This window comes from Elephas maximus, chromosome 2 (genome assembly GCF_024166365.1).
Source record: "Elephas maximus indicus isolate mEleMax1 chromosome 2, mEleMax1 primary haplotype, whole genome shotgun sequence".
NCBI lineage: Eukaryota > Metazoa > Chordata > Mammalia > Proboscidea > Elephantidae > Elephas > Elephas maximus.
In genome coordinates, this window is record NC_064820.1 from 11,378,341 (window position 1) to 11,522,519 (window position 144,179).

Here is a 144,179-nt window from a genome sequence, read left to right on the forward strand (position 1 = left end):
TCTGAAGTGTCCCCTCCATACCTCCACTGATTATCTGATAGGGTTATTATTTGGATGACCATAAGGATGTTGTCTTGATTGGAGCCAGGGCACACTTACCTGGGGTCTAAGGACAAGATTAATAGTCAGCTGAACCACTTTGAACCAGCCATCAGTGTCCCCACCTGTATATGGGATTGGCACTCACCCTGTCCGCTTCCCTTTTGTGAGGCTCAGATGGCACAGCATGGGTGAGTGTGGAGCATGCATGTGTGTGCAAGTGCTAATTCAGTACACCCTACAGTTGTAAAAGGAGTTCCTGAGTGGTGCAAAAGGATAAACACTGAATTACTTGCCAAAAGGATGGCAGTTCGAACCTACCCAGAGCTCTGGTGACCAAAAGGTCACACCCTAGAAAATTCTATGGAGTGGTTCTACTCTGCACACATGGAGTTACCTTAGTCAGAACCAACTCAAACAGCAAATAACAACAACACGATTGTAAAGCATGGTTCTGTTCACCGCCTTGTTGCTTTCTCCCATAACTCCTTCCTGACCATGCTTCCCTAAACCAGTTAAGGATGGCAGAGTGGGCACAAGTGTTATGGGTCTGGGAAGGCCTGAAGTGGACAGTCCTGGAAACTGGAAGCTCTTCTAAGTACCCAGTGGCTTTCTAAATGATCACAGCTTTGGAAAACACAACAAAAATCCTCACAACTGAACCAATAAGCAACATCAGGATAAACGGAGGGACTACTGAAGTTGTCAAGGATTTCATTTTACTTGGATCCACAATCAATGCCCATGCGAGCAGCAGTCAAGAAATCAAATGACATACTGCATTCGGCAAATCTGCTGCAAATGACCTCTTTAAAGTTTTGAAAAGCAAAGATGTGACCTTGAAGACTAAGGTGCGCCTGACCCAAGCCATGGTATTTTTAGTTGCCTCCTATGCATGCGAAAGTTGGACAACAAATAAGGCAGACCGAGGAAAAATTATTTGCTTTGAATGATCATGCTGGCGAAGAACATTGCATACACCATGGGCTGCCAGAAGAACGCACACAGCTATCTTAGAAGAAGTACAACCAGAATGCTCCCCAGAAGTGAGGATGCTAAGACTTTGTCTAACTTACTCTGGACGTGTTATCAGGAGGGACCAGTCCCTGGAGAAGGATATCATGCTTGGTAAAATAGAGAGACGATCAGTGAAAAAGAAGAAGGCCCTTAGGACCGGGCAGTGTTTCATTCTGTTGTGCATGTGCTATGAGATGGGGCCCACTCTGTGGCATGTAACAACCCACATACCAATCTAATTGGCTGAACAGAGAAGTAACTGTCCTGCCCAGGGGGAGTCTATGCTGCTTCCTTCACTTCATGAGACCAGGCTTCACAGCCCTCACTCCAGTGTGCCCCCAACACCTGATACCTGCTGGATTTGGTGGAAAAATGGCAGCAGTAACAGTAATCACACCTTCTTCTGTGGAAAAAGTGATTAGCAATGAGTGGAAAGGGCTTCAAACATTCTTACAGCCACTTCACAAGTCATATGAGGAAAATCATGAGGCATTTAGAGATCCTTGACTTGTCACATGGTGGCTTTCAGGAGTTCATAATTACATGAATGCATTTCAATTAATACTACCTTAAACACTTCCCATTTATTTACAGTGAAGTCATTAACCCATTTGGTGTGCCTGAGCAGGCTCCAGTATCAAAGATAATGCAGACAATTAATATAATATGTACCAAGTGTTCCTTCAGGCTTCTACTTATCATAGCTCTACAGCAATAAAAGTTTTCTGTCATTATTTAAATGATTAAAACCTATGTTCAAAACACATAAAGCAGTTCTTAAATGTTAGCAAATTATTTTCTTGTCTAAGACCTTTAAGCTCTGCAGAAAGGATGCTGTTTAAATTTCCTCCAATAGATACTCAAAAGCTTTATTTAGGTTCTAGACATCATAGTAGAAAACAGGTTCAAAAAGTCATACGATCATTAATTCACACTGTGATTTATTAAAACTCTGACTTTTCCTACCACCTTCCCTCTGGTCCTTGGCTATATATGTCAAGTGTATACAAGTTATTTGCTTTTGCAACAATCTTGCCACTAGGGTTCTTCAAAAGTATTTCCATCGGAGTTCTAGGAAGCTGGTACCAGGCATTCTTGGGAACAACTTCATAGCCATAGAAATCACTTCTCACTGTTTTCTAAGAGACTGAATATTCTACTCTGGAAGACTGAGAAGACTCAATTCAAGGACCAGCCAAGTACCTGGACCACATAACACCAATTAATTCAGTTCATGGCCATTTGCAGAAGGATGTAATGGTGACCAGGCAGGATGACATAGTTCCTATAGCCAGGAACACTCTGAGACAGGCCAACAGGCTGGGAAAAGAAGCCTTCAGGTCCTGGAAAGAGAGATCTTTCTATGTAAATACATTAATTGTTTAAATAGATGTACAAATATGACTGTTAAAAGCATGAAGCCACTAAAAATCAAGATACACAGGTAATCAAAACTGAAGAATATGGTCAAACATAAAAAATCAAGATACACAGGTAAACAAAATTGAGGAATGTGTTTTTCTCTGGATTGAATTATTTTCCTAAAACAATCTCGAGCTAGTGTTTATGTCAGATAAAGTGCAAATTAAGGTAAAAATATAAAATGAAAAAAGGTGGATATTTTATAATGATAAAAGGTATAATTCTTTTAAAATATATGAGTTAAGAATTTTTATTCCTTCAAGAACAGAACTTTGAAATATACAGCAAAAACTATTATAAATTCAAGGAAAAAATGGCAAATCCACAATAACTAGCGGAGCCTTTAAGACAACTTTAGAAATTGACAGGTAATACAACACATACACACACACATACACAAACCCCCACAGGAGGATCTGAATACAAAACTGACAAGATTAACCTAATAAAGTTGTGCCTGGGGTCTTAAAAGCTTGCAAGCGAGATACATCTATTGATCCTATCCTGTCTGGAGCAAAGAAGAATGAAGAAAACAAAAGACGCAAGGAAAATATTACTCCAAAGGACTAACAGACCACATGAACCACAGCCTCCACTATCCTGAGCCCAGAAGAACCAGATGGTGCCCGGCTGCCACCAACAACCACCCTGACAGGGATCACAATAGAAGGTCTCCAAGAGGGTGAAAGAAAAATGTAGAACAAAACCCAAATTCACACACACAAAAAAAAAGACCAGAATTGCTGGTCTGACAGAGAATGAAGGAACCCCAAGTAAACGGCCCTTGGACACTCTGCTCAGCCAGAAGTGAAGCCACTCCTGAAGTCCACCTTTCAGCCAAAGATTAAACACAATTATAACACAAGTAGTGGACCAGTGTAAAAGAGGAAAACCCTCAATGAGATGAATTAACACAGCAGCGGCAACAATGCACACAAGCATAGAAAGCATTATGAGGATGGTTCAGGACCAGTGTTTCGTTCTGTCGTGCATAGGGCCACCAAGAGTTGGAATCAACTTGACAGCACTTAACAACAACTTAACACAAACAATAACACACATGAGGAATGTGCTTCTTCAATCAAATACACGAGACCAAATGAGCAACACCTGCCCAAAAGCAAAGACAAGAAGATAGGAAAGGACAGGAAAGCTGGATGAATGGACAGGGGAAACCCAGGGAGGAAAGGGACACAATGTGGGGATTGCAACCAATGTCACAAAACAACTTATATACAAATTTTTTTTTAATGAGAAGCTAATTTGCACTGTAAATTTTCACCTAAAGCAAAATAAAATTAAAAAAAGATTAGCCTGATAGACATCTAGGAAATAAAGTTCCTAACAGAACTGAGAGATTATTTTCATCCACCCATGTAATATTTACAAAATAGACTACTTATCAGCCCACGAAGATAACCTCAATGAATTTCCATATCCTACTACCATGGCACTAAATTGAAGATAAAATATATTTATATGCACAGTCTCATTAATGTGCAATCACATACGTTTACATCAGAAGACCAGAGCAAACATCCTATGGAGTGGTGAAACATGAGAAACATTCCATTTAAAGTTAGAATCGGTACAAAGATAGCTGCCGTCATTACTGCATGACTGTGGTCGTAGCCAATGCAATAAGACAAGAATAAAACAAGAGGCATTGAATGTGTGTTGAGGAGAGGCATCTATTATACAAAGACGTGTTAATAACCTAGGGAGAAACTATGCAGGTGAGTCAGAACTTATGGAGGAGAGAGACAAACAATGGAGGAAAAAAAAGGCAGAACTGTAGAATGTTGTGCGTTTCTTAATCCCAGGAGTTAAGATTGTCAAAAATATAATGGGACTCTAGTAGAGTTAAATTTCTTTGTCAAAACTGTACTGCAGATATTTTACTTCCTTTTGGACTATTAAAAGTCCCCCAGCCCTTTACAGTAATAGCATTATATGGGTTAAAAACACATTTCAATTAAAGGAAAAATAATTAGTGGTAAGGATGCATGTAGTCTGGTTAACTCTACCTTGGGCAATCTGGCGATAAGTTAGGAAGGAGTTTGTGCAATGACATTAAGGGAAATAATATAACTTGCATGCCCAGGGAAGTTCCTGGTATGCCCACACTTTGCTCCAGAAGACTGGCCCAGCCAAAAGAAAAAAAAAAAATTAGTACGAGAGGGAATCAAAAGAGAAAATATGTATTATTAAAATAGAGTCAAAGCTCTCACTGTATGAAGATACTTAACTCTTCACTTAGAAAATTCAAGACACACAACTGAAAAGTAGTAAGAGTTCATCATGGGAATGTGGCTGATTAAAAGCCCCTGCAGCCAGGACTTTTCACTCTCCTTGGCCCCTCTGATTGTGGCTGCGGTTGGCACTTTTGTGCCCACTGCCAGAATTCCACTTCAAGCATGAGTTGTGGTCTCTTTCCACCTTTCTGCCTCAGGAGAAGCTGAGATATGCCACTCAGTTCCAAATCTTTTGTCCATTTTTTAAACTGAGTTGTTTATTTTCTGATCATTTACCTTTGAAAGTTCATCATATATTCTGAATATAAGTCCTATATCAGATCTGTGATTTGAAAACTTTTTTCCTTCTGGTTTGTGGTCTCTCCATTCTCTTCACAGTGCCTTTCAAAAGGTAAAATTTATTAGTTCTGATGAAGTGAAATTTACCTTTTTTTTTCTTTTATAGATTATGCTTTTCATGTATCTAAGAAATATCTAAGTTAAAGTCCTAAAGATTTTCTCCTATGTTTCCTTCTAGAAGCTTTATGGTTTTCTATTTTATATTTATATTTATGATCCATTGTCAGTTAATTTTTGTATTTGGTGCAAAGGATGGATCAAATTTTTGTTGTTGCATTTGGATCACCCATTGTCCCAGCACAATTTGTTGAGAAGAGTATTTTTTCTCTATCTTATTTCTTTTCTACTTTAACAAAAAATCAGCTGAAATATGCACAGGCCTATTTCTGGATTCTCTGTTCTATTGCTTTGTCTACCTTTATGCTAATACTACACTGTCTTGATTACTGTAACTTTATAGTAAGTTTGGAAACCCTGGTGGCGTAGTGGTTAAATGCTATGGCTGCTAACCAAAGGGTTGGCAGTTCAAATCTGCTAGGCGCTCCTTGGAAACTCTATGGGGCAGTTCTACTCTGTCCTATAGGGTCGTTATGAGTCGGAATCAACTCGACGGCACTGGGTTTGGTTTTGGTTTTATAGTAAGTCCAGAAATCAAGTAATGAAAGCTGTACAAATTTGTTCTTCTATTTCAAAGTTTTTTTAGCTATCCTGAGTATCTTCCATTTGTGTGTGAATTTTAGGATTAGCTTATCAGTTTCTACCAAAAAAAAAAAACCTGCTGAGATTTTGACTGGCATTTCACAGGTTCTATATATCAGTCTGGGAAGAACTGACATCTTAACAACAATGAGTATTCCAATCTATTTCCATGATAAATGTCTCCACCTACTTAGGTATATTTTAATGACTCTCAAAGTTTTGCAATTTTCACTGCATGGGTCTTTCACATATTTTGTCAGATTTATCCCTAAGTATTTCATATTTTTGATGCTACTATAAATGGTAATTATTTTCATTTTACTTTCCAAATTTTTCATTACTAGTATACAAAAACATGATTGATTTTTGTATATTGATCTTGTATCCTGTAACCTTGCTAAACTCACCTATTAGTTCTCCACTGTTTTGTAGAGTCTATGAATTTTCCACATAGATAACATGTCTGCAGATAAAAACAGGTTTCCTCCCTTTCCAATCTTGATGTCTTGTATTAGTTTTCTTGCATAACCTATTGCCCAGACTAGAATCTCCAGTACAATGTTAAATAGAAGTGCTGAGAGTAGACATCTTTGCCTAGCACTAATTTTACAGGAGAAACATTCAGACTTGTATCATTAAGTATGCTGTTAGCTGTAGGTTTGTCTTCTCTAAATGTTTGGTAGCATTGATTAGGAGAGCATATGGGGTCTGGAGTTTTCTTCGTGGAATTTTAACTATATATTCAATGTATTTAGTACATGTAAGTTATGTAGGGTATCTATTTCTTCTTGAATGAGTTTTGATAGTTTCTGTTTTCAAGAAGTATGCCCATTTTACATAAGTTTTAAACTTATTGTAATAAAATGTGTTTATAATACTTCCTGGAGAAAGACATGATGCTTGGTAGACGGTCAGCGAAAGAGAGGAAGATCCTCAACAAGACGGATTGACACAGTGGCTGCAACCATGGGCTGAAGCATAGCAATGATTGTGAGGATGGTGCAGGACCAGGCAGGGTTTGGTTCTGTTCTCCATAGGGTCACTATGAGTCAGAACTGACTCAGTGACACCTAACAACAACATCACCATTTTAATATCCAAAGAACATGCAGTGATGTCTTTTCTCTCATTTGTGATACTGGCAAATTGTGTCGTCTCTCTTTCTTTCCTGATTAGTCTGACTTAAGGTTTATTAATTTTGTTGATCTTCTCATAGAAACAACTTTGGGTTTCATTGCTTTTTTTCTCTCTCTTTCTTTCCTGATTAGTCTGACTTAAGGTTTATTAATTTTATTGATCTCATAGAAACAACTTTGGGTTTCATTGCTTTTCTCTAGTATTCTTCTGCTTTTCCAATTTATGATTTCTGTTCTGATGTTTATTATTGCCCTTATTCTCATAATTTAATTTTCATTTGTTCCTGTTTTTTAACTTAAGGTGGAAGCTGGCATAATTTATTTGAGACTTTTCTTGGGTTTTAATATAATCATTCAGTGGTATCAATTTTACCATAAGTACTGCTTTAGATGTATCTCACAAATTGTGATATATTGTATTTTCACTTTCATTCAGCTCTAAATATTTTTTAATTTCCCTTTTGATTACTTCATTAACTCACAGTTTATTTAGAATTGTCATTTATTTTTCAAATATTTAGAAATATTTCAGATACTTTTTTTGTTAATGATTTCCAGATATATTTCATTATGATACATAATTTATTATTTAAATTATTTTAAATTGACACTGGTTTTATGGTTTGTAATATGATCTATCTTGGGAAACATTCCATGTGCACTTAAAAGGAATGTTGTTGGGTAGATTGGTTTATGGCAGTGAATTCGGTAGGTCAAGTTGGTTAGCAGCTTTGTTCAGTTAGTCTTCTATATTATTACTGAAGTTCTGTTTATTTATTCTGTTGATCACTGAGATAAAAAGGGTATTGAAATCTCTAGGGGTAATTACAATTTTGGATGTCTCTATTTAGGCTAGTGGAAAGGCATTTTTGCTCCAGGTATTTGAAGTTCTGTTTTTAGGTTCACGAACATTTAGGATTGTTATGTCCTCTAAAATAATTGAAGTGTTTATCATTATGAAACGTTTTTCTTCATCCCTGGTAATATTCTTTGCTCCAAAGTCTACTTTTTCTGATATTAACATAGCCACTATAGATTTCTATTGACGAGTGTTACCATAGTATATTTTTTTTCCATCCTTAATTTTAACTTATTTGTTCCTTTGTATTTGAAGTGGGTTTCTTGTAGTTAGCAAATAGTTGGGTCTCACTTTTTTATCCAGTCTGACAATCTCTCTTTTTCAATCAGTATATCTTTACTATTTACTTTTAATGTGATCATTGTTATGATTGGTTTTAAATTTACCATCCTGCATTTGCTTTAATTTACCCCATCTCTGTTTCTTTCCCTTTGTCCTCTTTCACTGCCTTCTTTTGGACTGAGTGCTGTCTATGCTTCCATTTTATGTCCTTTATTGTCTGATGACTTATTATTCTGTGTTGTATTATTTTAGTGCTTGCTTTACAGTTTGCAGTATGCATATTTAGCCTATTGTAGCCTACCTTCGCATGATATTATATCGGTTTACTTATAGTATAAGAACCTTTTAATTGTATACTCCCATTTATGCCTTCCCGGCATTGTGTTACTGCTTTTATTTCCACATTTTACTTCCACATATCTTACAGCCTCAAATTGTGCTATTTTTAGTTTTGCTTTAAATAGTCAATTATCTTTCAAATAAATTTAAATAATAAGAAAAAAATCACTTTATATTTACTCTCTCAGTTGCCATTTGTGGTGTTTCTCTTTTCTTTGTGTATATCCAGATTTCCCCCTGGATATCATTTTTCTTCTGCCTGGAGGACTCTAACATTTTTTGCTCAGGTCTGTTCATGATAAACTGTTCCAGCTTTTGTATTTCTGTAAAAAAAAAAAAAAAATGTCTTTATTTGCCTTCAGTTTTGAAAGATAGTTTCACTGGGTAAAGAATTCTAGGTTGATGGGTTTTTCTTTTAGTATTTTTTGAAGACGTTGCCTCACTGGGTTCTTGCTTGCATTCTTTTTGACAAGAATATGGCTTTCAGATTTATTTGTATTTCTCTATATATCATGTGTATTTTTTCTCTGGCTACTTTTTTTTTTAATAATTTTTATTGTGCTTTAAGTGAAAGTTTACAAATCAAGTCAGTCTGTCACATATAAGCTTATATACACCTTACTCCATACTCCCATTTACTCTCCCCCTAATGAGTCAGCCCACTCCCTCCTTCCAGTCTCTCCTTTCATGACCGTTTTGCCAGTTTCTAACCCTCTCTACCCTCCCATCTCCCCTCCAGACAGGAGATGCCAACACAGTCTCAAATGTCCACCTGATACAAGTAGCTCACTCTTTATCAGCATCTCTCTCCAACCCATTGTCCAGTCCCTTCCATGTCTGATGAGTTGTCTTCGGGAATGGTTCCTGTCCTGGGCCAACAGAAAGTTTGGGGACCATGACCGCCGGGACTCTTCTAGTCTCAGTCAGACCATTAAGTCTGGTCTTTCTATGAGAATTTGGGGTCTGTATTCCACTGTTTTCCTGCTCCCTCAGGGGTTCTCTGTTGTGCTCCCTGTCAGGGCAGTCATTGGTTGTGGCCAGACACCATCTAGTTCTTCTGGTCTCAGGATGATGTAAGTCTCTAGTTCATGTGGCCCTTTCTGACTCTTGGGCTCATAGTTATCGTGTGACCTTGGTGTTCTTCATTCTCCATTGATCCAGGTGGGTTGAGACCAATTGACGCATCTTAGATGTCCACTTGTTAGCATTTAAGACCCCAGACGCCACACTTTAAAGTGGGATGCAGAATGTTTTCATAATAGAATTATTTTGCAATTGATTTAGAAGTCTCCTTAAGCCATAGTCCCCAAATCCCCGCCCTTGCTCCACTGACCTTCGAAGCATTCAGTTTATCCTGGAAACTTCTTTGCTTTTGGTCCAGTCCAGTTGAGCTGATCTTCCCTGTATTGAGTATTGCCCTTTCCTTCACCTAACGTAGTTCTTATCTACTAACTAATCAGTAAATAACCCTCTCCCACCCTCCCTCCCTCCCCCCTCTCTTAACCACAAAAGTAGGTGTTCTTCTCAGTTTATACTATTTCTCAAGATCTTATAATAGTGGTCTTATACAATATTTGTCTTTTTGCATCAGACTAATTTCACTCAGCATAATGCCTTCCAGATTCCTCCATGTTATGAAATGTTTCACAGATTCCTCACTGTTCTTTATCGATGCGTACTATTCCATTGTGTGAATACACCACAATTTCTTTAACCATTCATCCGTTGATGGACACCTTGGTTGCTTCCAGCTTTTTGCTATTGTAAACAGTGCTGCAATAAACATGGGTGTGCATATATCTGTTCGTGTGAAGGCTCTTATTTCTCTAGGGTATATTCCAAGGAGTGGGATTTCTGGGTTGTATGGTAGTTCTATTTCTAACTTTTTCAGAAAACGCCAGATAGATTTCCAAAGTGGTTGTACCATTTTACATTCCCACCAGCAGTGTGTAAGAGTTCCAATCTCTCCGCAGCCTCTCCAACATTTACTATTTTGTGTTTTTTGGATTAATGCCAGCCTTGTTGGAGTGAGATGGAATCTCATTGTAGTTTTAATTTGCATTTCTCTACTGGCTAATGATCGAGAGCATTTTCTCATGTATCTGTTAGCTGCCTAAATATCTTCTTTAGTGAAGTGCGTGTTCATATCCTTTGCCCACTTTCTCATTGGGTTGTTTGTCTTTTTGTGGTTGAGTTTTAACAGAATCATATAGATTTTAGAGATCAGGCGCTGGTTGGAGATGTCATAGCTGAAAATTCTTTCCCAGTCTGTAGGTGGTCTTTTTACTCTTTTGGTGAAGTCTTTAGATGAGCATAGGTGTTTGATTTTTAGGAGCTCCCAGTTATCTGGTTTCTCTTCGTCATTTTTGGTAATGTTTTGTATTCTATTTATGCCTTGTATTAGGGCTGCTAAGGTTGTCCCTATTTTTCTTCCATGATCTTTATTGTTTTAGTCTTTATGTTTAGGTCTTTGATCCACTTGGAGTTAGTTTTTATGCATGGTGTGAAGTATGGGTCCTGTTTCATTTTTTTGCAAATGGATATCCGGTTATGCCAGCACCATTTGTTAAAAAGACTATCTTTTCCCCAATTAACTGACACTGGACCTTTGTCAAATATCAGCTGCTCATATGTGGATGGATTTGTCTGTGGGTTCTCAATTCTGTTCCACTGGTCTATGTGCCTGTTGTTGTACCAGTACCAGGCTGTTTTGACTACTGTGGCTGTATAATAGGTTCTAAAATCAGGTAGAGTGAGGCCTCCCACTTTCTTCTTCTTTTTCAGTAATGCTTTACTTTATCCACGGCTTCTTTCCCTTCCATACGAAGATGGTGATTTGTTTCTCCATCACATTAACAAATGTCATTGGAATTTGGTTCGGAAGTGCATTGTATGCATAGATGGCTTTTGGTAGAATAGACATTTTTACTATGTTAAGTCTTCCTATCCATGAGCAAGGTATGTCTTTCCACTTATGTAAGTCCCTTTTAGTTTCTTGCACTAGTACTTTGTAGTTTTCTTTGTATAGGTCTTTTAAATCTTTGGTAAGATTTATTCCTAACTATTTTATCTTCTTGGGGGCTACTGTAAATGGTATTGATTTGGTGATTTCCTCTTCGGTGTTCTTCTTGTTGATGTAGAGGAATCCAAGTGATTTTTGTATGTTTATCTTATAACCTGAGACTCTGCCAAACTCTTCTATTAGTTTCAGAAGTTTTCTGGAGGATTCCTTAGGGTTTTCTGTGTATAAGATCATGTCATCTGCAAATAGAGATATTTTCACTTCTTCCTTGCCAATCTGGATGCCCTTTATTTCTTTGTCTAGCCTAATTGCTCTGGCAAGGACCTCTAGCATGATGTTGAATAAGAGCAGTGATAAAGGGCATCCTTGTCTGGTTCCCTTTCTCAAGGGAAATGCTTTCAGGCTCTCTCCATTTAGAATGATGTTAGCTGTTGGCTTTGTATAGATGCCCTTTATTATGCTAAGGAATTTTCCTTCAATTCCTATTTTGCTGAGAGTTTTTATCATGACTGGATGTTGGACTTTGTCAAATGCCTTTTCTGCATCAATTGATAAGATCATGTGGTTTTTGTCTTTTGTTTTATTTATATGGTGGATTACATGAATGGTTTTTCTAATATTAAACCAACCTTGCATACCTGGTATAAATCCCACTTGGTCGTGGTGGATTATTTTTGATATGTTGTTGAATTCTATTGGCTAAATTTTGTTGAGGATTTTTGCATCTATGTTCATGAGGGATATAGGTCTATAATTTTCTTTTTTTGTGGTGTCTTTACCTGGTTTTGGTATCAGGGAGATGGTGGTTTCATAGAATGACTTAGGTAGTATTCCATCATTTTCTATGCTTTGAAATACCTTTAGTAGTAGTGGTGTTAACTCTTCTCTGAAAGTTTGGTAGAACTCTGCAGTGAAGCCGTCTGGGCCAGGGCTTTTTTTTTTGTTGGGAGTTTTTTGATTACCGTTTCAATCTCTTTTTTTGTTATGGGTCTATTTACTTGTTCTACTTCTGATTGTGTTAGTTTAGGTAGGTAGTGTTTTTCTAGGAATTCATCCATTTCTTCTAGGTTTGCAAATTTGTTAGAGTACAATTTTTCGTAATAATCTGATATGATTCTTTTAATTTCAGTTGGGTCTGTGGTGATATGGCCCATCTCGTTTCTTATTTGGATTATTTGTTTCCTTTCCTGTATTTCTTTAGTCAGTCTGACCGATGGTTTATCAATTTTGTTAATTTTTTCAAAGAACCAGCTTTTGGCTTTGTTAATTCTTTCAATTGTTTTTCTGTTCTCTAATTCATTTAGTTCAGCTCTAATTTTTATTATTTGTTTTCTTCTGGTGCCTGATGGATTCTTTTGTTGCTCGCTTTCTATTTGTTCAAGTTGTAGGGACAGTTCTCTGATTTCGGCTCTTTCTTCTTTATGTATGTGTGCATTTATTGATATAAATTGACCTCTGAGCACTGCTTTTGCTGTGTCCCAGAGGTTTTGATAGGAAGTGTTTTCCTTCTCGTTGCATTCTATGAATTTCTTTATTGCCTCCTTAATGTCTTCTATAACCCAGTCTTTTATCAGCAAGGTATTGTTCAGTTTCCAAGTATTCAATTTTTTTTCCCTGATTTTTCTGCTATTGATTTCCACTTTTATGGCTTTGTGGTCTGAGAAGATGCTTTGTAATATTTCAATGTTTTGGATTCTGCAAAGGTTTGTTTTATGACCTAACATGTGATCTATTCTAGAGACTGTTCCATGTGCACTAGAAATAAAAGTGTACTTTGCAGGTGTTGGGTGGAGTGTTCTGTATAAGTCTATGAGGTCAAGTTGGTGGATTGTAGCAATTAGATCTTCCGTGTCTCTATTGAGCTTCTTACTGGAAGTCCTATCCTTCTCTGAAAGTGGTATGTTGAAGTTTCCTACTATAATTTTGGAGGTATCTATCTCACTTTTCAGTTCTGTTAAAGTTTGTTTTATGTATCTTGCAGCCCTGTCATTGGGTGCATAAATATTTAATATGGTTATATCTTCCTGGTCAATTGTCTCTTGAATCATTATGTAGTGTCCTTCTTTATCCTTGGTGGTGGATTTAACTTTAAAGTCTATTTTGTCAGAAATTAATATTGCTACCCCTACTCTTTTTTGATTGTTGTTTGCTTGATATATTTTTTTTCCATCCTTTGAGTTTTTGTTTGTGTCTCTAAGTCTAAGGTGTGTCTCTTGTAGGCAGCATATAGGCGGATCGTGTTTCTTTATCCAGTCTGAGACTCTCTGTCACTTTATTGGTGCATTTAGTCCATTTACATTCAGTGTAATTATAGATAAGTGTGCTGTCATTTTGATGCCTTTTTGTGTGTGTTGTTGACAATTTCATTTTTCCACTTACTTTTTTGTGCGGAGATGTTTTTCTTTGTAAGTTGTGTGTTTCTCATTTTCGTAGTAGTCGAATTTATGTTTGCTGAGTTATTATGTTTTTCTTGGTTTTTATTTTGAGTTATGGAGTTGTTAGACCTCTTTGTGGTTACCTTAATATTTACCCCTATTTTTCTAGGTAAAAACCTAACTTGTATCGTCCTATATCTCCTTGTTTTCCTCTCCGTATGGCAGTTCTATGCCTCCTGTATTTAGTCCCTCTTTTTGATTATTGTGATCTTTTACTTAATGACTTCAACGATTCCCTGTTTTGAGCATTTTTTTCTTTTTAAAATTAATCTTAATTTGTTTTTGTAATTTCCCTATTTGAGTTGATACCAGGATGTTCTGTTCTGTGACCTTGTGTTGTGTTGGTATCTGATGTTATTGATTTTCTGACCAAAAATTTCCTTTAGTATTTCTCGTAGCTTTGGTTTGGTTTTTGCAAATTCTCTAAGCTTGTGTTTATCTGTAAATGTTTGAATTTCATCTTCATTTTTGAGAGACAGTTTTGCTGGATATATGATCCTTGGCTGGCAGTTTTTCTCCTTCAGTGCTCTATATATGTCATCCCATTGCCTTCTTGACTGCATGGTTTCTGCTGAGCAGTCTGAACTTATTGATTCTCCTTTGTAGGAAACCTTTCTTTTTTCCCTGGCTGCTTTTAAAGTTTTCTCTTTATCTTTGGTTTTGGCAAGTTTGATGATAATATGTCTTGGTGATTTTCTTTTTAGATCAATCTTATATGGGGTTTGATGAGCATCTTGGATAGATATCCTTTCTTCTTTCATGATGTCAGGGAAGTTTTCTGCCAACAGATCTTCAACTATTCTCTCTGTATTTTCTGTTATCCCTCCCTGTTCTGGAAATCTGAATCACATGCAAGTTATTCTTCTTGATAGAGTCCCACATGATTCTTAGGGTTTCTTCATTTTTTTTAATTCTTTTATCTGATTTTTCTTCAACTATATTGGTGTCAATTGTCTTATCCTCCACCTCCCCCACTCTGTCTTCCAATTGCTCGATTCTGCTCCTCTGACTTCCTATTGAGTTGTCGAATTCTGTAATTTCATTGTTAATCTTTTGGATTTCTGAATGCTGTCTCTCTGTGGATTTTTGCAGCTTATTATTTTTTCCATTATGTTCTTGAATAACGTTTTTGATTTCTTCAACTGCTTTATCAGTGTGTTCCTTGGCTTTTTCTGTAGATTGCCTTATTTCATTTCTCAGGTCATCCCTGATGTCTTGAAGCATCCTGTAAATTAGTTTTTTATATTCTGCATCTGGCACTTCCAGGATTGTATCTTCATTTGGGAAAGATTTTGATTCTTTAATTTGGGGAGTTGTAGAAGCAATCATGGTCTGCTTCTTTATGTGGTTTGATATCGACTGCTGTCTCCCAGCCATCTATAAGATATTGTAATGATTTATTTTATATTTGCTCACTGAGTCTTATCTTGTTTTGTTTTCTTTCAATATACGTAGATGGGCTACTAGACTGTGCTGTCTTGATTGTTGTAGCCTTTGAATCACTTATGTCCTATTACCAGCTGGTTTGGGCTGTTACCAGATATATAAGCCTAAGAGCCCATTCACTATTCTTGAGTAGAATCTGATTTTCGATCTCCAAGTGTGTGGTGTAGACTGCCACCTATTCACTTAGAGGAGTAGTGGTGATAGTTGTGTGCACCAGATTCTAGTAGCAGCTGGGGTTCACACTCTGGGGGGGCAGGATGCTGACAGGCTTCCGCCAAGTGCCGGTGAGGTAGGTGTGTCTCTATTCCTAAAGCACTTTGGTGGGTGGGCTCTGCAGCTGTACCTTAGGCACCCAATGCATGTACCTCTGCAGATTGGTAGATGTCACTATCCTCAGACCCCTATGGCAGGAGACTAGGTGGTTTGGGTGGAACTTCAGCCCTCAATTCCCCTTTGTGGGTCAGTGAGGGCTCTGTATAATAGGTAGAGATATCAGACCTGGGAAACTTGTCTTTCCAGTAATCCACTAAAACAATTACAGTCAGATCACTATCAGAATTGCCTTTGCATTATAATAGCCACCTTGTTCCCTGTAGGGATGAAAGCCCAAGACTGTGGATCTCATATGCTTGGCTGGAGCTGGTTCTGTATTTTTAGTCCAATTTCAGGAAGTCAGGGAAGGATTTTTGGTCCCTGAGTTTTTTGTACCTGTTTCTCTCAGGCCAGGAGAATGGGTTAGAAAAAGACAAAAAAAAAAAAAAAAGAACCGCAGAGCACTTCACTCTCTGGCCCAGGAAATTCCACTGTTAATGAAGCCACCTGGGAAGGGGAGGGAAGGGATCAGAGAGATAGGAGAGAGTAGCACCCAGGAATATAGACAAAGTTACTTATCTTGCTTGGTGATGACTGTTTTATCTGAGATTCCTGAGGAGTGTGTAGCCTGTGTGTGTTGGCTGGCTCGAGATTGCCCCCAAGGGTCAGGCCTGTGTCCTGTGCTTGTGCTGTCTCAGAAGCCGTGGTCAGTTCCTCTGCTCCGTGTCCAAAGCCCAGCACCAAGGTTCCCCGGCTGGGACGCTGCACTCCAGGCTCCAAAACCAGTCACTGCATCTCAGCGACTTCTCCTCCTGTCAGCCATGTCGCCGCGCTGCCTGCGTGCACTGGCTGGGCTTCCCCCGAGGTCACTTCTGGGGGCTAGGGCTGCGTCCTGTGTTTGCACCGTCTCAGGATGCCATGCTCAGCTCCGCTGCGCCCAGTCCAAAGCCTGGCGCCAAGGTTTTCTGACTGGGACACTGGCTCCAGGCTCCAAAAACAGTCTCTGCTTCCCCGTGGTTGCTCGTTCTCTCATTAGCCGTGTCAGTGCACAGCCTGCTTGCGCTGGCTGAGTCTCTACAGAGGTTCCTACAGGGGGCTAGGGGTTAGGGCTGTGTCCCGTGCCTGCCACGCCTCGGCAAGCCGCAATCAGCCCCGCCACTCGGCACCAGGGAACCGCAAGGGCTCAAGGCTGTGGAGTGGGTTGCGGGATCTAGAAGCGGTCGCTGGTTCAGGGTGCAGCTTTTCGCTCACCTGTCTCTCAGGTCAACTCTTTAGATCTGTGTTTGATGGTCAGGGTTTGTAGATTGTCATGTATGTGACCGATTCACTTGTTTTTCTGAGTCTTTGTTGCAAGAGGAATCCAAGGTAGCTTCTACCTAGTCAGCGATCTTGGCCCCACCTCTTCTCTGGCTACTTTTAAGGTTTTCTTTTTATAATTGGTTTTATACATTTTGATTAGCATATACCTTGGAGTAATTTTTGGGCTTGTTAAATTCCTTCAATCTGTGAGTCTATAATTTTATCAAGTTTGGAAACTTTTCAGCTATTATTTTTTCAAAGATTTTTGCCCCCCTCCCATTTTCTGCTTCTCTCCATGCCTGTTTATTGTTGATGGGGTGCCAGACATTGTAAATTTCCCCTTTTTTTTTTCCTATAACTTTTTACTGGGGTGTAGCCACAGCACCTATGTGTGCATGACTGTTGTGTGTGCCATGGCACCTGTGTGTACTCCAGCACCTGTGTGTGACACTGCGCCTGTTTGTACCACGACACCTGAGTGCATCCCAGACTTGTATGCACCACAGCAGGAGGAGAATAAAGGCCAGGGACAGCGACAAAGTCAGTTTCTGCTACAACATCAAATAAGAGGTCCTTGGCCACCATAGGACAGAAGGTCCTCAAAAGCACGGGGGGTGTAGAAATGTGTCTAAGCGATCATCTCCCGACTTAAGGACCATTTAGACAAGTGGGATCCTCCAGAAGTGATCCCCAGGCTGGGGCCTGGTTGAATAGTGATTAAGGGCAGTGCATCTAACCAGAAAGATACGGCAGGAAGGGTGGAGGTACTGTGGAGAATGTGAGATCACTGTGGAGCCCTGAGACTGTATGCTTAGCAGGCAGAGGTAGTGCAAAAATCACAGCATAAACCAGCTCTGCAGGCACCATTTGGCCTGTTCGGGGTCTGTTCGTTTGTTTGATTACTTGAATTCCAATGCCTCCGTGCTCTGTGTCTAAGCCTTGTCTTTGCTCTTGCTTACAGCTAGCCACTGGTTCCTAAAGCAGTTTGCATTACTGCCCTTGTTTTAAAGAAATACATACGCTGTGTGCAGGCAACTGCCCCACCATTGCAGGCAACTCCTGTTTATTTGAAAGCACCGTTCGTAATAGACAATGCCGTGTTATAATAGTTTTAATTAGTGTGTGTTTGTGTGTAGCTGTTATTTTAGTGAAACACTCAGATTGAACACCAACTCTACTTATATAAATTGGTCAGTTCATTCTGTAAAAATATCATTTTAAGAAAGGGCACTTCTCTAATGGAAGTTATAGGGAAGGCAATGTCACACAGAAGGATTGAATGGAGAGGGGGATTCCGCTTCTGAACTGCAGGAAGGGACCAACCATCCAGCAGGGTGGGAGCAGATGAGACCAGAAGCTGTCTATTCTGGAAAAGACACTGGAGAGTCACCTCCATGAGGACAAGAGGAAGAAGACGAACAACGTGTGGCTCTGCCAGGCTGCTGTGATGCAGTTAAGACAGCTCACAACACACCTAGTAAGCAGCCCCAGAGGAAAACTCAGAACTGTCATGGAATGGACTGATAAAGTCCAACCACAGTGATTGCTCTGCTACCTGGAAGGCAGTAGTTAAATCATTACACCTCTGATTTCTGCTCCCCAGGAGTTTAAGCTGAGGGCCCATCTGGTAGCCTGACCAGAGGCACCATATCGTTAGTAATAAAAACTCATGCCTGTTTCACATCAGAGCACTAAGTATCCAAGACACAAGCCACAGCAAGTCAATTGCTAGTTCACACTCAGGAGATTAAAAAAAGAAAAAGGATTCTGTGGTACCAGCCTAGGTGAAGTTAGTAAATACACAAATGACAGCTCACTTTTTGACTATGGCTAGATGTTGGTTATAGCCACAACAATGGCCTCAAACACAGCAAAGATTAAGAAGATGGTGCAGGACCAGGCAACAGTTTATTCTGTTATACCAAAGGTTGTCATAAGTCAGAGCCAACTCAGCGGCAACTAAGAAAAACAAATGTTTAGTCCCATCAAGGTGATTCAAAACAGAGGGGTGGTTTGTTCTAATAATTACCACGTTTATAATAAGGAAAATGGTTTGATAAATTCAAATCATGTATGACAATTAACCAGATGAGAGGTAATTAAAGGGCCTAGTAGTCTTACACTGGGGCCCTGGTGGCAAAGTGGTTAAGCATTTGGCTGCTGACCAAAAGTCGATAGTTCAAACCCACCAGCTGTTCCTTGGAAACCCCGTGGGGCAGCGCTACTCTGTCGTATAAGGTCACTAGGAGTCAGAACCCACTGGACAACGACAGGTTTGGTTTTTGGTTAGTAGCCTTACAATGGATTCTGTACTTGGGTATAGTATAACTATCAAAAGAAGGGGAGGCTACCTTTGGAATCCTGATTTTCATGTTTCTCTAGTGTATCAAGGATCTTGTCATCAGCATTAGCTCTTTCTGTTTTATTTCTCTCTTATTTTTATAAAATAATGACAAAAATGTAATTACACATTAAATAACTTAACCAACTCTGCCATACAAAGAATTCCTTATTGCCAAAACCTTGACTAGACTGTAGTTACACTCAGTGACTGTTGGATTTTGCTGGCCAGTCACTGTAGTAAAATCCAAATTTTGCTTGTAAAACATGTGTTAGGGTTTTAACCTATAAAAATTCCAGTTGTCTGTATGTTGAATGTATGGGAATTGAGTTTCCCATGACTTTTTGTTTTTCCTCAAAAAATATGATCTAAGAAGGTTTATGAATATAGTTAACTACCCGCAACAATTTGTTGCTGTCAAATTGATTCAGACTCATTGTAACCCTATAGGACAGAGTAGAACTGCCTCCCATGGTTTCCCAAGCTGTGATATTTATGGAAGCAAACTGCCATGGCTTTGTCCCAAAGAGCAACTGGTGGGTTCGAACCACCGACCTTTCAGTTAGCAGCTGAGCGCTTAACCACTGTACAACAAGGACTGCTTTAACTACCTACATCATCGAATTACTACTATCATAGTGAAAAACCACAAATGAGAGAACAAGAAGGAGTTCTGCCTTTAAGAAACTTTCCACTTTCATAAGAAAAGAGACAGTGAGGCTTTCTTTGCTCTGGGTTTGCTATCGTTGATACCCAAAGGAAAGCAGCGGTCCCCAAACTTACTGGACCCCATAATCCTTGTCGAAGACTGTTTATTGGTGCTGTCTCAATAGGCGCTCATGCCTGAATTACATGAGGCCCCCAAGTGTCTAGGAGACAAATCTACTGCAGAAAAAACAGGTTTTCAATGGCTGATTTTTTTTAAGTAGATAGTCACCAGACCTTTCTTCCAAGGCGCCTCATTATGGATTCAAATCAGCAGACTTTCTGGTAGCAGTCGAGCACATAACCATTTGCACCACCCAGGGGCTCCTGATTAAAGTCAGGTTACTGAATAATAATAAAAACAACCATACATGTAAATTTATTATTTTCCCACAATTTTCTAAAAGTTATAGAATAAGAGTATCATTAATCATGATTTTTTTTTTCATAGAATTCCTTTTAACATGCCATAGGGCAATGAAGAGTATGCAGAACACCGTATGGGGAATGCTGGGTGGCAAGGTGATAGATAAGGTCCTGCTTTACAACCTTGGCTTTTAATGGCTCAACTTGGAGGAGGACATTTATTTCAGGAATGGTTAAGAGCAGGAAGCATACTGTCCTACTTGCTCAAAGGCTCAAGACCAAGAGACATGGGAGCCAATCCGGAAGTTTTCCAACCGGAATGAAATTGGAAGTTTTTACCTTAAGACTTGAGACTTGGAAAATTACAAAGCGTGTGGGAGAAAAAAAGCTACTTATTGAACAAGCAGTTTTAATTTCTCAAAATTATCTGTAGAGTCCTAGAGTAAAACTAGATGAAGGAGAAAAGCCTTATTGAAGCTTAATATGAATCAAAGGTTATTTTTCAATAAATAAAACCTCTTTCATCTTATCAAATATGAAAGGAGTCCTGCAGTGCTTGATGAGTATGTCTTTTGGATTCCATTGCGTAACTCAGGAGGGGTCTGAGGCCAATTCCCTCTGTCATCACTGTGCCTGTATCAGACAGTAGCAGTTCTTCACACCCTGTGGGAATTCTTTAGAACCTCTCTGCCAAAGGATACACATTAGTCTACTGTCCTTTCCATCAATCCAATTAAAGATTCTGCTAAGAGCTGAAGAGAAAGCACTTTCTTAGCTATGACTCTCCGGGACACAGAAACTTTAAAACGAAGTCTGAGGAAGGGATGCTGGTGATGGGTGCGCAACGTGATTAATGTAATCGGTGTCACTAAATTGTACATGTGAAAAATCTTGAATTGGCAAATGTGAAACAGATAGGTAGATAGATAGACCGATAGACGGATAGACAGACAGACAGGCAGATAGATTGATAGATACATAAATAGATAGATATGGAGAAATATCTTTACAACAATAAAAAAAAACACGAAAATGGGAATAATGCAGGAAATGAAACTTATTAGAAAATGTTCTATGTAGCAACGTTTATAATCTGTGATTCTGACTTATTTTCCACTTTTTCCCTCGACATATTTTCTCATCTGAGTGCTTTCTGTATCCATGTCACCTTATTAAAAACATTAACTACATGTTAAAAACTACATTGTTTACTACAATAATTCTGCAATACTATTTCCTACAATATTTTAAAATGCTGGTAAAAGCTGAAGTTCAACACCTTACAGTATCTTAAATTTTAAGTTGAAATAACACTCGTTAATTTTTAATCATTGTTAGGATACAGGGCATATATTTTCTTTAAGCTACCAATCAAAATCATATTAAGAAATACACCGTATTACATATGCATTGTTATGTTTAATAAACTAAAAAAGGGTCTGAAATCTCAAAAGGACATAGCAATTTAAAGGTAACAGGTTTTAGCTTTTTCCTAAATTATTTTTTTATTTGTCGTTTTTAATAGCAGCACAGGTGTGTTCTCTGCTCTGCTCTTTTCATTTGTAGGAAGCGTATACTAGAATCTTAAGAGCTACCCCAATGTCAGCACTGACGTTTGGGCCCTTGGGCATCCAGAAGACATCCTTGGGGCTTGGTGGTCCTATACTACCTTGAGCCCCTCTGGATCATCAGCCCGGTCCCCTCTTCAGCAAGTACCGTTGTCACAGTTAGTTTACCATCTCTTTTGCAACAATTAAAGTCAAGGTCAGTGCCAAGAAATAAAGTGTTCGGATAAGTGTGATTAGAGAAGAGATGAGAGGACTGAGTCACTATTGGCCGTGCCAGGTATACAGGGATATTCAATTGTGTCTGCTTTTGCAGGGATTGACTTACAGTGGTTTACTTACAGTTCAGGAACATTCAGTATGCAATGAGGGACTCCTCTTTCCCTAATTTCGGCGATGATTGGATTACGTAACTACCTAAAGCAGATTTCAATAATGCCACAAAACTAACTTCCATTCAATTGAATAAGGCAGCTTCCCAGTAAAGTTATCAGGTAACACCTTATTAAAACAAGGATTGACAGAATTTTGGCTAAGGATAAGGTCTGAAAAAAAAACCTTGCATATAATTCCATTTTCTCTAATATACTTATGTGGAACAAATGTTCTCTGCCTTAGTGTAGAAATTCAAATGTGGAAATACTTTAATAAAAGACCTGATTCTCTGTGCGTGCTGTTTCCTTTATTAAACCAAAAGCTGGTGTTCATGCCGCTTTCCTTTGCTCTCTCACAACATCTAATGTGGTCAGTCGTAAATGAGTACTAATTAGAAAAACAATCAATGAATAAAGAAATTGGCTTCCTAAAAGCATCGCGTCATACCACATTAATGTTGGTAAGCTTAGAAATTTTTGTGATAAATAAAAATAAATGATAAGTCCCTTTCCTCATTAGTCAATCGAATGAAAGATACTGACGTCCACTGGAACCGTTCATCACAAGAAAATCAAAGGCCCCTCCTGCATTTGTCAGCAGTTTGGAACGTGCACCCCCAACGATTAGGGTACAATTAGTGGTTTTCCCTCAGTATGGTTTGCTATTTTATCTCATACTTAAGTTTTTGATTTTTTTTCTTGTGGCACAAGTAAACATTTAGTAATTATTTGTTGAATAAGAAGAAACATCAATTAATTTTCTATCAAAATTTAAAAAATTGAAGTAAAATTTTAAAATCATGTAAAATACACAGATAACTATTTTTAATTTTGCCTTTGCCTTTTCAGTCTTTGTACATATTTTAATCTTTTACAGAGTTACTATCATAGAATATATGGGATTTTGCACTCCGCTTCTTTTATGGAATATATGCAATTTTATGCTCTGCTTTGTTTATTTCTTTAATGAACATAATTATCACATTTTGTTACAGTATTCATAATGCTTTTTAAAATAGCTGCATAAAACTCATTGAGCACATAGTCTATAATGCACAATTCTTAGCCATATGTTATGGATTGAATTGTGTTCCCACAACAACAAAAAAAAAACCAAACCCCATGCTGTCGAGTCGATTCCGACTCATAGCGACCCTAAAGGACAGAGAAGAACTGCCCCATAGAGTTTCCGAGGAACGCCGGGCGGATTCAAACTGCCGACCCTTTGGTTAGCAGCTGTAGCACTTAACCACTACGCAGCCAGGGTTTTCGTGGCCCCACAAATATGTGTTAAAATCCTAACCCCTGTAACTGTAGCTGGAAGCCTTGCTGGCTAATGATTAAGAGCTACAGCTGCTAACCAACAGGTTGGCAGTTCAAATCTACCATGTGCTCCATGGAAACTGTATGGGGCAGTTCTACTCTGCCCTAAAGGGTCACTATGAGTTGGAATTGACTGGACAGCAACAGGTTTTTTATATCTGTAGATGGAGCCCTGGTGGCAAAATGTTCAAGCACTTAGCTGCTAACCAAGAGGTCAGCAGTTCAAATCCACCAGGTGCTCCCTGGAAACTCTGAGGGCCCATTCTACTCTGTCCTATAGAGTCGCTATGAGTCGGAATTGACTTGATGCCAATGGGTTTGGTTTTGGGTTTTGGGTTTTCAGATGCAATCCTGTTTTGAAATAGGGTTTTGTTTGTTATGTTAATGAGGCCATGGGTGGCAAAAACAGTTAAGCACTCAACTATAGACTGAAAGGTTGTAGGTTTGAACCCACCCAGAGGCTTCTGGGAGGAAAGGCCTGGTGATCTGCTTCTGAAAAGTCACAGCCTTGAAAACCCTATGGAGTATAGTTCTACCCTGTACACATGGGTTGCCATGAGTCAGAATCAACTAGACAGCCACCGTTTTTTTTTTGTTTTGATATATTAATGAGGTCATAGCAGTGTAGCTTGTGTCCTAAATCTAATCACTTCTGAGTTATAAAAAGAGCACATTACACATAGGGGCATTTTCTATTAATTCCTTTTTTCCCCCTCTGTATCAGCCATACTGTCTCGTTTCTTTATATGCCTTAAAATTTTGTTGATGCTGTTGAAAACTGTACATTTAGACTATTATCACGTGGCAACTTTGTAAATCATATTCCAATTCCTTTCCGGAATTTGTTGTTTCTGTTAGTTGTGGTTGTTGGTTGTTTATTTTTAGTGACTTTTCTGAACTAATTTTGTAAAATCTGTATTCCTTGTTGTGTGTGGTAGGCACTGAAGTCTCTTGTCCATAGCTTAGTGGTCAAAAAGTAATTTGACAGAGGTTTCTTTAAACACCTGGAACCAAAAAATAAAATTTTCCCCTTCTTTGAAGATAAGGTCTGTGTGGGTGTTGTTGTTGAGCTACTGGGGCATGCCTTCAACTCTCAGCCTGGTTATTTACCACTCTGCCTCCACCTTCACTTCCTACTTGTGCACAGCCTCCAGATAACCAAAGAGAGAGCTTAGGGCTTTCTTGGGTCTTTTCTGAGCATTTGCTCAGCCCTTGATACGTACATAGTCTTTTAGATCCCCGACAATACGTAGGCTCATCTCAAAGTCCTTATTCCTCAAAAAATCTTATTCCCCCCTCTTCCCTTCCAAGCTTTTTGGTTAGCCTGTCCTTTGCCCCAATTATTATCCCTTGCTCTAGGCAATTGTGACTACTATATTTGCCTTTAAATGTTTTCAATGAATACCCTCAGCCACCTCAGCCCTGGGAGAGTTCCAAGTTACGTGAAAGAGAGACAAGCCTTTTAAGCCAGTCCTTCAGGGGGCACCAGGCAGGGCAAAACAAATATCCATATTTTTTTAAGGATAAAGTCTGTTCTGCTCCTTCCAGTACTAGGTACATATTCAGGGAATGTTGGCTGTTTTCTTCAAGGCCACCACGGATCTGGGAATCTGGAGAACTGGGTATGGGTCCAGAGAAAATGACAGTGCCACAACGCCCTCATAACTCTGCTGACAAAGCTGTGCTTGAACACCCTGGCGTCTGCCTCAGGGCTGGATCTCCAGCTTCTGCGGGGAGGGTGAGATCAGTCCAGTCAGAAGCAACACATCACCTGGTAGATTCTGGAACAGAAAGTGATGTCCCCCGTGGATGCTTTGTTCTGAAGACCTTGGGAGCTCAGGCTGCCTCTGCTGGAATATTCTCCATGAAATGACCTCAGCAGGGTCTCTGATCCTTGCATGCTGCTGGCTCCTGCTCAGCATGGCAAAGCATGCTCCAGTGTTACAGACAGGCTTTCCATAACCAAGGGGTCCCTTGTCACTTTAGCACATTCTATCTTCCATGTAAACTTTTTCCAGAGACCCTTAGAGAGTTTATGGTCTTGCCTTTTTAAAGTTTCTGGATTGTTCTAACCTCATAGAGCTGGGTTACATTGTAGGTGAGAGAAGGAATGTTGAGGTGGAAAAAAATAAAGTGACTTTCTTCTTCTGTTTAAAAATCTCCGTATCTCTAAGACTCCTAAGAGCAGATCAGGGCCGCATTTGGACATCTGCTCAAAGAGAAAGTCCTGAGAGTAAGATGGAATTAACATCCTTCATTTCCTCTCTCACCCTGCCTTTCTTTTAATGAAAGCACAACTGTCCCACTATAAGAAGCCTGAAAAATATTTTCAAATCCAACTTCCACAGACAGTGTTGGAGAAAATGTTACCTTGACCTTAGGTCTCTTACAAACAGTTGTCTAAATGATTAAAAAGCAGAATTGTTTTTCAAAATTGTCAACACAGAGTTGGGGGTTATACTGTGCTAAAGGAGCCCTGGTGGAGCAGTTCTTAAGTGCTTGGCTGCTAACTGAAAGGTCAGCAGCTCAAACCCACCAACCACTCCACAGAAGAAAGGCATGGCACTCTGCTTCTGTAAAGATTACAGCCTGGGAAACTTTATAGGGTAGTTCTACTCTGTCCTATGGGGTCACTATGGGTCAGAATCAACTCCACGCCAAAGGGATTGTTTTTTTGTTTTAAGCTGTGCTAGATTTAGATAAACTATACCAGTGTCTGAACAATTACCACATGTTCCCCAGAAATGACCCCTGAAATAAGTATCCACAACAGGACCATTTATTCTGCCTCACCATATTGATGAACCTTTTTAAGAACCTCACTGATGAATGAGTCCCTAAAAAGAAACAGGTTATTTCATCAGCCAAGAAACATTCGTTATTACTTTAGAATGACTGTTTTAGAAAGCAGTGTAGATTCCTGTCTTACTTGTCCTTATCCTTAAACGGTGAAAAATAATTCACTCATTTACACATTTGTCCAGCAAAATTTGGTCAAGCTTCAAGTACTGTTTTAGGTACTTAGAATTAAAAGGAGAGTAAAAAGGAACTCAGTACAGTTGAGGGTGAGAATGAAGCCCAGTCAGGGAGAATCAGAAATCAGTGAGGAAAGAACAGCAGCAATGGCGCCTTGGGATATTATTAGATTCCACAGGAAGAGTACATAACCTATCATGCATTCATTTAAAAAATATTGCTCTGGCCATCTAAGATACTCTACTTGTCTCACCCCTTCAGGAGCAAGGGAGAAAGAAGAAAACTAAAGATACAAGGGAAAGATTAGTCCAAAGGACTAACGGACCACAACTACCACAGCTTCTACCAGACTGAGTCTAGTACAACTAGATGGTGCCCAGCTACCATCACTGATTGCTCTGACAGGGATCACAATAAAGGGTCCTACACAGAGTTGGAGAAAAATGTAGACCAACATTCTAACTCACAAAAACAGACCTGACTTAATAGACTGACAAAGACTGAAGAATCCCAGAGAGTATGGCCCCCAGACACCCTTTAAGCTCAGTATTGAAGTTACTCCTGAGGTTCAGCCTTTATCCAAAGATTAGACAGGCCCATAAAACAAAATCAGAAAAACTGGGCACACCAGCCCAGGGGCAAGGACTAGAAAGCGGGAGGGGGCAGGAAAGCTGGTAATAGGGAACCAAAGGTAGAGAAGGGAGAGTGTTGACATGCCGTGGGGTTGTTAAACAATGTCATAAAACAGTATGTGTACTGCTTAGTGAGCAGCTAGTTTGTTCTGTAAACCTTCATCTAAGGTTCAATATATATGTATATATATAGATCTGTTTTTGGAAGTTGTTGTTATTCCATGCCTTGTGTTGGTTCTGACTCATAGCAACCCTATCTACAGCGGAATGAAACATTACCTGTTCCTATGCCTTCCTCACAATTGTTGCTATGTTGCAGTCCATTGTTGCAGCCACTCTGCCAGTCCATCTTTTTGAAGGGCCTCCTCTTTTTCCCTGACCCTCTACTTTACCAAGAATGATGTCCTTTTTCAGGGAACAGTCTGTTTTGACAACAAGTCCAAAGTACATGAGACAAATTCTCACCATCCTTGCTTCTAAGGAGCATTCTGGCTGTACTTCCTCCAAGACAGATTTGTTCATTCTTCTGGCAGTCCAAGATATTTTCAATATTCTTCACCAACACCAAAATTTAAAGGTATCAATTCTTCACTGGCCTTCCTATTTCATTGTTCAGCTTTCAAATGAACATGAGGTGACTGAAAATGCCATGGCTTGGGTCAAGCTCACTTTAGTTCTCAAACTGACATATTTGCTTTTGAACAATTTAAAGAGGTCTTTTACAACAGATTTGCCCAGTGCAATAAGTCTTTTGATTTCTTGAGTGCTTCTTCCATGGCCATTGATAGTGGACCCAAGTAAAACGAAATTCTTGAAAACATCAATATTTTCTCCATTTATCGTGATATTGCTTATTAGTGTAGTTGTGGGGATCTTTGTTTTCTTTATGTTGAGGTGTAATCCACACTGAAGGTCGTGGTCTTTGATCTTCGATCTTCATGAGTAAGTGTTTCAAGTCCTCTTCATTTTCATCATGGAAGGTAGTGTCATCTGCATATCTCAGAATATTAGTGAGTCTTCCTCCAATCCTGACGCCACCTTCTTCTTCATATAGTCCTGATTCTCAGATCATTTGCTCAGCATACAGACTAAGTATGGTGAAAGGATACAACCGTGATGCACATCTTTCCTGACTTTAAACCGTGCAGTATCCCCTTGCTCTTAGTCTATGTACAGGTTCCACATGAGTACAATTAATGTTCTGGAATTCCTACTCTTCACAATGTTATCCATAATTTGTTGTGATCCATACAGTTGAATGCCTGTGCATAGTCAATAAAGCACAGGTACACACAGATAACATCTTTCATCCAAGATCTACGTTATGTCAGCAATGATACCCTTCGTTCCACATCCATTTCTGAATCTGACTTGAATTTCTGACAGTTCCCTATAGATGTAATTATCTTCAGCAAAATTTTACTCATCTGTGATATTAATGATATTGTTTGATAACTTCTGAATTCTGTTGGATCACCTTTCTTTGGAATGGATACAAATATGAATCTCTTCCAGTCAGTTTGCTGTCTTCCAAATTTCTTGGCATAGACAAGTGAGCACCTCCAGCGTTGGATTCACTTGTTTAAAGATTTCTGCTGGTATTCTGTCGATTCTGGGAGCCTTGTTTTTCACTAATGACTTCAGTGCAGCTTGGACTTTTTCCTTCAATACTATAGATTCTAGATCATATGCTACCTCCTGAAATGGCTGAACACTGACTAATTCTTTTCGGTACAGTGACTGTGTGTATTCCTTCCATCTTCTTTTGATGCTTCCTGCATCATTAGTTCTTTGCCAATAGAATCCTTCAATATTGCAACTTGAGGATTGAACTTTTTCTTCAGTTCTTTCAGCTTGAGAAATACCAAGCAAGTTCTTCCCTTTTGGCTTTCTAATTTCAGGTCTTTGCACATTTCATCACAATACTTTACTTTGTCTTCTCCAGCCACCCTTTGCAATCTTCTTTTCAGCTCTTTTCTTCATCATTTCTTCTGTTCTCTCTAGCTACTGTCTTCAAGGGCAAGTTTCAGAGTCTCTTCCAACATCCATTTTGGTCTTTTATTTCTTTCCTGTCTTTTTAATGACATTTTGCTTTCTTTCTTTATGATGTCTTTGATGTCATCCCACAACTTGACTGGTCTTTGGTCATTAGTGTTGAATTCATAAACCCATTATTGAGATGGTCTCTAAATTCAGATGGGATATACTCAAGTTCATAGTTTGGATCTAGTGGACTTGTTTTGATTTTCTTCAGTTTCAACTTGAATTTGCATATGAGCAATTGATGGTCTGTCCCACAGTCTGCCCCTGGCATTGTTCTGACTGATAATATTGAGTTTTTCCACTGTCTCTTTCCACAGATGCAGTCAATTTGATTCCTGTGTATTCCATTCAGCAAATTCCACATGTATAGTCACCTTTATGTTGTTGAAAAAAGGTATTTACAGTGAATAAGTTGTTGGTCGTCCAAAATTCTATCATGTGATCTCCAACGTCGTTTCTACTATCAAGGATAGATTTTCCATCTACCAATCCTTCTTTGTTTCCAACTTTCATATTTCAATCACCAGTAATTATCAATGCATCTTGAAAGCATATTTGATCAATTTCAGACTGCAGAAGTTGGTAAAAATCCTCAATTTCTTCATCTTTGGCTTTAGTGACTGGTGTACAAATTTGAACAACAGTAGTATTAACTGCTCTTCCTTGTAGGTATCTGGATATATCCTGTCACTGACAGCGTTGTACTTCAGGACGGATCTTGTAATGTTCTTTTTGATGATGAACGCGATGCCATTTCTCTTCATCATTCCCAGCATAGTAGGCCATACGATTGTCTGATTTAAAATGGCCAATACCAGTCCATTTCAGCTCACTAAAGCCTAGGATATCCATCTTTATGCATTCCATTTCATTTTTGATGACTTTCAACTTTCTTAGATTCATACTTCATACATTCCCCATTCCGATTATTAACGGATATCTGCAGCTGTTTCTTCTCATTTTGAGCAAATGGAGGCCCCAAAAGCTTGACTCCATCCACATCATTTAGGTTGACTCTGCTTTGAGGAGGCAGCTCTTCCCCAGTCGTATTTTGAGTGCCTTCCAATCTGAGGGGCTCATCTCCTGGCACCACAACAAACAATGTTCCACTGCTATTCATAAGGTTTTCTCTGGATAAATCTTTTCAGAAGTACGTTGCCAGGTCCTTCTTCCTAGTCTGTCTTAGTCTGGAAGCTGTTCTGAAACATGTCCTGCTGGTGTTTGAAATACTGGTGGCATAGCTTCTAGCGTCGCAGCAACACGTAAGCCACCACAATACGACAAACTGACAGACGAGTGGTGCTGACCACATTTCTCTGCTGGGATAATTATATAATGAAGGACAAGGCATTGTTCCCAACTTTAAGCAAATGGAAATACAATAAACTCCGGGTTATGAATGTCAGATTTATGAACAACTCATACTTGCCCTTAACTGTTATGTAAATTTGCCCTCACTGCCAACAAATTATTCATCACAACACCTTCACTTGCTGCAAGTTCAGCTTTTAAATCTTTGAAGAGACTTCAAGACTTTTTCTTGCTCTAAAGTAAGGCTAAATAAGAACTGTATGCACCTGTTCTGACTTTCCTACAATTTTGACTTAAAGACATACTTAGGAACAGATCTCATCTGTTACCCCAGGACTGCCTGTACAGACAAGTAAACAGGCAGTGATGGAATGTGATGAAACAAAGACAGCATAGGAAGGAGCACCACTCCTACGCTAGCTTTTCTGAGGTGAGGAAAAGTGTCTTCGAGGAAGAAATGCTCACTGAGAGAGAAATTTCAACGGTGCAGGGAATTTGTTGTTGTTCGTTGCTGTTGAGTCCGCTCTGACTCATGGTGATCCCATGAACAACAGAGTGAAATGTTACCCTGTCCTGCACTCTCTTCACAATCTTTGGTATGCTTGAGTCCATTGTTGCAGCCACTGTATATTTTAAGTGCCTTTCAAACTTCTGTTGTACATAGGGTCGCTGGGAGTCAGAAACAACTTGACGACACCTAACAACAACAACAACAACCACCTAGGGGGCTCATCTTCCAACACTATATAGGACACTATTCTATTGTCATCCATAGACATATCACTGAGTAATTTTTGGAAGTAGATAGCCAGACCTTTCTTCCTAGTCTGTCTTAGTCTAGAACCTCCACTGAAACCTGTTCACCATGAGTGACCCTGCTGGTGTTTGAAATACTGGTGGCTTAGCTTCCAGCATCACAGCAACACACAAGCCACCACAGTACGAAAAACTGGTGGGTGGGGCATTTAGGGAACTAAAAGCATATTAATTAGTATGACACTGGCAAACCAATGGCCAGAGTATCTCCAAAAAAATTTTCCACTCAGAACCATAAAAATGTGAGCAGAAGAATCCATTTAAGAAAAAAAATTATGAGACATAATAACCACCAAGCAGTATGAGACAGGGTCTCACAAACCTGCAGACCAGGCTGGTGATATAGGAGGCACCATCTCCACTTTGTAAATGAGGAACAGAAATTCAGAAAATAAGGGGAACTTGCCCAAGAGAATCATCCCAGCTCCTAGCTACATCTTCTAATGCCCAACTCTACCTCTACTTGCATGTCTCTCCCCTTTTCTGAGATCTTGTTTAAAATATCGTCATTACACGGACAAGAACTGAGCTATGTAGGATCTACACAAAAGTCACATAACCTCTTTGTTGTACTATCTCCTGGCAAGAAGTATAAAGACAAGATAGAACAACATTGCTCTCCCTTCACACAAAAGCTCAACCCCACATCACCAGCCTACTGAACTGTCACAAATACTTCTGAGATTTATCACAGGGGAGTAGTTGATCTCCCAGCTGTGAGTGAGGAAGCCTGGCGTTCAGGGTGGGTACTATAAACAAGAGTTAGGTTTCTTCTAGTTTTTATTGCTTTGCATTTCAACTGTGTAATTTATTTTAATATCGGCTTTAATTTATTTCAGGCCCTGGGCCTGAGGTAATCTGTATTTCTAAAGTTAGAAGGTATTTATTCGTGGATTGACAAATTGATATTCATTTTATTTATTTTTTTTCTTCTGAGTTGTTAAACATTCATAACTAGAGGCAAAAGTTAATTTGAAGAGCATATTCCCAGAGCACCCCCTGCTGTCAATGAAACAGAATCAACAGATATCCAAGGGCCAGGTGCTAGGTCTTGAGGCACAGAGTAAAAACGAGACCTGCAGAAAATTAACTTAAGTTCAAACACTTAGAAGAGGTTCTCATAACAAGCATGTGGTTTATATGCAGTCTTAGCCTTATATCCTGATCCCCTGTTGTTTCACTGTGTGATTGAAATGCTAATGTTCTGATAAACTTAATCAGTGTATTCACTTTGTCTTTGCCAATAAAGTAGTTTTAATTGCATTTTAAATAAGCCATTTTCTTCACAGGTTTGCATGTCCTTTGTATTGGTAAGAGTATGCTAAGTACCCTGACAAACAGACAAAAAACTTAAGTAATTTAATGTCATTAAACTTCACTTCTCTCCCACATCACAGAGCAAATGTTGTGGGGCTGAGGGTCTGCTCCATGCCATCATTCAGGGACCCAGGTTCTTGTGGCATTGCCATCTGTAACACATGACCTCCAAGTTTGCCATGAAATAGGGAGGGAAGGAGCATAAAAGACAGATTCTTTTAGGGGCCAAGCTGGAAGCAGTGTCCATCTATCCCATATACCATTGGTCAGAACCTGGACTGCACAAGGGGTCTGTGAGCTGTAATTCAACTGTGTGTCCAGGAAAAAGAGAAACACATCATTAGTGAAATTAGGAACCTCGGTCACAATGTTATATTCTAAAACTTGAAGAAGGTAAACTCCATGTCTTCTTTTGGCTAGTCCAACTGTCAAAAGATATGAAAAAAACTTGGAAACCACCTGGCCCAATCAGCCCAATCATTCGTTTCCTTCCTCTAAGGAGAAACTGGAGGCTCAGGAGGAAGAGATGATTGATCAGAAGGTAGACACACAGAGAGCTTTCTTTTGTGGTCCTTTCTATGAGGAACATTCTGCTCAAAAGTTCTACCACACCTTCCCTCTCCTGGTTATTCCCAGCCTTGAGTATGCGCTGTATGGTATTCTCCCAGGAGACTTGATAGTAACTAGCTCCACAAAGCAAATTGCCCAGCAAGAGTTCTACACATGTGTACGTGAAGCTCTATTTTCCTGGTTCTCGTTGAGAAAGGTGCTTCTAGAAAATAGTGACCGGGGCAATCCAACTTCAGCATTTGCAAAGGTTTTTAGATGTTTCAGGTCCCAAGTCTAAAATGATTATTAGATTCTGTTCCCTGTTCCTCTTCATAAATAGCCACTCGACTGTAAGCTCTTGGAAAGCAGGAACCGTACGGCACGCAGGCTCATCTGCCAAGCACTGCAGAAAAACATCCTACGAGCACAGTTAATATTTAATGGGTGAAGACGGTGCATACTCCCAAGGCAGTCCTAGGAAGTGCATTAAGCCTCTTTGCCTCTCTGCTTTTACTTGGACATGTCAAGTCTCATTCATCCCTCGGTATGTCTAACATCCCTCGGTATGTCTCAGGGGCCATGAAATCATTCAGCAGTCAGAAGTCTCTCAACGTTCTTTCTCACACAATTTGCCCCATTACACCCAATGATGCAAATAGTCAATCCGTGATAAGGTTAAATTCCTAACGAAGTCTAGGGCATTTGACTTGAAACTGTTTCCCTTTTAATATTCTTATGGCTATTTTATTGAACTATAGTGTCACAATTCTAAGAAACAAAAATATAAGTAAGGAGCTAAAATGTTTTCATGACCTTCAAAGAGTTCTCACAAAATATTTTAGATTAAATTTTCCTAAAAATCTGCACGGACTTAAACATTCATGAACAGAGTGTTTCGGCAAAGATGGCGTCAGGAGGCTTTCCAAACCCCGAATTTGGAGACGTAAGAGTTAAGACTGTGCAAAGAACCTCATTCACAGCTGGAACTACCCACTCCCAGCCAACATTGTGAGAACACAAAAGAAGAATTCTAGTTTTCTTTTAGGGAGACTTTTTTTTTTTTTCACGTCCTCAAGATACTTCATTAGGTGCCTTGTGGTATCTGGTAGGACAGAACAATGCTTTTTCTTGCTCTCTTTCCAGAATTCCCTGGAGACATTGTGAAGTTAATGACAAACCTAATTTTGAAAATTGCATGATCCAGGCAATTCACACTCCCCTTAGCTGAACGCTGGCGTGCATGGCCCAGCATTCTTTGGCTGAAGTAGACAGGTGTTCAAGTCACAACTGAATTGCGCCTTCCTCCTCCACCTCTTCTTTACCTCCTCTTCTTGTAGAGTTACACTGCTTCTGCCAAGCTATTTTTGAAATATACCTGTATGCTCAGCGTGTTCTAAATGAGACACACTTAATGAATTGCTTTGCAGGGAGACTTGGGTGAGTCACCCAGCACCTGGGGCACAAAGTATGCTACATCAGATAGCTGCTCATTGTTGATTTCAGATGCCAGAAAGAAACCAAAAGAAAGCAGTTGTCTGCAGCGTTCAGAAGAAAGCATGGTGTGGCAAATGGAAACCCAGGAGCTAACAGACAGTTGTTGCCTACTCACAGTTGGCAGAGCCTAAACTTTGAGAACCAGATGTGCAATCAGATAACACATATCTGTGTGGGTGTCATTTTCCTGTGCCAAAGAGACAAGACCAAAATGGTCCAGAAAGATATTGATTATGTCTCTACGTATAAAACCAGTTAATGGCTGCTTTCAAACAATGAACACCTGGCCTTATTTAAAAAGAGCAGCAGGGCCTGGTTGAATTGATTCACTAGTTAACTCATTTATGAGCCAGCTTATTGTGAAAACATGGCACTAGAAAAAGGATAGATCTACTTAACACAAAAGCACAGGCCCATCAACCTGCTTGAAGAAACAAGGCTTGAGTAAAATAATTCAAGTCAGCTCTTTAGCATAAGGTAAATAGTATAAATTTATTCTTAATATTTTGTTATTTCAATGAGGGCAAAAGGGGATGCTTTTGATTTGGTTGTCTTGAGGCTACTGACCCTCAGTGCCACCTACATAAAACTTCTGGCCTATAATAAAAATAAATAAAACAAAGACAAAAAAAAGAAAACAAGGAAGGAAGGAGAGGAAAGGAGGGAGTGAAGGAAGGAAGGAGAGGAAAGGAGGAAAGGAAGGAAGGAAGGAAGGAAGGAAGGAAGGAAGGAAGGAAGGAAGGAAGGAAGGAAGGAAGGAAGGAAGGAAGGAAGGAAGGAAGGAAGGAAGGAAGGGAGGGAGGGAGGGAGGGAGGGAGGGAGGGAGGGAGGGAGGGAGGGAGGGAGGGAGGAGGAAAGGAAGGAAGGAAGGAAGGAAGGAAGGAAGGAAGGAAGGAAGGAAGGAAGGAAGGAAGGAAGGAAGGAAGGAAGGAAGGAAGGAAGGAAGGAAGGAAGGAAGGAAGGAAGGAAGGAAGGAAGGAAGGAAGGAAGGAAGGGAGGGAGGGAGGGAGGGAGGGAGGAAGCGTAACAACAAAAAGCTTTATTTGCCACCCAAGATGCTGTTACATCATCTCTGACAATAAGAGGTATTCCCCCTGTCTTTGATCAGAAAGCCTAAAGAAAAACTTTAAGCCTAACCTCTTGTTGAGCACATATGGTCTGCATATTTCAGTGCCCCCACTCCCTCCCTGACAATTCCCCAGGCATCACTACACTTTTCTTTGTCCCCTCGGTGTCAGTGCCATGCTTGCCCAAGGGGAGAACCCAACAACTGACCCCCATGGTGTTGTACTATAAGGTTATGGGTGGTTTCACAAGCATGGGACCTATGCAATTACACAATACCCCATGCATAGAAAGCCTTTGTGCTTGGTCTCATGTTCTGCTGTAGCTGACTTGAAATTCTTAAGCATTTTTTAACAAGGAGCTACATGTTTTTATTTTGCACTGGAGCCCTGGTGGCAGAGTGGTTAAGTACTTGGCTGCTAACTGAAAGGTTGGCATTCCAACCCACTAGACACTCCATGGGAGCAAGATGTGTCAGTCTGCTTCTGTAAAGACTCACAGCCTTGGAAATCTTATGGAGCAGTTCTACCCTGTTTATAGGGTCACTATGAGTTGGAATCAACTCGATAGCAATGGGTTCTTTTGCACTGGGCCCCCCAAATTCTGTAGTCTGTTTTGTATAAGACCAACTGCATCTTCGGCAGATCCAGAAAGATCTGCATGCTTATTCATTTGCAGCAACATCTCTCCAAGGGCCTGCCCTGAGTTCTTACAGCCACCATGCCTCAATGAGCATTATGATCAAGAAGGCATCCAGCCCATGTGCACAGTCTAGTGAATCAGGCAAAAAACTCAAGGCACGATGACCCTCACGACATGAAGGATCTTGAATGACCTAGACGATCACCTGAATTCGCACCTTGAGTTTAGTCATAAGCCACATACAGTATTTTGGGGTAAATTTAGGGACTTCATGAGCAATAAAAATAGCTCTTCCAAAATTCTGTTTTGCTGAGTTGTTTAACTTATAAACAGCACAATCTAACAAAGTGGTTTCAGATTCACTTTGGCATCCAAATCACATGGTTTCCCTAAATATTACATCAAATGGACAACTGTCAAATTGTCTTTATTTTGTCCTTTTGGGAAAAAATAATCTCAGTTGTCTTCATAAAGATTCAAGCAACCAAGATAATTTAATTCTTGTGTAAAATGGTAGCATCAGACCTTACCTAACTTCAGGAGGAGGAGAGAGAATAAAGACCATCAGCCCAAAGCTGATTCCTAGGAGGTGGAAGTCAGACATCTCCACCCTCCAACTCTTTTTACCAGTTCTGACACAGCTGTCCCACCCATGGCACTCTCTCCTTCTCTACTGGGTTCAATAATTCATTGCAATGGTCATACAGAACTCATAGACCATACTCATGATTGTAGTGTTTAGTAGGGAAGTAACAGGCAACAACTCAGAATCAAGATCAACTTGGAAGTAACAGGAACAACTCAGGCACAGTTCTTCAGTCAGGACAGCTTCTTCTCAGCTGTGCTCATGGGCAGGACTTGGCTAGCAGGACCTGCTCAGGCCTAGCCTGTGCCTGTTCAGGCAAGTGTTACAGCTCTTTAGTTCACCAATAAATGCCTCAAGTTACCCCACCCTGACAGAATGCCTGCTGCCCAAGGCACTCTCACTCCTCAGGTCAGCAAGTCCCTTTTGTTCTGCCAACAAGTACCTGGAGGCACCCCACTCTGTCAGCAGGCTTCCTGCCCGCAGGTGCTCAGCTCTCTCACTCCATGGGTGAGCAAGCCTACTGTAGCTACCTTGCTCCAAGGACCAGGAAGCCCAACATGCCACCTCGCACTGGTCACCTGGTTCTGCTGCCACCATTTTTCTGCCATGTTTGCCACCTCTTCTCACCATCTTGTGCCATCTCTAGTGTTACAGCTCTGTGTCCTGGGTCTAGGAGGTCCTCAGCACAGGTAGCCTGGGTTCAAAGGATGAACTCCACTATTGGCTCTTCTTATTGGTGGTAGTGAGGGGTCCTCAACCTGTGAGATTTGCTCTTTTTAAGCCTAGCCAGATGGCAAAACTGGCCAATAGCCTACAAGGGTTCCAGGTACCTTATTTGCATTAGTAGACTGTCCAGTCTCTGCATTGGTTCCATGCAACTTATTTTCATAGTACCAGCTAGTCATTTAATGGGAGTTACAAGACTGTGGCAAGAAGGGCCATATAAAAGCAATTCACTGCACTGTACCTTAAAACAGAAAACAAGCTATAAAACAAAATTTACCTTCAATTTGTTGTCTTTAGGTGTTGACAAGTTGGCTGGCTCCAACTCATGGTGACCTTATGTATAATACAGTGAAACAGTGCTGGTCCTTTAATATCTTCAGGGTCTTTACTATGTATGAATCCATTACTTCGAATATGTGTCAATCCATCTCTTTGAGGGTGTGCTCCAATTGATTATTTTTGAGTGTGGCCTTTCTAGCCATGATCTTGTATTTCCCACCCAGGTGATTGGGCAGAACTAAGTGATAGGGTAATTGTGGCCCACCAAGGGGATTGGTCAATTTTGCCTTAAAAGACAGCCAATTCCATAGCAGAGAGGAGGATCCTACCACCACCAAGGAAGAACAGCCAGGAGAGGAGAGAGCATCCTTTGGACCCAAGATCCCTGCACTGAGAAGCTCCTGGAAGTAGGAGACTGATAGAGAGAAAGCAAGTTGTAACCCTCAAGATGGTGAGAAGCGGTGGCAGGCGAGACCTGGCAGCAAGAAACAACGCAGTAGGCTTCCCAGTCCACAGATCGAGAAAGCTGAGTGCCTTTGGGGAGAGGCCTGGAGCCAGGGAGAGGCTTGCCTGCGAGCATGGCTGGGAAGAGACTGTCCTGATGGAAGAACTGTATCCTGAGTGTTCCTGAGACTGAATTGTAACTGTTGCTTCCCTAATAAACCCCATAATTGTAAGTATGGTCTGTGAGTTCTGTGTGGCCATTGCAATGAATTATCGAACCCAGCAGACAAGTTGAGAGTGCCATGGGAAGGACAGTTGGTGTCAGAGTTGGTAAAATTGGTGGAGAAAGGAAGCATGCCTGATCTCTGACTCATAGGGATCAGCCTTGGGCTATTTATCTTGATTCTCCTTTGGCTTTGTGAAGTTAGAGGAGGTCAGACACCACCCCAAAGCCATTTTTACAGAGGGTTTATCTCGTTTTCACTGACTTTCTACCAAATATGATGTTCTTTTCCAGCAACTGGTCTTTCCTGATGATCTGTCCAAAGAAAACAAGCAGAGTCTCACCATTCTCACTTCTAAGGAGTATTCTGGTTGTATTTCTTCCAAGACTGATTTGTTTGTTCTTCTGGCAGTGTACAATATTTTCAATATTTTTCACCAACACCACAGTTTGAATGCATCAATTCTTCTTCTGTCTTCCTTTTCCATTGTCCCACTTTCACATGTATATGAAGCTATTGAAAAGACCATGACTTGGGTCAGGTACACCTTAGTTATCAAAAAGACATCTTTGCTTCAATTTACCAAGAAGATTTTTACACTGAGTATGGTAACTAGCTTTTCTTGCTGTTTTTTTTTTTTTTTTTTTTTGGAAAGCGGGAGGAAATGGTTTAAACTGCAAATATGAAGATGAATTTCCTGCCAATGGAGCTCACTGAACATTACAATGACTTACCCACAGGAGACTGTGGACTTTCCTCCTCCAAAGGTCTCCCACAATCCCAGACAGAGTAGATGGTTCTCCAATTGGTATCTTCCAGATGTACTTCCTGGTGGGTTTAAAACTTGCCTTGGCTTACACACCATTGTCACAAAGGCCAAATGAAAAGATGACTCGAGTGAGATGAACTGGAAGTATTGTTCCAGAACCTTCATTTTCACTTAGAGACCCATATGCTTTCATGAGCCAAGGCCATTTGGGTTTTGTTTGGATTGGTCTATAGGACGGCTTTGGCCTATAGGACGGCTGACTCTGGCGCATTCACTGTTGAGCGAGTTGTCATTGGGACCCTCTAGGCCTGAGCTGTCCAAAAGAAATCAAGTATGAGTCACATATGTATGATTAAATTTTCCGTAGTCAAATTACCAAAAGTAAAAATAAACAAGTGAAAGTAATCTTAATAATATATTGTAACTCAAGATATTCGAAGTAATATCATTTCAACATGCAACCAATACTAAACATTATTCATGATATGCTTTACATCTTTTTGTACTATCTCTGATATCTGATATGTAGTTACATGTACAGCACATCTGATTCACAGCAGCAACATTTCAAGTGTTCAACAGCCACATGTGGCCACTGGCTGCCATCTTGGATGGCATATCAATTGTCACTGAGATGATTCCAACTCATAGTGACCCCACGTGTGTCAGAGTAGAACTGTGCTCTGTAGAGTTTTCAGTGGCTGATTTTTCCAGAAATAGATCACCAAGCTTTTATTCTGAGATGTCTCTGAGTGGACTTGAGCCTCCAAACTTTTGGCTGGCAGCTAAGCACATTAATCATCTACACCACCCAGGGATTCCTTTGGACAGCACTGCTCTAGACAAAGTTGAATTGCCCTTGCAAGCTCTTACTTTAAGTATAAAATTAATATTTACATTATCTGAAAAAGAAATCTCAATTAATGAATTTGTTTTGTTCTTTTTTCCCCCTTTAATATCACTGAATTTTTAAAGGAGAAAGGGGGAAACAAACAGTAGAATCCAAGGCTGGATATTATGTCTATAATTTTTAAAAAATGAATGTCAGATTATAGACGCATCAGACAATTCCTAAAATCCACTTTGCCATGAACTTCTTTGAATTGTTACTGGATACTTGTGTGTAGAAGCCACCCATGACTTAAAAGGTAAAAGGTGAGCTGTGATGGAGGTACAGGGGAATCAGCAACTCTTGATATAATTTGAGCATTATCTCAGGCAATGAGAGAAACACCACCTTGGTTCCTAGAAACAGAACCTGAGATGAGAATTCTTGTGGACTGAGGTACTGAGAGGGTGCTTTCGGGGAAGGAGAAGGGAAAGGAGGGAAGCAGGAGAGGCAGGGGACAAAGCTAAGCAAGGAGGTGGTCTCAGCTGCAGACTAGCTTCATCCTGATCCACAGGGAGCTCTAAAGCAGTAGTTATACAGCTTGAGCCTGCATGGGAATCCCCTGCAGAGCTCATTAAACACAGAGTGCAAGGCCTCACCCCAGACTTCCTGGTTCCATAGGTGTGGGGTGGGCCAGAGAAATGCATAGCTCAGTATTATCAGCCAGAACAAGGCCAGGGGCTGACTGTGGATAAGACCATCAATCACTTATGCACAAGTTCAAGCTGAAACTGAAGAAAATTAGAACAAGTCCAAGAGACCCAAAGTATGACCTTGAGTAGATCCCACCTGAATTTAGAGACCACCTCAAGAATGGATTTCACACCTTGAACACTAATGACCAGCCAGCCAAGTTGTGGAATGGCATTAAGGACATCATACATGAAGAAAGCAACAGGTCATTAAAAAGACAGGAGAGAAAGAAAAAGCCTAAATGGATGTCAGAAGAGACTCTGGAAGTTGCTCTTGAATGTCGAGTAGCTAAAGCAAAAGGAAAAAATGATGAAGCAAAAGAGCTGAACAGAAGATTTCAAAGGGTGGCTTGAGAAGACAAAGTTAAGTATTATTATGACATGTGCAAAGACCCAGAGATGGAAAACCAAAAGAGGAGAACACCCTCAGCTTTTCTCAAGCTGAAAGAACTGAAGAAAAAATTCAAGCCTGAAGTTGCAATGCTGAAGGATTCTACAGGGAAAACATTAAATGATGCAGGAAGCATCAGAAGAAAATGGAAGGAATACACAGAATCACTATACCAAAAAGAATTGGTTGACATTCAACCATTTCAGGAGGTAACATATGATCAGGAACCGATGGCACTGAAGGAAGAAGTCCAAGCTGCATTAAGGCATTGGCGAAAAAAAAAGTCTCCCGGAATTGATGGAATATCAATTGAGATGTTTCAACAAACGGATGCAGCTCTGGAAGTGCTCACACATTTGTGCCAAGAAATTTGGAAGACAACCAACTGGCCAACCAACTGTAAGAGATCCATATTTTTGTTTATTCCCAAGAAAGGTGATCCAACGGAATGAGGAAATTATCTAACAATATCGTTAATATCAGATGCAAGCCAAATTTTGCTGAAGATCATTCAAAAGGGGCTACTGCAATATATTGACAGGGAACTGCCAGAAATTCAAGCAGGATTTAGAAGAGGACGTGAAACCAGGAATATCATAGCTGATGTCAGATGGATCCTGGCTGAAAGCAAAGAATACCAGAAAAAATGTTTACCTGTGTTTTATTGACTGCACTAAAGCATTTAACTGTGTGTATCATGACAAATTATGGATAACATTGCAGAGAATGGGAATTCCAGAACCCTTAATTGTGCTCAAGAGTAATCTGTACATGGATCAAGAGGCAGTCATTCAAACAGAACAAGGGGATATTGCGTGTTTTAAAGTCAGAACAGGAGTGCATAAAGGTCCTATCATTTCACCATACCTATTCAAACTGAGGAAAAAATCTGAGAAGCTGGACTGTATAAAGAAGAACGGGGCATCAGGATTGGAGGAAGACTCGTTAACAACCTGTGTTACGCAGATGACACAACCTTGCTTGCTGAAAGTGAGGAGGACTTGAAGCAGTTACTGATGCAGATCAAAAATCACAGCCTTCAGTGTGGATTACACCTCTACATAAAGAGAACGAAAATCCTCACAACTGGACTGATAAGCAGCATCATGATAAACGGAGAAAAGATCGAGGTTGTCAAGGGCTTCATTTTACTTGGATCCACAATTAAAAGAAATCAAAAGACACATTACATTGCGCAAAATGGCTGCAAAGGGCCTCTTTAAAGTGCTGAAAAGCAAAGATGTCATCTTGAAGATTAAGGTGCCCCTGAGCCAAGCCATGGTATTTTCAATCCCCTCAGATGCATGTGAAGGCTGGACAATGAATAAGGAAGACTGAAGAAAAATTGATGCCTTTTCATTGTGGCGTTAGCAAAGAATATTGAATATACCATGGACTGCCAAAAGAATGAATGAATCTGTCTTGGAAGAAGTACAGCCAGAATGTTTCTTAGAGGCAAGGATGGCAAGACTACATCTCACATGCATTGGACATCTTATCAGGAGGGATCAGTCCCTGGAGAAGGACATCATGCTTGGTAAAGTAGAGGGTCAGCAGAAAAGAGGAAGACCCTCGGCAAGGTGTACTGACACAGTGGCTGCAACAATGGGCTCAAGCACAGCAACAACTGTGTGCATGGTACGGGACCAGGCAGTGTTTTGTTCTGTTGTGCTTAGGGTCACTATGAGTCGGGATCGACTCGAGGGCACTTAACAGCAACAACAATTACATAATAAACCCATACAGAGTAACCTAAATCCCTACCACATATTCATATTCATTTTTTTGTTTATTCAACCCTGTAAAAATATAAAAACCATTCCTAGCTTGTAGGCAGCACAGCAGCTGAGTGTGGCCAGATTTGGCCTGTGAGCCGTGAGTTTCTGACCCCATTTCTACAGCTGTGCTGTCCACTTTGGTAGTTACTACCTTCATGTGGCCGCTGAGCACTCAAAATATAGCTAGTCCAAATTAAGATGGCTATTAAGTGCAAAATACACACTGGATTTCAGTGAATTGGTATTGAGAGAAAAGTAAGCAGCTGGTTATTTTTTTTCTATTAAGTATGTGTTGAAATGATAATTTGAATACATTGGGTTAAATAAAATGTATTATTAAAATCAATTCCCTCTGGTTTTGTTTTGTTTTTTTTTTTTTTTAATGTGACTGTCTTTGTTATCTAGAGCTGCTATAACAGAAATGCCACAAATGGGTGGCTTTAAAAAACAAAAATTTATTTTCTCACAGATTAGGAGGCTGAAAGTCTGAATTCAGGGTGCTGGCTCTAGGGGAAGACATTCTCTCTCTCATGGCTCTGGGAGAAGGTCCTTGTTTCTTTTCTGTTTCTTTTCCTTGCCTCCTGGGAGATCTTCATGAGCATGGTATCTACCTTCCCCATCTCTGCTTCTATGCTTGTTTAATCTCTTTTATATCTCAAAAGAGATTCACTAAAAACACCCTACACTAATACTGTCACATTAACATAACATAGAAAACCCATTCCAAAATGGGATTATAACCAGAGGTATAGGGCTTAGAATTAACAACACATATTTTGGGAGGACACATTCAATCCGCAACAGTGACTATTAGAATATTTAAAATTATTTATGTGACTCACATTATGTTGGTATCTGAATACCAGTGGCATAGCTTTCAGCATCACAGCAACACGCAAGCCCCCAGAGTACGACAAACTGACAGACATGTGGGGGTATTCAGATACCAGCAGGATCACCCATGGAGGACAGGTTTCAGCTGAGCTTCCAGACTAAGACAGACTAGGAAGAAGGACTTGGCAGTCTACTTGTGAAAAACATTAGCCAGTGAAAACCTTATGAATAGCAGCAGAACATTGTCTGATATAGTGCTGGAAGATGAACCCCCCAGGTTGGAAGGCACTCAAAAGATGACGGGGGAAGAGCTGCCTCCTCAAAGCAGAGTCAACCTTAATGATATGGATGGAGTAAAGCTTTCAGGACCATCATTTGCTGATGTGGCACAACTCAAAATGAGAAGAAACAGCTGCAAACATCCACTAATAATCGGAACCTGGGATGTACGAAGTATGAATCTAGGAAAATTGGAAATCGTCAAAAATGAAATGGAATGCATAAACATCGATATCCTAGGCATCAGTGAGCTGAAATGGACTGGTATTGGCCATTTTGAGTTGGACAATCATATAGTCTACTACGCTGGGAATGACAACTTGAAGAGCAAAGGTGTTGCATTCATCGTCAAAAAGAATGTTTCAGGATCTATCCTGAAGTACAAAGCAGTCAGTAATAAGATAATATCCATATGCCTACTAGGAAGACCAGTTAATATGACTATTATTCAAATTTACATACCAATCACTAGGGCCAAACAGGAAGAAATAGAAGATTTTTATCAGCTGCTGCAGTCTGAAATTGATCAAACATGCAATCAAGGTCCATTAATAATTACTGGCGCTTGGAATGTGAAAGCTGGAAACAAAGAAGAAGGATCAGTAGCTGGTAATTATGGCTTTGGTGATAGAAACAATGCTGGAGATCGAATGATAGACTTTTGCAAGACCAACGTCCTCTTCACTGCAAATACCTTCTTTCACCAACATAAACGGTGACTATACACATGGACCCCACCAGATGGCACACACAGAAATCAAATTGACTACATCTGTGGAAAGAGATGATGGAAAAGCTCAATATCATCAGCCAGGACAAGGCCAAGGGCTGACTGTGGAACAGATCATCAGTTGCTCATATGCAAGTTCAAGCTGAAACTGAAGAAAATCAGAGCAAGTCCACGAGAGCCAAAATGCGACCTTGAGTATATCCCACCTGAATTTAGAGACTATCTCAAGAATAGATTTGATGCATTGAACACTAGTGACCAAAGACCACATGAGTTGTGGAATGACATCCAGGACATCATCCATAAAGAAAGCAACAGGTCAGTGAAAAGACAGGAAAGACAGAAAAGACCAAGATGGATGTCAGAGGTGACTCTGAAACTTGCTCTCCAACGTCAAGCAGCTAAAGCAAAAGGAAGAATTGATGAAGTAAAAGAACTGAACAGAAGATTTCAAAGGGTGGCTCGAGAAGACAAGATAAAGCATTATAATGACGTGTGCAAAGAGCTGGAGATGGGAAACCAAAAGGGAAGAACACACTCGGCGTTTCTCAAGCTGAAAGAACTGAAGAAAAAATTCAAGCCTCAAGTTGCAATAGTGAAGAATTCTACAGGGAAAATATTAAACGACGCAGGAAGCATCAAAAAAGATGGAAGGAATACACAGAGTCGTTATACCAAAAAGAATTAGTTGATGTTTAACCATTTCAAGAAGTGGCATATGATCAGGAACTGATGGTACTGAAGGAAGAAGTCCAAGGTGCTCTGAAGGCATTGGTGGAAAACAAGGCTCCAGGAATTCATGGAATATCAGTTGAAACGTTTCAACAAGCAGATGCAACGCTGGAGGTGCTCACTCATCTATCCCAACAAATATGGAAGACAGCTTCCTGGCCAACTGACTGGAAGAGATCCATATTCATGCCTATTCCCAAGAAAGGTGATCCAACTGAATGTGGAAATTATAGAACAATATCATTAAGATCACACGCAAGCAAAATTTTGCCAAAGATCATTCAAGGACGGCTGCAGCAGTATATCAACAGGGAACTACCAGAAATTCAGTCTGGTTTCAGAAGAGGATGTGGAACCAGGGATATCATTGCTGATGTCAGATGGATCCTGGCTGAAAGCAGAGAATACCAGAAGGATGTTTAAAAAAAACAAAAACCCAGTGCCGCCAAGTCTATTCTGGCTCATAGCGACCCTACAGGACAGAGTAGAACTGCCCCATAGTTTCCAAGGAGCACCTGGCGGATTTGAACTGCCAACCCTTTGGTTAGCAGCCGTAGCACTTAACCATTACACAAGAGGGTTTACCTGTGTTTTATTGACTATGCAAAGGCATTTGGCTGCGTGGATTATAACAAATTATGGATAACATTGCAAAGAATGGGAATTCCAGAACACTTAATTGTGTTCATGAGGATCCTTTACATAGATCAAGAGGCAGTTGTTCGGACAGAACGAGGGGATACTGATTTGTTTAAAGTCAGGAAAGGTGTGCATCAGGGTTGTATTCTTTCACCATGCCTATTCAACCTGTATGCTGAGCAAATAATCCTAGAAACTGGACTCTATGAAGAAGAACGGTGAATTAGGATTGGAGGAAGACCCATTAACAACCTGCATCATGCAGATGACACAACCTTGCTTGCTGAAAGTGAAGAGGACTTGGAGCACTTACTAATGAAGATCAAAGACCACAGCCTTCATTATGGATTACACCTCAACATAAAGAAAACAAAAGTCCTTACAACTGGACCAGTGAGCAACATCATGATAAATGGAGAAAAGATTGAAGTTTTCAAGGATTTCATTTTACTTGGATCCACAATCAACAGCCAAGGAAGCAGCAGTCAAGAAATCAAAAGACGCATTGCATTGGGCAAATCTGCTGCAAAGGACCTCTTCGAAGTGTTGAAGAGCAAAGATATCACCCTGAAGACTAAGTAGGTGCGCCTGACCCAAGCCATGGTATTTTCAATCGCATCATATGCTTGTGAAAGCTGGACAATGAATAAGGAAGACTGAAGAAGAGTTGACGCTTTTGAATTTTGGTCTTGGTGAAGAATGTTGAATATACCATAGACTGCCAAAAGAACGAACAAATCTGTCTTGGAAGAAGTGCCGCCAGAATGCTCCTTAGAGGCAGGGATGGCCAGACTGCATCTTACATACTTTGGACATGTTGTCAGGAGGGATCAGTCCCTGGAGAAGGACATCATCCTTGGCAGAGTACAGGGTCAGTGGAAAAGAGGAAGACCCCCAACGAGGTGGGTTGACACAGTGGCTGCAACAATGAGCTCAAGCATAACAACGATTGCAAGGATGGCTCAGGACCAGGCAGTGTTTTGTTCTGTTGTGCACAGGGTGGCTATGAGTTAGAACTGACTCAGCGGCACCTAACAACAACAACACATTATGTTTCCATGGAACAAGGCTGATCTAGACTGCTGTCACACTGGACCAGATGTCCTGGACATGCCTGAGACAATTCTATACTGTAAAGAACTCAAATCTAGAAACATAAGTATAAAATACACTGCTTAGAAAGACACTGGAAAAAATAACCTCTTCCTAGCCCTATAACCAAATACATTGATTTGTTTGCTGAGAACCAAAGTATTCCCCAATTTTATCTGGAAATTTTTATAAAAAATTAAATATGTTTCATTTAAAAAGAAAAGAAACAAGGAGAAAAGGAAAGAAAATGAAACATATTTCCCAGTATCAATGGCCACTGTTGGGAATACGTTTCTGTGGCTGGTGAGCTCCCTGCTCTGGGGCTGCATTGACTAGGGAGGATATGGAGTTGTTGATGGTCAGGAGAGAAGTGGTTGTAATTCCACTGCATGCTGGAGAAAATTGCCAAAATGTAATATTGATTTTGGTGTGTTACCAGTTAGTAGCCTGGCAGAATGAAGGATCTAACCTCCTAAAACACCATTAACAACAACTATATCTCTTAGCCAGGCAGGTGCATTTTAGTAAATTGGTTGTAAAATAAACTTCTTCGACTTATATTTTCCAGCTACGTAGATTAGCTGAAGTGGATGGAAGAAACGATGAAGTAAAAGAGCTGAGCAGGACATTTTTAAAGGGTGGCACCAGAAGACAAAGTATTATAATGAAATGTGCAAAGACCTGGAATTAGAAAATCAAAAGGGAAGAACATACTCAGCATTTCTCAAGTTGAAAGAAATGAAAAAATTCAAGCCTCGAGTTGCTACATTGAAGGATTGTACCTGGAAAACACTGAGCAACACAGGAATCATCAAAAGAAGATGGAAGGATTACACTGTATCAAAAAGAATCCATCAGCTTTCAACCATTTCAGGAGGTAGCATAAGATCAAGAACCCATGGCATTGAAGGAAGAAGTCCAAGCTGCACTGAAGGCATTGGTAAAAAAAAAAACAATGTTCTAGAAATTGACAGAATGCCAATTAAGATGTTACAAGAAACAAACACAGCACTGGGATGCTCACTTCTCTAAGCCAAGAAATTTGGAAGACAACTACCTGGTCAACTGACTGGAAGAGATCCATACTTGTGCCCATTCCAAAGAAGGTAATCCAATAGAATGCAGAAGTTATCAAACAATATGACACACAAGCAAAATCTTTTCTGAAGACAATTCAAAAATGATTGCAGTACTACATCAACAGGGAACTGCCAGAAATTCAAGCCAGATTCAGAAGGGGACATGGAACGAGGGAGGTCATTGCTGATGTAAGATGAAGCTTTGTTGAAAGATGTTTATCTGTGTTCACCTGTATTTTATTGACTACGCAAAGGCATTTGACTGTGTGGATCATAACAAATTATGGATAACACTGCAAAGAATGGGAATTCCAGAGCATTTATTCGTGTTCATGGAGAAACTGTGCATAGACCAAGAGGCAGTTGTTCAGACAGAACAAGTGGATTCTGCGTGATTTTAAATTAGGAAAGGTGTGCATCAGGGTTGTATCCTTTCAACATACTTATTCAATCTGTATGCTGAGCAAATAATCTGCGAAATTGGACTGTATGAAGAAGAATGCGGCATCAGGATTGGAAGAAGACTCATTAACAACCTGCTTGCTGAAAGTGAAGAGGACTTGAAGCACTTACTAATAAAGATCAAAGATCACAGCCTTCAGTATGAATTACACCTCAACATAAAGAAAACAAAAATCCTCACAACTGGACCAATAAACAACATGATGATTAACAGAGAAAAGATTGAAATTGTCAAGGATTTCATTTTACTTGGATCCACATTCAGTGCCCCTGGAAGCAGTAGTCAAGAAATCAAATGAGGTATTGCATTGTGCAAATCTGCTGCAAAATACCTCTTTAAAGTTTTCACAAGCAAATACATCACGTTGAGGACTAAGGTGTGCCTGAACCAAGCCATGGTATTTTCAATCACTTCATATGCATAAAAAAGCTGGACAATAAATAAAGAAGATTGAATAATTGATGTCTTTGGATTATGATGTCAAAGGATATTGAATATACCTGTGGACTGCCATAAGAATGAATAAGTCTGTCTCGGAAGAAGTACAGTCAGAGTGCTCCTTGGTAGTGAGAATGGTGAGACTGTGTCTCACGTACTTTGAACATGTTATCAGAAGAGGCCAGTCTCTGGAGAAGGACATCGTGTTTGGTAAGGTAGAGGCTCAGCAAAAAAGAGGAAGACCCTTGACAAGATGGATTGACATAGTGGCTGCAACAATGGACTCAAACATTGCAACCGTTATGAGGATGGCACAGGACCAAGCAGTGTTTCATTCTGTTGTACATAGGGTCCCTATGAGTCGGAACAAACGTGATGGCACCTAACAACAAGAACTTATGCCATAGAACTGATGAAGCTGAAATAGCCCCTTTCCCAATACAGCTTATATTTAGTGAAGGATAAAGACAACAAGTAAACAAATGCTTAAGCAAATAACATAGTTTTACCAGTAAAGCCAGTTGCTGTTGGGTTCATTCTGACTCAATGGCGACCCCATGTGTACCAGGGTAGAACTGTGTTCTGTAGAGTTTTCAATGTCTTTATTTTTGGAAGCAGATAACCAGGCCTTTCTTCCAAAGTGGAGCCCTGGTGGTACAGTGGTTAAGAGATACGGCTGCTAACCAAAAGGTCAGCAGTTTGAATCTACCAGCTGCTCCTTGGAAACCCTGTGGGGCAGTTCTACTCTGTCCTACAGATTAGCTATGAGTCAAAATCAACTTGACAGCAATGAATCTGGTTTGGTTTGGTCTTCCAAAGTGCCCCTGGGTAGACTCAAACCTCCAAGCTTTTGGATTAGCAGCAGAGCGTGTTAAGTGTTTCCAATGAGGTTTTAGATAGTGATAGATGCAATAAGGAAAATAAATCTTAGTAAGAAAATACAGAAAGGTGAGCAGGAGAGTCTTATAGAGAGAGTGGTTAGTGAAACATTCTGCAAAGGTGGAACATTTGAGCTGGTTTCAGTGACAGGATGGAGCATGAAGTTGAAGGGAACAGCTGTTCTAGGCAGACGGCCAGACTGTGAAAAGGCCACCTAGGGGGCAGGACTGGATGGGGAGGAAGGCATGAAGTCTGTAACCACTCGGTCTGGGTATAAATCCCAGCTCTGCCTCTACCTATCCACAGGACCTTGGACACATATGGTGCCTACCCATGCCTCCTCACTCCATGCTTATCTATAAAACAGTCAACAGTGCCTCCTCCCTTCTAGGTGTGCTGTCAGCATTGAATGACCTGATACATCCACTCTTAGAACTGTCCTGGCACAGGTAAATGCAGCCCTGTGACTGAGCCCAGCTAATAGAACAAGTACAGGTGTGGTATTTGCCCTTTGCAGGCCAAGCACATAAAACTCACCCATGGAAGTTTTCTCTCTCATCCTTCATTCCAGAGCTGAAGCCAGTGGAGGGTCCAAGGGATGGATAGCCACTGGATGGATGGAAGGTGAATCCCAGAACCACAGTGGGTAAGTATCCAAATATCCAAGCAGGCGTCGCACGAAGGAGAAATAAGTGACCATTTTGTTAAACCTCTGAGATTGTGCGATTTGTTTGTTACAGCAGCTGGTATTACTCACCTTAGCAAATATTTTGTTATTTTATAACATTGGAGAAGAAAACAAGTTTGGTATGTTTATGGCAGAGCAAGAAGACTATTGTGTTAGAAGGAGAAGAATAACAGGAAATGTGAGAGGAGAAGAATCCAGGGCCCAGATCACAGAAGACCATGGCCCAGGACATGGAAGACCAGGGCCCAGGGCATGGAAGACCAAGGTATGGAAGACCAGAGGCCAGGGTATGGAAGACCCAGCCCAGAGCATGAAAGACTGGGGCCCAAGGCATGAAAGACTGGGGCCCAAGGCATGAAAGACTGGGGCCCAAGGCATGAAAGACCAGGGCATGGAAGATCAGGCCCAGGGCATCAAAGACCAAGGCTCAGAGCATGGAAGACCAGGACCCAGGGCATGGAAGACCAGGAAGACCAAAATAAGACCTCAGTGCTTTATTTCAGTGTGATGGGAATTCATTGAGTGTTTTGATCTGGGAAAAATTGTGGTCTGATTTATTTTTTAAATGGATCACTTTAGTTGCTGTGCTAAGAGAAGACTCTAAGTAGGAGGAGAGTTAGAAGTCTTCTGCAGTTGTCTAAGCAGGGATGGTGGTGTCTTGGGCTAGCATGATTGTGATGGGGACAGTGAGCACTGGGAGACTGGAGTCCATTCTGTGGACTAATGGGTAGAATACCTGAACAGATATTGTAATAAAGAAATGTGGGCATGAGGACCCGAAAAAGACCAAGGATGGAACCTGGGTTCTTGCCTGAGCGGATGGATGGGTGAAACCTTGGTAGAGAACCTCCTTCATGCTTCTGGAACTATTGTCTATTTCCCCCAAACTCTCCCTTGGTACACTTGGAGGATTTAAAGCTCCCCTAGAGAAGATCCACAGTACTATGCAAAACCAGCAGAAGCCACCTTCAGGAAAAATAGCCTCTTTTGTCAAATGTAGTTTGGGAATTTTATCTATTTGCCTAGATAAGACTATCTATGTTGTTGTTTTTAGTTGCCTTCTAGTCTGCGCTGACTCCTGGTGACCTTATGTCTGGTCCTATGCCATCTTCTAGCACTATATCCAGTGATATTCTGTTGTCTAATTTTTGGAAGTAGACCACTAGGCCTTTCTTCCTAGTCTGGAAGCTTTGCTGAAACCTGTCTACCATGACTGACCCTGCTGGTATTTGAAATACCAGTGGTGTACTCCAATATCACAGCAACATGCAAGCCTCCATAGTACAGAAAACTGAGAGATGGATGGTGGAAGACTATGTACTATATCTCGGTAACATCTGTATTTCCTGACATCTAAAAATAACATCTAAAGCATGTGCTATTTCACAATATAACTTTTCTTAAACCTGACTGTGCCTTAAAAAGGATATTATAAGGAAGTAGCCAGGACCAGGATGCATGGATTGGGTGGGTCGTTACTGCCTCCCCATCCATGCATGAAGTAGGTAAGCCTCCCAGCGAAAGAGTGGATTTCACAGGGGACCAAATGGGGGATGGTTGTTAGGACCTTATCATGCACCTTAAAAGGTCATCCCTTGGGAATGGAATCTCCATTGTCTAAACCTTTCTGAGACATCCAAGGGAAGCTGTTTAACCTTCCTGTGATCATTTGTACAATTAAGGAAAATTAAGCCACAAAGCTAACCAAATAGGGAACGCAACAGAAAACCAGTGTCCTCCAATATGCCCAGGTTATATGCTGTTGCCCCTAAGTTGTTAAAGAGGCCTTGGCCACTAACCAGGTTATGGAATCCACATGTTACCATGTCTCTATGCACAATCCTGAGATCCAGGAAGAGTTTCTAGACCATGAGTGTGAAGGATCTGTTGATTCCTCCTCACTGGGAATCATTAATCTATGTGCTGTTAGCTCCAAACTCTCATTGCAGTGCAATGGATCGCATTCATGTGGCCTTTCTCTCCATGGTTTTATAATTCCCAACCAAGTGATTGTGGTCCACCAAGGGGATTGGTCAGTTTTGCCATCCTGCTAGGCTTAAAATGAGACATCCCTACGATGAAAAGAAAGGATCTCGCCACTACCAAGGAAGAGTAGCCAGGAGCAGAGCACATCCTTTGGACCCAGGATTCCTGCACTGAGAAGCTCCTTGAATCAGGAGACTGAGAGAGAGCTCTAACACTGAAAAAGTCGAGAAGCAGAGGCAGAGAAATGATGACAGCAGAGCCAGGAGACTGGTCCACAGAGTGAGAAAGCTGAGTGCCTTCAGGCAAGAGGCTTGCTTGTGGAGTACAGCGCCTCTGGGTACTTGGTGGAGCTAGGTTTGCTAACCTCTGGAGCTTGAGCTGAGTACTTTTGGACTGAGGCTTACTGATGGGGAGAGGTGTCTCCAGGCACTTATCAGCAAAGCTAAAAGAGCTTTGTAACACTTGCCTGAGCAGGGCAGAGGCTGAGGGGCCAGAGAGAGGTGTGTCTGCGAGCACAGTTGAGAAAAGGTTGTCTGATGGAAGAACTGTCTCCTGAGTGTTCCTGAATCTGAATTGTAACCTATTACTTCCCTAATAAACCCCATGACTGTGAATATGGTCCTTGAGTTCTGTGTGGCCATTGCAATGAATTATCAAACTCTGCAAAGAAGTAAAGAGTGCATGGGAGGGACGGTTGGTGTCAGAATTAGTAAAGATGGCGGAGAGAGGAGGCATATCTGACATCCACCTCATAGAAATCAGTCTTGTGCTGTTAATGTTGATTCTCCTTCCCCCTTGTGAGGTTAGAGGAGGTCAGATGCCACCCCTATGCCATTTTTACACTCATCTCCTGCCAGGACTTTTCTCCTGACCAAGTTGTCTAACAACCGTCTGCACATACACAACTCAACATCCCAGGGCTTAAAACTTAGCCTGACCAATTGCTCTTCATTGGTTAAAATAATCACTGTGAAGCTGACTCCAACCCATGGTAATTCCACGTGTGTTAGAGTAGAACTGTGCTCCACAGGGTTTTCAGTAGCTGGCTTTTTGAATCACCAGGCCTTTCTTCCAAGGCACCTGGGGTGGACTCCAACCTTCAATGTTTCAATTAGCAGCCAAGCATGTTAACTCTATGCACCACCCAGGGAATTTCCCTATTCATTACCCACTTCCAAATGCCCTCACTCCTGTTTCCCCAAACATTGCCCACAGCAACACCATCTTCCCAGCCCTCAGCGCTCACATGTGGCCACCATGTTCTGTCTTTCTACCCAAGAAACATCTCTTGAGTCTCTTCCCATCTTTCCCATCTCTTGGACCCTGCTGTAATTCAGGTTGGATCATCTTTGATCTGGGTTATCACAATAGAATGCTAACTGCTGGGCATCCCGCCACTGAGAGGGCTTTTCCATTTCAGTCAATCCTCTCTACCACCAACAGTTATCGCTCTAAAACTATGTAAACCAGATCACCATGGTACTGGCTATCTACCAGAAAGAATCTAAACGGCATAGCATAGAAGGCCCCTGGCCATCTTGCTCCATCTGTCTCAACCCACCCACCACTCCAGCCACAGTGAACTTCTCTGAACATGCCCTGTGCCTCTGTAGCTCATAACTTTAGACACACATGCGGCTCCTTCTGCCTGTAGTCTCCATTCAATCCCTTCACCTGGTGCCAACTCCCACAGTGTTCTGCCAAATCTCAAAACCAAAAAACTTGTTGCCTCAAGTCAATTCCGACTCATAGCAACTCTACCGGATAGAGCAGAACTTCCCCATAGGGTTTCCAAGGCTGTAATCTTTGCAGGAGCCCTGGTGGCCCTCGGCTACTAACCGAAAGGTTGGCAGTTCAAACCCACCAGCCACTCCATGGGAGAAAGATGTGGCAGTCTGCTTTCACAAAGGTTACAGCCTTGGAAACCCTACTGGGAAGTTCTACTCTGCCCTGTAGGGTCACTATGAGTCAGAATCAACTTGATGACAATGGGTTATCTTTACAGGGGCAGATTGCCAGGTCTTTTCTCCCATGGAGTGGCTAGTGGGTTCAAACTGTCTACCTTTCAGTTAGCAGCCAAGCCCTTAACCACTGCACCACCTGGGCTCCCTTTCTAAATCCCACCCCCCTCCAATTCCTGCAGATGACCAGGATCTATAGCAACGGGTCCCTGCCGGCTTTCCTATACTTCTGTATAACGCCTTCATCATACTGTGCCATAGTTTAGCATTACCTGCCCATCTCCCTCCTGAGGATGTAGCTGCAGGCTCAGCTGGGTCTTGTTCATCTCTGTCTTTCCCAGCACCTAGCTCTGTGCCTGGCTGGGGAGCATTTGTAAAGTTATTGTTGAATAAATTAGCTCCATAATGCCAAGACTCTGCTTTTGAATCTAGGTTCTTATTAGATTTCTTTCTCAAAAAAGAGTGAGTTTCTCCTGACCCTGTAAGGTAGCACAGTTTGAACATGCCAGAAGGAGTGTGAATGTGTGCATGTGTGTGTGTTACACACAACAGTAGCTTGCTTGCTTACACCTACCATGCAGTGTAACAGATACACTTGGAGAGGATTTGCAGTCAAGTGCACTTGGCAGGGGAACCTTTCCAGCTGGACGTCAAGACAGGCACTTGAGAGGCACTTCCCAGCACATGCCCAGTGTCCTGGACATTCAACTGCCCTTTCTTTTGTGAAACAAAGACCAGATCAAGGACATTTAAGGGCAAATCCCATATCTTTAAGAAAATAGTAGTTTCAAGTAATTTGCAAATGCCAGAGCGCAGCCTGAGAAAAGGGCAGGAGACCTTGGCAAAACCTGGGGCCTAGGAAGATTTTGATAGAACATGGATGACATAGTCTTCAGAAGGGGCTCAAGAAGGGTAGTGGCTGCCCACAGCCCCCCTCCAGACCAAGTAACCTCTCAGGCCTCTCAGAAGAAGGGGATTCAGAGACAGCATACCGTTCTCGCAGCTTTGCTTCTTAGGTTTATCAATTCTGTAGCTACCAGCTCTGCAGTCTCAGACACCTTAGCAAAATCTGGGACCTACATACTATTTCCAATACGTTAAAAGGCCAGAGAGAGAGGTCCATATTTATGAAGAATGTGATCTAAATAACTAGATCATCAAATATCTGTTTTTAGCTAAAACTCTGTGGGTCCAATAAGGCAACTGTGGATTGTCACAAGGAGAAACATCTTTTATAATTAGGTCTTTCTCTTGCTATAAAAAAAAATTAAGAATAATTTGATTGTTACTTAGTAAAGACCAGTTGGGGTAGAAAAAAAGTCCTAGTATAGGATGCACAAGAGAAAACGCCTTCATAACAATTTCACTGTTACCCGTTGCGATTGATACGGTAGATATTTAGTATTTGGGTCACGTTGCTCTAAGAAAACAGACCCCCCCCCCGACCCCTGCATTCATCGTTTATGATCAGTCCTTTTTTAAGATAAAGTATTGCAGCGTGCAAAGCCCAGCCACGCACCAGGCATTTTCCTACCTCGTTGCCAGGTGCTCCTGGCCTAGGGGTTCCCTATAAAGGAAGTGAGCCATGCTAGCTAATATTTTTTGCTTGTTTTTGTAAACGAGGTTGCCAAGGAGAGTTCAAACTAGACTATAACTGGAAAATGTACTCCTTCTGGTAAAGATAGTGGACTGCAGTTGGTGACCTCATAGCAGATCAAGTTCATGGGATCATTCACCCATTGAAAGCAGCTCCTCTACTTTTCACCTTGGTGGCCAGGTGGAGAGTGGAGTGGGAGCATTGAACCAGCCAAAGGTGGCTAACACCTGTGCTCAGCCCCTAAGAGCAGCCCACCACTTCCTGCCTCTACCTGAACTGACCAACTCAGTGGAAAATGTGACTCAGGTTTGTTCACAGCCCCTGAAAGCAGCCCAGTGACCCTAATCCCTCCATCTGCCTTTGGGAGTCATTTACCCAGGCTTTTGAGCACTAGTAAAGGAATTGATGCCTTTGAATTTGGTGTTGATGAAGAATATTGAATATACCATGGACTGCCAAAAGAATGAACAAATCTGTCTTGGAAAGAAGTACAGCCAGAATGTTCCTTAGAAGCGAGGATGGTGAGACTTTGTCTTACATACTTTGGACATGTTACCAGGAGGGTCCAGTCCCTGGAGAAGGACATCATGCTTGGTGAAGTAGAGGGTCAACAAAAAAGAGGAAGACCCTCAATGAGATGGACTGACGCAGTGGCTGCAACTCTGGGTTCAAGCATAACAACTATCATGAGGACGGCACAGGACGAGGCGGAGTTCTGTTCTGTTGTACACAGGGTTGCTATTAGCAGGAACTGACTGGAAGGCATCTAACAACAACAGAGCAGATCACACCCCCTTGGAGATTTGCCCTGCTAAATACGTGAAGTTTCCAAACTCACCTGTGTCCGCGGAATTCTCAAGTCCCTTCTAGGCCCTGAGGTAGCTTTGTCTTCCAGAACATCTATGTCAACCCCTCATCTTGTCCCTTCAAATACCTAGTCCTACTCCATTCCTCTCTCTCTGAATTTTGAGAACCAAAAATGTGCCTCATTCTGCTTTCTTGCTGGACAGTACCATGGTGGTGACCAACAAGAGAGAGTAGGGGTGGTCTTTGGAGCACAGTCTTGAAGGAAGGGCCTGGGAGCCAGGAGACACATTCCATGTCTGTGGAAAACCCAATATGTAAAATATCAACTCTCCTCAAGTCTTTCTATAGAGTCAATGTAGTCTCGATAGACAGCAGGATTTTGGGGAGAAATTGACAATTTGATTCTAAAATTCATATGTAAGTGCAAAAGGCAAAAAAAACATACCCAAGATGACCTTGAGAAAAGAGAAGAAAGACTACCAGATATCAGGACATTATAAAGCTATAGTATCATAAACCATTAGTGCAGGGATTGACAAAGAGACCAGTGAATCAAAATGGAATTAGAAAAACGTGAACCTTTACCACTATTTCACACCAAAGAAAAAAATCAATTCCAAGTGGAATGTTGATTTAAACTTAAAAAGTTTAAAATATATATATAAATAAATAGAACTCTCAGAAGATAGCCTGGGGGGAAAAATCATGATTTAGGGCGTATTAAGATTACATCAGTAGGATACAAAAGATGCTAACCATTAAAGAAAAGATTGAAAATTGAGAATTTCTTTTCATCAAAGGACTCCCTTAAGAAAGTAAAAAGAATACATTTGCTATGTATAGACAACCAACAAGTACAAAACGTAAAACAATTTAGATTGTTCTTTGAAACTCTCCTATGAACTAACAAGAAAAAAACAGATACCCAATAGAAAAATGAACAAACGCTGTTTAACATTCCCCTGTAACAGCCTGGCAGAACCTCGGGTGGCAGAGGGATAGGGTGCCGGGGCCCAGCTGCGGCAGGGGCTAGACAAGCAATTTCTTTCCCATGGCTGAGTGGATTGGGGGAGGCAGCACCAACCTTAATCATGGTGACGAAGGCCCCTGCTGCCATCTGCATAGCCTCGGCTTCTCAGACCCACGGTGGCCTCCTCTGCCACTGCCGCCACCCACCAGCCTTGCTGCTCCTGTCCACACCAAGCACAGCGTCTGCCTTGGCGCGTGTAGTCCAGTTCTGTCTGGTCTGGTTCCTCGGAGCTCTCGGTTGGGCTCTGCTGTTCCTGGTGGACTGGGCTGTTCTCGGCCCGTCTCCACCGGGTACCTCCCTTCTCCTCGCCCCTGAGGTCTCCTCAGGCCCAGCGGTGGCTGCATACACACACACACCTTCGATGTGCAACATATTTGGACAGTAGATTTTTTACTATTGTTGTGAATCCAAAATATCAGATCATGAGATAGTCTATAAGTGAGGAGAAGATGTATTTCTAATTTATAGTGCAATGTTTCTTAACAAATATGGCAGTCTTTATAACAGATGATTTTTCAGAATGGGTTACAGCCATATTTTCATAAATTAAATATTTTCCCCTATGAGTTCAATTGCCATTTTCCCCAGCGTTTCCTAATACAGTGCACTGGATTTTTTTTTTCCTAAATTCCCTGTCTTACTGAAAATGAGGAAGGAGAATTCCTCTTGAAGTGATGCTATTATTTCTCATCTCCCCAGAAAAAAGAGAATTGAGGGAGACTACCTCTTCCCCTCATCTTCAAATACAGATTCCACTCCACTGCGTGTGACTCTGGCTGTGTTTGAGGCACCGAGCTGATGGACTGGGACCAAGTGTACAGAGAGAGAGAGGAGGTCCGAACTACCACTGCCAGAGCCAGAGCCATGATCTTAAAACAATAAAAGGGCAAAAAGTTAGTACCCATCCAAAAGAAAACCCGTTGCCGTTGAGTGGATTCCAACTCATAGTGACCCTGTAGGACAGAGTAGAACTGCCCCCTAGGGTTTCCAAGGAGTGGTTGGTGGATTCAAACTGCCAACCTTTTGGTGAGCAGCCAAATGCTTAACCACTGTGCCACCAGGGCACCAAAAGTTAGTCCAGTTACTATAAAATTCTATTCACATAAAAAAAGAAGCCTTTGATTTATGGGTGTCTTTGCACACAGGGTTCACACTGAACATACCACAACTTCAGGAAGGATTAGATCTTTCCAGAGGGGGCTGGTTCGGAAGCTCCATCCAGGCACTGGCCAGGCTCTGCAGGGCGGCTCTCAGCCTGTGTGCACTTCCTGCCCCAGCTCTGCTAGAGGACAGACAACATGGCAGCTAAGACACCTCGTGGCCAGCTGTAGAAAATTTTGTATGCATTTTGGGCTGAACAATGCATATAAAATTTGACTAATTGTAGTTTCAAATCCGCTTTTTGTTTCAAAACACAACTTGAAGGAGATGATGAGAGGACATCTGATGGAAAGGTTTTTTTTTTTTTTTTTTTTTTCCCTGGGATTCAGTGGTATTGCTGAGACTGTCAGGTAGTCACTCACAGTAAACATTGGTATGCAAGGCTCAGTTTTTCTTATACGTATTCCTAAGGTCTGCATGCGCTGCTTGTGCTGAAAGTCACAAAGCAATCATCCAGGATGCCATTGTTCCACTTTGATAAACTATTCACTCTGCGGATCCTGGCCTGCCAGATCCCGTCAGGAGATGTTAAGGCAGGCAGGAGTGAGAAGCTCGCTGCAATTAAACTGATTCCTGATGTTTTTGAAAGACCTCAGTCTATACAAAGGTAGGTAGGTAGGTAGGTAGGTAAGTAGATAGGCAGATGATAGAGAGAGAGAGAGAGAGATAGACAGACAGACAGACAGACAGACAGACAGACAGACAGACAGATAGATAGATAGATAGATAGATGATAGATAGATAGATAGATGGGTGATAGGTAATTGATAGATAGATGATAGATAGACAGATAGATGATAGACAGATGACAGATAGATAGATGATAGATAGATAGATAGATAGATAGATAGATAGATAGATAGATAGATAGATAGATAGATAGATAGATAGATAGATAGATAGATAGATAGATAGATAGATAGATAGATGATAAAAAAAAATGCAACCTGTTGCCATCAACTCAATTCCCATAGATAGATCATAATATATAATAATATAATAGTAATAATAACAACAACAACAGAATTGGGGTATTTTCCAAGTTATTTTTTAAAATTCCCAACAAAGAACCTCTCCTGTGCAACCTGGCCAAGACTGAGGGTGTGATGTGGCCTCTCCAGTTGCTTTCCTTCCAAAAAACAGACCAGGGTGGTGACCACGGCTCTCCCCCACCCAGCCCTACCAGTTCTTACCCCCAGAGGAAGCCAATCATGAGGAAATTATGAAAGCACGGTTAATTTTTGTCCTCTTCAGTTTAAGGAAAGGCATAAGAGCTATGCAGCATAGTTAAAGGAAGAAAGGGAGCACAGCCCAGCATAAAACAGGGAGAGAGCAGGCCTGCTGGGTCTGGAATCCCCTGTTCAATCAGGCATGCACTCATTCAGGGCGCACACCCAGCACACCCATGCCAGCAGGGTGATGCCCACCGGGGCTTTGGAGGCCGAGCCACAGTCCTTCCCCTGAGAGACTCACAGACCAGGGGAGAGAACAGACATTGGCTGTGAATGTAGAAACCAAGAAGTTATCTTTGTATTTTTCAAGGGTGATTTAACCTCTTAAGTTTAACCATGTTTATTGTTAGATGTCTTAGCTATCTAGTGCTGCTATAACTGAAATACCACAAGTGTATGGCTTTAACGAACAGAAATTTATTTTCTCACAGTTTAGGAGGCTAGAAGTCCAAATTCAGGGCATGGGCTCTAGGAAAGCTTTCTGTCTTTGTCTGCTCTGGGGAAAGGTCCTTGTCTCTGTCCAAATTCTGTTCCTTGGGGACCTCCACGTGGTGTGGCATCTATCTTTCCACCATTTGTGCTTGCTTGCTTCCTTAATTTACTTTTATATCTCAAAGGAGATTGACTTAAGACACACGTCCTACACTAATACTGTCTCATTAACATAATAAAGACAACTCTTTCCCGAATGGGATTATAACCACAGGTATGTTTTTCGGTGCCGTTGAGTCTGTTCCGACCCATAGAGGCCCTATGTACCACAGAGCGAAACACTGCCTGGTCCTGCGCCATCCTTACAATCGTTGTTATGCTTCAGCTCATTGTTGCAGCCACTGTGTCAATCCACCTCGTTGAGGGTCTTCCTCTTTTTGGCTGACCCTGTTCTTTGCCAAGCATGATGTCCCTCTCCAGGGACTGATCCCTCCTGACAATAGGTCCGAAGTATGTAAGACACAGTCTCTCCATCCTTGCCTCTGAGGAGCATTCTAGCTGCACTTCCTCCAAGACAGGTTTGTTCATTCTTTTGGCAGTCCATTCAGTATTCTTCACCAACACCGCAATTCAAAGGCGTCAGTTTTTCTTCGGTCTTCCTTATTCATTGTCCAGCTTTCACATGCATATGATGCAATTGAAAACACTATGGCTTGGGTCAGGTGCACCTTAGTCTTCAAGGTGACATCTTTGTTTTTCAACATTTTAAAGAGGTCCCTTGCAGCAGATTTACCCAATGCAATACGTCTTTTGATTTCTTGACTGCTGCTTCCACGGCTGTTGATTGTGGATCCAAGTAAAATGAAATCTTTGACAACTTCATTCTTTTCTCCATTTACCCACAGGTATAGGGGTTAGGATTTACGTATCTTTAGGGGTCACAATTCAATTCATAACAGAGGACAATAAAGCCTTTTGAAAATGGAAGGAAGTTGTGCTGTTGCTGGGAGCCAGATCCCAGTCAAGTGGCTCTAGGAGTTTCCAAGAAGGGGTGGTGCCCAGGGTGGTGGCTCTAATGAGGGAAAGCGTGTGGGACAGCGGGTAGGACCTATCAAACTGATCTCAGACCATTTACCAGAAACTATCTGGGGAGGAAGTAGCCACTCATTCATTCCACAGGTGTTCTTTGAGAGTTGCTTGTGTGCCAAAACCTGAGTTAAATGCTAGAGATTTTTTTTTTTAGAGATGTTCCTTGGATTTATCTCACCTCAGTTGTGAATCTCTATTTTACATTGCACCCTGTCTTACAGCAAATGTGCTCTGAGTTGTTCAAGGGACTTGTACATGATTTCATTTTTTTTTTAGACCAATTAGAATGGTAACTTTTTTTTTTCTATTAAATACTCATCCATGACTAATCTGATTCTTGCAGGGTGTTTCAATAAAGTTTCTTATAGAAACATAAAGGTTTTGTATTAAGGTCATTTGACCAGTAATTAATTCACTCTGTGGAGTCAAAAGCTGTGGATAAGAAATTAATAAATACCTTGAGAAAATAAGAGCTACCACTTCCATTGCATGACAATGTCCAGACACTGTTCTAGCACCTACACATAAGGATATTCTGAACTGCTTTTCATATTAAATTAAAATATAAAATGACCTGTGGTAGTATAATTAAATCTAGTAACACATGTTTTCTCCTGGAGCTAGTTAGATTGAAAGAAAAGAGACCTGAGACTTATTGAGGAAAACGCAGGTAACATTCTGAGGTGTCAGCTAGCATTCTAGAAGACTCATTCCCATTAGTAAATTGGGAAGCCCAGGTGTTATCGACTGAATTATGTCCTCCAAAAATATGTTGTAAATCCTAATCTCCAAACCTGTGGTTGTAATCCCATTTGGGAATGGGTTGTCTGTGTTACATCAATGATGCTGGATTAGTGTAGGGTATATCTTGAGCCAATCTCTTGTTGTTGTTGTTGTTAGGTGCTGTCGAGTCGGTTCTGACTCATAGCGACCCTATGACAACAGAACAAAACACTGCCCGGTCCTGAGCCATCCTTACAATGGTTATGTCAAATATGCTGGATTAGTGTAGGGTATGTCTTGAGCCAATCTCTTACCAAATATGAAAGAGTCAGGTTAGGCAAGCACATGCGGGGAAGATAGATTCCAAGCTACATGGAGATCTCCAGAGAACCAGAAAACAGAAGCTGAAGAGACAAAGACATTCTCCCAGAGCTGACAGAGAGAGAAAGCCTTCTCCTAGAGCCAGCACACTGAATTCAGACTTCTAGCCTCCTAAACTGTGAGAAAATAAATTTCTGTTTGTTAAAGTCATCTACTTGTGCTATTTCTGATATAGCGGTGGCAGATGACTAAGACACGAGGAGAACAGGTCCACGACAAATTTAGCTTCTTGGCATAGAGACCATTTAGTGGGAATTACACCCAAACTTAACCAAGTAAAAAAATGTTTGTAAAAATTAGAGTTTCCCATTCAAGCATGCTTTAAATTATTGGAGTGACAAAAGACTTTCCTCAAAGGCAATGTTAAAGTATGTGAGACCACAGGAGAAAAGCTTAGGATCCTGCCTGGAGAGAGTTTCGAGATCTATAAGATAAAATCAAAAAGCTATAAAGTTGTAAGAGATAGCTCACAATCAGCAACCTTCTTTACATATTTTCTCACTGCTGAGAAATCTCAGAAATTGCGTTAAATATGGGCCCTGATCATTCGGCATGCACGGTAGGGTTTTGGTTTTGATGACGAGTTCCAAGTGCAAGGACAGATAGTATTTTGGCTTGGTGGTCAGTTCTGAACAAGGCTCTGAACTGGTTTGTTCCAGTTCGAACTCCTGCTGAGAGTTTGCATTTCCACCCAGGTTTACTGAGTCAGAATCTACATATTTAACAAGATCCTTATGTACAATAGATTTTGAGAATCGCACTCTACAAGTGGCTCTCAGAACTGGTCCCTAACCAACAGCATTAGTATCACCTGGGAACTTCTTAGAAATGCAAATTCTCAGCAGGGGTTTGAACCTGAAGGACTAGATTTGATGTCTTGCTTTTGACTGCTTCTTATAATGCTGTCTTAGGACCCTCACCATGGTCTCCCTGGCTTGCCTACTGTCTTTGTCAAGCCTAGATGCAGGCAAAAGAGGTTTTATAGCCCTTACAGTTTTATAAACTAGAGATAGGTAGATAAATAGACACATAAACACACAGATGACAGATGAGAGATAGATACATAGATATATACATAGGTACTTTTTTTTTACATAGATAAATACACAAATAGCTAGCTGCCCCCCAGTTGGCTCCAATTCAGGGTGACCTTACATACAACAGAAGGAAACACTACCCCATCCTGCATCATTCTCATAATTGGTGGAGAGTTTGAGTCCATTGTTGAGGCTATTGTGCCAATCCATCTCACCAAGGGTCTCTCTCAAACCCTTCCTGGCCCTCTACTTCAACAAACTTGGTGTCGTTCTCCTGTAATTAAAAATCCTTCCTGATATCCAAAGCAAGTGAGTTAGACAAAGTTCTGTTGTACTCCATTGACTAATTTTCAGAAGGAGATCACCTGGCCTTTCTTCCCAGACTGTCTTAGTCCAGAAGCTTCACTGGAGCCTGTTTACCACGCATGACCCTGCTGGTATTTGAAATACCGGTGACATATCTTCCAGCATCACAGCAACATGCAAGCCACCACAGTACGATAAACTGACAAACAGGTGGTAGATACAAACTAGTCACCTCCTTTATCAGCCATTACTTCTCTAAAGTTTAAAAAACCTTAGACTTTTATTCATCTTCTTGTCATTTTAGTTTCTTTATCTGGACTCTTCTTAAGTTTTTATCTTGCCTTGGTTTTTTGGGGGCATTCGTCACTGTTGGGAGTGAAGACACCCTAGTTGCCTTCCCACTAGGAGAGACTGAGAGCCAGCACCGAGGGTTTCCCAGCTCTCCACACAATGGCTCTTCCATAGCTCTCTCAGAGCGCACATCACGGGTTGGCCCTTGTTTTCCCAATGGAATAGGAGGTGTTGAGGCCTCTGCTCCCCAGGGGCATGGCCTCTTGCTCTCTGTACAAACTATAACTCATTCTCCTCCAGTCTCTGAGAGGTAAGACCCCATAGCCAATGCCCTAACAGAGGGGGAAGGTAGAGATAGAAGAAGAGAGCAACTCATCAGCTTCTCAGTTCCAGCTTGGGGGTCTGTCTTAGTCATCTAGTGCTTCTGTAACAGAAATACCACAAGTGGATGGCTTCAACAAACAGAAGTTTATTCTCTCACAGTCTAGTGGGCTACTAGTCCAAATTCAGGGCATCTGCTCCAGGACAAGCCTTTCTCTCTCTGTCAGCTCTTGGGGAACATCCTTATCATCAATTTTCCCTGGTCAAAGAGCTTCTCAGAGCAGGAATCTCGGTTCCAAACGGAGCACTATTCTCCTGGAGCTGACACCCTGAATTTGGACTTCTAGCCTACTACATTGTGAGAGAATAAACTTCTGTTTTTTAAAATCACCCACTTGTGGTATTTCTGTTATGTTGTTGTTAGGTGCCGTCGAGTCGGTTCTGACTCATAGCAATCCTATGCACAACAGAACAAAACACTGCCCGGTCCTGAGCCATCCTTACAATCGTTGTTATGCTTGAGCTCATTGTTGCAGCCACTGTGTCAACCCACCTCATCGGGGGTCTTCCTCTTTTCAGCTGACCCTGTACTCCTCCAAGAATGATGTCCTTCTCCAGGGACCGATCCCTCCTGACAACATGTCCAGAGCATGTAAGACGCAGTCTTGCCATCCTTGCCTCTAAGGAGCATTCTGGCAGCACTTCTTCCAAGACAGATTTGTTCGTTCTTTTGGCAGTCCATGGTATATTCAATGTTCTCCACCAACACCACAATTCAAAGGCGTCAACTCTTCTTTGGTCTTCCTTATTCATTGTCCAGCTCTCACATGCATATGATGTGATTGAAAATACCATGGCTTGGGTCAGGTGCACCTTAGTCTTCAGGGTGACATCTTCGCTCTTCAACACTTTGAAGAGGTCCTTTGCAGCAGATTTACCCAATGCAATGCGTCTTTTGGTTTCTTGACTGCTGCTTCCATGGCTGTTGATTATGGACCCAAGTAAAATGAAACCCTTGACAACTTCAGTCCTTTCTCCGTTTATCATGATGTTGCAGTCCATACTGAAGGCTATGGTCTTTGATCTTCATTAGTAAGTGCTTCAGGTCCTCTTTACTTTCAGCACTAAATGACTATCACAGCAAAAACCGCTTTAAAACAAGGACATTTCAAAACCTCAAACTTTAATCCAAAAACTTTTAACCCCGTAAACTTTCAGTCCAAGAAAATGAACACTATATCACAAAGAAATTTGATCTATGAGCTCAGACGCTCCTGACAATTGTGATTGCTGCTGTGTAAGGAAATAGACACCGAGATTGTTGCTGTGAAAGAGGTGGAATGAAGAACATCTTCTGAATGCGTGCAAAGAAGAGAAGTCACACTAAATGGTTGTTAGCTGAGGATATACGATCCCTTTAAGGAAAAAGAGATTTCTGTAGCCTTTGTTCTATGTTCTTGATAAATGCCTATTGTTTAAAAATGAACCACTTCCAATTCCAAAGTGATCAGTCGTGAATTGTCTGTGGGGGTGGGGACCATTGGCTTATCATGGGGCTTGGAGGCGTAGGGCTGATTAAGAAATGCCTGATTTCTTTTTTTTTTTCTTCTCTTGATTGGACAATAATGTGTCCCAAGGAGCCACATGGAATCTTCTAGAACATCTCACACCTGGTCCAGTGATGAGAGGGGAGGAGTAAGTAGAGGGGAGGGAGAAAGGCAGATGGGGGAGATGAGGGTGAATCTGTAACCAATAAGGGTGCAGGACTCACAATGGGAAACACAGAGCAACTGAAACTAATGCTGACAGATGTCAGCAGGGAGAGTCCAGACCTGTGATTATTGGTGCTGTGGGTGCCCTCAGGCATCACCCAGGTGCAGGTGAAGGCAGGGCATGCAAAGACAACCTCCAGAGAGAGTCTCTGGAAAGCCCCCAAAAGCACATGGAGCTGGAATGGCGGGGTCTGTTTTGCTGAGCTTAAACAAAACACCTAAGGCCTGTCAGCCTTCGCATTAGAAACCCTGCAAGCCTCCTTTCAGAGGCTCCGACTTCTCCACATTCTTCTGGGCAGGGACGGGAGCCCTCCTCCAACCTGAAAAAGAACAGTGCTTCTTAGAACCTGTAGGGGGATGTGCAATGATAAGATATACTGTATAACAACATACAAATCTTCAGTGAGATTTGGGTTTCTGATGGGCACAAAAGTGCACGGTGCCTATCTAGATGGTGAGCTGGCTAAAGAATCCATGAGCAAGTAGTTTAGGTTCTTAAGGAGTTTTCACACCTTCAATATTAAACTATTGATAATATTAAAAAATATATGTATTAGGACTTTGTTATTCCACAGACATGATTCATATCATTAAAAAAAGCATTGTTGGGTAAGTATTCTAGAGTTCAGTCATCTACCTTTGGTCCACTTTTATTTTTGATAATTAACTTGTTATATGCCAATACCATTTCAGGGCCTCTGTAACTGATGTGTTGGCAACCCTGATGGCGTAGTAGTTAAGAGCTACAGCTGCTAACCAAAGGTCAGAAGTTCATATTCACCAGATGCTCCTTGGAAACCCTATGGGGCAGTTCTACTCTGTCCTTTAGGGTTGCTATGAGTCGGAATCAACTCGACGGCAATGGGTTTGTTTTTTGTTTTTGGTAACTGATGTAAGGAACCCTGGTGGTGCAATGGTTAAGCATTCAGCTGCTAGCCAAAAGGTTGGTGGTTGGAACCCTCCAGCTGCTCTGCAGGAGAAAGATGTGGCAGTCTGTTTCTATAAAGATTACAGACTTGGAAACCCTGTGGCGCAGCTCTACTCTATCATATTGGGTCCCTCTGAGTCGAAATCAACTTAACGGCAATTAGTTTGGTTTGTTCTGTAACTAATGTTTTACTGATACCTTTTTCTTTTCATTGGAGTCCCTGGGTGGTACAAATTGTTAACAGGTTCAGCTGCTAACCAAAAGGTTGGAAGTTGGAGTTCACCCAGAAGTGCCTCAGAAGAAAGGCCTGGTGATCTACTTCAGAAAAATAAGTCACTGAAAATCCTAAGGAGCACAGTTCTGACACACCTGGGGTCTCCGTGAGTCACAGTAGACCAGGCGGCAGCTGGTGTTTATTCTTTTCACTGAGACATTTTACACAGAGTGTACTCAGTTGCTCTTGGCTGATTTGTGGTTTGACTAATGAGAAAATTAGGAAATACTCACCTAAGATGATTTGGAAAACTTGGTGGCATAGTGATTTAGAGCTATGGTTGCTAACCAAAAGGTCAGCAGTTCGAATCCACCAGCTGCTGCTTGGAAACCCCATGAGGCAGTTCTACTCTGTCTTATAGGGTCACTGTGAGTCGGAATTAACTCGACGATAGTAGTAAGATGATTTTGGAAACTGAGCTTGTGGATGTGCCTGGGAAGATGCTCTGGGCCTTGGACACTACAATTCAGGTTACCAACTGCCTCTTCTCAAACTAACAAAAAATACAAAAGAAGCCGCACCAATGCTGATATGAGCATCCAAGAGTCTGGCCCTTTGCAGCCTGCCACTTTCACCATATCTACCATGTCCTTTGATACGTGGTCTCTTTTCTCATCTCAAATACACCAACACTGAATTGCTCAATGTTCCTGCATACACCCATACCTGACACCACACCTTTGCACATACTGTCCCTCAGCCCAAAATGTTCTCACCTTTCTTCTGTCCACCTGGCAAAGACCATGACCACGCATTAAGCCATCAAAAAAAAAACAGATCAAACTTCATCTCCTCTGTCTTTTCTTGCTCTTCCAAGCAAATTTAAAATGAAATAAAGTCTTGGCAGGTAAGTTGGAACTTCTGTTTGGAAACAACAGATAATACCCGAAGGAAGTATTGCTACGGTTGGGTTCCACCCTCTACTTCCCTTTCAATGAACAGCCACACAGTTTATAGGCTCCACTGACCTGTGTCTCGAGAATGGATGTGAACCCAAGACCGCATCTGAGGCAGGGCACATCTGTTGTGCACAGGGAGCTGTAACACTAAACAAAGAGCTAGAATGGCACGTGCAGCCCAGGGAACCAGGGAGACACTGGAAGCTCAGTCTGAAAATCATGGTTCCCCCCGGCTGAAGACACACTGCACCACCAGCGACCTGCATCCCCTGTTGCCTCTGTCACTGTCACATTTTTCTCACCCTGCTAGATCCTCCCCAAGGGCAAGCACAACCCTTCTCATTGTCTCTGTCTGGGTTCATTTGCTTCTTGTCTACATCAATCAGGGTTCAACCAGAAAACAGAACCAGTAGGAGATACATATTTAGAGATTTATTCCAAGGAATTGGTTTGTGTGATTGTGCGTTGGCTAAGCAAGCCTGAAATCTGTAGGCAGGCAAGCAGGAGGGGCAGGGTAGAATTCTCAGCATGGGCTGAAGTTTCCGTCCATACACAGAATTTCCTCTTCCTCAAGGAAGGCTTGGTCCTGCTCTGAAGGCCTTTAGCTGGTTGGATCTGACCCAACCAGATGATCGAGGGCAATCTTCCTACTTAAAGTGCATCTGTTATCAACAAAATGCCTTCCCAGGACCCCCTAGGTTAGTGTTGGATTGAATAACTGGGGACAGTAGCCCTGCCACATTGACAGATAGAGCTGATCCTCACACCATTCCACAGAATAGTACCCTCTGCTGTCTGAATCTGTGGGTGAGCAACAGGAAACTTGGGATGAGGAATGCCACGTCTTAATCAGAATAACAACAAAATCAGTGCACACTTTTGACTTTTCATAGGTCTCTACTTGAGCCCATTTTTCTAGAGATGAGACAAAAATTGGTGACAAGACATCCCATAGCTAGGCTGGTTGAGTCTGAGAGCTTTAGGCACAGACGCTGGCAGCTAAGCTACACTCAAGTCCTGAAGGGTCTGAGAGCAAACTGTGGGTGGAATTTAAGAGACCAAGAGTCCAGCTCTGGGCCACTGAGTGTATGGTCATGGCAAGGAACTTCAATCCTCTGCCTCAGTTTCCCTGTCTATACAATGAGAATGAAAATACTTCTTCCTCTGAGCCATTCAGGGATACTTGAAAGATTAAGATTCATATAAACTTCATATTTTTTTTACACCAAGATAAAGAACAGAAGAGAATAAACACATGAGAAAGAGCTGGTTTCAAGGAAAAAGAGGGCACAATCCCTCCCACAGCCCAGAACTTGGCACTGCCTGAGCTACCTGTAAAAAAATCTAGTTACCATCTAGTCGACTCCAACTCATGGTGACCCATGTGTCAGAGTAGAACTGTGCTCCGTAGGAGTTTCAGTGCTTGTTCTTTAGAAGTAGATCAACGGGCCTTTTTTCCGAGGCACCTCTGGGTGGACTTGAACCTCCAACCTTTCAGTTAGCAGATGAACACATTAACCATTTGCACTACCAGGGACTCCAAGCTACCTATATGGTCTTGGAAAACCCCTTCTCACCACCGCCCGCCCCCTACCCTCAGGTTAAAACCTACCTTCTCCCAAACAGGCCTTCATGTCCCAGATGGGCACTAGTGTTTATCTTTTGCCCTCAAGCCCATCACCTGTGCTCCAATTAGGGCACCTCTTACTGTGTCAAATTAGTTGGTCTACCAGGCTTTCTCCCACTATTCCATTAACTCCTTTAAGGGAATGAAACCAAACCATACCCACTGCCATTGAGTCAATCCCAACTCATAGCCACCCTACAGGACAGAGTAGAACTGCCCCATAGTTTCCAAGGAGCCCCTGGTGGATTCAAACAGCCAACGTTTTGGTTAGCAGGTGTAGCACTTAACCACTACGCCACAGGGTTTCCTCTTTAAGGGGAGAGTTCAATAATTGATCTTTTTACCTACTGCATCCATCATGCTACTTAGAACTAGTAGTCAATTCACAAATATGCTGAATAAATGAATGAATGATGAACTGAAGTAAACTCCCCTCTTTAAGGTTGTGTGTGAATATGCATGCATGTGTGTGTATATGTGCTTGTGTGCACATATGCACACACACAAGTGTACTCAGACACTGTAATTTGGTTTGCTGCTTCTCAGTCAAAGCTCACAAGGAGTGCTAACTGGAGTCCCTCTTGGCGAGTAAGGCTTTCCCTCTCTGCTCCCAGGGGCCTCCCAAATGTGCGCATGACTCGCGTGGTAGTTATGCACCATAAACACCTGTGCACACTTGGCAGTCCAAACCCAAGCTCACTCACTGCAGTGTGTGTAATATGGAAACACAGTGCAAATGAATTGGGAAAAAGGAAGGAAAGAAAGTTATTAGTCAGATATGCCGGGATAAACAACTGAATAAAGTTGATAAGAAGCTAAAAACCCTAAAGGAAACAAATAAAAGGAAGTCTTCTCTGAGCCTCTGAACTGTGTGGTGACATCAGTCCAGATAAACGCAGATGAAAATGAATTACTAGGTCTCAGCGTCACCAGCCGGCGCTCAACTTCCAAGGGGCTGGGATTCACTTGCACAGCTTTGCCTGTTATCTTGCTCACGTCTCCTGGAGGAGTTGTTCAGTTGAATGGAAACTAGGAAAATGCAAAGTTCTGTGCTTTGAGAACATGTGAGGAGGAAGGTCAGATATACTGCTAATCCTCGGTTTTGATTATTTGACGTCCACATGGTGCCAAAATTTAGGCTTGAACGCTGATGAAAATGTTGGGCCACAAATTATGATTCCACACACCTCGGAAGCATTTCCCAAGGAGGATTTTTCCACTTGCCTTTCCTGGAAATCTTGCACAGAAACCCAATCCCTGCCTTTAAACTCTGTCCTCCAGGGAGGGCAGAAGGTACTTCCTTTTAACCCTAGGACTGGGAAAAGGTCATGTGTTCAGGAGAAGGGCTGCTTCCTACCCATGTCCACCTGGGACACCAGGGCTGTTTGGGAAGGGGTGGGCTTTAACCTGAGGTGGAGGATGAGAAAGGGTTTTCCAAGACCATAGAGGTAGCCCTGAGTCCCTGGGTGGTACAAATGGTCAATGTTTTCGGCAGCTAACTGAAAGGTTGGAGGTTCAAGTCCACTCGGAGTTGCTTCAGAAGAAAGACCAGACAATCTTCTTCTAAAGAACCTGTTTAGTTCCATGTCAGAATCATGGTTGACCTGGTCTTGGTCTGCCAGTACATTGTGGAGCTAAACCCAGGTCACAAATCATGCACTAAACCATCTGTCTTAACTTTATAATGTTACAACTGTGGCTCTGTGGTTTAAATGCCAGAAGTCATAGTGAAGACAGATGACCACTGAAGGAGTAATTGGGAAGTGAGGGGCTTCCCTGCAGAGTACCATCCTCAGCCCACTTGGTATAGATATATCCTTCAGGTGAAGGGTGACCAGACTCGATGCTATGGTGCAGGTTTTTTATTTAAAACAAAATACAGGTGCCGAGCTTTTATTCCAAGTGAAAAGTTGACCTGTTTTTCCCATGCATACGACTGTCAATTTTCTTTCACTGATGATAAGCGTGTCACACCAGAAAAAAGCCAGAGGGGTGGACGCTATTGTTCCTCAATAATGGGAACAGCAAGCCTGGTGGGAGCTGTCTCCAGCCTCCCAGGACCTGCAGGTGAACCAGCAATCAGTTCATTTCAAAGACCATAAGAGTCCTCACTTTAATCTTCTCTTCCGTGTAGTTTTTATTATCTCTCACTTTCTTCGACCCTAGTTGTCTAAGGAGGCTGGGCCTGGCTACAGCAAAACCTAACCATCACATCATGCCTCATCTCTGTCCAACCATGACAACAGCCCGAATTCTGTCATCAAAGCCGGATACGGGGGGCTCCCCGTGATGGCACTGAGCCAAAAAGGGTAAGAGTGCACCTCTGTCTCCTTTCAATTATGTTTAAGGAGTACTTTTAACCTACAGTGTACCACAATGGCTAAGGGTTATACAATCTTAGGCAAGGTAGTTATTGCTCTAAGGCATTTTTCTTACTAAAAAATAGGAATAATAACACCCCACATGTAGTGTAATCGCAATGAGTGAAGGACATAATATTTATAAATGTTCAGCACAGTGTGTGCACATGACAAACGCTCAGCGGGATTTAACAAGTCAAGAGTAAGGATATGCTTCCATATTTTAAAATTCTGATCATCATATATTAATAAGTGCCATTGGGATGACCCAGCCATTTTAAAAAATACACATTGTAGCATTCAATTATTACATATAAAAATAACGATTTTCCTGAGGGTCACATGTGGCTGAAAGTCTGTACACATGATGCTAAGTTGTGCACAGAATTTCTAGTCTCCTGATGCTGCTGGAATAGAAACACCACAAGTGGGTGGCTTTAAAAAACAGAAATTTATTTTCTTACAACTTTGGAGGTGTAAAGTCCAGATCAGGGTGTTGGCCATGTTGATTATTTCCTTGTCAGTAGTCCAGGCATGCCTTAGTTCCTTGGCTTGCAGACAATCCTCACTTGGCATCTGTCTTCCTCCATTTGCATTCTTGCTTGTCGCTGTGTCTATGCTGCTCTCTATATGTAACTCAGAAGTGATTAGATCTAGGACCCAGCCTACACTGGTATAACCTCATTAGATTGCATTAGGGAAGACGATCACATTACTTTAGTTTATATTACGTCCACAAGTTTACAGTTTAGGATTCCAACACATATTCTGGGGGGACAAAATTTAATCTGTAGTAGTCTGTCTTCTCAATGTTAACTTGAAGTTTTGTGAAGCTTCCCATGGTTGTAGAGATTTCTTCACCTTGGCACATTCTGCCTCAAATGGGCACAGAGCCTGTCCATGGCCCTCCTCCACCATCTGCCCATCTGCCCCTCATCCTTCTTGTGATCTCCATTCTCTGAACCACCGTGTTCATTCCCCATGCCTGTGCTTGGGTGCATTATCTTCCATAGACTTAGCCCACCTCTAATTAAAATAGGAAGTTTCTGAAATTTTAGTATATATTCTATCCCCTTCTAGACAGTAATCACATGAGGTCAGAAGCTTTGCCTTTTCTTTTAAGGCATATGTCTTGAGTTTCATGAAAAGCACATAGCAGCTATAGCTGCTAACCAATAGGTCAGCAGTTCGAATCCATCAGGCGCTCCTTAGAAACCCTTTGGTGCAGTTCTACTCTGTCCTATAGGGTCGCTATGAGTCATAATAAACTCAAAGGCAGTGGGTTTGGTTTTTTTCATTTTGGATGAGAAAACATCCAGTTAACATGCAGACTGAGCCGACCTCGAAAGACCCCGAAACACAGAAATCCTGGATGAAAAATCACCCCCCTCATCCCCCGACATCTAGGTCAATTGACTTAACATAGTTCATAAAGAAAATGTTCTACATCCCACCCTGGTAAGTAGTGCCTAGGGTCTTAAAAGCTTGAGAGTGGCCACCTAAGATGCATCTATTGGTCCCATCACATTCAGAGCAAAGGAGGGTAAGTAAAACCGGGGACACAAGGAAAATATTAGCCCAAAGGACTAAAGGACCACATGGGCCAGAGCCTCCACCAGTCTGAGCCCAGGAGAATTAGATGGTGCCTGGCTACAACCACCAACTGCTCTGACAGGGATCACAACAGACAGCTCCAGACAGAGGCGGAGAAAAATTTAGAACAAAATTCAAATTAATGAAAAAGACCACACTTACTGGTCTGACAGAGACCGGAGGAACCCCCAAGATTATGGCCCCTGGATATCTGCTAACTCAGAACGGAAACCACTCCTGAGGCCCACTTTTCAGACAAAGATTAGACAGACCTATAAAACAAACAGTAGCACATGTGAAGAACATGCTTCTTAGTTCAATTAAATATACGAGACCAAATGGGCAACCTCTGTTCAAAAGCAAAATGAGAAGGCAGTAAGGGACAGGAACTGGATGTGTGGATACAGGGAACCCAGAGTAGAAAGGGGGAGTGTGCTGTCACATTGTGAAGCTGCAAACAATGTCACAAAACAATATGTGTATAAATTTTTGAATGAGAAATTAACTTGAGTTGTAAAGTTTCACCTAAAGCCAAATGCAACTACAATTCCAAGCAGGAGAAGAAGGAATATTCCCAGGAGCCTGAAACAAAGATAGGACTTAAAGCCAAGGCAATGAGTGGAAACCATAGCCACTGAAGTCTACAGATGTAAGTGACATGGACACAGGTGGACACGGGCTCAGAGATGGCTGGGGCACAATGGGCAAACCCTCGGTCCCTCTGAGCCAAAAGTGGACCACGGTTCTTTGCAACAGCCATGGGGGCTAAAGAGCTGCCTTACCAGTGGAGATCACAAAAGTTCCCCACACCCACCCCTTCACTCCTGGAATTATCAAGGGACCCTTCCCTTACTTGGGGCTCTCAGTGGGAAAAGCATCCCCCCTGGAAGAGAGTAAACCTCAATCTGTCCACATGTAGGTGTGGGGTCTGTTGGGTCTGAACTGACACCACCCACCTCTTATAAGAATCTCAAATGAGAAATGAAGATAAAAAATGATCTTGAACCAGTAAAACTACAAAGAGCCTGGAAGACTCAAATGCAAAATTGTAGTGGAAGAAGGCTCCACTGCCCAGAGCACTCAGAACCCTACATAAAGCAACCCTCTTTGAAGGCAAGACCACAGGCAGATGTAACCACGAGAGAGGACGAGAAGAGAAAATGCATGCCTTCAAAACTGACAAAGAGTATGAAAGAAGCACCATGTTAACTTTATTAAGTAACCCCACCTAAACTCCTGAACCAACTCAACAAATCAAGAGATACTCTCCATCCCATTCTAAAAGCATGGTGGTTGACATCGGGGGCATGTCAGATGCCCACTCGTTTTGACGGTCCTCTTTAAATGCCTGTATCATTTGCTTCCCACCTGTTGTATGTTTGTGAGTCAAGTCAGTTGATTAACTTCTAAACTAGTTAAATATTAGTATACTTATTATTTGATGGCATGATTTAATTAACCATCATGCAGAAAGTAAAATAGGAATATAAAAAGAAAGGCAGAGATGTTTCTATAAAAACTAAGATGACTTAAAAAAAATGAAAGGGAATGGCTATAGGAAAAAAAAAATAAAACCTGTTGTTGTTTTGTAAAAGATAACAGTGAGAAAAGAAAGATCACCTACAAAACAAGTTAGCCTGACTGCAAACTTATCACCAGCACTGTGGATATTAAAAAAACATGGAATAATATCTTTATAGTATATTACAGTACTAAGGGAAAATGAAATGTCAATTTAGAATTCAAGGAGAAACCAAACTATCATCCCAGATTGAAATAAAAATTAAGAAACATTCAAAGACTGAAAGAAGATATGACTCATAGACCCTCAATGAAAGATCTCCTAAAGGATATACTTCAGTAAGAAAAAAATGACCCTCTAAGCAAGAAGTAAGAGGCAAACAGCAATGGAGAGCAAAGAAATTGTTAAACAGTAAATCTTATTATGGGTTTCAAAATAACGAGAGCCTGAAATGCTAGACGGTGCTAGCATATTAAACGGTGCTAGCATATTAAACGGTTGACTGTGGATGGGAGATCGGGGAGGGGAGATTGGAACCGAGACTTTCTGGGGTCCTTGTATTGATCAGAAGATTAATAAAGATGTTGATTACCTTTACCCAACGTATAGTTAGACCAGTAGAGGGAAAAAAGGAAGTAAATTCTATCAATTTAGTAGAAGGCAGAAAGATGGAGGTGTGAATCAACCACAGGCATGGCAAATAGAAAACAAAATAATAGTTTGTGACTCAGAGCTAAGCAATGGTTTCTTAAGTCATATAAAGAAATAATAATAAAATAAAATAATTTATAAATTTAACATTAAAATTTAAAATCCTGCTTATCAAGACCCACTGTAAAAAAAATTAATAGACAAGTCACGGACTGAAAGAAATTATTTGAAAAGTATATACCTGACAAAAGACAAAAAAAAAGTTGCCGTCAAGTTAATTCTGACTCACAGCAGCTCTATAGGACAGGGTTGAACTGCCCCATAGGGTTCCACGGAACAGCTAGTACATTCAAACGGCAGCTGTAGCTCTTAGCCGCTCCACTACCAGGACTCTAACAAAAGAAAATAACAAAACACAGGTACAAATGATACGTAAAGGAATCCTACAATTCTTTAATAAAAAGATAATTAACTCAATTAAAACAGAAAAGAAAATTGAATATTCACTTTACGAAAGAAGATAAGCTAATACTCAATGCTGTTGTTGTTAGGTGCCGTCGAGTCGGTTCCGACTCATAGCGACCCTATGCACAACAGAACGAAACACTGCCCAGACCTGCGTCATCCTTACGATCATTGTTATGCTTGAGCCCGTTGTAGCCTCTGTGTCAATCCACCTCATTGAGTCTTCCTCTGACCCTGTACTTTACCAAGCATGATGTCCTTCCCCGGGGACTGATCTCTCCTGACAACATGCCCAAAGTATGTAAGACACAGTCTCACCATCCTTGCTTCTAAGGAGCATCCTGGCTGTACTTCCTCCAAAACAGATTTGTTCATTCTTTTGGCAGTCCATGGCATACTCAATATTCTTTGCCAACACCACAATTCAAAGGTGTCAATTCTTCTTCGGTCTTCCTTATTCATTGTTCAGCATTCACATATATATGATGTGATTGAAAATACCACGGCTTGGGTCAGGTGCACCTTAGTCTTCAAGGTGATACCTTTGCTTTTCAACACTTTAAAGAGGTCTTTTGCAGCTGATTCTCCCAAAGCAATGTGCCTTTTGATTTCTTGACTGCTGTTTCCATGGCTGTTGATCATGGATCCAAGTAAAATGAAATCCTTGACAACTTCAATCTTTTCTCGGTTTATCAAGATGCTGCTTATTGGTCCAGTTGTGAGGATTTTTGTTTTCTTTATGTTGAGGTGTAATCCATACTGAAGGCTGTGGTCTTTGATCTTCATTAGTAAGTGCTCTACGTCCTCTTCACTTTCAGCAAGCAAGGTTGTGTCATCTGCATAACGCAGGTTGTTAGTGAGTCTCCCTCCAATCCTGATGCCCATTCTTCTTCATACAGTACAACTTCTAAGATTATTTGTTCAGCATAGAGATAGAACACGTATGGTGAAAGGACACACATCTTTCGTGACTTTAAACCATTCAGTATCCCCTTGTTCTGTCCGAACAACTGCCTCTTGATCTATGTAAAGGCTCCTCATGAGCACAATTAAGTGTTCCAGAATTCCCATTCTTTGCAATGTTATCTGCAATTTGTTATGATCCACACAGTTGAATGTCTCTGCATAGCCAATAAAACACAAATAAATATCCTTCTGGTAGTCTCTGCTTTCAGCCAGGATCCATCTGACATCAGCAACGATATCCCTGGTTCCACGTCCTCTTCTGAATCCGGTCTGAATTTCTGGCAGTTCCCTGTCAATATACTGCTGCAGCCACTTTTGAATGACCTTCCGCAAAATTTTGCTTGTGTGTGATAGTAATGATGTTGTTCAATAATTTCCACATTCAGTTGGATCACCTTTCTTGGGAACAGGCATAAATATGGATCTCTTCCAGTCAGTTGGCCATGAAGCTGTCTTCCATATTTATTGGCATAGAAAAGTTAGCACTTCCAGCACTGCATCCATTTGTTGAAACATCTCAGTTGATACTCTGTCAATTCCTGGATCCTTGTTTTTTGCCAGTGTCTTCAGTGCTTCTTGGACTTCTTCCTCCAGTACCATCAGTTTCTCATCATATGCTACCTCTTAAAATGGTTGCATGTCAACTAATTCTTTTTAGTGTAATGACTCTGTGTATTCCTTCCATCTTCTTTTGATGCATCCTTCATCGTTTAATATTTTCCCCGTAGAATCCTTCACTATTGCTACTCGAGGCTTGAATTTTTTCTTCAGTTCTTTCAGCTTGAGAAATGCTGAGCGTGTTCTTCCCTTTTGGTTTTCTATCTCCAGGTCTTTGCATGTATCATTGTAACAGTTTACTTTGTCTTCTCGTGCCGCCCTTTGAAACCTTCTGTTCAGTTCTTTTACTTCATCATTTCTTCCTTTTGCTTTAGCTGCTCAGCATTTGAGAGCAAGTTTCAGAGTCTTCTCTGACATCCATCTTGGTCTTTTCTTTCTTTCCCATGACCCCTTGCTTTCTTCGTGTATGATGTCCTTGATGTCATTCCACAACTCACGTGGTCTTTGGTCACTAGTGTTCAACACATCAAATCTATTCTTGAGATAGTCTCTAAATTCAGGTGGGATATACTCAAGGGCATATTTTGGCTCTCATGGACTTGCTCTGATTTCTTCAGTTTTAGCTTGAACTTGCATGGGAGCATTTGATGGTCTGTTCCACAGTCAGCCCCTGGCCTTGTCCTGACTGATGATATTGAGCTTTTCCATCGTCTCTTTCCACAGAGGTAGTCTATTTGTTTCCCGTGTGTGCCATCTGGCACGGTCCATGTGTATAGTCACCATTTATGTTGGTGAAAGAAGGTATTTGCAATGAAGAAGTCGTTGGTCTTGCAAAATTCTATCATTCGGTCTCCATCATTGTTTCTAACACCAAGGCCATATTTTCCAACTACTAACCCTTCTTTGTTTTTTCCAGTTTTCACATTCCAATCACCAGTAATTATCAATGCATCCTGATTGGATGTTCAATCAACTTCAGGCTGCAGAAGCAGATAAAAATCTTCAATTTCTTCATCTTTGGCCTTAGTGGTTGGTGAGTAAATTTGGTGAGTTAAATAGTTGTATTAACTGGTCTTCCTTGTAGACACATGGATATTATCCTATCACTGACAGAGTTGTACATTAGGACAGATATTGAAATGTTCTTCAAGGAAGAAGGACCCAGCAGTCTACTTCTGAAAAGAATTAGCGAATGAAAACCTTATGAATACTCAATAAACACAAGAAAGCGTGTTCAACAACATTAGCCATCAGAGAAATGAAAATTCAATGGACAATGTCACTACACACCTATTAAAATAAATAAGACTAAAAAGATGGACAACACCAAATATAGGGGAGAATTTGAAGCACTTAGAATTCTTAAACATTCTTGGTGGAAATGTAAAATAGTACAACTACTTTGTGGTAAAAAATGGTAGTATTTTTAAATGTGAAATACACACTTACCCTATAACCCAGCAATTCCACTCCTAGGTATTTATTCAAAAGAAATGAAAATATATGTCCACGAAGGCCTTGTATGCAAACCTTCATAGCAGATTTATTCACCATAGCCAAAACCTGGAAATAGCCCATGTCGATTGATAGAAGAATGGGTAAACAAACAGTGGTGCATTCATATAAGGGAATATTGCTTAGCAATGGAAAAGGAATGAGCTCCTGCAATGACATCAACCAATCTCAAAACCACTGAGCTAAGTGTAAGAAGTCATACACAAATGAATACATACCATATGATTCCATTTTACATGAAGTCCTAAATTAGGTAAAATGGATTATGATGGAAAAATAAAACACATGGTAAAAAAACAGTGGTTGCCTCTGGGAAATGAAGACAAGGATTGACGGAGAAGGTACACAACAGAAATTTATGGACTGATGGCAATGGTCTGTCTTTTTAGAGGTTGGGGTTTCACGGTTGTATTCCCTTGTCAAAACACAAAGAAAGTTCACTAAAATTTGGATATTTTATTATATATAACATTTACCTCTGTCTTGGTTATCTAGTACTGCTATAACAGAAATACCACAAGTGGATGGCTTTAACAAAGAGAAGTTCATTCTCTCACAGACCAGTAGGCTAGAAGCCCAAATTCAGAGCATCAGTTCCAGGAGAAGCCTTTCTCTCTCTGTTGACTCTGAAAGAAGGTCTTTGCCATCAATCTGCCCCTGGACTAGAAGCTTCTCCTCAAAGGAACCCCAGGTCCAAAGGAAGAGCTCTGCTTCCAGGGCTACTTTCTTGGTGGCACGAAGTCCCCAGCTTTCTGCTCACTTCCCTTTCCTTTTTATCTCTTGTAAGATAAAAGGTAATGCAGGCCATACCCCAGGGAAACTCCCTTCACATTGGATCAGGAACCTGGGTAAACAGTGTTACATCCCACCCTAATCCTCTTTAACAAATCTAATCTTGTCTCATTAACCACAGGCAGAGATTAGGATTTACAACACATAGGAAAATTACATCAAGCACAAAATGGACAATCACACAATACCGGGAATCATTACCTAGCCAAATTGATACAGATATTTTTGTGAGACACATTTAATCCATAACAACCTCTGAAGAAAAAAATTAGAAAGAAAAATTGAACTGTAGATAGTGATATGCATGCTAAAATTTTGGTGTCCTTGCCAATCAATGGAGACAATTTTTATTTGAACCAGGTGATGAGTTGACCAATCACAATCCAATATACACACTATTGGCTTAAATTAAAACCTGAGACACCAATAAAAAATATTACTAAAAAACATCTACTCCTCCCTCCTCTGCTATTGCAGCTACTTTGATATGTATCAAAAACAAGATGAATCGATAGAAATATAGAGCCATAGTCATAAAGAGCAGTGAACAGTTAATGAAAGTCAAGGTAGTAATAAGTATACAAAGGTTTGTTATAAAAGTCTTTCATCTTTGCTGTGTATCTGAAATGTGTCATTAAAAAATGTTGAAAAAGTAATGGAATTAAGACTAAATACAGTAGGCCATCAAAATAAAAGGAGACTGATTAAATCCCTGTATTGAATGTCACAGACGCAGGCACATCCCATTGCTTTTACTGTATTCTGTTCCTTAGAAGTGAGCTACTAGGTATAGCCAATGCTCGAGGGAAGAGGAATGGCATGAACATCATCACTGGTGACCATCCTTCAAAGCTGTCCAGCATGTTCTCCATCTATTTTGGTTCATACCCTCCCAAAATGCCACCTAGTTTTTGTTTTAATAATCTACATGACCCATGGTTGTGTGTTCATGTTAAACTCCTCAAGCCCTCATCAGCCTCCCTCTGTACCTCCTGCCCTCCCGGAGGTAACTATCAAAAGAGTTTAGGTGGACGACTCCAGGTCTCTTTGTATCTACAATGTTTTGAGCATTTATGAATCTTTTTTCCTGATGAACTGGATAACTCATTGCGTTTGAGTCAATTCTGACTCATAGCGACCCTATAGGACAGAGTAGAACTTCCCCATAGGATTTCCAAGGAGAGCCTGGTGGATTCGAACTGCTGACCTTTTGGTTAGCATCCAAATGCTTAACCACTGCACCACCAGGGCTCTAATGAGTTGGCTGCCACTCTGATATTTCATGAGGCATTTAGTAGGGAGGAGCTTGAGTTCTAATAAACCTTAAATACTTTTAAGAGAAGGGTGAAACGTAAAAAGGAAAATCTCTGAGCCGTCCATCTAGACTTTAAAATATGTCATGTGATTTCACTTGCATCAAAATTATCCTATAGGGGATGAAAAAATTCTCTGGTGCCAAAGAGAAAAATTTAGCCAGACCAGGAGTACAGGATCAAAGCCCTGAAGAGGCATTCGTTAGAGAGCCCACAGAGGGCTGTTTTAGTTTTTTCTTATAAAGAAAATTGAAGGAAGAATTGATATTATAGGGAATCTGTAACCAAGGTACTTCCTGTTCAGAGGCTGCATGTGAATTAAACTAAAAAATATTCTATTAAAAAAAAAAAAGTAGACAAAAAATATGGAAATGCCAGTCGATGGAGGTAAGTTTTATTTATTTGAACACGGTGCAGTGGTTAAGCTCAACTCTCGGCTGCTAACCAAAAGCTTGTCAGTTTGAACCCACTCAGTGGCCTTGAGGGAGAAAGAGCTGGTGATCTGCTCCCATAAAGATTACAGCCTAGAAACCCCTATGGGGCACTTGTACTCTGTCACATGAAGTCACTATGAGTCGAAATCAACTCAGCAGCACCTATGAACAATTAATTATATTTTGCATGTGGGATTTTGTGGCCAGAGAAGAAACTAAGGCAGATTTAAGATGATATAAATGTTTGCACTCTCCTCCTTTGAACAGCAGGATCTGTGTCTCCTCCCCTTGAATCTGGACTGCCCTGGTAGCCTGCTTTGACAGAGAGAATGTGGCAGAAAAGGTGCTATACCAGTTTCCAGAACCAGGCCTTAAGAGAATGGAGCTGCCACTCCCTCCCTTCTGGAATACACACTCTTGGAGCCCTGTGTAAGCAGTCTAACTGCCCTATGTGCAGAGTCGCTGGGGCCACATGGAGAGGGAAAGGAGCACAGCTGAGTGCAGTCTTTCAGTTGCCATATCAAGGAACCAGACATGTGAGCGAACAGGCCATCTTGGAAGTAGTTCGCCAGTCAGCACAATGAACATCGGAGACAAACAATCCAGCCACGCCCTTCCTGAGCTCTGGACCACAAAACTTGGAGCTAAATAAGATGGTGGTGTTATGCCACTGACGAGTCACTGGGTGCAGCAAATGGCATTGGGCTACTAACGGAAAAGTAGTTGATTTGAATCCACCCAGCAGCACATTGGAAGAAAGCCCTAGTGATCTACTTCCGGAAGATTGCAGCCATTGAAAACCCTGCGGAGCACAGTTCCACTCTGAAGCACGTGGGTTTGCCATGAGTTGGAACTCACTCGGTGACAAATGGTTTGGTTTTTGTTTTTTAAGCCACTGAGTTTCGGGTTGGTTTGTGAAGCGGCAATGGATCATAGCCTGTTTTATAGCCTGTTGGCTTTATTTCTCTAGGGAACTTTAAAGTGAATCAACCTTGCTCACATTCCACCTCCATGTCAAATACGTTCATTCATCTTCTTTCCCAAGATCCCAGAAAATTCAATCCGAATCACAGAATCAAAGTCTAGGATCTCTTCAGAAAATTAGGCCTAGGTACATGGATAAGAATGCTTGGGCACAGTTTCTTTTGACTTTAAGATCACTGAGCTAAGGAGACAAATGAACTGTTCCTCACACATCCTTCGACCTCAACCTTCAGAGATCAAAGATCATTACAATTTGCTGGTGAGAAAATGGGACAATCAAGACTTGAGTGACTTGTCTGAATCAGGCAGCAACATAGTAGACAACCTTGTACCAGATGGAATCCTTTGGTTTTTTGCTCACTCTCTCCTCTAAATTTCTGAATTTCCATGAATTTGGCATTTGGCAGACTCTTTTAAATTATTAGGGAGCCCTGTTGGCACAGTGGTTAAGTGCCTGGCTGTTAACCAGCTGTTAACCATAAGGTCAGCAGTTCAAACCCACCAGCCACTCCACGGGAAAAATATGTGGTAGTCTGCTTCTGTAAAGATTTACAACTTTGGAAATCCTATGGAGTGGTTCTGCTCTGTCCTGTAGGGTCGCTATGAGTTGGAATTGTCTTAGAAGCAATGGATTCTTTTGTACTTATATTATTATTTGTCTTGTATGTGAATGTCATTTTTCCTAAGTAGACAAAACACCTACGGTAGGAGATGGAGAGGAAACCAGTTTGTACACTCAGGGTTGAGTAAACAAACAAACAAAAAAACAAACCTGTTGCCATCGAATGGATTCCAACTCATAGCAACCCAATGGGACAGAGTAGAACTGCCCCATAGAGTTTCCAAGGAGTGCCTGATGGGTTCAAACTGCCGGTCTTTTGGTTAGCAGCCATAGCTCTTAACCACTACACCGCCAGCGTTTCCCAGGGTTGAGTACTTTCCTTTAAAAAAAAAAAAATCATTTCTGAGCTATCTAAAGTTAGAACTTCTATTTCTAATCTTGGTTATACTGTAAATAATAAAATAGTTACATACGAATTTTAGATCCTTATTTCCTTAAACCAGATATTTAACATTTATTAAACCATTAATTATTTGTATCCATCTGTTTTCTATAATTTGAGTGTCTAGTAATTAACCAAAAATTAAAAACAAGGCCAGGTTTCTTATCATTTTCTTTTTATTGTGCTTTAAGTGAAAATTTATAAATCAAGTCAGTCTCTCACATAAAAACTTGTATACACCTTGCTACATACTCCCAGTTACTCTCCCCCTGATGAGACAGCCCACTCTCTCCTTCCACTATCTCTTTTCATGTCCATTTCACCAGCTTCTAACCCCCTATACCCTCTCATCTCCCCTCCAGGCAGGAGATGCCAACATAGTCTCAAGTGTCCATCTGATCCAAGAAGCTCACTCCTCACCAGCATCCCTCTCCAACCCATTGTCCAGTCCAATCCATGTCTGAAGAGTTGGCTTCAGGAATGGTTCCTGTCCTGGGCCAACAGAAGGTCTGGGGACCATGACCACCGGGGTCTTTCCAGTCTCAGTCAGACCATTAAGTCTGGTCTTTTTATGAGAATTTGGGGTCTGCATCCCACTGCTCTCCCGCTCCCTCAGGGGTTTTCTGTTGTGTTCTCTATCAGGGCAGTCACTGGTTGTAGCTGGGCACCATCTAGTTCTTCTGGTCTCAGGATGATGCAGTTTCTGGTTCATGTGGCCCTTTCTGTCTCTTAGGCTCGTAACTACCTTGTGTCCTTGGTGTTATTCCTTCTCCTTTGATCCGGGTGGGTTGAGACCAATTGATGCATCTTAGATGGCTGCTTGCTAGCATTTAAGACCCCAGACACCACTCTTCAAAGTGGGATACAGAATGTTTTCCTAATAGATTTTATTATGCCGATTGACTTAAATGTCCCCTGAAATCATGATCCCCAAACCCCTGCCCTTGCTACACTGGGCTTCAAAGCATTCAGTTTATTCAGGAAACTTCTTTGCTTTTGGTTTAGTTGTGCTGACCTCCCCTGTATTGTGCGTTGTCTTTCCCCTCACCTAAAGTGGTTCTTATCTACCAACTAATTAATGAATACTCCTCTTCCACTCTCCCTCCCTCCACTCGAAACAACAAAAGAATGTTTTCAGTTTAAACTATTTCTCTGGTTCTTATAACAGTGGTCTTATACAATATTTGTCCTTTTGCAACTGACTAATTTCACTCAGCATAATGCCTTCCAGGTTCCTCCATGTTATGAAATGTTTCACAGATTCCTCACTGTTCTTTATCGATGCATAGTATTCCATTGTGTGAATATACCATAATTTATTTATCCATTCATCCGTTGATGGGCACCTTGGTTGCTTCCATCTTTTTGCTATTGTAAACAGTGCTGCAATAAACATGGGTGTGCATATATCTGTTCGTGTAAAGGCTCTTATTTCTCTAGGATATATTCCGAGGAGTGGTATTGCTGGATCGTATGGTAGTTCTATTTCTAGCTTTTGAAGGAAGAGCCAAATCGATTTCCAAAGCAGTTGTAGCATTTGATACTCCCACCAGCAGTGTATAAGCATTCCAATCTCTCCACAGCCCCTCCAACAATTATTATTTTGTGTTTTTTGAATTAATGCCAGCTTTGTTTTTTTTCTTGTTGGAGTGAGATGAAATTTCATTGTAGTTTTGATCTGCATTTCTCCAATGGCTAATGATCATGAACATTTCCTCATGTACCTGTTAGCTACCTGAATGTCTTCTTTAGTGAAGTGCCTATTCATCTTTTGCCCATTTTTAAATAGTGTTATTTGTCTTTTTGTAGTTGAGTTTTTGCAGTATCATGTAGATTTTAGAGATCAGATGCTGATAGGAAATGTCATAGCTAAAAACTTTTTCCCAGTCTGTAGGTAGTCTTTTTACTCTTTTGGTGAAGTCTTTGAATGAGCATAGGTGTTTGATTTTTAGGAGCTCTCAGTTATCTAGTTTTTCTTCTACATTCTTAATAATGTTTTGTATGCTGTTTATGTCATGTATTAGGGCTCCTAACGTTGTCCCTATTTTTTCTTCCATGGTCTTTATTGTTTTAGGTTTTATATATAGGTCTTTGATCCATTTTGAGCTCGTTTTTGTGCATGGAGTGAGGTATGGGTCTTGTTTCATTTTTTTGCAGGTGGATATCCAGTTATGCCAGCACCATTTGTTAAAAAGACTGTCTTTCCCCCATTTAACTGTTTTGGGGCCTTTGTCAAATATCAGCTGCTCATATGTAGATGGATTTATGTCTGGATTCTCAATTCTGTTCCATTGGTCCATGTATCTGTTGTTGTGCCAGTACCAGGCTGTTTTGACTACTGTGACAGTATAATAGGTTCTAAAATCAGGTAAAATAAGGCCTCCCACTTTGTTCTTCTTTTTCAGTAATGCCTTATTTATCCGGGGCCTGTTTCCCTTCCATATGAAGTTGGTGATTTGTTTCTCCATCTCATTAAAGAACGTCGTTGGGATTTGGATCAGAATTGCATTAAATGTATAGATCGCTTTTGGTAGAATAGACATTTTTATAATGTTAAGTCTTCCTATCCATGAGCAAGGTACGTTTTTCCACTTATGTTAAGTCTCTTTTGGAGACTGGTGGCGTAGTGATTAAGTGCTAGGCTATTAACCAAAGGGTCAGCAGTTCGAATCCACCAGGCGCTCCCTGGAAACTCTATGGGGCAGTTCTACTCTGTCCTATAGGGTCGCTATGAGTCAGAATCAACTCGACGGCACTGGGTTTGTTTGTTTTTTTTTTTTTTTTGGTTTAAGTTTCTTTTAGTTTCTTGCAGAAGTGTACTGTTGTTTTCTTTGTATAAGTCTTTTACATCTCTGGTAAGACTTATTCCTAAGTATTTTTTCTTCTTGGGGACCACTGTAAATGGCATTCATTTGGTGATTTCCTCTTCGATGTTCTTTTTGTTGGTGTAGAGGAATACAGCTGTTTTTTGTATGTTTATCTTGTATCCCGATACTCTGCTGAACTCTTCTATTAGTTTCGGTAGTTTTCTGGATGATTCCTTAGGGTTTTCTGTGTATAAGATCATGTCATCTGCAAATAGAGATACTTTTACTTCTTCCTTCCCCATCTGGATGTGCTTTATTTCTTTATCTAGCCTACTTGCTCTGGCTAGGACCTCCAACACAATGTTGAATAAGAGCAGTGATAAAAGGCATCCTTGTCTGGTTCCCAATCTCAATGGGAATCCTTGCAGGCTCTCTCCTTTTAGGGTGATGTTGGCTGTTGGTTTTGTATAAATGCCCTTTATTATGTTGAGGAATTTTCCTTCTATTCCTATTTTGCTGAGAGTTTTTATCATGAATGGGTGCCTTTTCTGCATCAATTGATAAAATCATGTGATTCTTATCTTTTGTTTTATTTATGTGATGGATTACATTAATTGTTTTTCTAATGTTGAACCATCCCTACATACCTGATATGAATCCCGCTTGGTCATGGTGAATTATTCTTTTGATATGTTGTTGAATTCTACTGGCTAGAATTTTGTTGAGGATTTTTGCATCTACATTCATGAGGGATATAGGTCTATAATTTTCTTTTGTGGTGTCTTTACCTGGTTTTGGTATCAGGGATATGGTGGCTTCATAGAAGGAGTTAGGTAGTATTCCGTCCTTTTCTATGCTCTGAAATACCATTAGTAGTACTGGTGTTAACTCTCCTCTGAAAGTTTGGTAGAACTCTGCAGCGAAGCTGTCCAGAACAGGGCTTTTTTTTGTTGGGAGTTTTTTGATTACCTTTTCAATCTCTTCTTTTGTTATGGGTCTATTTAGTTGTTCTACCTCTGTTTGTGTCAGTTTAGGTAGGTAGTGTGTTTCTAGGAATTCATCCATTTCTTCTAGGTTTTCAAATTTGTTAGAGTACAATTTTCATAGTAATCTGATAGGATTCTTTTAATTTCAGTTGAGTCTGTTGTAATATCGCCCATCTCATTTCTTATTTGGGTTATTTGCTTCCTTTCCTGTTTTTCTTTTGTCAGTTTGGCCAGTGGTTTATCAATTTCGTTGATTTTTTCAAATAACCAGCCTTTGGTCTAGTTAATCCTTTCAATTGTTCTTCTGTTTTCTATTTCATTTAGTTCAGCTCTAATTTTAATTATTTGTTTTCTTCTGGTGCCTGTGGGTTTCTTTTGTTGCTCTCTTTCTATTTGTTCAAGTTGTAGGGATAATTCTTTGATTTTGGCCCTTTCTTCTTTTTGGATGTGTGTATTTATTGATATAAATTGGCCTCTGAACACCTCTTTTGCTGTGTCCCAAAGGTTCTGATAGGAAATGTTTTCAATCTTTTTGGATTCTATGAATTTCTTTATTCCATCCTTAATGTCTTCTATAATCCAGTCTTTTTTGAGCATGGTATTGTTCAGTTTCCAAGTGTTTGATTTCTTTTCCCTTTTTTTCCTGTTATTGATTTCCACTTTTATGGCCTTATGGTCAGAGAAGATGCTTTGTAATATTTCAATGCTTTGGATTCTGCTAAGGCTTCCTTTACGACCTAATATGTGGTCTATTCCAAAGAATGTTCCATGTGCACTAGAAAAGAAAGTATAGTTGGTTGCTGTTGGATGGAGTGTTCTATATATGTCTACGAGGTCAAGTTGGTTGATTGTGGCATTTAGAGCTTCCGTGTCTTTATTGACCTTCTTTCTGGATGTTCTGTCCTTCATGGAAAGTGATGTGTTGAAGCCTCCTACTATTATTCTGGAGCTGTCTATCTCACTTTTCAATGCTGATAGAGTTTGTTTTATGTGTCTTGCAGCCCTGTCGTTGGGTGCATAAATATTTAATATGGTTATATCTTCTTGGTGTATTGTCCCTTTAATCATTATATAGTGTCCTTCCTTATCCTTTATGATGGATTTAACTTTAAAGTCTATTTTGTCAGAAATTAATATTGCCACTCCTGCTCTTTTTTGATTGTTGTTTGCTTGATATATTTTTTCCATCCTTTGAGTTTGAGTTTGTTTGTGTCTCTGAGTCTAAGGTGTATCTCTTGTAAGCAGCATATAGATGGATCTTGTTCTTTAATCCATTCTGCCACTCTTCTGTCTCTTTATTGGTGCATTTAGTCCATTTACGTTCAGGGTAATTATGGATAGGTATGAATTTACTGCTATCATTTTGATGTCTTTTTTTGTGTGTTGTTGACAGTTTCGTTTTCCCACTTAATTTTATGTGCTGAGTAGATTATCTTTATATATTGTCCTTTCCTCATATTTGTTGTTGTTGATTTTGTTTCTGCTGAGTCTCTATTTTTTTCTTGTGTTTTATTTTGATGAGTAGTATAGTTTGTCTTCTTTGTGGTTACCTTATTATTTACCTCTATTCTTCTAAATTTAAAACTTTTATTTCTTCGCATTGCCGTATCTTCCTCTCCATATGGAAGGTGTATGAGTACGTTTCTTAGCCTCTCTTTATTATTTTAATGTTGTCTTCTTTTATATAATAACATTGCTGTTACCCTGTTTGGGGCTTTATATATATATATATAATCCTGCTTTGTTTTTTTGGATTTCCCTGTCTGGGTTGACTTCTGCTTGCTCTGTCCAGTGTTCTAGTCTTGGATTGATACCTGATAGTATTGATTTTCTAACCAAAGAACTCCCTTGAGTATTTCTTGTAATTTTGGTTTGGTTTTTATGAATTCCCTCAACTTGTGTTTATCTGGAAATGTCTTAATTTCACCTTCATATTTAAGAGACAGTTTTGATGGATATATCATTCTTGGCAGGCAATTTTTTTCCTTCAATTTTTTAAATATGTAATCACACTGCCATCTTGCCTGCCTGGTTCCTGCCGAATAGTCTGAGCTTATTCTTATTGGCTCTCCTTTGTAGGGGACTTTTCATTTATCCCTCACTGCTCTTATGATTCTCTCTTTATCTTTGGTTTTGGCAAGTTTGATTATAATATGTCTTGGTGAATTACTTTTCAGATCTACCTTATGTGAAGTTTGATGAGCTTCTTGGATAGATATCTTCTCATCTTTCACAACATCAGGGACGTTTTCTGCCAACAAATCTTCAGCAATTTTCTCTGTATTTTCTGTTATCCCTCCCTCTTCTGGTACGCCAATCACTCCTGGATTATTTCTCTTGATAGAGTCCCACATAATTCTTAAGGTTTCTTTATTTTTTTTTAATTCTTTTATCTGATTTTTCTTCAAATATATTATTGCTAAGTGATTTATCTTCAAGTTCAGAAGTTCTAGCTTCTACTTGCTCAATTCTGCTCCTCCTATTTTCTATTGAGTTGTCTACTTCAGTAATTTTATTGTTAATCTTCTGAATTTCTGATTGCTGCCTGTCTATGGATTTTTCCAGTTTATTAAACTTTTCATTATGTTCCTGAATAATCTTTCTAATTTCTTCAACTGCTTTATCTGTGTGTTCCTTGGCTTGTTCTGTGTATTTTCTCATTTCCTTCTTGGTGTTTTGAAGGGTTCTGTACATTAAACTTTTGTATTCTGAATCTGGTAATTCCAGGAATACACTTTCATCTAGAAGATCCCCGGGTTCTTTGTTTTGAAAGCCTGTTGAGGTGATCATGGTCTGTTTCTTTATGTGACTTGATACTGACTGTTGTCTCCAAGCCATCTATAAGTTACTGTATTAGTTTATGCTTGCTTACTGTGTCGTAGCTGCTTGCTTTGTTTTGTTTTGGTATAGCCCTGTGGGTTGCTTGAGTGAGCTAGCTTGATTATTTTTGTCTTTGGAGCTCTGGTGTCCTGTCCCCAGATGGCTAGAGCTGTTATCAGGTATATCAGTCTAGGAGTCCATTCAGTTTTCTTGTATGAATTCAGCTCAGGTTTCCAGGTAGCTGATCATCAAGTGTGTGGTACTGGCTCTGTCCTACAGTCTTAGAGGGGTAGGGGTGATTGGCATATATACTGGTATCTAATTGCAGCAGGGGGTCACGCTCTGAACAAGGCAGGGGGCTGAGAACAAACCCCTAAGTGTCTCTGAGGAAAGCACGTCCCTGTTCCCTAGAGCATGCAGATAGGTGGGTTCTTCAGACAGACCATGGGCACACAAAGTTTTTGGTTGTAAGGACTGGGAGATACCAGTTATCTTTGGACCACTGTCTCGGGTAGCTGGGTCACATGAGTGGAGCTAACAGTCCTTAGGCCCCTGATGTGGGTAGGTGGGGACCTTGTTTAATTGACAAAGCAATGTCAAACATCAAACACCCTCCTCTCCACCACACAGCTGAAATGGTTGGAGTCTGCCAACAAGGGCCTATTCTCCTAAAATAGGCCCACACAGGTCCATGCAGAAGGGAAAGGTGCTCCAGGTCCATGCATGGTTTATGCCTGGACAGGAGCTGCCTCTGTCCTGAGCTCCACTGCTTCTGTCCTGAGCTCCCCTGGTTAGTGGAGCTAGCAAATTATCTTTTCCCCCAAATGCACATTTTTTTCCTTCCTCAAGGCCAGGAGGATGGCTTTAGGTGCTCACCAGGGTCTATCTCAGGCCCAGGGATTCAGCCACTGAGGCCAGCTTGGGGGTGGGGGGGTGCAGTAAAATATACTCAAGTACTTAGCTTTTGCCGAGAGCCTCGTTCTCCTCAGGTTCCAGAGGTGTGAGTAGGCTGTGTGGCTGCTGCTTCTCCCTGAGGAAACTGCAGCCGAACACTAGTATCAGCCCGCCACCACCTTGGCAGCCACTCCAGAAATGGTGCCTGAGGGCTCCCCACGATTCAGGTCCAGTAACTGCTGTCCGCTTCTGAATGGTCTCTTCCTCCCCCTGCCCCTGAGTTCGTTTTCTAAGCTTACCTTTGATGCTCAGGGCTCCCAGCTTGTCACAAATATACTCGTTTCACTTGTTTTTTCAGGTCTTTGTTGTAAAGAGGGCTCACCGGAAGCCTCTGTCTATTCCGCCATGTTGACTCCACCTCCCTTCTCATCAATTTTTTTAAAGCCCTTCTACTAATTTTTTACAAAGCCCTATAACAGAGAGGGCCTACGAAAAGCAGTATTTCAAAACTAGTAAAATGAATATTTGAACTTTCTTATCTGAGATAAGAGCCTTATACAAGAATTAGCTTAAGGCCCATGGGCCACCCCACGCTGGCAATTTGCTCTGGTACCAGAACAAGGAGAAAAATGCTTGCAGGTTTGCTTATTTATGGAGAACCTGCCACCCCCAAATTAGTAAGTTTTCCACAAAATAGATCTGTGATAGATCCTTGCTGTTGCTGTCAGTTGCTGTTGAGTCACCTCCAACTCACGGTCACCAACCAAATAGCAGAATGAAACGTTGCACAGTCCTGTGCCTTCTTCATGAGCATTGCTATGCTTGAGCCCACTGTTGTGGCTATTTTTCAATCCATCTAATTGAGAGTTTCCCTCATTTTTTGCTGACCCTCTGCTTTACCAAACATAATGCCCTTTTCTAGTGATTGGCCTTTCCTGATGATGTGTAAGTAAGCATGTTCACCGTTCTTGCTTCTAAGGAGCATTCTGGTTGTATTTCTTCTAAGATTGATTTGTTCATTCTTCTGGCAGTCCACAGTATATTTAATATTCTTCACTAACACCACAGTTTGAATTCATCAATTCTTCTGTCTTCCTTTTTCGTTGTCCTGCTTTCACATGCATGTGAGGAGATTGAAAAGACCATGGCTGGGGTCAGGTGCCCCTTAGTCATCAAAGTGACATCTTTGCTTTATGAAACTTTGGTCTTTCGCAACAGGTTTGTCCAATACAATATGCCGTTTGATTTTTTAACTGCTGCTTCCACGGACATTGGTTGTTGATCCAAGTAGAATAAAATTGTTGCAATTTCAATTTTCTCCACTCATCATGATGTTGTTTATAGCTGTAGTTGTGAGGATTTGTGTTTTCTTCACATTCAGGTATAATCCATACTGACGGCTGTATTCTTTGACCTTCATCAGCATGTGCTTCAAGTGATCTTTGTTTTTGGCAAGGAAGGTTGTCATCTACAAATCACAGGTTGTGAATGAGTCTTCCTCTAATTCAGATGCTGTGTTCTTCTTCATATTGTCAAGCTTCTTCAATTTTTTTTTTCAACAGATTGAATAAGTAAGATGAAAGGATACAACCCTGATGCACACCTTTTTCCATTTTAAACCATGCAGAATCCCCTTTTTCTGTTTGAATGAGTTCCTATTGATCCGTGTACGGATTCCACATGGGCATAATTAAGTGTTCTGGAATTCCCATTCTTCCTAATGTTATCCATAATATGATCCCTGCAGTTGAATGCCTTCATATAATCAACAAAACACAGGCAAGCATCTTTCTAGTATTCTCTGCTTTAGGCCAAGATTCATCTGACATCAGCAGTGATAGCCCTCCTTCCATGTCTTCTCCTGAATCAGCTTGAATTTCTGCCAGTTGGTGGTGATGCATCCTGTGATGGTATTATTATGAGGATACATACTTTTTTTTTTTTTTTTTTACTTTTTAGTAATAAATTTGCTATCATTCTTAAGCACGAACCAATAGGTAATTATTCTAAGATTAGCTATTTTTATACTTTTTATAATAATTAAAAATTATGTATAAAGCTTGTCCCTTCGCCATAAATGGTTCTTCTATTTATTAAATTGTCATGTAACAGAACAACATACCACATAAAGATAGATTTATGGAGTAAAACAAAATTTTTAGAATAAAACCACCATATTTCCTAAGGGAAGTATGCTATAATATCAAATTTTGTAACCTATGACAATAAAATTATTTTGAAAACAATACTGCAAACTTTGAATTCTTTTGGCTTTTACTTGCAAGATATGAAAATTTTAAAAAATATCTTCAGCTTTAATTCATTTGCACTGCTGAAGTTCCAAAATCCCAGTTGATTAGAGCTTTATTCTTAGTAAACAACAATTCTCAGAAATTGAAAGATTTATTTGCCGTGCAGTTCATGTATTCATTTCATTGTACAACACAACCCAGGAGATTTGAAGCATTTAAAAGAACTTTTCCTGTTTTCTCTCCCCTGCAATTGATTTCTCACAGTGCAAAAACTCTGCCATTTTAACTAGTGAGAACACCAGCTGGCAGTTTAGAAACCTGACAAGCACCCACTCTGAGGCTCTGGGGGCTCTGATCTACACATCCAAGCATCACAGCACACCTGGACAATGCAGGACTGAAGCAGTGATTGCAATTGTGCCATATGAGCTTCATTCCTCTCGCAAGTCAGATTGGCCTCTGATCTCTGCCGTCTCCTGTATACCATAGATGATCCCAATAATCTCCATCATCAAAGAAGACCTCATCTAGAGGGGATCAAGGCTAATGCTGAGTTCTGAGTAAACCCATCGTGAATCTCTGTTTTTCTGTAGACACCAAAGCCCCTGTGTCAGGGATGGAGTCCTAGTGATGGCCCCACGGCCACTAGTGATGGCCAGGATCAGTCTCGAACTTTCAGCAATGCTGACTCTGAATTTCCAATATCTGTGCCCAGTGTTGTGTGATGTTAATGGGATAGGTAACTGTTTCCTCTTGACTCGCCTCTGTAAAGCATGACACAGCCAAACAGAAAGCCCCTTTACCATCCCAGCTTAGGGAACTAGGTTGGGTGAGAGGGGAGAAAAACACATCTAAAACCAAAACAGAAACAACAATCTGTATGAGGACGGAAAGTGCTATAGTAGTATATAGATGAGCAGAGGACAAACCACAACATAATCACAATTGTGATAAATTATGATACAGAGTGATGGAAAGTAACTCTGTAATGGGTGATCAGAATAATCTCCCTAATATCCGACTAAAAAGGAGGAGCCAGCCTTGTAAAAATGAGGGAAATGGGGACTGACAGCTAATGCACAGACCTGAACAGGGCAGGAATAAGCCCAACATATACAACAGACAGACAAAAGACCCTCATAGTAGGCGCACCATGGAGGTAGGAAATAAGGTCAGATCCTATGAGGATTGTATACCAGTACTTCAAGATAAGGAAGTTGAATTTCATTGGCTGGTTGATGAAACATCAGTTTAAGGGTCTTAAGCAGGGGAAGAGCATGATGTCTGTTAGGTTTTCCAGAAACTTTTCTGTTTGCTGCTTGGGAAATGGGTAAAAGGCATACAAGAGTTAACAAGGCAAGTCAGGAATCTAGGCAAGCAATGACTATGACTTGGAACTGGAAGTACCAGAGGTATAGAAGGTTCAGGGGACATTTTGGGGGTACAGTTGACAGGATTTGCTGGTTGATTGGGTGTGGGTGTGAGGAAAAGGGAAACTCAACAGTAAGCACTGGGTCATAGCTCAAGACACTCAGTAGGTTGTTGTACCTTCTGCTGAGATGGGAAGACAGGGAGGCACAGATTTCGAGAGGTAGTATTCCTCCTGCCAACCACATCATCCCTTCTTCCCATTCCCAATAACTTTCCTTAAAGTATTAAAACATCAGTTCTTAAAAACTATCACATGAAAGAAAAAAATGTCATTGAAAGCTGAAGCTAAGTATGATTCAAGTGGACAACAAGCACAGGAAACCCGAGAATCTCAATGTCAGTGAGCCCAAGTGTGCAAATTCGGTGATTTGTAAAGGTCTCCATGGAAATGACCCCAAGTTCCATCTTGCTCAGCCTCCCTAACACTCATGCAACCCTGGAACTGTCTGTGGGGAACCCCACAGCAGGCCGAACCAGAGGAAGCTCGTTTCTAGTGTCTAAGAGATACAACACTGAGGCTTGCCCTGAAGGAAGAGAGGAACTCAAACTCCTGAAACACTGCATCATCCAAATGATGTGACCCGTTCCCTTTTGATAGAGGAATGATTACATTTGAGGCCCATGGAAAGGGCTCAATGAGTACTTGAGCAATGTGATTAAATTGCATTTATGAAGCCCTTAAGATACAATGACCAAAATTCCAGATGAGATCATCTGTGGGAGCCCCAGGAAAGCAATGGACTTTTAGGGCCAGTTTGCACAGGAAGTTCCTTGTAAGAGGTACCTAAGACACAACAAGGGTCACTGGGTGATGCACACGTTTTACGCTTGGCTGCTAATCTAAAAGTTGACAGTTCGAACCCACCCAGTGGCACCACAGAAGAAAGGCCCGAAGATCCACTTTTGTAAAGATTGCTGTTGTTGTTGGGTGCTGTTGAGTTGATTCCAACTCATAGCAATCTCATGTAATCCTTATAGAAACAGATAACCAGGTCTTTCTCCCATGGAGCCACTGGATGGGTTCAAACTACTGAAGTTTCAGTTAGCGACCAAGTGATTAACCTTGATGCCACTATGGAGCACAGTTTTACTCTGTAATGCATGGATTTGCCATGAGTCAGGATAGACTCAATGGCAATGGGTTTGGTTTCTTGGTTTAAGGCACATCAATGTGCTTCACCCCACACATACCACAGAGCTCCCCAATAGCCCATTTCAAGAACAACAAATCAGGAAGCAATGGAAAGTACTAGTCACTTCATGGAGCTCACGCTTACGATGTAGAAGAGCCGTCAGAGGTGGCTGTGTTTTGGGTGGGTTCTTTCTAGGTTGCAGAAAAGCCAGCTCCTCATTTCCTGTCCTAAAAATAGAGTTCTGGACCTCAGGAGTATCTGCAAATTCCCATGTGGGGGACGTTATTTGTTGCATCAGTCCAACCAATAATTTGGTTCTTGGGTTATTTCCTCCAGCCCAGGAACCTGATGCCACAAAGCTTGCTCTTCAATTATTTATCATTCTCAGTGGAAAACTAAGAACAGCGAAGCCTGCTTAGAAGAAAACCATCTATGACTTACTAATGCTCATTTTAAGCAGCAATTTTATTGTGACCATATATTGGCAGGCACCTGTCAAATGCAAAATCATGTCACATTCCCTTTTTTTTTTAATAGCAGAGGCAATACAACCGAATTCACTAAACAATGACAAAAATAATTTAAAACTCTGTATTTAAATCAAATTATTTGTTTTGCTGATTATTCTGTATCTCTTAATTACAAATGTCAAAATGATTGACTAGACATAAAACAAAATTGAAGGATTTGGCATTTTTATTGTAAAGATTAAAGGCATTTGAATTTTTGAAGGTGCTTACATTGTAACTTCCACAGTCTTTTATTTACTTGTTTTTTCAGGTGTATTATGATTCTAATTGTAAGCTACAGCCAACAACATTTGGCTAAATACTCACCATTATGTCCCAAACACTAATTATGAGTAATTAGTAGGAAAAAATAATGAGAAATAGGGAATTAAATCCATTTTTTTATTGACTAAATTCATTATAGTTGAAAGAAATCAATGTCATTCAAAAATATGTAAGAGGTTTTGTAACCACCAAAGAAGAAAGCATTGGACTTGCATGTCTTAAATATCACTGTTATTTCAGGTAAGCAGATTAAACACAGTCTTTAGGAAAAACTAGAAGCCCCAAGTCTGACACATAATCATTCCTTTTCCACTAAAAGAGCTCGAATGCAGGCAACATTTTTTTTTCTATATCTGAAAATTTACACCAAAAAATCCTCAGTGCTGATTACTCAAAACTTCAGGGTGTCACGAAGACCCTTTGCGGTGGTCCACAGGCTTCTCACACAGCCCTCTGTCCCAATCTGCAGGCTGAGTGCTAGTGAACACCTTATGGAATAGAGAGAGTACAGAACATATCAGAAACAAAGAGACCATTGGTCACGTGTTATTTATTCAGACTGAGACCCAAGAGTTCCCACTATGTACAGTGCTGTTGTGTGCTGTTGAGTCCATTTTGACTCATAGTGATCCCGTATAGCAGAGTAGAACTGCCCGCATAGGGTTTCCTAGGTTGTAAACCTTTATGGGAGCAGATTGCCAGGTCTTTTCACCACTGGTGGATTTCAACAACTGACCTTTCCATTTGCAGCTATCTCAGCTATCTAGTGCTGCCATAACAGAAATACCACAAGTGGATGGCTTTAACAGACAGAAATTTACTCTTTCACAGTGTAGGAGGCCAGAAGTCTGAATTCAGGGTGCCAGCTCTGGGGACAGACCCTTGTTATCAATCTTCCCCTGGTCTAGGAATTTCTCAGCACAGGGAACCTGGGTCTATTGGACACGCTCCACTCCTGGTGCTTTTTTTTGGTGGTATGAGCCCCTCTTCTCTCTGCTAATTTCTCTCTTTTATATCTCAAAAGAGATTGAGTCAAGATACAACCTAATCAATTATAGATTGAGTCCTGCCTTATTAACATTATAGAGGTTACATACTTACAACACTTAGGATAATCGCATCAGATCACAAAATGGTAGACAACCACACAATACTGGGAATCGTGGCCTAGCCAAGGTGACGTACATTATGGGCAGAAACAATTCAATCCACAACAGTAGCCAAGCACATAACCATTGTGCTATACTAAGTACAGTGTAGATCTGTTCATACCTCATTTCTGATTCCTTTAAAAGTCTAGACATGCAATTCCACTCACTACATATCTGACACCTTCTACTGTGCTCTGAAGCATGGAAGCAGCCAGGTCCAGGTGGAGATGTAGTTGAGGTGGGAGTCTTGGTTAAAGGCAGCTGATCCAGGGCAGTGGGGTGCTTTCTTCCTCAACCTATGCCTGTGTGCCCACAGCAACAGGACTCTGGTGAGGACAAGAAGGAGGAAGTTTTCTGAAACAACCAAACACAGCATCTTCAAGGACAGAATCCTTGGAAAATCTAGGAAAAGAAGAAAAGAAGAGAGAAAGAGGGAAGAAAAAATATTCCAGTGCTCACATCTTGTGACCCTTAAGAAATATTCAGAAGTGACAAAGTGACTCAAGTATCCAGAGGGAAACTATTTCTATGATGTTCTTTTTTAATAAACAGTAGTTCGCTGAGGTCAGACTGTGGGCTACAGCAACAGAGAAACATGAGACATCTTGATTCACATTTTAAGGGAGGAAAGGGTTTTTTAGTGCTAGAAGTATATGTAAGGTCATAGAAATAAGTTAAAACTAAAATAAGTAAAACTTCAAGTTAAAAACAGCATGTTCAATATGCATTTTTATTGAAAGGATTTGCCTACAAAGATGGAAAAACTGGACACATATATGACAAAATACTAACATTAGCCAAAGCTGGGCATTCAAATTTGAGGGGATTTTTATTGTTATTATTATTATTATTATTATTATTATTATTATTATTATTATTATTATTATTATTATTATTATTACAGTGAAAACTGTGAGAGCCAAAACTCAATGGGACTTGCTTTCTTTTCTGGGTCTCACAAGTTCTCCACCTCTGACAGGGTGCATTCTTACCACTTTCGTATCACTTGTTTTAGTGGAAAATATTTGAATTTTCCTTCTCTGACAAGTTTCTGCTTACACAGGCTCCAGCTTTCTCAGGTTTTACTGTATTTGCTTCTCTGTACATTTGAAATTCCTTTTGCAAAGGTAAAAAGGCCATTAAAATGTTTTTGGTGAAAGTTCCACTCTGACTTTCAAGCTGGAAATTGGCAAAAATCTGCTCTTTTATCATCTGCATTTACACGGTGTAAGATCTAGAGTTTTTATGAGAAGGTCCAAGAAATATGTCCTCTGACACACCTGTAGTGTGGGGGTGAAGAAGAGAATATCTTTCAAACCTCGGTCTGCCATCATTTTTCCTCAACAAGATGGTTCCATTTGATGGTATGACTAAGCCTGGTGGCGGGGGAGTCCCTTGACCTACCCCTGCAGGCCTCACCTTCAATGAAGGGGTGTTTTGATGCCTGGATGGTCAGACCACTTCCGAGTCATTGCTAAATTCCCACTGGCTCAGAAGGAAGAATCTCGATGTGTGATAGCTGGAAACTGGAAACACAGTGATTGCACCAAGGCCTGCTGAGACTTTGCTAACTGCTTCCAGAAAGGGAAGAAGGGCTCAAGAGTAGCAGCAGGGAGTCCCTCAAGAGGGCCATGGCATGGTGCTCACTCAGACAGAAGTAACACAGATTTTATCACTTTGTGCTGCAGATCCAGGTGCTCTAATGGAAGACCACGTGACCTGAAAGTCTCCCTAGGTAGGAAACTTCCCTGAATGACTTTCCTTAGTCTACTTTCTTAGGAAAAGGTCTTTAGTACAATTCTGGCCTTCTTTTCTCAAAAAAAAAAAAAAAAGAGAGAGAGAGTTTCTTTAAGCTTACAAATGGGACCTTAAGCTTAGTTTCCAACTGATTCTTGATTTTGTCTCGAACATTTTACACATTTTTATCTACACGGAGGTCTAGTTTGGGGCTGGGACTGATTCTGGATAATTTAGTTCAGTTATATCAACCTAACAAACCCCATAAAACAAATACTCAAAAGAACTAGGAGATAATTAAAGAGGCTCTGAGGCCCCTTTTGTAAGAAATTATTTCATCTTGATTCATCTGTTCTTTATAAATTTTGTGGCTTCTTAAAGTGACAGTACATACAGATACTCCCTACCAGGACACAGGAGCCAATAAAAACGTTTGTCCACACAAAGACTGAACATGAATATTTATAGAAGCATTATTCATAACAGCCAAAAACCAGAAACAAACCAAATCTTCATCAACTCTTAAATAAGTTAATAAAATGTAGTATATTCACAAGAAAGACTATTACCTGGCAGTAAAAAGAAAAAAAAAAAACTACTAATCCATGCAACACGAATAAATCTCAAAATATTGTGCCAAGTGAAAGAAGCCAGACTCATAAGACTACGTCTTGTATTCCATCTGTGCAAAATACCTAGATAAGGAAAGCTATATAGACAGAACACTACAGTGACAGATCACAGGTTGCCTGGTGCTTGAGTGGGACTGGAAATTGACAATCAAACATGAAGGAATTTTAGATTGTGTTGATGGTAGCACAGCTGTATAAATGTATTAAAACTCATCAAACTGAACATTTGAAATTTTAAGGTATACAAATTATGCCTCAGTAAAACTATTAAAACAATTTTGGGGGACAATGATTTAAAAACTGGAATTATTTACCTAGCCAAACTTTCAACTCAACTGAGTCAAAGTCATTTACAGACACTGAAGGTCTCCAAAAAAAAATGGCTCCCAGGCATCTTTTCTTAGGATGCCACTGAGAGGCATGCGTTAGCAAAACTGTTGTTATTGTTAGGTGCTATCTGGTCAATTTCAACTAATAGCAAGCCAGTATATAAGAGAACAAAACATTGTGCAGACCTGTGCCATCCTCAAAATAGTAGGTATGTTTGAGCCCATTGCTGTAGCCACTATGTCAATCCATCTCACTGATGGTCTTCCTCTTTTTTGCTGACCCTCCACTTCATCAAGCATGATGTCTTTCTCCAGGGATTGCTCCCTCCTATCCAAAGTATGCAAGATGAAGTCTCACCACCCTTGCTTCTAAGTAGCATTCTGGCTTGTACTTCTTCCAAGACAGATTAGTTCATTCTTCTGACAGTCCATGGTTGTTAAGAATTGTGTGTCAACTTGGCTAGGCCATGATTCCCAGTATTGTATGGTTGTCCACCATTTTGTGATCTGATGTGATTATCTTATGTGTTGTAAATCTTAAACTCTATTATGTTAATGAGATAGGATTAGAGGCAGTTATGTTAATGAGGCAGGACTCAGTCTACAGGATTAAGTTTTATCTTGAGTCAATCTCTTTTGAGATATAAAAGAGGGAATCAAGCAGAGAGGAGAGGGACATCATACCACCAAGAAAGAAGAGCCAGGAGAAGAATGTCTCCTTGGGACTCCCAGTCCCTGTGCTGAGAAACTGTTAGACCCAAGGAGAGACTGGTAACAAGAATCTTCTCCCAGAGCCAACAGAGAGAAAGACTTCCCCTGGCACTGGCACCCTGAATTTGGACTTCTAGCCTACTAGACTGTGAGAAAATAAATTTCTGTTTGTAAAAGCCATCCACTTGTGGTATTTCTGTTATAACAGCACTAGATGCCTAAGACAATGGTATATCCAATATTCTTAGCCAACACCATAGTTCAAATGTGTCAACTCTTCTTCAGTCTTCCTTATTCATTGTCCAGCTTTTGCATGCATGGGAGGTGACTAAAAATACCATGGCTTGAATCATAGGGTTGCTATGAGTCGGGATCTACTTGACGGCAGCTGGTTTGTGTTTTTTTTTTTTTGGCTGGGTCAGGTGCATCTTAGTCTCCAAAGTAACGTTTTTGCTTTTTAACATTTTAAAGAGACCTTTTGCAAAACTAGAGAGATAAAATAATGAAGGAGACATGTGATCCTGCAAGAAAGAAACTCCAACATGGGAGGGCAACAGCAGAAACTGCCGAGACAAGAGCAGCGTCCCAGGCCTAAAGACCAACAAACCCAGACAGAACCAAAGAATAGAGGGCTTGAGGGGGAGTGGAAACATGTAGACAAAAAATAGCCTAGTTTTAAAGAAAATTAAGCAATGAAAACAACCATGGAAATATTAAAGCCAGGAAAAATTCTAAGTTATGTAACAAAAGAAACACAGTAACAGTGCAAAAGTTAGTTTAGCAGTAAATAAAAATGACTTAACCAGTGAAGAAAAATATATAGTTCGTCTCTAAATTTTGGTCTAGTTTATCAGTGGTTCCCAAGGGCATGAGGGACAGTCCTTGCTTAGCAGGCAACGAGTTCCTGTTAAAATGGTGATGGAATAACTTGGAAATGGATAGTGGTGATAGTTGTATAATATGATGAATGTAATTAATGTACTGAATTGAACATGTAAAAATTGTTGAACTTGCAAAAGATTTCTTATATATTCTTACCATAATTAAAAAAAAAATGGAGATAAAATAATAAAATACCTCAAAAATAAAGTTTAAATCTGTAAATATATATACAGCAAAAGCTGAAAAAGCCAGACCCTGTATATGGCAGTGTCTTAGGTATGTAGTACCGCTATAACAGAAATACCACAAGTGGATGGCCTTAACAAACATTTATTTTCTCACAGTTTAGGAAGCTAGAAGTCCAAATTCAGGGCACCGACTCTGGGGGAAGGCTTTCTCTCCCAGCTCTGAAGGAAAGTCCTTGTCTCTTTTGAGCTTCTGCTCCTGGGTGATCTTCATGTGGCTTGGCAACCCTCTCCCCCCAACTCGCTTGTCTAAACTGCTCTTTTTATGTGTTGTAAGAGATTGACTCAAGAGTCATCCTACACTAATCCCATCTCATTAACATAACAAAGACAAAGCATTCCCAAATGGGATTATAATCACAGGCATAGAGGTTAAGATTCACAGCACATATATTTGGGGGACACGATTCAATCTTTAACAGGCTGAAACCTGTCAGAGAAGGAAAACCCAAATATTTTCCACTATTAGAGATTGATAGAAAAGTGGTAAGACTGCATCATGTCAAAGGCAGAAAACTTGAGAGACCAGGGAAAACATGGCAGTCTTGTCAAGGTCTGGCTTTCACAGGTTTCACCGTATTTATTAGGAAGACAGGGAAAGTCACACCAGAAAGAGATATATAGTGTGAGAAATTTAAACTTCAATTTCTATAGAAGGGAATATTTATGGTCCAAAAATGAGAAATCAATAAATAGTTGTTGTTGTTGTTAGGTGCCTCTAAGATGGTTCCTATTTACAGCAATCCCACGCACTGTAAAATAGAACTCTCCCCGGTCCTACGCCATCCTCACGAACATTACTGTGTTTGAACCCATTGTTACAGTCCCTGCTTCAATCCACCTCTTGAGGGTCTTTCTCTTTTTCACTGACCCTCTACTTTATCAAGCATGATTTCCTTCTCCAGGGACTGATCCCTCCTGATAACTTGGCTAAACAAAGTCTCATCAACCTCATTTCAAAGGAGCATTCTGGCTAAACTTCTTCCAAGACTGTTTGTTCTTCTGGCAGTCCATGGTATATTCAATATTCTTTGCCAACACCATAATTCAAAGGCATCAATTCTTCTTCAGTCTTCCTTATTCCTTGTCCAGCTTTCACAAGCATACGAGGCAATTGAAAACACCATGGCTTGGGTCAGGCTCACCTTAGTCTTTTGCAGCAAATTTGCAAAAATGCAATGCATTGATTTCTTGACTGCTGCTTCCATGAGCATTGATTGCTGATCCAAGTAAAATGAAATCCTTAACAACTTCAATATTTTCTCTGTTTACCATTATGTTGCTGATTAGTCCTGTTGTAAGGACTTCAGTTTTCTTTATGTTGAGGTGTAATCCATATTGAAAACTGTGGTTGTTGATCTTCATCAGTAAGTGCTTCAAGTCCTCTTCACTTTCAGCAAGCAAAGTAGTGTCATCTGCATATCACAGGTTGTTAATGAGCCTTCCTCCAGTCCTGATTCAGTAATCTTCATATAGTGCAGCTTTTCAGATTATCTGCTCAACATACAGATTGAATAAGTATAGTAAAAGGTTACAACCCTGACACACACCTTTCCTAATTTTAAACCACACAGTATCCTCTTGTTCTGTTCATATGACTGTATCTTGGTCTATGTACAAGTTCCTCATGAGCACAATTAAGTGTTCTGGAATTTCTGTTCTTCACAATGTTATCCATAATTTGTTATGATCCACACAGTCAAATACCTTTGTACAGTCAAGAAAACACAGGTAAACATCTTTCTTGTATTCTTTGCTTTCAGCCAAGATCCACCCAATATCAGCAATGATATACCTCATTCCATGTCCTTTTTTGAATCAGGCTTGAATTTCTGGCAGTTCCCTGTCTATATACTGCTGCACCCATTTTTTAATGATCTTGGGCAAAATTTTACTTGTGCATGATATTAATGATATTGTTTAATAATTTCCTCATTGTGTTAGATTGTCTTTCTTCGGAAAGGGCATCAGTGTAGATCTCTTGCAGTCAGTTGACCAGGAAGCTGTCTTTCAAATTTCTGGGCATAGACAAGTGAGCACTTTCAGCATTGCATCCATTTGTGGAAACATCTGAGTTGGTATTCTGTCAATTCCTGGAGCCTTGCTTTTTGCCAGTGCCTTCAGGGTATCTTGGACTCCCTCCTTCAATACCGTTGGTTTTTTATCATACAGTGCCTACTGAAATTGTTAAATTTTGACCAATGACTCTGTGTATTTCTTCCATCTTCTTTTGATGCTTCCTGTGTCTCTCAATATTTTGCCCATAGAATCCTTCAATATTGCAACTTGAGGCCTGAATTTTTCTTCAGTTCTTTCAGCTTGACAAATGCTGAGCATGTTCTGTCCTTTTGGTTTTTAACTCCAGGTCTTTGCACATTTCTTTATAATATTTTACTTTGTCTTCTCAAGCCACTCTTTGAAATCTTCTATTCAACTCACTTACTTTGTCCTTTCTTCCAGGTCTTTCATTTTTGCTGAAAACTGGATACCTGCCAGCCTTATATTTTTGTTCATTGTTTTTCTTACGATAAGTACCAAAGCCCAAACCTGTTACCGTTGAGTCGATTCCTACTCATAGTGACCCTATAAGATGTAGTAGAACTGCCCCACAGGGCTCCCAAGGAATGGCTGGTGGATTTGAACGGCTGACCTTTTGGTTAGCAGCTGAGCTCTTAACCACTATGCTACCAGGGCTCCAGTGAAAAGTAATCAATTCTAAACAGTTGCTGTCTCTTTCTTGGGTTGAAGGTCCAGCTAGCATAATATTAAGCTCTGCTTGACCCAGCCCCACCTTACACAGAGATGTATGAAAACACAATGATCCTAAGTAGGAACAGGTCATGGAGGGTAGATAAGTTGCTGAACCACACTGCACAAAAATGAGCATTTTAGAAAGGATAAAAGAAAAGTCCCTTTAAACCATCTTTGTCTAATTGAAAAGCTTAAATTTCAGTAATTTTACATAAAGACTGTGTTGTCCTCTCAAAGATCTGATGAATAAATTACAAAACTCCCTGTTTTTGTAAAGCTTTATTGGAACGTAACCACTCCATTCATTTACCTATTGTCTGTGATGGCTTTCAAGCTACAACTGTATCATGGATTGAATTGTGCTCCCCAAAAATATCTGTCAGTTTGGCTGGGTAATGATTCCCAGTATTGTATGATTGTCTACCATTTTGTCATCTGATGTGATTTCCCTATGTGTTGTAAACCCTGTCACTATAATGTAACGAGATGGATTAGTGGCAGTTATATTGATGAGATCTACAAAATTAGATAGTGTCTTAAGCCAATCTCTTTTGAAATATAAAAGACAGAAGAAAGCAGAGAGACATGGGGACCTCATACCACCAAGAAAGCAGTGCCAGGAGTAGAGGGTGTCCTTTGGACCTGAGGTTCCTGCACTGACATGCTCCCAGACCAAGGGAAAACTGATGACAAGGACCTTCCTCCAGAGAAAACAGAGAAAGCCTTCCCCTGGAGCCAGTACCCTGAATTCAGGCTTCTAGACTACCAGACTGTGAGAGAATAAACTTTTCTTTGTTAAAGCCATCCACCTGTGGTATTTCTGTTATAGCAACACTAGTTAACCAAAACAAACAGCAAAGTTGAGCAGATGCATTGTATGGCTCTTAAAAGCAACAATATTTACTATCTGATCCTTAACAGAAAAATTTTACTGATTCCTGCCATAGATTCACAAGAGAATGATTCAATAAACTACAGTGGAACATACAAGTATTAATATTATATCACATTATGTTGGTTGAAATAAATTTAGAAAGGAGACAAATACCCTAAGATCTTATCAGTTCTTATCTCCGAGAGGTAAGGTCATGAGTAATTTTTTTTAATCTTTTCTCTATTTTCTAATTTTTCTACAATGAGCGTTGTAACATTTATCAGAAAAAAAAGTTTATAAAAGAACTCTTCCATCCTGCCATATCTTTCTTAGAAGGCAGAAATTTTATGTATTGAGGTAGTCAGGTAAGGAGGTGGGTTGAGAAGCCTGGCAGGTGAAAAGTAATAAAGATACACCCTAGGGAGAGGATAACCAGAAAGAAAGACAATGAGAGAGAGAGGCAGGTTGGGAGGGCAAGGAGAGGGAGCTGGAGAGAGACAGAGATAAAGATAGATGAGAAGAAGAGGAAGAGACAGGGAGAGGGAGGAAGAGAGAAAGAGAGACAGAGGGAGAGAGAGGATGAGGGGTAAGAGAGACATAAAGAGGGAGAGAGACAGAGATTTAAAAACAGAGACAGAGAGAGCAGGAGATAGAGGAGAAAGAGCGAGATTGGAAGTGAAGGGTAGGGAAGGAGAGATAAAAATGGCTCTAGTTTTCTACATCTGTGGATCTCAAAGATAAACAGTGATAAGAGCTAGTGTTTATCGTGCCCATACCATGTCCAAAACACAAAATCCATCTCATTCACTCCTCACCACAGGGCACATCACAGATAAGGAAGCAGAGGCGGAGTTGGGGCTTGAATCCAAGCAGTGGGGTCATAAGTGATTAGCCCGGAGCCTATCACAACAACTGCTGCCTGGTGCAGGCAGATTAGGAAGAGGAGCAGGCTGGGTGGGTGGAGAGGCGATGGTGAGTCTGGACAGGGCAGGGAGGAGTGACTGCTGCAGCTTCCCTCCAGCCCAGCTTTATCCTCACCAGCGCTGGTGGGTTGATGGGCATCTGCACCTGAATCCTACTGCCTCAGAGACAACGTATCAACCGACCCTATTTCAAAATAGTAATTTCACAAGAGTGTATCAAAGGAGGGAGAAATAACAGAAGGAAGATGGGCCTGTGTGGGATTTATTCCCAAGCGGCCGGATCAATATCCAGCAATTGAGACATTCTACTGCAGGGAAGTCATAGAGGCGCAAGCAGCTCGAGTTTCCAGGGAACCCATTACTCCTCTCTCCTGATGGACTCCCATTTGAGAAAAAAGAATCTTTTTTTCCCCACAAGGTCAACTAAGGCTCCTTCGTGATGAAATGAAAATATTTTCATTCAAAAAATGCCGGAAAGCACATGCAATAGAGCATGCCCAATTATTAAACTTCAGGTGCATCAGGAAGCGAGTCCTTCCCCACACAGTACTTCCTGCTAGACCCTTTGGCCTGTTTTCCTCAACACCAAGACCAACTTTACAGAGATGTCACTGTGCGGGGAACTACCTTAGCAGAGCTTTTATTCTTGCTGGCTGGTGGTATTCCTGGCCATTTGAGCATCAGAAGCCTGGACTTCTTGGTCATGGACCAAGTAAGCAACTATGTGGAGTTTGCTTGTTTGTTTTGTTCTTTAGTGATCCAACTTCCCAGAACCATAGCATTTTAGAGACAGAACTGAACCTAATGGTTCTCTAGTCCAACTCACATCAGGTACCCTCCTGCTCTTTCCATCTCATTAAGTGGGTTTTTCTAGGATGACAAACAGATAAATATACACATAAATATATGATTATGCAACAAGTATGGTTAGCATTACATCTTTCTATATGTGAATTTTTTCAGATCAATTTACATTGCCAGTGTTGCCAAATGGATAAGGGCATCCAACAGCAGACCCAGAGTCAGCTCTTCCAGTGAGCAAGCAATTCAATCCTGAAGCCAAAGACCAGAGAAGCACATTGCATTGGAATCCATTATTGTCCTCCTGGTCTACCCAGCCTTCCATAGAGATGATGCTAGAGGTCCAGAACATGTCAAGATTTTTCTGACATCAGGACCCAATGACTGTGGGTGTATATGTTAGCCCTTGTTGAGACCAATTCTGGGAGAGTTTTGAATCAAGTATTGGGTGAATCATCGCACACTGTGCATGTCAGAGCTTGCCATGGGCCCCACTCGCATGAAACAAGAGCAGTGATAAAAGCTCAGTGTTTCCTGCGTGAAGATCAGGGGAGCCATTTCACTCCTTATTGGGTTCTTCGCAGAAAAAGGAAAATTCCATTCAACTGTGTGTCATACAGTTCCCTAGAACTGCACCTAGCTATCAGATTGCTCAGTGAGATGGTATTGGGTTGGCATTGAGGATATGCTTCTATGGGCTCCTCTGTAGATGTGGGACAAGCCCTCTTGCAGAAGTACAACTTCTGTCCATGACCCCAGCTTTTTCCTGGAAGAAATCAACTAGGCTTGGTTGGGAGTATCTGCCAATAATCAGACTGTAGGGACAAAGGGGAAGAGTGGTGGATTGAAAAGGCATCAAACCAAATATCAGAATAGGGGTGCTAGGAACTCTCTCACTGTGATCACAACCTAGAGCTGAGCTCTAAGTACTGGAAGGATGTGGAGACCAGAAGAGAAGATGTGGGTGGCTCATCAAAATCCCCTCAGAGCCGTTTCCTGTGGTAGCCACATGCAAAGAGCGAAGAGCAGGTATTCCAGTAGGATTTGCTATCTCTGTCAAAGGCGTCATGGGGTACCTTTCACCTGGGGCTTTCTTAGATGTTCTAATCAAGCATGGTTTCAACACCTAAGCCTCCACTGTGGAAACTGGAGCGCCACAATTCCCAAGTTCCTGCCATCTGGCCTCCCAACCAGGACAGACAGTCTCACACAGGAGCTCTCAGCCCTGGAGGGGTATACCAGGCATAGAAGAGGACTTGTACTTCACCAGCATTCCTACACTGGAGTCCACATTGCATTGGTGTTTCCCTGCCTGTGATGGTGTGCCCCTGGCTTTGCCTAAGGGGCCTTTCACTCACTTTCAGGCCCTTTACAAAGAATGAATTCCTCCTCAAGCCTCAAGCATGTGAGAAGCCCCTTCCACAGTGTCCCCAAAGCACCTGGATGATTGCGTTCAAGCAGATATGTGTCTGCCTCCAACAGAAGACTCTCTGCTCCAAGGGTAGGGATTGTGTCTCACTCCAATTTTCCCCAGCACCAGACCTTGGAAACAGGACATGGTGGGTCCACTGTACAAGCCCACCAGTAAACAATGAATGAACAAGCTGAAAGAATTCAAAGTGAGGAGAAGAGTCCCATAGGAAGGAGTTCAGAAAGGTGTTGGTGGGGGGAGGGAGTTCATTTTCAAATACTCCCAGGAAATGTGAGTCCATTAGGGAAGGGAAAGGGAATAGCTAGGGTGCATGTCTTAGTTACCTAGCTCTGCCATAAAAAAAATACCACAGATGGATGGCCTTAAAGAACAGAAATTTATTTTCTCGGGCTTCAGGAGACTAGAGGTTTGAATTCAGGGTTTGGCTCTGGGGGGAGATCCTTCTTTCTCTATTTAACCTTCTATTGGCTGCTGCAATCTTTGGCATTCCTGGGCTGGTAGTTGTATCTTCCTTTTGTGTCTGTCTTCATATGGCATCTTTCCCATGTGTCCCTGTGTCTATTCTGCTCTTTTTATAACTCATAAGTGATTAGGTTTAGGACCTACCCTACTTTGACATGGAGTCCTTGGGTGGTGCAAAGGGTTAACAGCATTGGCTGCTAACCAAAAGGTTGGCAGTTTGAGTCCACCCAGAAGCACCTAAGAAGAAAAGCCTGGTGGATTGGGTTTGGGGTAATTCCAAAAAATTGACCATCAAAGACCCTGTGGAGCCCAATTCTACTCTGACACACATGTGGTCACCATGAGTCAGAATCGACTTGACAACAACTGGATCTGGAGCTCTGATATGATCTCATTAACACATACACACATACAAACACCTATTTCTAATCAGTCATATTACAGGTACGGGGGTAGGATTTCAACATATATTTTGAGGGGAGGGACACAATTTAATCCATAACAGTGCAGTTTAACATGATAGTCCTGCAAACACTAAACCCGCGTCTGAGAGTTCCACCAAGTGTACCTCCCAGTGTCCCCGCTCTGCCTCTGCAATGAACAGAGTGTCGTCTACACGGTCTTTCTACTTGATGAGGTTATGGATGTTGGTTGGAGCATTTGGTGGTCCACGGCATAGCCACTGAGACATAAATATGTACAGAATAGGGACATAAGGTCACTCTCCCAAGATGCATAGGCACACCAACAGAGATCAGTCAAAAGAAATACTCATATTTTGGTATAGTATATGACGATAAATGCCCCATCTCTAACTTACAAGGATTTTGGAAGGATTAACTCATTTGGGTGCTTTGGGGGTTGTTTCACTTATCTACTATTATGTAACAAATTACTCCAGATTTAGTATCCTTCCACATAGCTGACTGGGATTCTTCTCGGCATGAAAGACTTAGGATCTCCAGACTTCTTATGGCTTACAAGAGGAAGTCAGCTGATGCCACTGGTCCTCTTAAAGCCTGGTCTTAAAGGTCCCAGAATAACACTTACTTTGCATCCTATTGGTCCGAGGAAGTCATGAGGCCAGGCCAGATTCAAGGGAAAATGTATTCCTCTCCTCCCACCTCCATGAGAGGAGCAGCCTGTATCTACAATGGGGAAGAAATGAATGGCAGCCATCTTTGGAGACAACCCACCTGTGGTGGTTAATTTTCTGTGTCAATTTGACCAGTCCATGGTGCCCAGTTGTTTGATTAAACACTAATCTAGATGTTGCTGTTGAGGTATTTTGTAGATATGAGTAACATTTACAATCAGCGGGACTTAGTGAATCAGTTGAAGGCCATAAGAACAAAAACTGAGGTTTCTAGAAGAAGGAATTCTGCCTCAAGACTATAATGTAGAAATCCTGCCTGAGTTTCCAGGCTGCTGGCCTGCCCTACAAATTTCAGAGTTGCCAGCCCTCACAATCTCATGAACCAATTTTTTAAAATCACTCAGTTGTTCTCTCTTTTTCTTTTCTCTCTCTCTCTCTCTCTCTGGAGAACCCAGACTGACACATCACCCCAACAAGAATGGCAAGAAAACATCCTGCAAATCCTTCAAACCCTGACGTCTGTCCACATCCACAAATCTCCTAAACATAAACTATACATCTTGACACATGTGTAAGTTCGACATACTGAAAAGTTGTGTCAAAGTACAAAGTACAGTGCCTGGGCTTAGCCATTGTGTCTCTGTTAGCACCGCTGGTGATAGGAGCTTCCGATCAATGTGCAAACAAGATACCTGCTGCTGACAGAATAAACAGGGTACTCACAACAGCAGCAAGAGGAGCTCAGAGCTGCCTGACCTCACAAGTGACACACCCAGCCTCCTGGTCCCACCAGAGAGCAGGATCGGTGGCCTTAATGGACGTCACCCAATTTCACAGACACCAGCAAAGCCATGGCAGAAGGCAGTACACAAAGAGGCGACTTCTCAGCATCTGCAAATTGGCAGCTCATGGTCCAATGATTGCTGAAATGTCTTTTAGGTGGAGCAGCACATCTCTATTTCCCACAGATTGTTTTTTCTTGATTAAAAACTGATTTTCTGCTGTGCTCTCAGAATTGCTTTTCATTGCCTTTGGAGGAATAGAAGGAAGAGGAGTAAAAAAAAAATACTGTAAATAATCTTCCTATGGAAAGAGACTAAAGGAAAAGAAAACCTAATTTGTCTGATTTTCTTTTTTGTAAAATAACCACATACATAATGAAAATGGCTTCTGCCGTGTACATATCATGTTTATGTTCTGGGGTAAATGTGGAGAGAACTCAGTGCTTTAAAGTATTCCTGAAACAAATACATGAGTGGGGGTAGGTGAGTGCAGCATGCCTACGACACAGAACACCTACTATGCACCAGGCACCCCGCTCTTGTACTTCTTCCCCAATAATACCCTGTATTTATTCTAACAGTACATGTCATGACTTAACATTCTCTTGCCTGACTGAAATGCTTGGTTTTAATCAAATACACGTTGGGAATCATAGATCTCCTGTTTAAATGTATTTTTCTAAGAAGACTAACAACTTAATAACACTTCTCTAGGTTCTATTGAATTGGACTGTCTGAAACATAAGATTTAAAAAAATAAAAAAAGAAAAAAGATACCTCTCAGAGCCTGAAACACCATGCTCATGTAGCTATCAGCCACAGCCTGGCTCTAAGGCTTCAAATGGCCGTTGATGGTCACCCATCACCTCCTGAACCAGATAAAGGCATGGCCTCAGAAGTGAAGGGTCACCACAGAGTGCCCCCCAGCCCTCCCTGCCCGATAAGCCCAAGTGAACACTGGCAAACTCTGCGTGTCCCAGATTTGGAGATTTCACCTGGGACTTCTCTGGATGGGTTGATTCTCTTTAGATGGCTCAGGTTTCCGGTTTTTGTTACCAGAGCAAAAAATGTTTGTTCTCCAACACAGCAAGAGGAAAGAAAGACTATTCATAGGGTGAGATTTTCATTGAAAAATTCCTTCTCTTTCCATGGAGCGGACCAAAAAATGCCTCATGCCGGGTGACAGGCAGGATTCTGAGCACAAAACCCATGGCAGGTCTCTCCTGGATCCCCAAAAAGCTATGCTGGGGTGACGGGGTGGCTCCACAAGGGTGTGACCTGAGGGCCAAGCAGACACCGTTCCTCAGCCAACTTCCCTTGGGGGCCACTCTGGCCAACCCCCATCTTGTTGTGCTCCTGAGCCCAAGCCTGCCCTGCCCTCCAACCTGTCTGGCAGGAAGGGAAGAACAGGATCATGGAGGAACAGAAAGGACAGAGAGAGTCACAGCTTCCTGGGCAGATGCGTGAATCCAACACAGACCAAAATATCAATCACTTCTTGTGATAAATGCTTTCTTATCTCCAAGTCCTTCTTAGCATCTCCTGTCCTCTGGAATTTCACAGCTAAAGAAAGGTCTCAAAAGATGTCTTCCCAGTCTACCCCCTAGGATGCTACAGACCTAGGCCCTCATACATGCATCTACTCCACAGTTCTTTTATTTTCTTTTTAACTTTATTTAGGTATCGTTTTAAAAAAAATAAAATCCACCCATTTAAAATGATATCACAATGGTTTTTAGTAAATTTACAAAGTTGTGCACTGATCACCACAGTCGCTGTTAGAACATTTCTATCCCCCAAATAGGATCTCTTGTGCCTCCTGTAGTTAATCCCTGCTTCCATCCTCGGCCCCAGCCAAACACTAACCTACTTTCTGTCTCTAATGATTTGTCTTTTCTGGAAAATTCATATGAATGGAATCGTAATAAGTGGCTTATTCAGGTGATCCATGTTGTGGTGTATGTGTCAGTAGTTCTTCCTTTTTTACTTTATGTTTTACTAGTGAATGGTATCCCATTGTATGAATGTACCATATTTTGTTTTTCCATTTAACAGTTGATGGATATTTGGGTTGTTTCTACTTTTCAATATTATCAATATGCTGCTGTGAACATTGGCACGCGGGTCTTTGGGTACACACGTGTTTTCATTTCTCTTGGGTATATATCTAGAAGTGAAATTGCTGGATCATGTGGTACCTCCACAGAGACTGCACCACTTTACATTCCTACTAGCAGTGCACTAGGGTTCCAATTGCTCCATATCTTTGCCAACACTTGTTATTGTCTGGTTTTTTTTTTTAATTTTTATTCTAGCCATTCCGTTGCTGTTGTTAGTTGCCATCGAGTGAATTTCAACTCACGGGGACCCCATATGTACAGACTGGAACTGATACATAGGATTTTCAAGGCTGTGAACTTTCAGAAGCAGATTGTCAGACCTGTGTCCTAAGGCACCTCTGAGTGGATTCAAATCACCAATCTGTTGGCTAGTAGTTGAGCGTGTAACCATTTGCACCATCCACAGACTTCTATCGTCCTAGTGGGTGTGAAGTGGTAAAGCATTGTAGTTTGATTTGTATTTCTCTAATGACTAGTGATGTTGCAAATCTTTTCATGGGCTTATTGACCATCTGTATTTCTTCTTTGGAGAAACGTCTATTAATATACTTTGGCAATTTATTAATTGGATTGTGTCCTAGGCTGACTTCTCTAGAGAAGCAAACCCAGTAAAGCATATAAATATATATAGAGAGATTTATATCAAGGAAACAGCTCACACTATTGTAGGAGTTGGAACGTCCCATGTCCTTGGCTCAGGGTAGAGGTCTTTCCCAATTCATGGAGCCACAGAAGCTGGTGCACCTAAGATGAGCAGGTCGGATAGCAGGGCTCCTGCTCAGCCTGTAACGTTCGAGGAATCCCCAAGGTCAGCAGGTAAGACTGCAAGGTTTATCCTGGGTCATGTAGCTGAAGGGGCTGGAGAACCCAAGATAGGCAGGTCAGGGAGCAGGACTCTTGCTTGCAGTCTGTGAAGATCAATGAATCTCGAGATGGACAGGTAAGCTGCTAGCTCAAGTCCGAAGAGCCAGAGGTCAGACAAGAGACAGCTACTGGTCCAGAACAAGCCAACAACTTTTGCAAGGTGAGCAGGAAGGAAGTAGGTGGCAGAACGTGGAGACACAAAGGCTGGGGGGGCCATGAGCCACGAAAGGCCCCACCCCCGCCAGTACCACTCAGCAGATTCCATTATGGGTGATCGCATATCAAATTTCAATAGGGAAGTGATTACAACATTATACAACTGCCAAAACACTGAGAATCATGGCCCAGTCAAGTTGACACCCAATCTTAACCATCACAGATTGTCTTTTTATTGTTAAGTTGTAAAAGTTCTTCATATTCTGAAAGCCTTGTCAGATTTATGCTTTGCAAACATTTTCTCCCATTCTGTGCATTGTCTTTGCACTTTCTTGGCAACATCCTTTGGTGCACAAAACATTTTTACTTTGATAATAGTACTCAATTTTAAAGCACTGCTAGCAAAGACATTTCACTTATTTCCTTCATGGCCCATTCCACACCCAAAACTTTCATGGTCAAAGATCGTCATTTTAAATCCAACACAAGCCATCACTAGACTTATTAGTGTCCTGACACTGAGCTGTTTTACAATAAGCCTCCACCTATTAAAAAAAAAAAAAATTATGGACCCAGCATCACTATTTCAGATGATAAGTAGTCAGTCTTCACATAAAATTCATTTTTCTTCCTGGGAATAAAACATGCAAATGCACCCACAGATTAAACACCAACCATAATCCAATTGGATTTTTCAATGAACTGTACTAAAAGTTGCAAGCCTGATTGTTGTGATATAATTCACATACTGTAATCTAGCATCAGAGCCTGTCTACATTTAGGAGGAATGAGAATAGAGAATCAAGATCAGCACAACGCTGGTTCTTATGAGGTGGAGGTCAGACCACTTTCCACATTTTTCACCATTTCTGACACCACCCATCCCTACCCTCACCCCATGGCACTCTCTACTTCTCTGCTGAGTTTGATAATTCGTTACAATAGCCACGCAGAACTCACAGGCCATACTCACGTTTATGTGATTTATCAGGGAAATAACAGGCTTCAACTCAAAATCAGGATCAACTTGGAAGTAACTGGATACGACTCAGGAAACACAATCAAATTCATCAATCAGGTGACTCTCAGCTCATTCTTGGCCATGCTAACCACCAGCTCTTCTCTCGGCCATACCAGCCTGCAGGCCTTCTCTAGACATCTGCTCTGTTCCAGCAAGTGTTACAGCTCTTTAGCTCCACCAGTAAGCCTCCTGCCAAAGACTCTCAGCTTTCTCTCTCTCAGTGGGCTAGCAAGCCCACTGCACTGTCTTACGTCAGTCTCCTGATTCCTGCCACTTTTACTGCTTCCACTGATTTTCTGCCACTAGGTTCTGCTGTGCCTGCCACCAATCCTTGCTGTCTCACACCACCTTCAGTGTTACAACTCTCTTCTGAGTCTAGGAAGTTCTCATCACATGTACCCAGGGTCCAAAGGACACGCTTCACTCCAAGCTCTTCCTGATGATAGGGAGAGTCACCTCAACTTCTATGGGATCTGTCCTTATATTCAATTTCAAAGCATGGCCCTACCAGCTGGGACACAAACAGACCAATCTCCCCAAGGTCATTTAATCCATATTTGGTGGTTTTATGCACCCTGTTTGCATAGTAAACTGACTAGTCCTTGCAAGGTACATAAAATAGACCAATCAGGGAGCAGGCTGTGCCCCAGCCAATTATTTTTGGCAGAGTTATAAACCCAAAACCAGAAAGGTCATATAAGAGCAAACCATTGCACTGCACATACCATAAAATTGACTCATTTAAAGTGTACGGTTCAGTGGTTTTGAGCATATTCCCAGAGTTGTGCAACCATCACCACTATCTAATTGACACCGCAATTGCCCCCAAGAGAAACTTCATACAGATTAGCAATCATTTCTCCTTCTCACTTCTCTCCCCAACTAGCCCCATCAAACCACTAATGTACTTTCTGCCTCTATAGATTTTCCTTTTCTGTTTTTTTTCGGGGGGTTATGGAATTACACAGTCTACAGCTTTTTGTGGCTGTCTTTTTTCCCTGTACGTGAGTGTTCATAGCAGTGTTGTTTAGAATAGCGAAAAAGTAGAAACAATTCTAATGCCCATCGACTGGTGAATGGGTAAACAAAATGTGGTATAGGCATACAGTGGAATATTGTTGTTGTTAGGTGCTGGGGAGCCTGTTCTGACTCATAGTGACCCTATGCACAGCAGAACAAAACACTGCTCCATCCTCCACCATTCTCACAACTGTTGCTATGCTTGAGCCCATTGTTGCAGCCACTGTGTCAATCCATCTTGTTGAGGGTCTTCGTCTTTTTCGCTGACCCTCTATTTTACCAAGCACAATGTCCTTACCCAGAGATTGATCCCTCCTGATAACACTCCCAAAGTATGTGAGACATAGTCTTGCCATCCTTGCTTCTAAGGAGCATTCTGGTTGTACTTCTTCCAAGACAGGTTTGTTCTGTGTCCTCTTCTGAATCCGGCTTGAATTTCTGGAAGTTCCCTGTAGATGTACTGCTGCAAATGCTTTTGAATGATCTTCAGCAAAAGTTTACTTGTATGTGATATTAATGGCAGTGTTCAATAATTTCCCCATTCTGCTGGATTATCTTTATTTGGAATGGGCACAAATACAGATTTTCTCCATCTGGTTGGTCAGGTAGCTGTCTTCCATTTTTCTCAGCATAGAAGACTGGGTGTTTCCAGTATCGCATCTGTTTGTTAAAACATCTCAAGTTGGTACTCTGGCAATTCCTGGAGACTTGTTTTTCACCAATGCCTTCAGTCCAGCTTGGACTTCTTCCTTCAATATTATAGGTTGTTGATTATATACTACATCCTAAAATGGTTTAACTTTGACCATTTCTTTTTGGCACATGATTCTGTGTCTTCCTTCCACCTTCTTTTGATGCTCCCTCCATTTTTAAGTGTTTTGCCAATAGAATCCTTCAGTATTGAAACTTGAGGCTTGAATCCCTTCTTCAGTTCTCTCAGCTTGAGAAATACTGAGTATGTTCTTCCCTTCTGCTTTTCTAAACTCCAGGTTTTTGTACATTTCATTATAATACTTTGTCTTCTCAAGCCATCTTTGAAATCATCTATTCATCTGGTGGTCTACTTCCCAAAACATCAGCCATTGAAACCCTATGGAGCACAGTTCTACTCTGACACATGTGGGGTTACCATGAGTTGGAATCAACTTGACAGCACTTGATTTTTAGAGATAAAAAAAGCAAAGCCAATTGGTGGACATTAGGGAGGAACTGACAATAAGGACCATTCTCTCTTTTCAGCTCCATCACACTCTGATAGTTTAATATCTTATCACCAGTGTGGGTGAGTAGAGGCAGCCTTCTACAGCATGTAGGAAGCAGGGATGCAATGACTTTCCTCCTGGGCAGTAGAGTCTGAGTCAGAGAAACTGCAGGATGTTCCTTTAATCACAGCTTTTCTCACCACTGTTGTGTGCTGGGTCCTCTGGCCATCACTTTAAATATAATGGTATATTTACATATTGACAAAAGAAAATGTTATAGAGCTTGTAGTTGACCCCATTTCACAAGATGAGGCAACTGAGGATGTAGAAAGGGAGTAGCAGCCTGAGGCCACACAGCAAGCTTAACCTGCACCCATTCAATGAGTTGGATTTATGCCATGGCTGCAAAAATGGACTCAGAGCAATGATTGTGAGGATGGTGCAGGACCAGTCAACATTTTGTTATCTTATACACAAGTTCATTGGGTGTCAGAACTGACTCAACAGCAACTTACTAACAACAACATTGTTTTTCAACTACATGTCTATATTTTATCTTATTTTTCCATTTTATTTTATTAGTGGCTGCACTGCAATTACACTTTTGTTAGTTGCCATTGAGTTGGTTCCAACTCATAGTGACCCTATGTACGACAGAAAGAAACTGCCCAGTCCTGAGCCATCCTCACAATCACTGTGCTTGAGCCCATTGTTGCAGCCACTGTATAAATTCATCTCATTGAGGGTCTTCCTTTTTTTCGCTGACTCTCTACTTTACCAGGATGATGTCCTTCCCCTATGCACCTTTAACCTATCACAGTCTACCCTGAACTAATATTATATTACTTCATGTATAATTCAAGAAAATTTAAACAATATAATACTGTTTTCCTCCTCTCCATACCTTGCATTATTATTGTCATATATTTTATGTCTCCATGTGTTATAAAACTCAAAATACATTTCTAAAATTATTTTTCTTTGAATAGTCAATTGATTTTTAAGTAATTGGGGGAAATAGCATTATATTAGCTCAATATTTACAATTTCCACTGCTCTTTATTTTTTCTAAGATCATTTCCCTTCAGATTAAGTAACTACCTTTAGCCATTGTTGTATGAGGACCTAGTGGCAAATGATTCATTTAGCTTTTTTAATCTAAAAATATCTTTATTTTGTCTTCATAGTTGTATGATACCATCACCAGATATAAAATTCCAGTAGAAAGCATTTTTTTTCCTTTCAATACTTAAATGATTGGTTTCATTGTCTTCTGACTTCCATTGTCATTGATGAAATATCAGCCATCATTCTTATTGTTGTTTCCCCTAAATGCAATGTTTTGTTTTGTTTTGTTTTGTTTTGTGGTTCCTTTCAGGATTTTCTCTTCACCTTTGTTTTACAGAAGTTTTCCTATGATGTGCCCAAGTAAGGTATTTTTTTGTATTTTTCCTTTGTGTGGTTTTTGCATCTGTGGGGTTGAATTTTTCATTAGAATTTCAATCATCCATACTGTCACAGGTAATAATCATTGAATAAAAGAATATATATATATATATATATATTTCAGTCAATTATATCAGTTTGGTATATCTTTATTCCCAAAACAAAATCAACAGATCTTGTAAGAAGTGTGTTTCAAGTTTATTTTAAATTTAAGAGTGGGGGTTATGTTTAGTTCAGAAGAATCTTGTGGTCCACACCTGCTCTTAGAGAAGTGAAATGGAAAGTTAGAAATGCAGTGCAAACTCTCCAACTTCTTCCCTAGACTGTGAAATAAAGGATATAAGAAATTCCCCTGAGTGCTCCATTTTAAATTATGGTTCAAAGTGTAGGCATATACATTACTCTAAAGAGAAAAAACATCTCCCAGGCAAGCAAGGCACGACAATATTTGAACTCATTTTCTCTCCAGTATTTCTCAGTGTGGGCGTCACTGATATTTGTTGGGCCTTAATATGTTTGCTGTGCATTGCAATCTTTCATAATATCCAGCTCTCACTCATTAATTGCCAGTAGCCTGCCCTGAGATGGTGTAACAACAAAAACTGTCCCCCTATTTCCAAATGTCCCCTAGAGGCCAGTAGCATCACTATTAGAAGTCACTGGAGATTATGAATATTCTGAGGAAAGATTGGGCCAAATTGGAAGATGACTAATCAGCTATAAGAATCTAGGATAAGGAGTAATAGAGGCAAATGTTGACCGTGTCCATCCAAGCCATGTCTCCTGGAGAAAACAGCCTGCCAGAGGTGAGCCAGAGCTGGCCCCTCTTGGGGATATGGGAATCTTAGCCTGGTGATGCCAAACACTTGAAGTATGCCATTAACTTCTCTTCATTGACTTCTTCAGAATGAAATCTTGCATCCAATGAAGCATGGCACTATGGAAGCTATCTGATCATCAGAGGTGATGCATGTCTAGTTTAGGGGCCATCAGAGGTGTTCTGTAAAAAGCCAGAAAGTCAATATTTTAGGCCTTGTGGTCCATATGGTCACTGTTGAAATTACTTAACTCTGCCATTGTAGCATGGAAGCAGATATAGGCAATGTGTAAATGTGTGAGTATGGCTCTGTTCCAACAAAATGTTACTTACAAAAACACGTGATGAGCCAGATTTGACCCATAGGCTATACTTTGTCAACTTCTGGTGTGCTTCCATGGCATTCTCCTTTTGTATACTAACTTATATAATCTTTCTGCATGTGTGCCTTCCCCGCAGAAACTGGCCTACTGTTGGAGTGCTGAAACATCAGATTTAGACCATTCATTGTCATCAGTTCTGCAGGACAACACCAGCTTGTGAGGCCTTCTGGGGAGAGTGAGTCAGTCTTCCACTGTGGGTGATCTGTCTCTTCTAACCACTGAGTGGACCCTTTCCACTGGTTGCTTCTACAACATCTATCAGCAAGGTGATTCAAGGTTAACTTGGTCACGGGTGCGTGTAAAGTACAAAGACTTGGTGCATATCGATGGTAGAAACTCAACAAATGAAAGTTATTTATTTATTTTATTTCATTCATTCATTCATTCAATAAATATTTATTAAGCACTTACTATATTCCAGGCACTGTTCTAGGTGCTGGAATTAGAGCACTGAAAAAAATAGACTAAATCTCTTCTCCATGATGGGTATGTGGTCCAAGCAGAAGAGATAGGAGTTTCTAAATGATAATGTAAATTGATAGAATCCTTACCCAGATCATTCATCAGTTCTTTCATAGCAGTCTGAGTACCTTTAGACTGCACCACACATAGTATAGAAGCAGAAGCAGCAGAGTGTGGCTAAGGGTACAGGCTTTGACATCAGACCATACTGTGTTCAAATTCTGACCTTCCACTTACTTATTTTAGTGAATCTGATAAGTTATTTAACTTCCCTACACCTATTATGCAAAACAGTTTCTGTAACTGAGTGGGATAAGATGTTATCTTAACCCAAGCCCCTACCCCCACCCCAAAGGGCAGCCTAAGATAAGAGCATGGATGCAAGAGATTCATTTTGGGACGTGATGCCAAGAAATAAAAGTGGGGCTCTGGGGAGAGAGAAAGGAGAGGATGGAAGCCAGCCTGGGACCCAATATCACGCCCATTACCAGTATGGGACCTCTGAGCAACAGCATGTGATGTACTCAAAATTGTCCACTGAGGACTTGAAGAACAGAGTGTTTATCTACCAACTGCTGCCCCCATTGGTCTACAGCTGTCCCATGGGGTATTCTACAGGTCCAAGTTTTCAATGTGCATATGACAAGTACCCGTCATCCTGGACAGAGAGGGAGGGCACGCCCCAGCTCAGAGCAGATGCTGTCAGGTTACAGTGGTGTGAGGCTGCTGGCAAAAAAGGTGGCCTAAGAATACATAGGTGTCCAAAATGAATGTATAAAGCACTAGCATATTTCCATGGACACAGTAAGCGCTCAATTAATAAATGCTGTTGGATGGGTTATTAGCATTCCAGTTTGGAACAAAACTTTTAAAAAGTGTCTTCCATCAAACTAGATGATCAAATTCATTGATTTTTACCTTTAGCTTTTGGGCTCATTTATTATATTAGAGAAAAAGAAACATCGATAGGGGAGAAAGAAGACTATCAGGATTTATTTAAAAGAATAAAAAAGGGGCTTTAATGCCAAATTTGCTTCCAGCTGGTTAGAACTTGTCAAAAGATTGCATATGTGAAGAAATGCCTTCCTGATAAATGCTGAGTTCTCCTTCTGTGGATCTTTGCTCCAGCCTTGCAGCTCCCCAGAGGGCTCTTTTGGATTGATCAAGTTGGCACTTGAATCTTCTCCATTAATGGAAAAATGAGTGTGTCTTTTCTATGCCTGGCTCACTTCCAAATGACTTAATTTGTCTTTGGTGTGTAGTTTATCTGAGTTATAACGTCTAATGCCACAGCCACTTCTAGCAGGTAATACTGGTAGTTGATTTGTCTTTCTCTCTTCCTCCTCTTATACAAAACTATTCAGTGTCTACTTAATCTACCCAGCTCTTTCTAACAATGTTTGTAGCTGGTTATCAGAAGTCAATCACCTAAATCAAGCAACTAAATTGGGCCTGGGAACCAAAATTATTATTTAATTGTAACTGAAATTATCTTAATCCATTCTTGATAGATTGGGTTAGAACTGAGGATCAAGCACTGCCCCAAAGAATATCAGAGGTGCTTCTCTGTGTGATACTGGCAGATTTCACTCATTTATGGGATCACTTAGGATCCTTTAAACTGCAAGCAACAGAAAACATTGGCTTAAACTGGCTTTGCCCCATAATGGGAAGTCCAGGCAGGGTAGACTCCTTCAGCATTGGTTCTACTTCTCTGCCTACCAGTGGCTGCACCCCTCTCTTAAATTGGTTTTATTCTCAGGCCAGTAGCTAGAGGTCACTTCCAGACATGAGCATGCCCAGTGGAAAAAGAGGCTCTCTCTAACTGTCCCTTTTTATGGGCAAAGAAGTCTTTTCCAGAACATTTGAGCCGACTTCCCTCACCTTTCAGTGGCCAGCTTCAGATCACATATTTATGTTCTTGGTGAACAGCTTCTAACATGACTTCCAAAGACCCCAGCTCCTCGCATTCATAAAAAAAAAAATACTCAAGTGTAATCCCTTCACCTTGAGTCTGGGATGGATGTAGGGACTCATTTATACAAAATAGAATATAGTGAAAGTGATGGATATCACTTTAAAAAATAGCTCGTAAGGCGGGGCCAAGATGGCGGACTAGATGGACGCTACCGCGGATCCCTCTTGCAACAAAGACTCAGAAAAACAAGTGAATCAATCACATACATAACAATCTACGAACTCTGAACAACAAACACAGATTTAGAGACGGAGAACAAACAAATACGGGGAGACAGTGATTGTTTTCAGAGCCAGGAGCCAGCGTACCAGTCAGCGGATTTTCTGGAAAAACTAGTTTCCCAGTGATGGCTTGGAGACAGCAGTCCATATCAAACCACATAAAGAAGCAGACCATGACAGCTTCTCCAACCCCCCAAACAAAAGAATCAAAATCTTTCCCAAATGAAGATACAATCCTGGAACTATCAGATACAGAATATAAAAAACTAATTTACAGAATGCTTAAACACATCACAAATGAAATAAGGCAAACTGCAGAAAAAGCCAAGGAACACACTGATAAAACTGTTGAAGAACTCAAAAAGATTATTCAAGAACATAGTGGAAAAATTAATAAGTTGCAAGAATCCATAGAGAGACAGCATTCAGAAATCCAAAAGATTAACAATAACATTACAGAATTAGACAACGCAATAGGAAGTCAGAGGAGCAGACTCGAGCAATTAGAATGTAGACTGGGACATCTGGAGGACCAGGGAATCAACACCAACATAGCTGAAAAAAAATCACATAAAAGAATTTAAAAAAATGAAGAAACACTAAGAATCATGTGGGACTCTATCAAGAAAGATAACTTGCGTGTGATTGGAGTCCCAGAACAGGGAGGGGGGACAGAAAACACAGGGAAAATAGTTGAAGAACTCCTGACACAAAACTTCCCTGACATCATGAAAGACGAAAGGATATCTATCCAAGATGCTCATCGAACCCCATTTAAGATTGATCCAAAAAGAAAAACACCAAGACATATTATCATCAAACTGGCCAAAACCAAAGATAAACAGAAAATTTTAAAAGCAGCCAGGGAGAAAAGAAAGGTTTCCTTCAAGGGAGAATGAATAAGAATAAGTTCAGACTACTCAGCAGAAACCATGCAGAAACCATGCACGCAAGAAGGGAATGGGACGACATATACAGAGCACTGAAGGAGAAAAACTGCCAACCAAGGATCATATATCCAGCAAAACTCTCTCTGAAATACGAAGGCAAAATTAAGATATTTACAGATAAACACAAGTTTAGAGAATTTGCAAAAACCAAACCAAGGCTACAAGAAATGCTAAAGGAGATTGTTTGGTCAGATGACCAATAATATCAGGTACCAGCACAATACAAGGTCACAAAACAGAACGTCCTGATATCAACTCAAATAGGGAAAGCACAAAAACAAATAAATTAAGATTAATTCTAAAAAATAAATAAATTAATTAAATAATACACATAACAGGGAATCATGGAAGTCAATAGGTAAAAGATCACAATAATCAAAAAGAGGGACTAAATACAGGAGGCATTGAACTGCCATATGGAGAGTGATACAACGTGATATAGAACGATACAAGTTAGGTTTTTACTTAGAAAAATAGGGGTAAATAATAAGGTAACCACGAAAAGGAATATCAACTCCATAACTCAAGATAAAAGCCAAGAAAAACGTAACGACTCAACTAACATAAAGTCAAACATTATGAAAATGAGGCTCTCACAATTTACTAAGAAAAATGTCTCAGCAGAAAAAAGTATGTGGAAAAATGAAATGGCCAACAACACACATGAAAAGGCATCAAAATGACAGCACCAAAAACTTATTTATCTATAATTACGCTGAATGTAAATGGACTAAATGCACCAATAAAGAGACAGAGAGTCCCAGACTGGATAAAGAAACACGATCCATCCATATGCTGCCTACAAGAGACACACCTTAGACTTAGAGACACAAACAAACTAAAACTCAAAGGATGGAAAAAAATATATCAAGCAAACAATAAGCAAAAAAGAAGAGGAGTAGCAATATTAATTTCTGACAAAATAGACTTTAGACTTAAATCCACCACAACGGATAAAGAAGGACACTATATAATGATAAAAGGGACAATTGATCAGGAAGACATAACCATATTAAATATTTATGCACCCAATGACAGGGCTGCAAGATACATAAATCAAATTTTAACAGAATTGAAAAGTGAGATAGACACCTCCACGATTATAGTAGGAGACTTCAACATACCACTTTCGGAGAAGGACAGGACATCCAGTAAGAAGCTCAATAGAGACACGGAAGACCTACTTACAACAATCAACCAACTTGACCTCATTGACTTATACAGAACTCTCCACCCAACTGCTGCAAAATATACTTTTTTTTCTAGTGCACATGGAACATTCTCTAGAATAGACCACATATTAGGTCATAAAACAAACCTTTGCAGAGTCCAAAACATCGAAATATTACAAAGCATCTTCTCAGACCACAAGGCAATGAAACTAGAAATCAATAACAGAAAAACTAGGGAAAAGAAATCAAATGCTTGGAAAATGAACAATACCCTCCTGAAAAAAGACTGGGTTATAGAAGACATCAAGGAGGGAATAAGGAAATTCATAGAATGCAACGAGAATGAAAATACTTCCTATCAAAACCTCTGGGACACAGCAAAAGCTTGCTCAGAGGCCAATTTATATCGATAAATGCACACATACAAAAAGAAGAAAGAGCCAAAATCAGAGAACTGTCCCTACAACTTGAACAAATAGAAAGTGAGCAACAAAAGAACCCATCAGGCACCAGAAGAAAACAAATAATAAAAATTAGAGCTGAACTAAATGAATTAACAGAAAAACAATTGAAAGAATGAACAAAGCCAAAAGCTGGTTCTTTGAAAAAATTAACAAAATTGATAAACCATTGGCTAGACTGACTAAAGAAATACAGGAAAGGAAACAAATAACCCGAATAAGAAACGAGAAGGACCACATCACAACAGAACCAAATGAAATTAAAAGAATCATTTCAGATTACTACGAAAAATTGTACTCTAACAAATTTGAAAACCTAGAAGAAATGGATGAATTCTTGGAAAAACACTACCTACCTAAACTAACACATTCAGAAGTAGAACAACTAAATAGACCCATAACAAAAAAAGAGATTGAAACGGTAATCAAAACACTTCCAACAAAAAAAAGTCCTGGCCCGGACAGCTTCACTGCAGAGTTCTACCAAACCTTCAGAGAAGAGTTAACACCACTACTTTTGAAGGTATTTCAAAGCATAGAAAAAGACGGAATACTACCCAACTCATTCTATGAAGCTACCATCTCCCTGATACCAAAACCAGGTAAAGACATTATAAAAAAAGAAAATTTTAGACCTATATCCCTCATGAACATAGATGCAAAAATCCTCAACAAAATTCTAGCCAATAGAATCCAACAACACATCAAAAAAATAATTCACCCTGATCAAGTGGGATTTATACCAGGTATGCAAGGCTGGTTTAATATCAGAAAAACCATTAATGTAATCCATCACATAAATAAAACAAAAGATAAAAACCACATGATCTTATCAATTGATGCAGAAAAGGCATTTGATAAAGTTCAACACCCATTTATGATAAAAACTCTTACCAAAATAGGAATTGAAGGAAAACTCCTCAACATAATAAAGGGCATCTATGAAAAGCCAACAGCCAATATCACTCTAAATGGAGAGAACCTGAAAGCATTTCCCTTGAGAACGGGAACCAGACAAGGATGCCCTTTATCACCGCTCTTATTCAACATCGTACTTGAAGTCCTAGCCAGGGCAATTAGGCTAGACAAAGAAATAAAGGGTATCTGGATTGGCAAGGAGGAAGTAAAGTTATCACTATTTGCAGATGACATGATCTTATGTATACATGGAAAACCCTAAGGAATCCTCCAGAAAACTACTGAAACTAATAGAAGAGTTTGGCAGAGTCTCAGGTTATAAAATAAACATATAAAAATCACTTGGATTCCTCTACATCAAGAAAAAGAACACCGAAGAGGAAATAACCAAATCAATACCATTCACAGTAGCCCCCAAGAAGATAAAATACTTAGGAATAAATCTTACCAAGGATGTAAAAGACCTATACAAAGAAAACTACAAAGCTCTACTACAAGAAATTCAAAAGGACATACTTAAGTGGAAAAACATACCCTGCTCATGGATAGGAAAACTTAACATAGTAAAAATGTCTATTCTACCAAAAGCCATCTATACATATAACGCACTTCCGATCCAAATTCCAATGTCATATTTTAAGGGGATAGAGAAACAAATCACCAATTTCATATGGAAGGGAAAGAACCTCCAGATAAGCAAAGCATTACTGAAAAAGAAAAAGAAAGTGGGAGGCCTCACTCTACCTGATTTCAGAACCTATTATACAGCCACAGTATTCAAAACAGCCTGGTACTGGTACAACAACAGGCACATAGACCAATGGAACAGAATTGAGAATCCAGATATAAATCCATCCATGTATGAGCAGCTGATATTTGACAAAAGACCCGTGTCAGTTAATTGGGGAAAACATAGTCTTTTTAACAAATGGTGCTGGCATAACCGGATATCCATTTGCAAAAAAATGAAACAGGACCCATACCTCACACCATGCACAAAAACTAACTCCAAGTGGATCAAAGACCTAAACATAAAGACTAAAACGATAAAGATCATGGAAGAAAAAATAGGGACAACCCTAGGAGCCCTAATACAGGGCATAAACAGAATACAAAACATTACCAAAATTGATGAAGAGAAACCAGATAACTGGGAGCTCCTAAAAATCAAACACCTATGCTCATCTAAAGACTTCACCAAAAGAGTAAAAAGACCACCTACAGACTGGGAAAGAATTTTCAGCTATGACATCTCAGACCAGCGCCTGATCTCTAAAATCTACATGATTCTGTTAAAACTCAACCCCAAAAAGACAAACAACCCAATCAAGAAGTGGGCAAAGGATATGAACACACATTTCACTAAAGAAGATATTCAGGCAGCCAACAGATACATGAGAAAATGCTCCCGATCATTAGCCATTAGAGAAATGCAAATTAAAACTACGATGAGATTCCATCTCACTCCAACAAGGCTGGCATTAATCCAAAAACCACAAAATAATAAATGTTGGAGAGGCTGCGGAGAGATTGGAACTCTCATACACTGCTGGTGGGAATGTAAAATGGTACAACCACTTTGTAAATCCATCTGGCATTATCTTAAACAGTTAGAAACAGAACTACCATACAACCCAGAAATCCCACTCCTCGGAATATACCCTAGAGATACAAGAGCCTTCACACAAACAGATATATGCACACCCATGTTTATTGCAGCTCTGTTTACAATAGCAAAAAGCTGGAAGCAACCAAGGTGTCTGTCAACGGATGAATGGGTAAATAAATTGTGGTATATTCACACAATGGAATACTATGCCTCGATAAAGAACAGTGACGAATCTCTGAAACATTTCATAACATGGAGGAATCTGGAAGGCATTATGCTGAGCGAAATGAGTCAGAGGCAAAAGGACAAATATTGTATAAGACCACTATTATAAGATCTTGAGAAATAGTAAAAACTGAGAAGAACACACACTTTTGTGGTTACGAAGGGGGGAGGGAGGGAGGGAGGGAGGGAGGGAGAGGGTTTTTTATTGACCAATCAGTAGATAAGAACTGCTTTGGGTGAAGGGAAAGACAACACTCAATACATGGAAGGTCAGCCCAATTGGACTGGACTAAAAGCAAAGAGGTTTCCAGGATAAAATTAATGCTTCAAAGGTCAGCGGAGCAGGGGCGGGGGTCTGGGGAACATGGTTTGAGTGGACTTCTAAGTCAATTGGCAAAATAATTCTATTATGAAAACATTCTGCATCCCACTTTGAAATGTGGCTTCTGGGGTCTTAAATGCTAACAAGCGGCCATCTAAGATGCATCAATTGGTCTCAACCCACCTGGAGCAAAGGAAAATGAAGAACACCAAGGTCACACGACAACTAAGAACCCAAGAGACAGAAAGGGCCACATGAACCAGAGACCTACATCATCCTGAGACCAGAAGAACTAGTTGGTGCCCGGCCACAATCGATGACTGCCCTGTCAGGGAGCACAACAGAGAACTCCTGAGGGAGCAGGTGATCAGTGGGATGCAGACCCCAAATTCTCATAAAAAGACCATACTTAATGGTCTGACTGCGACTAGAGGAATCCCGGCGGCAATGCTCCCCAGACCTTCTGTTGGCACAGGACAGGAACCATCCCCGAAGACAACTTATCAGACATGAAAGGGACTGGCCAGCGAGGGGGAGAGAGATGTTGATGAAGAGTGAGCTAATTAAATCAGGTGGACACTGGAGAGTGTGTTGGCAACTCTTGACTGGAGGGGGAATGGGAAGATAGAGAGAGAGGGAAGCTGGCAAAATTGTCACAAAACGAGAGACTGAAAGGGCTGACTCAATAGGGGGAGAGCAAGTGGGAGAAGGGAGTAAAATGTATGTAAACTTACATGTGACAGACTGATTGGATTTGTAAATGTTCACTTGAAGCTTAGTAAAATTAATTAAAAAAAATAGCTTGTAAAAGACTGACTTCTGTCTTACACCCATCCTTTCTCTGGTTCTTCTCACAAGCTTGCACCAATGAAGGGGGCCACCTGACAAGTGCCACATAGTAGGGAGCTGAGAATGGTCTTTGGAACCAGCCAGTGAGGAACTGAAACTCTCAGTCCAAAAGCTTCCAAGGAATTCAATCCTGACATAAGCCAAGTAAGTAAACTTAAAAGTAGATCCTTCCCCAGCCAAACCTTCAGATGAGGCCCCAGTCCTGGCTAACACTATGATTGCAACCTTATGAGAGACCAAGAAACAGAGAACACAGCTAAGCCGTGCTCAGATTGCTGACTCACAGAAACTCTGAGATAATGTGTGTTGCAACATTATGATAACCCATGAAAAGATTGAAGTTGTTAAGGATTTCATTTTACTTTGATCCACAGTCAACACCCATGGAAGCAGCAGTCAAGAAATCAAAAGACGCATTGCATTGGGCAAATCGGCTGCAAGAGATCTCTTTAAAGTGTTAAAAAGCAAAGATGTCAGCTTGAGGACTAAGGTGCGCCTGATCCAAGCCATGGTGTTTTCAATCCCCTCATATAAATGTGAAAGCTGGACAATGAAGAAGGAAAACCAAAGAAGGATTGACTCCTTTGAATTGTGGTGTTGGTGAAGAATATCGAGTACACCATGGACTGCCAAAATAATGAACAAATCTGTCTTGGGAGAAATACAACCAGAATGTTCCTTGGAAGCAAGGATGGCAAGACTCCATCTCACATACTTTGAACATGTTATCAGGAGGGATCAGTTCCTGGAGAAGGACGTCATGCTTGGTAGTAGAGGGTCAGTGAAAAAAAGGAAGACCCTCAATGAGATAGATTGACACAGTGGCTGCAACAATGGACTCAAACATAGCAACAATTTTGAGGATGGTGCAGGACCGGGCATTGATTCATTCTGTTGTACATGTGGTCGCTATGAGTTGGATCCGACCTAATGGCACCTAACAACAACAAGTCTTCGGGAAATTTGTTATGCAGCAATGTTGATGTTGGCTGCTGTCAAGTCAGCTCTGAGTCATGGCCACCCGTGCACAATGGAACAAAATGCTGCCCGGTCCTTCACCATTCTCATGATTGGTTGCAGATTAGTTTCATTGTGATCCACAGGGTTATCATTGGCTTATTTTCAAAGCTAGATTACCAGGCCTTTCTTTACGGGCCATCTTAGTCTGGAAGCTCCACTGAAACCTATTCAGTGTTATAGCAACACACAAGCCATCACTGACAGACAGGCAGTAGCTGTGGATGAGGTACATTGGCTGAGAATCAAACCTGGGTCTCCCACATGGAGGGTAAGAATGAGCCACCAATGCCTGGTGTTATGCAACATTAGATAACTAATACAATGGTCAAGTAATCACTGGGGCAGGGGATAAGACCGCAGTGCCTGGCTTGAACAAGTCAAGATTGATTCTTGGAGCTAAGGATGTGATCACCCTTTCTCGAGGTGTATTGGGAGAGAATGGGCATCTGAACAAATTGGAGCTTCGCCAGCAAGGAAAAAGGTTAGGCTACCAGAATACTTGTTGGGAGAAAGGACAACAATGAGTGAAAGAATTCATCCATTCCTTCATTCAATCACATTTACTGAGCACCTAGTTTTTCTCTGGGCCTGACCTAGGTCTTAAGTAAGTGTTAAACAGTGCCCAGGTGGAGTTTTGTAAGCCTGAGCACTACGAAATGGATGGTAGTACTTCCTTCTTGGCAAACAGTACTATTATTTGTCTCATGTTTGGTGTCCTGCTGAACTGTGATTTGATGAATTCCTGATGATGATGCACTGTGGTTTAGAGTCCTTTTGATGGTACACTCTGATTCTTATTATTGGCTGGCTGTTCCTGAAGTCTCATAAGTGGGGCAATGGGTTAAACTACAGAAAAGTGGTTGAGGGGTTCTACTCGCTTTTTATGTCAATTTGCTGGCAGACACTCCTGAAGAATATTTTTCCACTGAGGTGTTTATGAAAAACATTTCTGAGCACCATAAAACCACTTATTGTCCCAGGGAACTTAGCTACAAATGTGTAATAAAGAGACTTAAAGGATATACAAAAGAAAGAAAAGACAAAGGACTCCTTCAGCCTACTTTAAGTTAGCCCTACCCTAGCCAGAGGCCTTAGATATCTGCTGCTTGGTTGTGTGTGTGTGTGTGTGCGTATGTCTGTGTATGTTGAAGTTTAAACAGCCCCCACGGGCCAGTTTTCCTCTGTTGCCAAATAATTATTTTGGTGAAATATTCAGCTAGAGGAAAATAGTAAACACATTAGTGTCCCCTCTAGAATGAGTGAGGTCTTCAAGTTAAATGGAAGATTCATTCTTCTCTGTCTTCTTCCCCACCACTTCCATACCAACAAAGACCCTACCACTTCCATGCCAACAGATGAGTACTTAGGGTATGGCAGGTATGGCTCATGCCCTGGGCATCAATAGAGGGGCATAGCCAATGAGCCATTTTTATGGACTATCACAGTTTCCATTACCAGCTGTGAGAGACCATTCAGCAATTTAAAGCTAATTGCCATATGCACTGTTTTCCATAGATACACCAGCCAACCACCTTCTGCTGCAACATTCCAGATATGGGCAGGTTTGCTGGTTGAAAATATGCTCTTCATCAGAGATGCCCTTGAGAGGGCTGTTTGGGAAGCCTGGTCTCAATGAGGCCTGAGACAGGACTACCTTTCTGGTCACAGCAGGAGACTTGGATGCCAGGGAGTCTCAGGCAGAAGGCTTGGCTGAGGTGCTCAGCCCTCCCCTGATCTCCCAGAACAAAGGCCCCAGGGACTCAGCAGTCCCTCCCTCATGGATTTTCAGTTGTAATACCAAAAGCAGGGGAGCAGAGACCTTGCATGAGTATTTTCTAGAAAGGGTTTGTCTTAGTTTCCCAGTGATGCTGTAACAGAAATACCAGTAACAGGTCACTTTAAAGAACAGAAATTTATTTTCTTACAGTTTAGAAAGTTAGACATACAAATTCAGGGCACCATACAAATTCAGGGAAGATAGTGTCTCTTTTTAGTGTCTGTAGCCCTGGTGCTCCTCAGTTCCTTGGTGATCCTCACGTGGCATCTATGTTTCCCCGTTTGTGCTCACCTCTGTGTCTAATCTGCTCTTTTTATAACTCAGAAGTGTTTAGGTTTAGGACACACCCTACACTGACATGGTCTCATTAACACCACAAAGAAAACAGTATTCCCAAACAGGATTACACCCACAAGAAGAGGGGTTAGAATTCCAACACATAATTTGAGAGGACACAATTCAATCCAGAAACAGGGTTCTTTGGATCCATGTTTCTCAAAACCCTCCCCCTCCATGCCACCTGAGGAGGGACAAGAACCCACAGACCAGCTGTATACCATCTGTCTCATTTTCTCCACTCCAGCAAAACATCTGATGAAACCATTGTGTCCAGGGCACTGTGCTTTTTTGTTTGGTTGGTTTGTTGGGGTCTTTGCTTGCTTTCTTTGTTTTAATGTTTCACAATCCTTGTGAAAACAAAGGCCTACTAGCCTCTTTCAGATAGTAGGAACAAAATTCATTTGGGGAGAAAGTATGTTTTCTCGTCAGTTACCACAAAATATTCCATTGTATTAAGTAGTATTTTATGTATATATAAAAAAAGCTATTTCAAGAATAAAAATGATATGAAAAAAGCAAAATATGGACAAAAACAAAATTGTACCTTTTCACTGTGACAAATAGCCAGATTTACACCCCCCAGTGAAAAACAGCAGGGAGAGGAACACGTACCAGAAGCTGGCTAAGTAACTGTAGGCAAGCTCCCAACCTCCAATTTTCCTCATTTTAACATGTGGAGTTACCTAGCCCCCAGATCATGGTGGATAAGTGTCATTTGCCACTAACGGTAGCCAGGGTTTGTAGGAGAAATGGCTGATCCCAGGTCTGGATAGGAAATACTCAAGAAGAGCTCAGAACATCTTCTTGTGTCAGAAAGTTAGGAAGCTACCAAAGATCAAAAGCACTTGGGAGACAACCTAGAGAGTATTCCACTGACCAAAGATGGGGCAATCTAAGTGCTGATAAGGATTATAACTACAACAGATAAAAACATATGAAGTATGTTGAAATTCAGTTTTAATTTGAAAACTAGAGTTTAGTAGGAATGTGTCAAGCATTTACCCCGTCTTTCCCATATAAACTTTCCTGCAATGTAACCAAGTAGTTGGTCAGGGAAAGCTGTTCCTTAAAAAGGTATTCCAGCTAACAAATGAAAAAGGTTGGATAGAATTCCAATAACACCGCTTTGCGGTCCCCAGTGAAATAAAAGATTCTTGCAATAATCATCAGTGTTTACCAACATCACAGACAGAAAGATGACATCATTGTATGTAACTTCTAATGGAAATACACAGCACCATCTAGAAAGTAGTCTTGCCAATATCGAGCCAACACCAGATCAAACATCTAGCCCTAGCTGCCAATTTACATGAAGTACTAAGACCAAAGGAACATGTTAACTAATACTCTAACGGTGGAATCAGCAAAAACAGGAACGTGAGAAAATTCTACTCAGCAAAAACCTAGTTACTTCTTTAAGGAATTGGTAGAAAAAAAAATAAAAAATGGGTGAAAAACCTAGACACTTAGAGACCTAAGAGAGATTTCAACTGAACACAATGTGTGAACTTTTATTGGATCCTGAAAATTAAAACAAACTGAAAAAAAAAAAAAAAAAGGAAATGGAAATGTTGACTGCGTATTTGAGGATATTAAGAAATTAATGCTGTTTTAGTTCTGATACTCCTTATGCTTTGTGTGTGTGTGTGTGCTTGTGTGTGTGCATCCCTATCTTTTTGAGCAACATCATGATAAACGCAGAAAATATCGAAGTTGTCAGTGATTTCATTTTATGTGGGTCCACAGTCAACACCTATAGAAGCAGCAGTCAAAAAATCAAGCAACGTATTGCATTGGGCAAATCTGCCACAGGAGACTTCTTTAAAGAGTTAAAAAAACAAAGATGTCACTTTGAGGACTAAGAGGCACCTGGCCCAAGCCGTGGTATTTTCAATCACCTTATATGCATGGGAGCCCTAGTGGCGCAGCTGTGAAGCATTTGGCTGCTAACCAAAAGGTAGGCAGTTTGAATACACCAGCTCCTCCTTGGAAACCCTATGGGGCAGTTCTACTCTGTCCTATAGGGTTGCTCTGAGACTATGAGTTGGAATTGACTTGACGGCAAGGGATTTGTTTTGTGTTTGGTTTGGTTTTTCATATGCTTGTGAAAGCTGGACAGTGAATACGGAAGACCAAAAAAGAATTGATGCCTTTGAATTATGGTGTTGGATTGAATATTGAATATGCCATGGATTGCCAGAAGAACAAACTAATCTGTCTTGGAAGAAGTACAGCCAGAATGCTTCTTAGAAGTGAGGATGGCGAGGCTTTATCTCATGTACTTTGGACATTTTGTCAGGAAGGACTAGTCCCTGGAGAGGGACATAGTGCTTGGTAAGGTAGAGGGTCAGCGAAAAAGAAGACCCTCAATGCAATGGATTGACACAGTGGCTGCAACAATGGGCTCAAACACAGCAATGATTGTGAGAATGGTGCAGGACCGGGCAGTGTTTCATTCTGTTGTACATGGGGTCACTATGAGTCTGAAGTGACTCAACAGCACCTGACAACAACAATCTGAGATATTTACAACTGAAATGATATTGTGCCCTGAATTTGCTTCAGAGCAAATTGACTGGGGAAAATGGGTGGGGAACAAATGAAGTCAGAGAGTGCACAGGTTATGTTAAGTGTCAAACTAGACCATGGGTACCCACTTGTTCCCTCTGTTGTATTATTCTCTCCACTTCCGTAGACTTTGAAATTTTCTATGAGAAAGAGTTCTAAAATGTGGAGTTGGGGCAGGGTGAAGCTAAAGTCCTTCAAGCTCTACACTTCTATTTTCCAGATTCAGAACCAAGTGATAGATCAAAACTAGAGCCTCCACCTGCCTCTGCGTCTACGTGATGACACTCCGGGATCCAGCTATATCAAGCCAAGTTCACTTCGGAGCACCTTGGTCCTCTCTCCTGAGGTGGGTCTGTTGAAGTGCCTGCTGCCCCTCAGTGGCTGGGCTGGAACCCCTGTGGAACCAGAAGCAAGTCCATTGGCCCATTGGCCTGTCAGACATGGCTCCATCTTCCCACTTCAGGGAGCACCAAGAGCAGTGGTAGGTCATCAGACTATATCTCTGTGGCTTCCCAAGTCTGCCCGCCATTTTTCCGAGGCTCTGGCCCCGCTGTGGCCTCATTGGTCACTGACTAAAGTCTCAGAGTTTACGAGGAGAAACAACTAAATAAAATCAAAATTGCAGTGGAAGGTCAAGTTTGTAAAGCCCACTGTAATACGTAAAAGTGGAGTTTTACTCTGCAAGCAGCAATCCAGGAAAGCCACACACTGGACCAAGCTTGGTATGTTTTCAGCACCAAAAGGATCCAAGAGTACCTTGGATTTAGGGGCAATTTAACCAAAGCCTTGATAAGGGTTGGTAGCAAGCTGTAAAATGGCAATATCAGATTTAAACACCAAATCAGAGGCAAACACATAGAACTGGAAAATGAGGATCCCGAGGCAGTGAGGCCAGGAAGATGTCTATTGATTTCCTGCTAGGTACATGCTTCAGGGATCCACGGCCAATAAAGGGATCTCACTCCACTATCTAACAATAACAGGCTGCCCTCCCATGCCATCCAGGACTCACAATATTGAACCAAGTTGCCCTGGTTTACAGAAAAAGACTTAAACCATTATCAAAAGGAACACAAGCTGCCTATTTCAATGCTTCTGAGTTTCCTATGAAAATATTTCCTCTCGTATAATTCAGCGTGTGGTTTTTCATGGATGTGTATAGAGGTAGATGTGTCCATATCCACTGCATGTCCCATGTTAGCTACAAAGAGAGATTTTGGCAAAATGCAAGTTTTCACACTATGAGTTCAATGCTTCCCAGAATTTTTAGTTCATGAACAGAGTTCTCAGAGGACATGTTCCCCCAGACCATTTGCCTATCCTCCACTCCTCAGAAAGCTGTTTAGAATTAAAGAAAAAAAAAACAGGAAGCATTTCTCAATGTTGTGGGGGACCCTCACCTAAGCTGTCAAGAGTAGAGAATCCAAAATGAGACTCCTCTTCTGCCAACTGGCCAATACCTGTAACACCAAGTCAGAGACTCCTGATATTTGAAGGGCTTCAATCCTGGCCAAAATGGCAGTCACCCTTATCACCAGGTAGTATAACATGAGCACTAAGAGCCAGGGTTAAGTGTGATGAAGGTGGGGTCTTTGAGTCTAAGATCAGGTGAAGGTCCAAAGAGGGGCGTCAGAGGGAAAAGGAAGACTGCAGACTCCAGACACAGAAGTCATCTCCCACACAACATGGCCCAAGGGTGTGACCAAAGCCCAGCCAGACTTCAAGCCTGCTGCTCTGGGGAGCCAGGGTCTTGATCAGAATTTCAGGAATTCAGGGAATCTGCGGCCCAGAAAGCACAATCTTTAATACGTTCATTTCTAATGCTTTCCTAGTGACAGTCCTACAGGAACAATATCAGATAGCCTATTTACCTAATAGCAAGAAAGCCGGATCTAGGCAGGTATCATTGTGACCCTGAGCTGTATCAGTCTGCTAAAACAGACAGCCCAGCCCACAGGAAATGATGTCAGCTCTGAGAGCCATGCCCAAAGGAGAGGATAGCCTAAAGCTAACTGTTTCTTTGATCATGGAGCAGAGAGATTCACCCCAGTCCACAGGTCCATACAGGATCCAGGAACGATTTGCAAAGACAATGTCCCATATGCCCCATAGCGTTGTACATAGAGTCGCTATGAGTCAAAACCTATTCGATGGCACCTAACAACAAAAACAACATTAAAATCAGTATACAATGCCGATCCTTTTATAATGCTGCTGATGTGTGACAGTATTAGCACACTCATGTGTTTTAGGCTAATCATTTCATTAAACAGGCTTTCATTATTAAAGACATATTTGAGAGACTGTATAGTGAGTTTCAAATCTATGTAGTTAAAAATTTTTTTATTAACTGTGTTAGTTATCTAGTGCTGCTATAACAAAAATCCCACAAGTGGATGGCATTAAGAAACAAGTTTATTCTCTCACAGTTTAAGAGGCTAGAGGTCCAAATTCAGGGCACCAGCTCCAAGGGAACGCTTTCTGTCTGTGTCAGTTCTGGAAGAAGTCCTTGTCATCAGTCTTTCCCTGGACCCCTGGTCCAAAGGAGGCACTCTGCTCCCAGTAGTTCTTTCTTGGTGGTATGAAGTTCCTCTCATCTCTGATTGATTCTCTCTTTTATATCTCAAAATAGATTGACTGAAGATACAATTTAATCCTATAGATTGAGTCCTGCCTCATTAACATAACTGCCTCTAATCCTGCCTCATTAACACCATAAAGTTTAGGATTTACCACAAACAGGAAAATCACATCAGATCACGAAATGGTGGACAACCACACGATACTGAGAATCAGGTTCTGGCCAAGTTGAAACATATTTTGGGGAGACACAATTCAATCCACGACGTTCCATCCTTTGGGCCCCCAAAATTCATGTCCTTGCCACATGTAAAACACACTCACCCCATCATATCATAGCAAAAGTCTTAAATCAACCCCAAATTCAAAATCTCCTGGGGTAACATTCCTCTTTATCTGTGAAACCCAGAACACAAGTCATCTGCTTCCAAAGAACAATGGTGGAACATGCACAAGATAGACATTTCCACTACAAATAGGAGAAATTGGAGGGAAAGAAGGGGTAACAGGCACCAAGCAAGTCAGCAGAACACATTACATTAGCCCTCAAGGCTTGAAAATAATCCTCTGTTCTACGAGGCCAATTAGTCAATGACCCTACCCTCCAGACTCTGGTTGTTACCCACACTCTCTGGATTCTGGGTGGAGGCACCTTGGCCCTGGGCTTCAGCTCCACCTTCCAGGCCCACTAGGACAGCAACTCTGCTCCCTCTGACTTGGGTGGTCCCATTCTCCTAGTCGTTCTAGTCTGTCCTACCGGGTCTCTGAGTCAGAATCGACTCCATGGCACATAACAACAACAATTCTTCTAGTCCATCTGAGTGGTACCCTACTTCCTCAGCCCTGGTAGGCCCTGTTCTTCTGCCCCTTGGACATGGCAGCCTCACCCCCTCAGCTCTGGTAGTGAATCTGGCCCCATCCCACTGGCACTCATGAAAGGCAGCCCCACACTCTGCAACTGAGTTGGTGAACATCTGACTCTTTCTTGGTGGCATGAGGTCCCTCTCTCTGCTCACATCTCTCTTTTATATCTCAAAAGAGATTGACTCAAGATACAATCTAATCCTGTAGATTGAGTCGTGCCTCATTAACATAACTGCCTCTAATTCTGCCTCATTAACCTCTGTAAAAATAGCGTGAGGGTGGCGTCTGACCTCCTCCAACCCACAAGGGGAAGAAGAACCAAGATCAACAGCACAAAGCTGACTCCCGTGAGGTGGAGGCCAGACAAGCCTCCTCTCTCTGCCTCCTCTCTTTACCATCTTTACCAATTTTGACACCAATATCAGCTGAACAACACTCTCTACTTTTCTGCTGGGTTCAATAATTCATTGTGTTGGCCACACAGAACTCACAGACAATATCCCCAATTATGGGGTTTATTAGGGAAGTAACAGGTTACAATTCAGCTTCAAAAACACTCAGGATACAGTTCTTCCATCAGGACAGCCTCTCCTCAGCTATGCTGGCAGACACTCCTCTCCTTGGCCCTCAATCTCTGCCCAAAAGTCACTTAGCTTTCTCACTCCATGGGCTGGGAAGTCCACTATGTCATCTCCTGCTGTGAGGTCTCTGCTGCCAGTTCTCTGTTGCCTTTGGTGTTACAGTTCTCTCTCTCTCTCTCTCTGTCGTCTGGTTCCAGGAGTTTCTCATCACAGAGATCCTGGGTCTACAGGACATGCTGGCTCTCCTTCCTTGGTGGTAGTGATGTCCTCTTTCCAGCCTTTGGGATGGCGCACTTCAAGCCCAGTGGGACGGCAAAACAGACCAATCCCTTTGGTGGGCCACAATTACCATATCTGCACAGTCCCACCCAATCACTTGGGTGGAAGTTACAAGACCATGGCTAGAAAGCCCACACAAAAGCAATCCGTGGCACAGCACCATCATAGAGGTTAGGATTCATAACACATGGAAGAATCACGTCAGGTCATAAAATGGTGGGCAACCACACAATACAATCATGACCCAGCCAAGTCAGTGCATATTTGGGGGGGACACAGTTCAACCCATGACAGTAACCCACAATAGGACAAGTGGCTGCCCTTATGGAGAAAAAAATAAAATACTTATACTCACCTCATATTATGTAATAAAAACAAACTTCAGATGAATCAAAGACCTAAATCAGAAGATTAAAATCATAAAAATAATAGAGGAAAATAATAATGGGGAATACACCAAAAAAATGTGGATCAGTAAATAAATAACTAAAAGGAAAATGATAGATTTGACTATCAAAATTAAATATTTTTGTTAGACAAAGGACACAATAGGTATTATTAAAATAAGGATGAGACTCAGGGAAAATATCTGTTGCTCTGTTTATAACCTACAGAAAATCTATGAAATATACAAGGGACTACCGTGAATCAGTAAAATAAAAGATAAAAAACACAATAGACGAACGAGCAAATGCTTTGAATTTACAGCTGGGGAACCTGAATGGGTAATGCTACTAGCAACTAATACCAGAAAGTCCTGCAATGTTACAGGCAGAGTGCTAAGCAGTTGCAAATACACATTCAATTCTTACGACAAACAGGTCTGATTTTCTTCCAATTTGGCAGATGAAGAAACCGAGGTACGGTAACTTGCTCAGACCACACAGCTAGTAGGCATCAAAGCCAAGATCCAATTCAGGCTAACCAGACCCCAAGCACATGCTTTTAATGACAATACAACCCTCAGTGCTTATGTGAGAACGTGCACTTTAAAATGATGAGAAACCATTTTACATTTACAAGATTGGGAAAATTAAAAATCTGTGCAATTCCAAGTGCTGATAAGGATGTGAAGCAAAAAGAATGTTCATGCACTGGGTGTTGTTGTTTTGAGGTGTCATTGAGTCAGTTCTTAGTCGCAGCGACCCTATGTACCACCGAACACAACACTGCCCAGTCCCGCACCATGCTCACAATTATTGCTATGCTTGAGCCCATTGCTGAAGCCACTGTGTGAATCCATCTTGTTGAGGGTCTTCCTCTTTTCTCTGACCCTCCGCTTTACCAGGCATGATGTCCTTCTCCGGGGACTAGTCCCTCCTGGTAACACACCCAAAGTATGTAAAACGCAGTCTTGCCATCCTTGCTTCTAAGGAGCATTCTGGTTGTACTTCTTCCAAGACAGATTTGTTCATCCTTTTGGCAGTCCATGGTATATTCAGCATTCTTCGCCAACACCACAATTCAAACGTGTCAATTCCTCTTTGGTCTTCCTTATTCATTGTCCAGCTTTCACATGCATATGATGTGATTGAAAATACTATGGCTTGGGTCAGGCACACCTTCCTCTTCAAGGTGACATCTTTGCTTTTCAACACTTTAAAGAGGCCTTTTGCAGCAGATTTGTCCAACGCAATTCATCTTTTGATTTCCTGACTGCTGCTTCCATGGGCGTTGATTGTGGATGCAAGTAAAATGAAATTCTTGACAACTTCCATCTTTTCCCTGTTTATCATGATGTTGCTCATTGGTCCAGTTGTGAGGATTTTTGTTTTCTTTATGTTGAGGTACAATCCATACTGACGGCAGTGGTCATTGATCTTCATCAGTAAATGCTTCAAGTTCTCTTCACTTTCAGCAAGCAAGGTTGTGTCATCTGCATAACGCAGGTTGTTAATGAGTCTTCCTCCAATCCTGATGCCCCGTTCTTCTTCATGTAGTCCAGCTTCTCAGATTATTTGCTCAGTATACAGACTGAATAGGCATGGTGAAAGGATGCAACCCTGGTGCACACCTTTCCTGACTTTAAGCCACCCAGTATCTCTTTGTTCTGTCCAAACAATAGCCTCTTGGTCTATGTACAGGTTCCTTATGACCACAATTAAGTGTTCTCGAATTCCCATTCTTTCCAATGTTATCCATAATTTGCCATGATCCATACTGTCAAATGCTTTTGTATAGTCAGTAAAACACAGGTAAACATCCTTCTGGTATTCTCTGCTTTTAGCCAGGATCCATCTGACATCACCAATGATATCCCTGGTTCCACCTCCTGTTCTGAATCCAACCTGAATTTCTGGGAGTTCCCTGTTGATGTACTGCTACAGCCACTTTTGAAGGAGCTTCAGTAAAATTTTACTTGCCTGTGATATTAATGATGTTGGTGGATAATTTCCACATTCAGTTGGATCACCTTTCTTGGGAATAGGCATAAATATGGATCTCTTCCAGTCGGTTGGCCCGGTAGCTGTCTTCCAAATTTCTTGGCATAGACAAATGAGCACCTCCAGCACTGCATCCATTTGTTGAAACATCTCAATTGATATTCCCTCAATTCCTGGAGCCTTGTTTTTCACCAATGCCTTCAGTGCAGCTTGAACTTCCTCCTTCAGTACCATCGGTTCCTGTTTGTATGCTACCTCTTGAAATGGTTACAATGTTTGGCTTCTATTAATAAGGTTTTCACCAGCTAATTTTTTCCAGAAGTAGACTGCCAGATCCTTCGTAGTCTGTCTCAGTCTGGAAGCTCAGCTAAAACCTGTCCGCCATGGGTGACCCTGCTGGTAACTAAATACCGGTGGCATAGCTTCCAGCATCCCAGCAACATGCAAGCCCCTGCAGTAAACAAACTGACAGACACTTGGGGGCTAGATAAGTAAAGTCACATGGCAGTTTTGGAGGGCAGTTGGTCAGTACCTAGTGTAATTTATTGAGTACATTCCTCCCTCCCCCAAAATAAAAAGTTGCTGTGGAGTACAGTCCAACTCA

The 144,179-nt window shown here is 41.1% G+C and overlaps 1 long non-coding RNA gene across 1 annotated transcript; it reads left to right on the forward strand.

The window, feature by feature from the left end:
• Positions 1 to 50,993: 50,993 nt before the first annotated feature.
• On the forward strand, positions 50,994 to 109,397 carry LOC126063073 (uncharacterized). The gene is made up of 3 exons (XR_007514203.1): positions 50,994 to 51,009; positions 73,072 to 73,214; positions 109,378 to 109,397. It is a non-coding gene; the product is annotated as an uncharacterized LOC126063073 (long non-coding RNA).
• The last annotated feature ends 34,782 nt before the right edge of the window (positions 109,398 to 144,179 follow it).